This window comes from Rhinolophus hipposideros (assembly GCF_964194185.1).
Source record: "Rhinolophus hipposideros genome assembly, chromosome: 2".
Classification (NCBI taxonomy): Eukaryota; Metazoa; Chordata; class Mammalia; order Chiroptera; family Rhinolophidae; genus Rhinolophus; species Rhinolophus hipposideros.
Genome location: NC_138048.1, coordinates 65,993,118 through 66,115,241, shown reverse-complemented (window position 1 = coordinate 66,115,241; position 122,124 = coordinate 65,993,118). Strand labels below are relative to the sequence as shown.

General features: G+C 35.6%; 2 protein-coding genes across 3 annotated transcripts; one reads left to right on the top strand and one right to left on the bottom strand.

Annotated features, from left to right (window-relative positions):
• The first annotated feature begins 34,282 nt into the window (after window positions 1-34,282).
• Window positions 34,283-104,597, top strand: PIK3CA (phosphatidylinositol-4,5-bisphosphate 3-kinase catalytic subunit alpha). Its single transcript, XM_081029546.1, has 21 exons — window positions 34,283-34,414; window positions 74,995-75,422; window positions 75,954-76,163; window positions 77,532-77,782; window positions 80,159-80,404; window positions 81,119-81,204; window positions 84,902-85,007; window positions 85,528-85,680; window positions 85,765-85,899; window positions 88,261-88,385; window positions 89,270-89,351; window positions 89,642-89,806; window positions 90,014-90,117; window positions 91,127-91,298; window positions 93,418-93,524; window positions 94,050-94,171; window positions 94,996-95,074; window positions 98,609-98,779; window positions 99,331-99,448; window positions 99,555-99,706; window positions 100,238-104,597. Exons 2-21 carry the CDS (start codon window positions 75,071-75,073, stop codon window positions 100,506-100,508), a joined length of 3,207 nt encoding a protein of 1,068 aa, XP_080885672.1. The 5' UTR covers window positions 34,283-34,414; window positions 74,995-75,070; the 3' UTR covers window positions 100,509-104,597.
• A 1,531-nt stretch (window positions 104,598-106,128) lies between these two features.
• KCNMB3 (potassium calcium-activated channel subfamily M regulatory beta subunit 3) lies at window positions 106,129-121,032 on the bottom strand (the record flags this gene model as incomplete). 2 transcript variants are annotated; one of them, XM_081029616.1, is made up of 4 exons in its annotated part: window positions 106,129-106,349; window positions 110,001-110,199; window positions 113,769-113,960; window positions 120,971-121,032. In XM_081029616.1, the coding sequence occupies 4 exons, from the start codon at window positions 121,030-121,032 to the stop codon at window positions 106,281-106,283; spliced, it is 522 nt and encodes a 173-aa protein (XP_080885742.1). The 2 variants fall into 2 exon arrangements, with proteins under 2 accessions (XP_080885742.1, XP_080885741.1); XM_081029615.1 differs by lacking the exon at window positions 106,129-106,349 and adding an exon at window positions 108,501-108,842.
• Between the last annotated feature and the right edge of the window lie 1,092 nt (window positions 121,033-122,124).

Sequence of the window (122,124 nt, the reverse complement as noted above, 5' to 3'; positions counted from 1 at the left end):
CCCATAGAAAGATCCGCTGGGGGTTTTTTTATTATAGTAAAATGTACATAACTTTACCATTTTCATCATTTTAAGTGTACATTTCAGTGTCATTAAGTACATTTACATCGTTGTGTGCTTGTTTTTTGATCAGTTAAAATGCCAAGGAGATCTATGTATAGCAAGATGTGCCCTAGAAGTAGGCAAATTACTGCAGGAAATTAAGGCTGTTTCTTTGGCTGAAACACACCATCCAGTGCCACCACCAACAAATCAGATAGCCTGTTTTCCGGGAATGATTTCATAAATACAATGATTGTTTAGCAACCATACACACACAGGTAGTGTACACAGCCCATTTGTAATCTATCATACTTAAGTAGGAAACAATTTAGCTGAATTGATTCTCCTGTTTATGTATACATACTTTATGTGTCAAAATTATAAATGGCCACATTGTTTTTTAAATAATAAATGCTGCTGAAATCCACTCTTCAGCCCTTTTTCTGTATGGTTTTTAGCCACTTCACAGTCCACACTCTTTAGCTAGGACCACAACTGAGCCTTGACTTACCTTTCCAACCCGACCTCCCATCAGTCTCCTAAACAGTAAACAAAACAGAATCACTCATGTTTACTTACTGGGCCCCACTCAAACCACTCACTTTCCTGCTTATGTGATTTAGATTAATCTACAGCTTGAGTGCCAAATGCTTCCCAACCCATCCCTGCATTGCCAAATTCTACCTATCCTTTTAGGCCTCTTCTTTGATGAGCTTCCATAGCACTTTCTCTGCACACCTTGCAGACACACCTATTATGTATTGCCTCATATTATACTTACTTAAATAGATGACTCATCTGCCCTATAAACTCCTTGAGTGCAGGAAAGATTCATGTCTTGGAATTTTCAAATTTTGTATTTCATTGTTTTATGCAGTTTTGTATGTCAGAGTAAAAATCTGAAATATTAACTGAGGTATTCCACCCTATAGCTCTACACACACACACATACGTTTCCATGTCCTCTACCCCTAATCTTATACTCTTCCCGGACAGCTAGCACATTTCCTTCCCTGCTTCAGGGAGAAATAAGAAGGAATTTCTCAGAGGATTGCTTAATAGACATTTGAAGCTCATGACAGTGACAACAGTCTCATAAGTCATAGGTTTTGGTTTGAAATAGCTGTACTTCATGAGTTTCAGCTCCTGCAGAGCTGAAAGAAAAAAGAAATTCAACCACAAAAAAAAGTATTAATTTTGCTGTAAAAATAAACAACACCAAAATCTCAATGGCTTATGGCCACAAAGGTTTATTTCTTGCTTGTATTACATGCTGTGGAGCAGCTCCATGGGTCTTCTTATTCCAGGTCCCAGGCTGAAGAAACAGCCCCTAAGTGGGACTTGCCAATTCTCATGACAAATGGGAAGAGCCAGAGAGCTGGGAGAAATGTGTGAGCCTCTTAAAGTTGCTTCTCCAATGTGTTATGACACGTCCACTCAAATCCCATTGGCTAAAGCCTTTCATGTGGTTAAACCCCAAGTCAATGGAGAAGACGTCTACTGCTTCCATAGGCAAATTACATGGCAGTGGCATGGATTATAATCTTCTTACAAGAGGGTGGTAGGGATGGCCAATTGTAAACAATAATGTAATCTGCCACAAACATAGGGGAACCGTTTTCCCACCCAAGAGGTATTGGTGCATATCTCCCCCAAAAAGCTTGTACTTCCCCTCACACCCAGTCCCTGGGATTAGCTTGAAAGAAGCTATGGAGATAGAAATAATAGAACCCCCAGATGTGTTCTAAGACCTGAAGACACAGGAGATCTGAGTTCTCTATTCCTGGGGAGGTGGGGATCTGAAAAGCAACCAAGGTCCCAGGGTTTCTCTTTAATAAGCCAACAGAGAGCAGCATGTTAGCATGAAGTACTTGGGCATGAAGAACCACAGGAATATGCCCAAGCATGTTCCTGATTTAGTATTTATGGCATTAAAGACCATTCAAAGAGGCTGAGAGAGAGGACTGTAGAGGACTGAAGGGCCTAGAGGTCAGAATAAGGAAGGACAGCTGAGTGCATAGATCCAAAAGCGATGGAAAAGGGGACATCAACTTGTGAGGCCAAACCCAAGGGTGTTTGCATCTAAGAACCAAATATCTCTCTTGCCATCTGCCCTCCCTACCCCCTACATAAAGGCTACCCTCAGAAGAACAAGGGAGAGTCATATCATGATAAAGTGATTACATTTAACCAGAAGTGATTTGGGACAGGAGAGATTTGTGAGTAACAGCAGTGCATGCGGAATTGGCTAAATTAAGTTTTCCATCCTTAGGAAGAACAAGATCTCAACATTGAGACTAGTTTCAATTATTTTTTAACAGAATTTTTTATACTCTTAAGTTTTATGACCTTATATGGCATACCTAACTAGTATATTTGTACCACTATGGTTGATTGAATAAACGGATTAATGAAGTGTTTCTCTTTCCTCCCATTTAGAATAGGGATTATAGTACTTGATGACTGTACTTCATAGAAATGTTGTCTCTTTGATGTCACTATTATATGGGAAACTATCTGAATTTATCAGGAGGAAACTCTCATATTAAAACAAAGACCATTATTTTTCATTATGCTAGATCCCATACTGAGAAAAATCTACATTTTGTATTAGTTTATTTACCAAGAAAATGGTTCTAACACACTTTTGGTGTCATGGCTTGAGCATTTGGGGAATGTAAGTCAGACATCTTCATGCTATACCCAAAATCAGAAAAAGGAGAAGCCCTCATCTCTCTCCATGGATTGATACAATTTGTCATGTCAGATCCTGCCTGGAATGTAAATATGTGTCATCCTTTGAGGCTCTACATCCTTTACTCTTATACCCAGGCCACGGCACCTGACGTCTTCCAAATCGACCATTTTAAATCATCAGAGTAAGCCTCCAAAATTCTGTCTCTAATGCCAACTCTGCTCTTCAACACAATCCTTCTTTTGTAATCAAAGCAATACAATGCAACAAATAAATCAAGCAAAATAACCTCTCAAGCATCTTAATAACATTTTTAACTTAAAAAGTAAAATGTAGAGGAATCATAGAAAGATGGGAACGGCAGTGACATGATTTTTAACCCCCCTGAATTCCCCTGATTAAAAAAGTAGACACAATAAGTAGCAAAACCAAAAGTTTATAGACAGCTAGTCCAATGAAGTGTCTCCACACCCCAAATAGTAAGTGATGATAGGGACAAACCACCAAGAGCTACGAGAGCAAGAGAAAGAGCAAGAGAAAGCAGAGAAATACAACAGGGCAACAGACTGAGCATACCCAAGTAGCAGACAGGGACTCCCTGGAAGGCTCAGTGGGCAAATTTGGGAACAGTAGCTGAAACTCAGAGGAGCTTTGCACATTCCAAGAGCAGACAGATGGGTGGGTATGTGATGAGTTCTGAAGGGACTAACTTAGTTAGGGGCCCATAAACTCTCAGGCTAACCAACCCAAACTCCACTTCCAAACTGAGGAGAAAATGCCAGAAATAGAATCAAAATGGTGCAGAGTAGTAAAACAGCAAACAGAAGATCCAGAATAGAAGAGGGGAAGGAGATCTCAGAAAGGAAGCCAGCGCCTAATGAACACTACTGAGGACACGACAAGAGTGAGCTCTAGAGTCTGAAGTTAAAAAGCTGTCCTAGACCACCCAACCGTCAACTTCTAATCAAACCTGTAGATTCAACTGCCAGCTTGCAAGAAATATGGAGGGTAAAGAAATATGTTAAACTACTCTATGGAGATGTACTCAACAAAAATCCAGACTAGAGAACAAATGACCCGATTTCTTCAACAATTAAATTACACAGCATAAAGTGGGCAGGGAGTAAAGAGGAGGATTTTTTAAAGTCTTGAATCTGCAGATTAACATTGTCCTCCAGGAGGAAGAACTCTGTAAAACCAGGAATCAAGGGCAAGAGAAAATGGATACGCCAGCTCACCCAGTCAGGTAGAGAGAGAATCATCCCTTCCTCCACATTTTTGTTCTAGTCTCCAATCCTTGAAGGATTGGATGAGTCCCACCCACATTGGCAAGTGGAATCTACTTTATTCTACCAATACCCAACTGCTATTCTCTCCAGAAACACCCTCACAGAAACCTGGGATAATGTTTAACCAGATATGTGAGCATCTTGTGATCTGATCAAGTTGACATAACATTATCAATCACATCATGTGAGATAATGAATGCTGTGTTAAGCTATTAAATTTTGGGTAATTTGTTATGCAAAGATAACTAATATAAGACTCCCCCCATTCTAAATTCTGTAAACTATATAACAGGGGTGCCAAACATATATATACAAGTGGACACTTTGGTCAACGTTGCTCAAGCAATGTAGTTCACCGTAATCAGAAGTATCTGGATGCTGATGGTAACCACTTTGAGCACCTCCTGTAATTGCAGAAGTCAAACGTAACTTGTATTCATCTTTTGTTATTGGCAGATATTATTACAATTTTAACAGTTTTCTTAAAATGCGTATACATTTTTTGGTACCCTCTGTATACAGATTATTTTGGTAAAAGTAAAAATATGTATCTCATTACTCTTTTTAAGTTCTTGCCTGTTCTTTGCTGTTTATTCTTCCTGATTAGAATCACACTGTCAAATTCCCCAAGAAAAACTCCCATTGGGATTTTAATCTGAAATGCAATCAAACCCATAAATTAATTTGGGGAGAAGTTAAAAATTTACAATATTCTCTTTTCCAGCCACTCTACAATGATTCAAGACTTCTTTGTCCTCCAATACAATTTCGTGATTTTCTTCATCATAGGTACAAATACTATTACTATTATTAAAATACATAAAATATACTTTTTGCGTTAGTGAATGCAATCCATTTTCCTTCAAATAATTATTGCTGGCACGTAGAAAAATTACCATAGTCTCATGTTATCCTCAAGCATTTAAAATAACTTTATTATCTGCCTGTACTATTACTGAAATGGTTACATTCCTTCTTGTGGGCGATGTAAAAGAGAGAAAATGAATCCTTTTAAGAGGAGAGCAATCATATTCCTTTTCTGTAACCTGTGATTATCAGATTATCCAATTTAGGTCTTAAGATCTGCAAGCAGTGGAAATAATTAGCTACTTTCTTAAAAACTCCATAGTTCTTTTCTGACTTAATATCCCTCTCACAACCTCTGTCAATTCTAAAAAAATACTGGAGTTATTTATTTATTTATGTATTTGCTTTAATAACACGTCTCCCTTATTCGAGCCAGCTAGCTTCTGACTATTTCTTTGCCATGGACATCACTAAGTAAACTCAATGTTGCACACCCGTTAGGACAAAGAAAGCCAAATCATGCTTCCTGACACTTCACCCTTGCAGTCACTATTCTGTTTGGGAGAAATACCCATTCATTATGTATCCATGTAGTCTTATCGGCACCATTTTGTGTATGTATCGGTGCTATTTAATAATGGGGAGAATGATATATTTCTTCAATATTGGAAAGGAAGCACACTAACTTGTAATAAGAGCCTACTGTGCCAGGCACTGCAGTAGCAGCTTTCATTCCGTCTCATCCTCGCAGCTCCAGTGAGGTAGGGGTTAATTTACCCATTTTACAGTTGAGGAAAATGATTCTGAAATGTTAAGATATAGTTTAAAAGTATTCAGTTTAGGTCTCTCTGACACCACAGTCTTGGTTTCTACAGAGCTTCTCAAACTCTAACGTATGTACAAATCACCTGGGGATCTTGTTAAAATGCAGATATGGTCTCAATAGGACTGAAGTCAGGACCGTGATTCTGTGTTTCTAACAAGCTCCGAGGTAATGCCAGCACTGCTGATCTCTATACCTTACTCTGAGTAACAAAACAAATCACACAGAATTTAAGACAATATGACTTGTTGAAAGGCTTCAGAATTTGATCATCTGCATTCCAGTTCTATATACAGATCTACAGATACTTACTAGCCTTCTAACCTAGCATGGATTCCTTCTGAATCTCAGTTCCCTAGTCTGAAACATGGAGAGCATAAGAACAGCTTTATAGGATTGTTAGGATAAATATATATATATATATATATATATATATATATATATATATATATATATATATATATATATAGTATCTGACACATGGTAGAGTCTCAGTATTGATTTGCTTCTCCTTGGGAACTTAGAATATTTCTATAAACCCTGTAGATATTCAATATGTGTATTCTTGGTGGCGATAACAGAAAAACAATTAAAACTGATTTGGGCAGAAGGCATGGAAGGATCCTAGATTACCTAATACCCCATCTATGGCAAAGGCAGCTGGGCTCTTAGAAGCAAGGACTCAGATGTTACCCAGAATCTCTTTTTCCCTCTAGGATCTCTTTCTCTCTTAGGGCAAATGGACTTCACTCTGTTTCACTGCAGCCTTGTTTCTCACAAGTAGAGAGACTCGGATGCCAATAGTTCTTAAGCCTGACAGCTTACAAATTCCACCATGAAAGAAGACTGCATCTCAGGCTCTATCTTTCTGTTACAAATTTTAAAACCCTTGAGACAGAATTTACTTGGACAAGAATGGGTCAGATGTCCACCCTTAGATTCATCATCTCTGGTCAGAGAAGTAGGGGGTCAGAGAAGGGGGTGTTGTTGTGAAGTACTAGTTACTCCCTGGGTCAACTGGTTACAACTACAGTGAAAGGCATTTAAGTGCCAAAGGGAAGAACTGGACTAGAAATCAGGAAACCTAGATAGTTGTCATGATTGTAACAATCATTTCCTAAGTGACTGTGGATAAATCACTTAATAGCTTTGGGCATCATCTTTCTTATTTACAAAATAAGCACTCTGGATTAGATGATATCTGAGGTCATATCCAAATATAAAATTTTATGAGCCTATAAATATATGACAAAAATATGCACTATCTTCAAGTTTAAATGTTAGCTTTAAAAATACCTATCAAATGGCAACATCTTCTATTAGTATTTTCCAAGCTATTGAAGAATATACCATTCCTGGATTAGTATTCTTGCACATCAGTCAGCATGTTGCACTTGAAAGGAGAGTGTACTTGAAGTTGATGGAAATACTTGTGATTTATTATAACCTCTCCCTGGCCTTGACTGTCAAATTAATTTTTCTTTTCGAACAAGGCAATTCCACTCTCCCTTTGTTTAATGAAACCGGGGCTTGGAAAACAACCACCACAGGTAATAAAAATATATCCGTGGTTGAAGTTTCAGCTGGAAAGCTATGAATAGAAAAAGGACTGCTGACTTCCAAGAAGGTTGCTGTTACTTTAGGGGAATCTATCACCTTATTCATATATATTTATTTATTTGACAAATATTAATTGAAGTCAGCTATGTTTCAGACACTGTTCTTAGTGCTAGGGATAGAGCACAGGACAAGACAAACAATATCCCTGAGTGCTGGGTACTTATATGCTCATTAAGAAGATAAATAATAAATGTCTAATAAAGACATGGATAAAATACAATAATTCTGGCATGCCCAATCTTTAAGCCTTTTAATTCTTTCATCCACCATCCGCCATGGTAATTTAAGCATTTCAACTTCATTTATCATGGCCATTGCCTTCTTCAAGCTTCTAAACGTCACCATAGCAATGAGTTTGCACCATCATCTGAGGTCCTTGTCAGGATGTTAAATCTCATATCCCAAGAGAGTGACCTCTTCCTTATCAAGTCTTAAATTTTAGCCCCTTTGATCAAGAACCTTCCCTGGCTCCTGTCAGTACATGCTAATGAATTTTGTAGCTCCATTGGGGTATGGTCTCGTTCTTCCCATGTGAAGTCCTTGATGAGTTATATACTGTGGCTTAGTCAGGAGAGGAAGCAGATCTTGAGGTCCCCTCTGTTGTCTTGCAAAGGAGAGGCCTCTGTGGTGTTTTCCTCCATGGGGAATAGGAGATGGAAGTGCCAGCTCTTAACAGAGAGGACCATCTCTGCAGGCTCGGAGGATTCAGAGGAGTCTGGGGACTCAAAATCTTTGGGGCTATCCACACAAATGTCCTCATCCCATGTGTCAGGGACCCAAGTTTCCCAACCACAGCCCTGACCTTGGCAGAGCAGTCCTGCCTTAGTTGAGCAGTCAGTTGCCTTTGAAGCTTAGTGACTCAAACTACTAAATCCTGAGTATGGTTTTCAGTCATTTCTATTCTCACAATGCAGGAAATAAAGGCTCTTTATAGTTATCAAAGAGGCCCTGTGACCTTTACACCTGTTTGTCAAGTGTTTGTTAAATACCTGCAAGATTTCATTATCCCTCTGTACCTCAGGACTTCAATGCAACTTGATATCAGCCATCCAATTTCACCTCCTTGCATTCATTGTCTGCCAACGACCACCATGGAACTTTTTAAAAGCTTGAATTATTGTACCAAGGAAGGTGTTTTTCTCCTCTGGGGAAAGCATTAGCAACTGAGCTGCCATCTTATGCTAGAAGCTGCCTTTGCCTCACCTTCTACCTGGGATGGGGCTGTCATTGCCAACCAAATGGTGAATGACTCAGTCCCCCAGTCTTCATTGCGGTGCCTTACTGCCATCACTTCAGCTCCTTAAGCAGACACCTAACGTAATAGTAGGAGTACAAGAGGGTCACTGGAGGGTGATGTCTATGAAAGTCAAAGAAAATGAACCGATTGGGCAGGAAATCAGGTGGGCAGGAAAAGCCTTCAAATAACAATGCAGATCTGACAGTCTTGGCCAACCCAATAGGGAGCTCCAGAATAAAAACATTAGAACTCTTGCATCCTACTTTATGTTTGTTTGAATATACAAAAATGTTTTCAATTAGTTATTGCCAGGGAAAAATGAGTAAAATCATGTCTTGTGATAAGTGGACAAAATGTTATAGGACTGGACACATCAATTTTGCAAAATTGGATTTTGATGAGCTTCTACCAACATGTTTTAAATTTATTGTCAATTTCCTGTATTCTACTGAGCTAACAATATTTTGGAGACCCCCGAATCCCATAAATATATGGATAGAGTGGACAAGAGGTTTGTTTGTATGTTTGTTTTTACTACATTACAAGCTATGAAGAGAAATCATCAAGAGGAGACAGTCAGAATGTAGCTACAAAAAAAAAAAAAAAAATAGAGTGCAACCAGAAATTTGAGGCTAATGTCAGACATTCTGTGAGAACATGTCACTAGTGAAATAAGAAAGACTGATAGTTGCCTCAATCCAGGGTCAGTATATTTAACAATTTGGGGATTACTTGTCAAAAGACATTTTCAATAAAAAGGGGAGATTTTACCAATATTGTTATACTTTTTATCACATGTCAATTTAAAAATCAAATGATTCATGATCCTTGAGATTTTTCTTCACATACCTTCAAAATTCATTTTTCATGGAAGCAGTGCTATTGTTTTCAGTGAAAACATTCACAATTTATCATTTTTACCATTCTGTTAAACATACTAATTAAAGAGGTAAAAATTTCCAAATAAAATGTTCTCAGTAAAAAATGCAATATGAGTGAACAAATTCAGGAGTTAAGCACCCCCATAGCTTTCTATGTGATAGATTTCATCCCATTTATTAATATTTTCAGTTGCTATTCTGTTCACTAAAAACACACATCTCATTGAAAATATTTTTGTTTGCACTTCGCAAATAAACATGACTTCACAAATATTCTCAATGTAAACAATAGTAAACAAAAATCAATGAAAAGCTAGATCAATACTTATCTTCAACATAATATGTTATATTTGTTTGGGTACATATTTTGACCATATGAAAAGTGTCCTTCAATGGTATAGTTCAAAAAGGTCAAGTGTTTCAGCTTAGATACCAATTTTTGAAGCAAGGGCCAAACCTACAGTACCAAATCTTCACCAAATTTTCTTCTATTTAGTAGCTTCATTGTCCACAGAATTCTAAAACTGATTTTAAAAGCAGTCATAATTATTTCATCTTTTTAAAATTTTTTAGTTATTTTTCTTCATAATTTGTGTGGTTGGTACTCAAAAGCCACTTAAAGATGGCTGGTTTTATGTAGTTACTCTGAATTTATCCTCATAAGTCATATTAAAGTTCAAGCTATTTTGCACCTCCATAATAATGACTCATGCTTAGAAATGCATCTATGGTAGAAGTACACACTGCTCACCAAATGCACATGTGCTCCTCCATGTTTCCTTACATACTTGCAGTTAGATTAGCCCACATGACTAGCTTTGGCTGGAAAAGAAAATAATGTATGTCATTTCCAACTCAAAGTATTTAAGTATGTATCCAGTATGTGATGTTCCAATCTGCACGCCATGTTTTGAGATGACAGTCACAATATAAAAGCAGACTAGATCCCTGAATCCTTGCTTGGAACAGAGCTGCCCTGGAGAGTCACTGGATCCACAATCAACTGGTCAAGTGAGACCAGTCATACTCCTTGTATGGTAAGAGTAGCCATTATAGTGTTAAGACGCTAAAATTTCAATGTTAATTTGCTATCACACATAACCTAGCATTGGAGCACATTCTGTATTTTTGATCAACTGCTGCTTCTTACTGCTCTCACTATGATGATTGAAGCAATGTTTGTTTTTTTCCTGTCAATGAGGGAGTCTTCAGAGACAAAGCCATTTGTTCACCTTTGACCGTTTCCGTTACTGGTGTCTTCTTTATTTAATATGAATAGTTTACATATTTGTAGTTTTTAAGCTTATCCATTAAAATTCTCATTTGCCACCACCAATGTGTGGCCCTGATTTAAAATACAATTTTAAATGTATAATATTACATTTTTAGGAAGATAAAGAGAAGCATTACAGTAATTTTTAAAGCAGAGTTTCAGGTATATTTGTATTACAAAGAAACTCACTTCCATGGGAAGTAAAACTAACTGAAGTTTCATATTTACACACAAAAGATTTGATTTTGGAAATGTTAGGAAGTTGAGCTGATTTATGAGAAAATTATTTTCTATAATCAAAATCATAAATACATAAACAAATAAAATACACGCAGGGGATTATGAAGAGGCCACCTCATTTTCCAAAATACTGAAATGTGTGAGCCCTCACAGGCTGAGAAATCACACAGTCCGGTCCTAGGCACTATTGTTGAGGCAGGGCCAAGAGCTGGATAACAGAAACGAAGTGGGCTCAGAGCATAATGCATCAACTGGGAGGAGGGAGGGCACGCAAACCAAATTTCCTCAATGATACAAAAGTCCAAATTTCCCAGTAATTCCTGCTATATAAAGATATTAAAACATATAAAAATTGAACAAATGTGAAACATAAAATTGGAAAAAAACCCATAAAAACATGAAACAAAATAATTACTGATTTTTCTTGTGGATTTATGTAACAAAATGTTTTAATAAAAAATATTCACAATTTTCCTCCTATATCTTCATGTAAATTTATTGCTTCAGAAAGATGGGATATGTTCGTTCTTTGGTTTTAAGTATCCCCAGCACGTTGATATGTATGTCCCAGGGAAAAATTACCCCAATTTGAGAAGCATCAATCCAATTTCCCTAAAGATTGTTCTCTATCATGCTAGTACATCTGAACACTTTGAATTTTGACTGTGTAATTTCTCATATCAGTGCTTGCACTTAGTGATATCTTTTTTTTATGTCAACAGTTTACATTAAGGGGTATCTCAGTCATTTCAGGTTGCTGTAACAGAATAGACTGGGTGGCTTAAACAGAAATTTATTTCTCACAGTTCTGGAGGCTGGGAAATCCAAGATTAAGATGCCAGCAGATTCAATGTCTGGTAAGGTCCCTCTTCCTGGTTGGCAGATGGCCATCTTCTTTCTGTATCTTCACATGGCAGAGAGAGAGAAAGAGAGAGAGGAAGCTCTTTGGTCTTTTCTTATAAAAATACCACCTCCTAATATCATCACATTGTGGGGGTAGAGGGTAGGACTTCAACATACAAATTTTGGGAGAACACAACCTTTCAATTCACAACAAAGGGTAACACAAAAAACATTCATATATAACTCATACTAGAGTTCTTTTAGGTATATTGTTGAAAGCATCTTCTACAATTTCATATGTCACCTTTATACAATTCTATGAAATAAATTTCTTTCATATCTCAGTCTGGGGGGAGTCTTTCTTTTTCTCATGAAACTGCTTTGTATTTTAAATTAATAATACTAAATCTTTTAGTTTGATCATTGTGGAGCCATGCAACAAGATGGCCCCCAATGATTCCCATCTCCTTTTATTCACATTCTTGTAAAGTTACATCCCACAGTGTAATAGGGTTGGTCTGCGTGACCAACAAACTAGAAATAATGGTATATCATTTCCAAGACTAGACCATAAAAGGCAATGCAGCTTCCTGCCTTGCCTTCTCTCTTAAATCACTTACTCTGGGAAATCCAGCTGCCATGTATAAGAACACCCAGGAAACCCTGTGGAAAGGTATGTTGAGAAATTAATGCTTTCTGCCTACAGCCAGTGAGAAAGCAAGGCCATCAGCCTCAGTCAACAGCCATGTGATGAGTTATCTAAGAAGTGCTTCCGGCAGCTCCACCTAACATCTTAACGTCAGCATCATGAAGGAGCGTGAGCCAGAACCATCCAGCTATACCACTCCTGGGTTCCTGACCCTCAGAGATAATTTTGAGTTAATCTGTTACACAGTAATAGATGGCTTTATCAATCTGCCTTCCTCTATATTTTTGCTGTTAGGAATCGTTGATTCAAAATGAGGCTCACCTCTATAATTTATATAAGACTCAGCATGTATTCTTGTGTTCTAACATTATTTCCTCATTTTAATTTTTCTCTTATTTCAATTTCCTCTTTTATTTATTTAATATTATAATATATGCTATAATCCATCTCAAATAGTTTTTTTATGACAAAATGAAGAAATATAACCAGAGAAAAATAACAGGATATAAGCAAAGAAATAAACATTGCATCTTCCTTCAACTTGGAAGAAATAGAGTTATTATCTGAGGCTTTCTTAATAGAACATAAGTTCTAGGAAGGAAAATAAAAATATTCAACAAAACTGTAAGTTACTTGAAATACAGATTTTACTTTTATCCAAAATAGTGATTCCAAATCACCAGTCCATAAAAGATATTTTCACCAGTCTGCTAATCTTGATGTATCTTCTTTTAGAATATGAAAATAATATTGAATTATGGTTTTAATGTTTCTAATCACACAATTTCCCCATTTCCCCCAGAAACTATGTGTTTTTCTTTGATTTTGTCTTATTAAATGTTCCCTAGGCATGAAACCACTAAGTGCAGGAACCAATGTTCCTAGGGAACTATTAAGGATGGTAAGGGAGATGGCAGGGCAATGCACAAATCTCAAGGCAGGGGAATGCTTGAGGGGGAAAAACACATATATTTTCAACATACTCTTTGTTTGTATAACAGTAACTACAGAAGAGAAACCTGACCAACTTGCATCTCCAGTCCTTCTCTCCCCAACCTGGTTGAGTTTCATTGTTTCAATGCAGCAGACACGTTTGTCCCTTTGGTCCTTGGGCCCTGTGGAGATAATACAAGAGATTATCCAATCTTTTTGCTCACTTAACATTATGTATAGTCTGAAGAGTATCTCTAGATAACATATGTACTATGTTTTAAGTGTATAGAACTGCTAGGCATAATTAATCAAATTCCATAATAATGGTCTAAATTCATGTCAGCTTTTTATATATTGTGTCATCTTCTAATTACTAGATACAAAAACATAATTACTATGAGATGGGAATCTTATAATTGTTTTAATGTTTTCTAAAAGAGGCCCTTGAAATAGTGGGGAACCACTGGTGCTAAATATAAGGTTTTGGATAGATTACAGGATAGAAAGAAGAAAATAGAAAGATTGAAGTGCTTGAATCTTCTTTCCCATCATACAAGTATCTGAGAAAGGTTCTTAACAGTGATAGGCTCTCAGTCTGACACAGAACTCTTCTTCTTTTCTTTATAAGGTTAAATGGTTCATTGCTGCTACTCCAACTAAAATAAAATTGGCTCACTCTTAAAGGTGAAAGTCTTCCTTTTTTCCAAAGATTGTATTCATTAAGTCTAATATTGTATTTATGAGACAATAAGACCAATTTTCATAAATCACTCTAGAAAATCAGTAATTACTTCATAAAATGAGCTCCAATTTCCACAAGTCATGCAAGGAGATAGTTATATTCTGCAACTTATCAGTGAGGAGTCAGGATGTTCCATATCTCCTGAGGTTTTCTAAATATTTAAATATGCCTCCAGTACTTACTTGACTTACTTCCACTGCATTTTATCTCACCCGAACTTTAGAGTCCTTCCTGATAAACTGTATACTGTGAACTTACATCTGTCTCAGTACAGGATATTGTATCCTTTCAGTCACAGAAACTCATGTTCAGACTTAACAGAACCAGTTTCTTTTAAACTGTGAGAGCCTGAGGAACATGTCTGAAACTATTCTGCTACCTTTTAGTAGCCGGACCTCAAAGAAGAGTGCAACTAGTTAACCTTCCTTATTTCTCCAGCTTCCACTACTATTGATTTCCCTCCCTCTTCAGAAATTGTTTTCTAATCAAGGTTTGCATGTCCCTCCAATCTGGAGAATAAAGCTCAGCAAACTAAATAACAAGACAAATCACTGCATCTTAAAAAAATCTACACTTAGTGCTTGAATTTATAAAAGAGTAAAGTGAGGCTCAGAGTGGCTTATTTGTCTTGTCTAATGTCACATACCACTTACAACAGGGTCCAGAATTAGAATTCAGGTTCTCTGGCACCAGCTTAGAGTTTTTTTCTATGTGGGAATTCACGGTGTTAATGGTACACCTGGCTGAGAAGTGGGGAAAGAAGCAATATGAAATATTCTCATAAAGCATTCAATCCTAATTTGGTACCTCTCAGAGGAAACTCTGAGAGGCCCAAAGCCTGGAAGGGCAGGAAGTCCTCCTTCCGGAGTCTCTTCCATCACAGCAAGTGCTGGCTTCAAAAACAACTTCTTTTTAAATTTGCCTTGGAAGTCTAGTTAGTGATGATGTCATGGCAGACCTGCCCAGCCAGCATTTCCTTCAGGGCCACAAGTTTTCTAAATGTGAAATAAAAACCAAAACAGTATTTTCCTACAGAAGGCAAAAAAAAAAAAAAAAAAAGGAGCGGTGGAGGGAGAGAGAATGACATTGTGATAGGTATATGACAATTACAGCCAGTGAATACATTAAATGGTATTTTCTGACTTTAATTCACTTAAGGTTTTTTATAATTGATAATGATAATGATCTAACTCATTTTTAAACAATAAAAATCATCATCAGGAACACATTAATGAACTCGGAGCAGATGGAGTACAGAAACCCAGGAGCCAGCAACACAGGACAGAGGGTGTTCCAAATTGTACCTTTCATTGCGTCACCTTAGAATGTTCCTAATTGTTTAAAATTTTATTAGTTTTCTTTTCTGTACTCATCATCCCTTGGATTTTATATCAGGTTCTTTCACTGACTTAGCTTTAAGAAACACAATCTAATCTGGAAAACTATCATTACACACCATTAAATAGCACCATCCTTATGACACTTTCCCACTTTTTATTCAAATTTTAATTATGGCTTAAATTTTTAAATGAATTATGAAAGGCAGTACTCCTCAAAAACCAAGAGTATCATGTTAATTAAAAACAACATTACAAAGAAGATGTATGAAAGGCCAACAAGTACATGACAAGATGCTCAACATCACTATTCATTGGGGAAATGCAAATCAAAACCGCAATGAGCTATCACCTCACACCTGTTAGAATAGCTATCATCAAATGATTAAGAGATAACAGATGTTAGTGTGGATGTGGAGAAAAAGGAAACTTTGCGCAGTGTTGGTAGGACACTGTTAGTAGTATGGAGGATCCTCAAAACATTAAAAATAGAACCATATGATCTGGTAGTATGATCCTTCCACATTTTAGAAAATATCTGCACCTCCGTATTCATAGCAGCATTATTTGCAATAGCAAAGACATGAAGCAATCTAAGTGTCCATAAATGACCAAATGGATAAAGATTATGTATATGTGTGTATATATATGCATATATATGTATATGCATATACATACATATACACATACATATATATGTGTGTATATATATATATATATATATATATATACACACACACATATCAGGGGTGCCAAAAAATGTATACACATGACTTGTATTCATCTTTTGTTATCAGTATATATTATTACAATTTTAATAGTTTTTTCCTTTCTTAAAATGTGTATACATTTTTGTCACCCTCTGTGTGTATATACATATATATACATTTACTACTACTACTACTATTATTATTATTATTATTATTCAACCATAAAATGAGGAAATGCCATCATTTGTGATAACATGGATAGACCTTAAAGGCATTAAGCTAAATAAAATAAGTTAGATAAAGACAAATACTGTATGATCTCACTTATATGTGGAATCTGAAAACAAAACAAAATAAACTCTTAGAAAAAGAGATCAGACTTGTGGTTACCTGAAGTGGAAGGTGGGGGGAAGAGGAAATAGAGAAAAGTGGTAAAAAATATAAACTTCCAGTTATATGATAACTAAGTACTGGGACGTAACGTACGACACGATGGCTATAGTTAACACTGCTGTATGGTGTATATGAAAGTTGCTATAAGAGTAAATCCTGAGAGTTCTCATTACAAGGAAAAAAATGTTTTTCTTTTTTTCTTTATCTATATGATGATGGCTGTTAATTAAACTTATTGTGGTAATCATTTCACAATATATGTAAATTAAACCATCATCTTGTACACTTTAAACTTTTACAATGATATACATCAATTATTTTTCAGTAAAACTGGAAAACAGCCAACATTACAACATCAACTTTCTTACACTAGAAGGTGGCAAATAATTAGAAGGGCCAAATAGAATAAAATATTTGAGAATCACATAAATATTGAAGCACTGGAGTGAGTAGAGAAAGAATAATATCTGAGAAAGAGAAATAAAACTTCTACATGGCCGACTCCAGCACATTCTTTAACATTTATCATTTATTTCTTCCTTCATTCAACAAACAATAACAAATTATTAAACAAATATTTAGACCATTATAAAGTGCTATGGGAGTACTTCCTCTATGCTGATTTTGTAATTCTCAAATACCACATGAAGGCTTAATTTGTTGCTCTTGTACAGGCAAGAACATGTTTTGGTCTTTGAAGACTCCATATTTATTATATAACTTTGATACATAGTAGGTCCTCAGATTTTACATTCAGTTACTAGATTCCAAGCATAACATGTATTCTCATACCTCTGTAGCTTCGCATATCTTGTTCTCTTGAACAATAATTCTGTATGTGGAATTATGCCCAACTCAAACACACACACACACAAACACACACACGCATACACACACCCTTTCAAGTGCTTTCTCTTTGCCAAGCTGTCAGTGACCATCATAAGCATATCAGAGCTCCCTCTTCTGTGTTCCCAGCATTCTGAGAATGCCTATAATAGTAGGAAGTTTTGTATTATATTTGACTGTCTCTTCCACTAGACTATGAGTAGTGTGTCATGTTTTTATAGAACTACTACCTAGCACAGTTTCTCTCACAGAGTAGGCCTTCTGTAAAATTTTGTTGAGTGATTTAGGTATGTTACAGGAAATCAAGCTTCTACGTTAGAGGTCTGATCATGAATTATAAATGTAGGTGCCAGTATCTTATAATATGGTGTGGTAGCATATGGTAAGATTTGTGAAAGTGGACAATAAGCCAGAAGTCCCTCCAAGATAGATTTAAGGTTCATGATAATACATTGTTATATAATATTAATACTAAGGAGAAATATGAGGTGAAGGAGCAGAAGCAGAAAAAGAAAAGAAGAAGAAAGGAGAGAAAAGGGGGAAGCAAAGGGAGAAGAAAAGGAAAAAAGAAGGGGAACACTGTCTGTGCCAGGCACTATTCTAAGCACCTTATTTCATTAAATCTTTATAACAACGCTATGGTAGATAGTATTATTATTTCTGTTTTACAAAATAGGTTCTTAAAATTTGAGAAACTTATGCAAAGTCTAGACAGTAGGTGATGAGGTCTATAATGATTCCATTGACATTTGGTTTGCGGAAAAACTACTGGTCAGACTAATCAACATTCAATGCACTTGTTATGCAAACAATATGTAGGTTTTCTTAATGTAGCCTTATAACTTCTTGGTTTACTTATCGTACAGCTTTAGCAACAGGAGAATTCAAGTAAAATAGTACAGAGTCATCATTGAGTACTTCTAATTTTCACTATATAAAAAAATCTTTGCCAAAAATGGTGTGGATTAAGGAATTTGAATGCTGATGATAGTTGAAGAAATCCTGAGCAAAGCAAAACATCTCTAGATCTCTTTCTCCTATATTTCATCTTTTTCTCCCACTTAACTTTTCTTGAGTCCTGTAGCGGACAGCTGCCATTTGTTTCCCTCCTCTTCCCCAGCCGCACTCCCAGAATCTGTATCCCCTTCCATGTTTTTGGCTTTTTGTCAACTATCCTGAATCAAAATATATATATATATATATATATATATATATATATATATATATATATATATAACTCAAAGGAATTAGAGACAATGCAGTCAGGAAAATACACAAATAAAGATTATTAATGTCCTGTGAAATTGCAGAAGATAGGGCATCTATGGAACAAGAACAGGATGCTATAAAAAGGAATTTCAGAAGTAAGGTACATTAGTTATCTATGGTTTCATGACAAATTACCCCAAAACTTAGCAACTTACAACAAATATTTAATATCTCACAGTTTCTGTGGGTCAAGAAGCTGGGAGTAACTTAGCTGGATGGTTCTGACTCAAGGTCTCTCATGATATTGCCGTCAAGCTGTCAGCTGGGACTGCAGTTTTCTGAAGACTTGATAAGGACTGGAGAATCCTCCTTAGGATGTCTTATTCCACGGCTGTTGGCAGGAGACCTCAATTTCTCACTACATGGAACTGTTCATAACACACATTGTGTGTTCTTACAACATGGCAATTGGCTTCCCCCAGAGCACGTAATCCAGAGAAAGAGCAATAAGAAAGCCACAGTGTCCTTTATGACCTGGCATCTAAAATTTACACACCACCACCTGCACTTTTTTTTATTCATTAGAAGCTAGTCACTAAATCCAGTCCATACTCAAAGAGAGGGTTATTTAGATTACACTTTTTGATAAGAGCATCAAAGAATTTGTAGACATACTTTAAACCACCACACAGGAATAAAAATAGCTCTAGGAAATTACAGATATGATCAAAGTATAACTATCAAAATAAAAATTCAATAAAAGCATTAAAAAGTAAAGTTGAGACATATTGACAGTAAGTCAGAGATGGTTACTACGAGAAGAATTTTAAGAAAAATCTTTAATCAGAAGCTCAAATTCCCAACTAACTGAAATTTCAGGAAAAGCAAATAAAGAAAATAGAAGGGGGGAAATAAAGGAAAAATGTCCCCAGAATCAAAGGATATAAATCTCTAACTTCATAAAAGTGCTCTCCTACTGCCTAGCACAATGTATGAAAAGTGACCCAAACCAAAACATAACACTAGAAATTAAGAGGAGATCCTAAACACTTCCAGAGAGGAAAATTATTATTCTTTAATTGTAAGTTTCCAAGATCCACCCATCTGATATTCAAATTCAATATATTTGGGAGGAGTGGGGGGATGCGATTTTTTCATATCTGTTAAATTGCCCAGGTGTTTTTAAAGATTAGTCAAGTTTGGAAACCTTTGGTACAAAGAGTTCTGACAAAAGTGAGATAAACATCTTTATATTTAAGTAAGTATCACCTTTCTCGGAAATCACTGGACATATTTTTCAAATATTCTGCTCTAAATAAATCCACCTTTTTTTGTGGGTGGCAGAATTATCCTCATTTTATAGAATCAGGATGGAGAAAGGAGAAAATAATTTCTAAAGCACCCCTTAAACTAAATTTCAGCCACATGTAACGTTCCTCTCAGATTTATACACAAGGAATGGTAACCTGCTCTCTAACAGCACTAAAGAAAGAATAAAAGGAAATGACTTAAACTACAGCAAAATAGCCTGAGGGTAAGAAAGCTTCCTGACATTGAGATTAGTTAAACACTAACATGGGTTTCTAGGGATGTAATGAAATATTCATCTCAGAGCGTTTTTAGAAAATGTTTTTCATGTCTAAGTTTAGAGGACAATCCTGAAGGAAAGAAGATTGTTGCAAAGACTGAATACATTCATTCATTCAATAAGTTCTTGATGAACTACTGCTAAGTGCCTGGGACTGTGCTAGGTGTTGGGTATTTTAAGACAGCATTTTTAAATTTATTTGAACATGGAATAGTTCTCAAATGAATGTGTGTGAATAGATTTCCATCAAGAGGAACTTTTAAAATATAATGCTTATTTGCATAAAAAGTAAATAGAAAAATGTCTCAGATTAATTGCTGAAAGAAAATAAAAAATAATGTTAACAAATTTATCAAGCTTAGCAAAAACAGCTCTCATCTGATATTTTGTTATAAAACATGATACACATTTTTAAATTGTTTATACATATTTATATAAAAAATCAACTATACATTTTCAGAACATGCAGAAGTTCATTGAAGTGATGATACAAGATAAATATATAAATATTTTCTATAATCAATTATAAATGTAATGGGATAGTTGAAATAGGGGGTCTATTCCCTAGGCCAATCAAAAAGATGAAATACCTATCAATAAGATTACAGAAAACATACAAACTATATGTGAAGAACCTGGAAGCAATTTACTGATATATATCAAAGAGCACTTGAATAGATGGAGAATTTCAGGAATGGAAGACTCAGTATTGTAAAGATACCAGTTCCTCTCAAATTAACCTACAGATTTAATGCAATTCTAAGTAAATTGCCATGTGTGAATGGATAGGTAAGTTAGTATAACATGGAGAACTGATTATAAGTCCATCAAGAATAAATACATTAAAATAAATAGAAACAGATGGCAAATTGACCAGAGAAATGTAATTCCTCTCCTCCAAAGTCCCACCTAAAAATAACATTAAACAGATTCTTGAAAAAGGTAAACTCACAAGGAAAAGAAGGGTAACAGAGAACACAAAATGATATCAATAAAATTTTGGAAGATGGAAAACAGAGAAATGATAACAGAAAAGAAGAGGGTGCTATGAATTAAATGCCTACCAAAGAGAAACATGTTGATTCACCTCAGTGAACCCCTGAAGAGGTTCAAACTATGAATGAATTAGGTGCTCTATTGGTGGGGATAAGAAGCAGGGATAAAAACAGATAAATTGGTCAAAAGTCTGTATACAAAATGACTAGAACAACAGGTCCTCTCAATTTAGCACAGTCAAATCACTCTCTTCTCTGAAGAAAGGTTCTATGCTTTGACACAAAGGCACAGCTGAATGTAGGAGAGAAGTATATTGTAAAAACCTGCATCCCGAGTAGTGAGAAGCCAAGGTCCTTCCTTCATTCTAGGAATTTTGGTGATCAGAGACACATCTCACAAGCAGACTAGAGGATCCTTTTTTAAAAAACTGAATGGCCCTGGAATAATTATTTACTAATATCTAATACTAATGTCTAGGGATCCTTGTAGGTAAATCACCCCACAGTGAAGCCAAAAACTCAGCTTTTTTGGGGGGGGAGGGGGCAGTAGCAGGGGAGGATCATATAGATTATCAAATGATGTTTCATGTGTTTCAATACATTATGGTCAATATTCTTTTTTTTTTTGGAGAGTTTATTGTTAATATTTATTTTTCAATTACAGTTGATATACAACATTATATTAGTCTCAGGTGAACAACACCATGATTAGACATTTATTTAACTTGCAAAGTGATCACTCTGATAAATCTAGTACTCACGGGACACCATACATAGTTATTATACTACTGACTATAATTCCCACAGTGTACTCTACATTCCAATGAGTATTTTGTAGTTACCAATTTGTACTTCTTAATCCCCTGTCGCTTCACCCATCTCTCCACCACCCTGTACCCAGCAACCATAAAAATGCTCTCTGTATCTATGAGCTTGTTTCTGTTTTGTTTGTTCATTTATCCTGTTCTCTAGATTCCACATACAAGTGAAATCATACGACATTGGTCTATGACTGTCTGAATTACTCCACTCAGCAAAATACCCTCTAGATCCACTCTTGTTATTACAGAGGGCAAGATCTCATTCTTTTTTATAGCTGAGTAATATTCCATTATATATATGTACCACCTCTTGTTTGTCCATTCATCCATTGATAGATACCAAGGTTGCCTCCATATCTTGGCTATTACCACTTAGCTTTTTTTAAGCATCTTATTCTAAAATATAAATGGTTAGTCTAAGTCACCAAACATTTGAGGAGAGTCTCTAACATATAATACTGAAATAAACAAACAAAACAGGGCTGTGGGTGGATAAATAAGAAGGAACCCCAAAACAGATCCAAGAAAATGAACAAAAGAAAGCATCCAGGCATTTTGTTTTGCCCCTTGGTGGGAAAAGGGAAGACATAACATATATGATATATGCTAAAAGAACAGTGCTATTTTTTTTAAAAGTAACAATCAGAGAACAGGAAATAGCTCTATAAAAATTAAAACACAAACTAAAAATTCAATAGAGGGATTGGATTGATAAGGTCCAGGTGGTATAGCAAAAAGAAGATTAAAGAAACATACTATAGTGTGATATTAACAAAAATAAAAAGAAGAATGATACAGGAAGTATAATATCTGACTAATAAGAATTCCAAAACAGAGAAAATGGAAGGAATAAAATAATGAAAATAAATTTTTACAAAGGAGATTTTCCAGATTAAAAGAATCTACTGAATACCCCTGAATATAAATAAAGAAAAATTACATAAGTATCATTAAATTAGTAACAAAATCATGGTTACAATAGTCTAAAAGCTTCCAGAGATCAAAAAAGATCACTTAAAAGCAAATGAGGAGCTGGCCCGGTGGCTCAGGTGATTGGAGCTCCGTGCTCCTAACGCCGAAGGCTGCCAGTTCGATTCCCAGATAGGCCAGTGGGCTCTCAACCACAAGGTTGCCGGTTCTACTCCAGGAAGGGATGGTGAGCTGTGCCCCCTGCAACTAACAATGGCAACTGGACCTGGAGCTGAGCTGTGCCCTCCACAACTAAGATTGAAAGGACAACAACTTGACTTGGAAAAAGTCCTGGAAATACACACTGTTCCCCAATAAAGTCCTGTTCCCTTTCCCCAATAAAATCTTTAAAAAAAAAAAAAAGAAAAGAAAAGAAAATGAAACAATTAATTCAGATCATTGAAGAGTGATGACAATTGAGTCAGGGAAGAATTATCAAAGAATCCTGAAACTAGTAGGTGACAGGAATATAAGAACATTACATAGTCAAGAATTCCCCCACATATTACTTTTATAATTAATAAAATTAGTAATTTATAATGGAGAAATTTGACAGATACCATTTTAACCAAACGATCAGAGTTAATGTTACTAATAACGGAGCAAACTGACATCATGTGCCTCTTGATGGGATGTACTGAAAAGAACACACTAACATTTATATAGTGTTTCCATCAAAAATATATAACCTGAATCTATACATGAGATCAGACAATCCAAAAGTGAGGGACAATCTATAAAAATAACTGGCCGGTTCTTTTCAAAAATGTCAATATCAAAAAAGATAAGAAACTCTGAGAAACAGTTCAATATTAAAGATACATTAAAAACTTGGAAACTAAATGCAATGCCTAACCCTGCATTAGGTCCTGAATCATTTTTTAAATGTTACAAAGGACATTATTAGGGTTTAATGTTAATAAAGTTTTTAGATAAAAATATTGTAATGTTAAACTTCCAGCTTTTCATAATTGTACTGCTGTTATTTAAGTGAATGTCTTTTGTTCTTATTTTGTTCTTATGAAATTCACACTTTAATATTTAAAGGTAAAGGTATGTAGTCTGTAAAATTTACTCATAAGTGACTCAAAAAAAAAATGCGGATAATGGTATCTAATGGTATGCAATATAGGACACTAGGAGCAATGCCTCTAAAATTCACAGGGAAAATGATTTACCTCCCAGAATGCTATACCCAGCTGTATTATCAGTTTTCTCTTGCCACATAGCAAATTACCGTAATCTCAGTCACCCACTTATTATCTCAGAGTTTCTCGGGGTTAGAAGTCTGGGCACAAAGTAGCTGGATTCCTTGCTCAGGGTCTTAGACGGCTGCAATCAAGGTGTCAGTTGAAGCTGTGCTCTCACCTGGAACTCAAAGACCTCTTCCAATCTCATTTGAATTATTGGCAGATGTCAGTTCCTTGAGGTTGTGTGACAGAAGTCCTTTTTTCTTGTTACCCGTCAGGTTGGGACTGCTCTCATTTCTTAATGGCTTGCCCTCAGGCCCTTGCCATAGGGCCCCTTCCTCTCACAATATAGCTTGCTTCATCTTTGAGGCCAGGAAGAGAACATGTTTCAAACGCATTATTTTCTCTTGAAGGGCTCACCTAATTAAGTAAGGCTCAACCAGGATAATCTCTCTTTCTCACTCAAATCAATTGATTTGTAATTTGTTAATGGGAATAATATCCCATTACAGGTACTAGTGCCACCCACACTAGTAGGGTATTATGCAAGTTGTATGCATCAGGAATAGGAAATCTTGAGGGCCATCTTAGAATTATCCCTACCAAATTCAGACAAACCTTCATTTCAAGTTTCAGACAATCTGGTTCTCAACCTTGGTATTGCATTAGAATCTCCTGGGCGACTATTAAATCCTAATATCAGAATTTTCATTTAGTTAGTCTGACGCAGGGCCTGAGGTGTATTTATTTTGCTTCTGCTTTAAAGGCTCTTTCATGTAATTCCAATATGCAACTAGGGCTGAAAACTATTGCAATAGAACAAAATTTTTCAGATATTTAAAATCTCAGAGAATTTACTTCCCCTTTCCCTTTTCTTAGGAAGCTACTAGAAGAGTACTCCTCTGAAATGGGGAAGTAATCAAGAAAGGGAAAAGCACAGGATCTAGGAAACAAGGACTCTAAAATAGGAACTAGCAAAGGGAAGTCCCAGATTATAGGCAGCAGGAGCCTAGAAAGCCACCAGTCCAGACAGGAGCAAGAGGATGAAGAGCTCTGGGATATGGCCTCCCAGGAAAAATAAAAAGGTAGAATGAATAGATTATCTGATATATCTGATCAGATATATTGGGGGGAGAGAACTTGTATCATGCATATGAGAGAACTGATATCTAATTGGAACAAAAGTAAGAATAGGAATATAGAAAAATTAAAATGTGATAAATGATGCTCAGAGCACCAGTGCCAGGAAGAGGAGTCCCCACAACAGCTGGCAAATAATATCAACAAATTTTTGAAAGATGTGAAAATCAGCAGGGTCTCAGTCCAGGTGCGACAGAGTGCTGCTAGAGACACAGGCATCCTCTTAAAGGGCCTGAGCATATACCCATTGGCTCACAAACACTCACTCTAAGATCCAAAGAAAGGACAGCAGCTCAAAACGCACCAGGGACATACAGAAATGTCTAGCCTCAAGGTGAAGGCTTCAGGGGATGCTCTCTCTGGGACTAAAGTGCTGGCAGGCACCATTGTTCCTTTCTTGAGCCCTCCCCACACACAGTCTGCAGGTGCAGGCAGGAGCCAAATCTGAGTTTCTATTAACCTGGCTAATACTGCTCTTGCCCCATCCTGGTGATTCCCTGAGTCCCCACCCCACCCAATTCACACCCCCACCAGAACCTCTTTCAGAGGCTAATCCACACAAGAAGCTGGCACAGTATGAGCTATAGTGTGGAATTTCCTAAAATCTCTCAAAGATCCACAAACGCCAGAGAAGCAGAAGCTGCCCTGAGCATTCCCCGTACCTCTTGCTATGTGGCCCTGAGCCCTGTACTAGTGGCAGTCAGCCTCAGTTCACTGCATAACCACTCCCAGGCATCTCCAAGCCCAGCACCGGTAACTACCAAGTGCAGATCACTTTGTAGTTCCTACCAGGTGGCCTAGGGCTGGACATAGGCAGCAGCTAACCTTGGCAAGCACCTGAGCCCCTCTTATGAGGCCTCAGAACTAACACACCTGGTGGCCAGTTTCAGACCACACCAGAACACCACCCAACTAATTTCACAAACGACACACTCAAAGGGTGGACTCAATAGCCACCAAAGCCCCACTGAAGCAAATCCTCCTCCATGGGGTCAGCCCTTGCACACAGCTTGTCTGATGTAGTCATAGCAAGTCCTCACAGCCAGTCAAACTGAGAGTCAATCCTACCCACTAATATGACAACAGCCATCTAGATTCAACTACAATAGGAGAGGACACACAACCCACATGAGGGACATACCTGGAGTACCTGAGGTGAACAGGGAGATTGTGACATTTGGCCCCACAGGAAACCTGCTACTTAAGGCCACTCTACCAAGATTGGACGATATAGCAGTTCTACCTAATACATAGAAACAAACACAGGGAGGCAGCCAAAATGAGGAGACAACAACAAAAAAAATGTTCCAAAATAAAAGAACAGAACAAAGCTGCAGAAAAAGAACTAAACAAAATGGAGACTAGCAATCTACCAGACACAGAGTTCAAAACACTGGTTATAAGGATGCTCAACGATCTCAGTGAGAACTTCAACAAAGTGATAGGAAACATAAAAATAGAAATAGAAAACACAAAAAAGAGGATTTCTGGTCAAGATGGCAGCGTAGGTAAATGCTATACTTACTTCCTCTCATGACCACATCAAAATTACACCTAAACTACAGAACAGCCATCATTGAGAATCACTTGAAGTCTAGCTGACTCGCAGTCCTACCACTAAGGCCATACAGAAGAAGCCATTTCGAGACTAGTAGGAGGGGCAGACATGCAGAATGGAATAATCCCACACCCACATGCGAACACTAAAAATTGAAAGGGATATTTTGGCTGTGGAGCCTCTCACTCCCTCTAAGGAGTAAGAGGTCCCAGCTCCACATTAGGCTCCGCAGCCCAGGGTTCCAGTGCCAAGGAGAGAAGTCTCCATAGCTTCTGGCTATGAAAACCAGCAGAGCATGTGGCTGAGTGAGACAAGGGTGGCTGTAGTCCCAGGTGCTCCTCTTGAAGGGACCACACACAGACTTACTCACTGAAGACTAGCTCTCTCTGAGATCCAGTGCTGGGGTGACAGCTTAAAAGGCACCAGGGACATATAGCGAGGAACTGAGTTGTCTGGCTGCAGGGCAAGGACTGGAGGGGCAGCTTCCTCTTGCCCTGAAGAGTTGACAGAAGCCATTGTTTCTTTGGTGAATCCTCCCCTATCCTGGTGTGCAAATGCAGGTGACCGCCATATCTGAGTCTCCATCAACCTGGCTAATACTGTTCTTTCTCCCCACCCCAGGGATTTCCTGAGACCCAGCTTCACCCAACATTTGTCTACACCCAACCCACTTCCAGTGGCTTTTTTGTATAAGCAGCCAGTCTTGGTTTATGCTGTGGACTTTCCTAAAATCTCTCAAAGGCTCAGAAAACCCAAACAAACATCATCTGGCTTCAGCATGTCCCATACCTCCGGCTGGGCAGCCCTAAGCCAGGCATCAGAGACAGCCAGCCTCAGTTCACAACTTGGCCTCTTGAGGCACCTCCAAGCCCAGCACCTGCAGTGGCCATCTGTGGATTACTTTGTTTCTCATGCCAGGTGGCCCCAGGCAGGGCACAGACTGCAGCTGAACTTGGCCTGGAACAGGTTCCCTCCTGGGAGGCACCGGGGCTGGCATGCCCAGTTGCCAACTTCTCACAATCATAGCATCATCTGGCCACCTCCAAGGACAACACATCCAAAGGGAAGACTAGCCCTGCTAAAGCAAATCTTGCTCTGTAGGATCAGCCCCTGCACCACTGTCGTCACAGTCAGTTCTCACATCCAATCAGCTAAGGGTCACTCCCTTTCATTGACACGCAAACAGCAACCAAGACTCAACTGCAACAGGAGGGCACACACAACCCACAAAAGGAACACACCTGAAACACCCAGTTCTGGTGACTGAAGACTGCAACACTAGGTTCCACAGGACACGTATTACATAAGGCCACTCATTCTACTAAGACTGAGAGGCATAGCAGCCCTACACAGAAACAAACACAGGAAGGCTGCTACAAAGGGGAAACAAAGAAACACGTCCCAAATAAAAGAACAGAACAAACTCCAGAAAAACAAAAACAAATGGAGACATGCAATCTACCAGACGCAGAATTCAAAAAACTCCTTATAAGGATGCTCAGTGATTTCAGGGAGAACTTCAACAAAGAGATAGAAAACATAAAAATGGAAGTAGAAAACATTTTTTTAAAAGTCAGAAATAATGAACATAGTAACTGAAATGAAAAATACATTAGAAGGAATCAATAGATGAAGCAGTGGATTGAATCAACACTTTAGAAGATAAATAGTAGAAAACACCCAAACAGAAAAGAAAAAAGAAAAAAGAATTTAAAAAAATGAGGAGAGTTTAAGGGGCCTCTGGCACAACATCAAGCATGTCAACATTTGCACCATTGATGTACCAGAAGGAGAAGAGAAATAATGACAGCAAACTTCCCTAACCTGGCCAAAGAAACATACATACAAGCTCAGGAAGAGCAGAGTCCCAAATAAGATGAACCCAAACAGGCCCACAGCAAGACACATCATAATTAAAATGCCAAAGGTTAAAGACAAAGAAAAATATCTTAAAATATCTTAAAAGCAGCGAGAGAAAAGCAGTTAGTTACATACAAGGGAGCTCTCATAAAACTGTCAGCTAATTTCTCAACAGAAACTTTGCAGGTCAAAAAGAACTGACACAAAATATTCAAAGTGATGAAAAGCAAGGACCTACAACCAAGATTACTCTATCCAGCATGGCTATTATTTAAAATAGGACAGAAAAAGAGCTTTCCAGACAAGAAAAAGCTAAAAGAGTTCATCGCCATCAAACAGTACTATAGGGGGACTTCAAGATAGGAAAAAAAAAAGATAAAAAATATGAGTAATAAAATGGCAATAACTACATATCTATCAGCAAGTACTTTAAATGTAAATGGATTAAATGCTTCAATCAAAAGACTAATGGATAAAGAAGATGTGGTACATGTATAAAATGGAATATTATTCGGCCAGAAAAAAAAATAAAATCTTACCATTTGCAACAATATGGATGAACCTAGAGGGTATTATGCTAAGTGAAATAAGTAAGACAGAGAAAGACAAATACTATGATTTTGCTTATATGTGGAATCTAAAAAATAAAATGAATTAACAAACAAAACAGAAACAAACTCATAGATACAGAGAATAAACTGATGGTTGACAGATGGGAAAAAGTGAAGAGATGTGGTACATATATATGATGGAATATTACTCAGCCATAAGAAAAGATGAAATACTGCCATTTGCGATACATAGATGGATCTTGAGATTATCATGCAAAGCAAAATAAGTCAGACAGAAAAAGTTGAGAACTATATGATTTCACTCATATGTGGGGTATAAAACTGAAAGCAACAAACGAAGAAGACAAACAAACAAGGAAAAACTCATAGACATAGAAAACAGTTTAGTGGTTACCGGAGGGGAAGGAGGGTGGTAAAAGAGGGTAAAAGGGGTCAAATATTATGGTGATAGAAGAAGAATTGATTCTGGGTGGTGAACACACAATGCAATATATAGATATGTATTATAGAAATGTACACTTGAAACCTATATAATTTTACTAAGCAATGTCAATCCAATAAATTTAATAAAATTAAAAAAATTTTAGAAGTAAAATAAAACAAGAAAAGGAAACTTACTAGTAATAATTTAACAGTCCAAAGGAAATAAATTGATAATGGAAAGTCAGTTTTTACTCAATAGGTTAGCAAAAGCTAAAAAATCTAACATCAATAGTTAGGAAAAATAAGGGGAAATTCGCAACTGGTAGGATGGTTAGGGTATAGCAACTGTAGAAAACAATTTAGCAGTCTAGTAAAATTGAATATGTACATATCTTACTACCTAGAAATTCATATTCATGCATGAGACATAGAAGGATATACAATGCAGCATTGCCTGTAATATGGAAAAATTAAAAATAACTGAATTGTCTCTTGATTGGCATATCACTAAATTCATTTGTTTATTAAACAAATATATGACTGGCTGCTAAATGCCAAAACTAGAGACACAGCAGTTAATAAAGCAGACAAAAATCTTTGCCTTCATGTAGCTTACATTCTTGTAGAAGAAGACATATAACAAACAAACAAAGAAGTACTTAATGTTAGATGATAGTAAGAGACATGGAGGAAAACATATCTGGGAAGCGATAACAGGGCCCATAGGAGAGACAGCGTAATTTTTAAAAAGCATGGTCAGGGAACTCCATACTGACATTTGAATAAAGACTTGAAAGAAGTGAGCAAGCAAGCCAAGAGAATATAGGAGTTAAAGGTGGAGAGAAGAGTGTACCAGGCCTTTAAAATAAACTAGATCAACATATATCAACATAGATAGATCTCAAAAAGATAATGTTGAGTTAAAAAGGCTGCAAAAGAAAATGTGCCACGTGACATTATTTTAAGAAATAATTTTAGACATAGGTAGGTAAAGTATAAAAAACGCAGGTGAAACTAAGAAGGAAAAACACCAAATTAAAAATAGTGTTTTTAAAACACTATCTTCGGTTGGTTCCGAAGAAGAGGGAATTGGAATGGGGCTTGGATAGGGAGTCAAATGATACTTTAACTTTATTGCAATATTTTATTTCTTTGATGTAAAACAATAGGTTTCACTCAAGCATAACAGACTGTTAAATATAATATATATACTAACTAAGACATAAAGGTCAGGGAGTATGGGGAGGGAACCCATGATGGTTGCAAGGTGTCTTTCTACATTTTACGTGAAGTGGTGTAATATTAATACTCAGTATACTGTGAAAGTTTAGGTATGAATATTGTTAAGTCATAGAGCAATTGCAAAAAAAGAGATATATCCAAAAAGATAATATATAAATTAAAATGTAATATTAAAAAATATTCAAGCCATCCAAAAGAAGGCAGGAAAGTAAGAACAAAAAAAAAAAAATAGGGAACAAACAGAAAACAAATAATAAAATAATAGGCCTTAATCCAACTATATAAATAATTACATTAAATGTAAATCATCTAAACACAGCAAAGACTTTGTCAGACTGGATTTTTCTTTTAAAGAAGACCTAACTCTGTTGTCTACAAGTAACCCATTTTAAATATAAAAACATAGAAAGATGAATAAAAAAATAGGAAATGCTATATCACACACAAACTAATGAAAAGAAAGCTGAGTGACTATATTAATATCAGACAGAATAGATTTCAAAACAAGGATATTACAAAGGACAAAGAAAAATAGTACACAATAAAAAGTCAATTCATCAAAAACACGTAATTCTAAATGTGTGTGCACCTAATAGAGCTTCAAAACATACTAAGTAAAAATACACAGAAGTGAAAGAATAGATGATTTCACAATTATAGAGAATTCACAATTCACAATTATAGAGATATCAATGCTCCTCTCCCAGAACTTACAGAATTAGTAGAGAAAGCCAGTAGGAACATAGAAGACCTAACTAAGAACATTAGCAACCAACCTGATATAATTGACATTTATAAAACATGCCATCCAACAACACACATTAAATGTTCTTTTATAAGGGCACATAGGACATTCACCAAGATATTCTGGGGCAAAATAAGCCTTAACAAATGGAAAAGAACTTAAATCTTCAAAGTATGTTTTCTAATCATAACTGAGTTAAAAAGTGTCATACGGTAGCTTATTTAATTAACTCCGTGGTTTCACTGTTTGACTTGGCAGTTTTATACATCCAGAGTATATTGTTGCTACATAACCAAGTTGACTCTTGTTTCCAAATGACTTCAAAGCTTAGTAGTGACTTAAGTGCTTTTAGAGAATGTTTTGGTGCACAATACACATTTGAGTATCAGTTAGTTATCTCTATTTTCAATGGAAATAAGTCCAAAAGGCAAGTAACTGTTATATTTCCAATGCGTTAGAAAGGAACACATTTCATCTTGGACATTTCACCTCCCAACTTTAAAAAAATTAGGAAGCTGTTCTTTAATTCTGAAATATTTCATGTTTTCATTTGATTTATAATCTAGAATCGCTATTTCAACTTTTCCTTTAAAATATTCTTTCAGTCACAGGAACTTGAGCAATGGGTTTTGTCACACAGATGTCTAACATACTCTAAAACACTGAATAATGGTGCAAACACCTTCAGAAGCAAGATAATACACATGCTAGATCAATGGTCATCAAATAAACCCAATGCATCAACTGTGAATTGGGCAGTAATTGCTACTCCTGAACCAGTGAATAATCATACATTCAAGTAGCAGGTTGGCATTTTCTGACACGTGATTTCTTAAAGGCAGATTATCCCATAAAAATCATATAATTAATAAGCACTTTCTTATTAAAATATAAATTTTAGAAGGAAAAATATACCTAGCATAATTTTTCCCCACCAATGACCACATGGTAATCTCTTAGGAAACTGCCTAGAAACACAATTTGGAAAATGCTGCCTTGGGGTTTACTTTGAATACTAATTCAATGTTACTGATTTTTTAAAAATTTCCTGCTCTGGAGTAACATAGTGTTCTGAAACTGCTGAAAAACACTGGTTTGAGAAAACTATTTAGAAACAGAGACCCCCTGGAATATGAGATGAAAAGCAGAGCTTAAGAGAGAGAGCACAGGAAATACAGTCAAACGAAACTATGACCATACATAGAAATAGATCTCATTTACGATTGGGTATGGACGTGTAGTGTCAGGTTTTTGCCCTGGCTGACATGTTGGACTGTCACATTTCTAGGGTGGGTCACTTCCAAGTCCTCTGTTTACAAATTCAAGGGAAAGCCAACTTCTAACTTGTGTCGCAGACTTCTAATTAGGGCTCCCATGCCTTTTCAATACAATGAAAGACCACTAGGGGGAGAAACACGCCGAAAACCCGACCCTAATCAGTTGTGATCTCGAACCGCAACAGATCTCATTACAGTACTCTCAGGCAAAAAGAAGAGGCTACTATGATATGCGGCACCAAAGCACAACCTTGAATCTAATTGATAACCAAGATGGCTTTTCTGACCGTGTGTCCGTTGGCATTTCGTGGAAAAAAGCACTTCTTCTGAATAGTCACAATTAAACCCTACAAGCTGATTCAAATAGGAAAAAAACAAAACAAAAACAAACAAAAAACCAAAACAAAAAACAACAACAACAAAAAACCACAACGGGGACATTGCAAAAGGTGTCCCCGGAGTGAGTCTAAGGATTGCGGAGGGCTGCGGCAGTGCATTCCTCTTTCGGGATGCTCTACAACTTAACCTTATGTTAGCAGAAGGACGCGCAGCAACGTTTTGTAAAAGGCCTTCTTTCTAGTAGTATCCCTAACCACTTCTGGTTAGCCACTGACAGCGGCGGTAAGCCACCGCGCCCCCTTCTCTATGCCCCAAACGAGAGGAAATCTCATTTCCTCTAAAGTGAATGAGTTCAATTGTTTCCCCCCGCATTTCTGTATCTCTACCCTAGCGCGCCTGATGCTGGTAGAAACAGACATATGACACATAGGCCCTCGTAGGATGGATGACACAGCCTCACCACTGCAAAAGAGGTAGCATTAAACACACGCACTCCCAAAAAATAGACCCAACACCACCCGAACTTTGGGCGGAAAAGCAGGGCGCAGCCGCACTAGCACACTGTTACCGGATTTGCCCACACCCCCCTCCTGGTCTCCGCAATTTCACTTCCGCCTTTGTACGTCTGCTTCCGGGGCATGGTAGGACCGGCCCCTCCTCAGCTCTTACCCTCCTCTGCCCGAGGAGGGGGGGAGTGGAGGGGGTGGGGAAGAGTTCGTTGTTTGTTTACACGATGTGAGCGGAAAAGGAGACCAATAAAGTTTATTCTGGAAACAAAAGGAAAAAAAAAACAGGGGTGACAGAGAAAGGCGACGGGGGCGGGGGCGTGTGGTGGGGGCTAGCGAGCAGAGAGAACGAGAAGGAGAAAGCGGCAGTTCCGGTGCCGCCGCTGCGGCCGCTGAGGTCTCGGGCTGCTGCTGCTGTCGCGGCCGCTGGGGCTGGGGCCGCCGGCGAGGCAGGGCTCGGGCCCGGCCGGGCAGCTCCGGAGCGGCGGGGGAGAGGGGCCGGGAGGCGGGGGCCGTGCCGCCCGCTCTCCTCTCCCTCGGCGCCGCCGCCGCCGCCGCCGCCGCCCGCGGGGCTGGGACCCGATGCGGCTAGAGCCGCGGAGCCTGGAGGAGCTCCGAGCGTGAGTAGAGCGCGGACGGGCCGGGAGCGGGTGGGTGCCGTGGGCGCTCGGGCGCGCCCGCCGTGTTGGGCGGGGGCCGCGGCGGGTTGTGTGTCCCGGCGGCGGCCCGCGGCGGAGTGTGCCTGCGAGCGCCGCTCCCCGTCCCCGGCCTGCCGCCGGCCTCCGCCAGATGCAGATGCGAGGGCTCGCCGCTGCCTCTGTGCTCTCGCTCCGGCCGCTGCCTCGCTCCGCGTTTCCTGCCTCTCCCGTTTTTGAGGATGGGGCGGCGGGGGACTGAGGAAGTGCGCCCAGGGCCGCCGCCTCCAGCAGGGCGGCGGGAGCGATCCCGGCGCGGAGCCGCGAGCTGGTCCTGCGGCGCTGTCAGCCCCGAGGGCCCCGGCCTCGCCCGCGCGGGGACCCTGCGTTCGCCTCCGATTGGGGTTAAGTCGCCCGGCTGGGGCGGGGCAGGAGAACCGCTCCCCCCACCCCGCAGGCCCCCTCCCGTCCTTCCTTTGGAGGGGGGTTGTTTTGCTTTGCTTTGCTTTGCTTTTAACCGAGACAGTGGCACGTATCTCATTCATAGATCTGACACATTGTCTCGTGATGTGTGTCTGTGCTCGGTCTGTCCTGTGGTGTCTGTGCCGTGGCTCCTGCGTGGTTCGGAGAGACAGGCTGGCGCCCGGGCCGGCCGTGCGGACACCAGGCGTGTGCCGACCGCGGCCGGAGGGGTTCCTTCTGGCGCGTCCGGGAACGGTGGTGCTGGCGGCTAGTTCCCAGACTGCGGAGTCGAAAGCTACTTCCTCAGGCGTCGGTCACCGGGGAGCTGTTTGCGTGGTTACGCGAAGGGCGAGGGAACGCGACTGGAGGGTCTCGTAGAAAACCGCCTGCCTATCGTTTCAGGAGTTGCGATTTCGTGTTTTGGTGAAGCTTCCTCATTTCAGTGCTGCGCCTTTGTGCACACGCGGGACGTGGGCTTGCGAGATATGTTGAATGGTGGTTTGGGAAGCCTCGGAGAACCCCTAGAAAAGTTGGGTAGATAAACTCCTGGTAACTCCAGTTGGTGTCTGCATCCGCGTTTGAACTACTGAGGGCAACACTGGTCGTCTGTTCTCCTGTTTAGAAACTAGATTCTCTGTTTATTTGCTTACATTGCACTGGACAAAATTTGTGTGTTGGATTGCATGTTAAGAAAAGACTTGGAAAATACTTGAGATACTATGTTGCTAACTTAATTTGGGTAAATGAGAACACTGTTAATGGACTCCTGAAGCAAAGGCAGCATGAGAATTTGTTAATGTGTATTCAAGTTTTAAGATTTCTTAAATTGAAGCATTGATTTCTGTTTGACAGCACAGATCTCTAAACATCACGTGTTTTGGAAATTTTTAAATATCAGATGAACTGTTCTGCAATATCATCAGCCAAAATTATCTGAAGAGGGCCCAGTGGGGTGTGTGTGTGTGTGTGTGTGTGTGTGTATTGATGTTGTTTTTTAAGTTTTCTCAATCTCATATTTTGATATAAGGTTAAATAAAATTTCATCGATAACTTTTTCAAAAGTTTCTTGTGTGTTTTCCATCATTGTAAAATAGAGTGCTTTCCTATTACAATCATTAGAATAGGTGATAGGAAGAAATGAGAGCATATCATAATAGTATCATCATGAGGGAAACAGCAAGAACATAAATGAATTTAATATTTTATCATTGACTATGAGTATAATAAAGTTTGAAAGGCATTCCTATATCAGTTTTAGTTGAAGAATTAAAAATGAACCACATATAATGCAGAAGTGTTTATATATATATAAATTATTTTCAATTATAAACTGGATATAGCATTAAAGAAATGTCCCTAAACACAAATACTGTACTTAAACTGAAAAATTACTGCATGAAAAGTGTATATTCTCATGGGGCTAGATCTATATAAAAGGGAGACTGTAAAAGAGCAGTGGCTTTGCCGGGCTCTCTGTATGGAACAGCCCTGGAGGCAGAGCTTCCTTCCTGTCAGGATAAGATCCTCTCTATCTCAAATAAGTATTCTCTTAAAAAAAAAAAAAAAAAACCCTAAATTTATAAATAAAATACTTACATAATAAGGTAGATCATAACTTTTTCCTAAAAGCTTACTTTTTGTGTATCGCTTTCCTTATTAGTACCTTTTACTGAGTCAAGATTTGTAAACAATTGCTATTACCATTTAAAGGGCATTTGCTCTGTTGATCTGTTTATCTGAAAAGAGCTAACTTAATCCCATTTGCTCTCTTTAGCAACTAGAGTAGCATTAAAGAATCAGTTCCATTCTATTATTTTAATAGCTTGAATTCCAAAGTAGGGGTGCTTCTTTAGATGAAACATCATAAAAGACTTCATGTCTGGTGAAATATTTATGATCTTAAAATTTGTGCACCTTTAGCAGCCTAAGTCTTGGAATATTGTGGTTTTTATTTTATTAGCACAGTTATCACGCTGTTTTCTTAAGTATTATTTATCCTGAGTATTACAACAATCCTGTAGACAAAGCAGTATTACTATCTCTGAGAAATGACATTTTAATCTAAGGTCAGATAGGTGTCAGGTTACAGACTCATTGACAAAAACCAATGTTTTCTGAGTTCTTTCACTTACCATGCTATTTCTATCCTGCTCCAGCCTGCTTTTTAATAGATTTAAAAAAACTAGGGACCAGAGAACGTTAGTTACTAAAGATCACCTTTTATTTGCAATATATTTTTAATTCCCTATATAGCTTAAACAGTGGTTTTCAAACCTGCTACATATTAGAATCATCTAGTTAGCTTTTTAAAAATACCAGTGCCAGGGTCTCATTCCCAGAGGTTCTAATTTAATTGGTCTAAGATGGAGCGCAGACATCTGTGTTTTGTTTGTTTGTTTTAAAGTTCCCCAGGTAATCCTAACAGACAAAATTGTAAAGCCCTTGCTTTCAAGGACCTGTATGATTTGATTTGGTCCTTCTCTCTCTAGGTTCATTTCTCCTCCCTCTTCCTACAGCTCCCCTTTCATTGTTCTCCTGTGCAAATGTTGTTTGCTCTTCCTGAAACATTTGCACACTCCATACCCCTTCCTTAAGTAGCTGACTCCTACTCATCTTTCATATCACCGACTTTGAAAAGTCTAGTCTGGGTTAGGTGTCCCTGCTTCCTGTTCCCATAGCATCTTGTACTCCCAGCCGTAACGTTGACTCACTCTGTTATAACTGCCTCTATTTGTCTGCATCCTCCACCAGGATGTAAATTCCATAAGGATAGGGACTCCTATCTGATATACAGTTTATTCTTAATGACAAACACAGTAGCCAGTGTATAATAGGCACTTACTGAGTAAATAAATACATTGGCAACAGACTGTTTTAGAGCATGTGATAATTTATAAATACCAATTATGTTTTTATTCTTGCCAAATACATTTAATTATTTTGTCACTAAAAATGTACATCCTTGAACTTGCCACACATATGAATTTCATTTGGAGACAGTTGAGATGTTATAAGTTATACATAAATTATATCAAGAATGACACACACATATACACACATGCACACTCAAGAATAAAGGTCATTATTACACACAAAACTTCACTGGAAATCAGAAGACTTGAATTCAAATCCCAGTTTCAACACAAGTGTTGTGTACTTGAGCAAGATTCATTCTCTTTGGGCCTCAGTTTTCTCATCTGTAACACAGGAGTTATACTGGTTCTCTACATGGTACTGGTGTGGTACTAGTGATCTAGGCATAAAATTATGTGAGTACTAAAAATACTAGCTTTGGAATCTGAAGCTTCTTGATTCAAAGCCTGACTCTTACATTTACAGGAGTACTTTGGGCTGACGTCCTAATCTGTATAATGGGAGTAATTACTACTTGATAGTGTTGTGGTTGTTGAATTAAATGAGATAATACATACCCAAGAGAGTTTTTGTCCTGGATCAGGTGCATAATAAATGTTCATTTCCTTTCCTCTTAGGAGGTGTTAGAGCTCATGAGTGGACTTACCTGAGATAACAGAAAGACTGAGGACTAGTGTTACAGGTGTGACTAGGGACCAAAACCACTGTGGCTTTTAGTTTCATTTTGTTAGAATCCCATCCCACTGTCAAACACCAAAGTGTTAGTCAACTTGCCTGGGAAATAATTATGCCTAGAAGTCTGAACCATGACAGGGTAGCAAGTCCCATGCTATCAATACATCCATAATACGTAATATGAGGGAGGGGAGAGTCCAAACTGATGACCTTACATCATCGTCAAAGATAAGTAAAATCAGACTTGACCAGTCGAAAAGAAGGGGACAGATCAAAACTAAGGATGATTTACAAAAGAACATCCGGACATTTTGGTGAAATCTCTGTTTACCAAAGCTTAAGATTCAGGAACCATTATGTAGCAATATAGGAAATAGACCTCTGGTCAGGACCAATTGCAGAAGATAAGATTGTTCTCAATGTCAGACTAGCAGTTTCAAATATCAGTTAACAGACTGAAGTTATTGATATTTTTCTCTATTTGGGAGCCATGTTTCTTAATTTTATATAGTTAGCTTTTATTTACTTAGTTATAGAGTAACCTTCCACACAATGTAATCATACCTCTCTGCTGAAGTTTCTCTATACTAGTTTTATTTTTGTATAAATCAAATTGACTTGCCTTAGTTTTTCCCTAAGTTTATGTTTAAAGTGAATTTTATTAACAGTCTTTTTGGAAAAAATACTATAGTAAAAATGAAAAACTGTGGCTAGGAGAAACTGAAATATTAGGGCATGAAAAATAAATTTGAGACAATATAGTGAAGTCTGAGGATTCAACTTCAGAGCTTGAGATTTCCATTATTCAAAAGGTTATTCAACCTTAGATATGCTGATAATGTTTTATAGGTATATGCCTTACATTTAATCCTTTATTATAAGAATCAATTGATCCTGAAAAAGGAATTTTTAGGTTTTCTTTCTAACTCTCCACAACTATACAGATTGGGGAGTTTAAAGTTAAAATGTTTCAATAAAAAATTTGTAAGTTTGTAATAAAGAGGTCGCTTAGAGCAGGGGTGTCCAAACTTTTTTCAACATTTTTCACCAAGGGCCATATGCGGTAAAATACACAAACAGCCGGGCCACTCACTCGAGGTGAAGTACGTATTGCCTCACCTGGTTTATTTAAGTAAACTAAATATATTTTTGGAATTTGCTGCGGGCCAATTAACAGTGGATTGCAGACCGCCGTTGGCTCCCAGTTTTGACACCCCTGGCTTAGAGGTTTTTCTTTAAGTTTAATGTTTCTTAAAGTGAAGCTGTTTTCAGTATTGATTATAGAGCCCTGGTCTGTATGGCTGAGAGACTAAATTCCAATCCCAAAATGCTACTTTGTATTTGTGTATGGGGGGAGAGGAGGCAGAATATATCACATCTTTACCTCTTTTTCTGCATTGATTACAGTAAGAATATTAATATGTTGCTTGTTAAGTAACTCATGTAATTAATGAGAGTTTAAATGATCCCAAATTACATAAATTATTTAAGGAAAAATGTATACATATTAATCATTATTTTAAATTTATATCTAATAGAAGAATAACACGATTTCATATTTGACCTAACAACTAAATATTTGTTTCTTCTGTATCATTTTAGTAGTTAGCTTGATAATTTATCTAAATTGCACTCATTTAGAAGAGGTTAAATTTTAGTAACTTTTAGCATATAATTGCAGTTGTTACAAAGGAGTCTTTGTATCAGGACCAGCCTTGAAATAAACATGGGATTAAAAAAAAATAGTAAGAATTCTTATAGACTATGGTTATCTGGTACACTTATGAGTTTAAATATTTGTGTAGTGGAAGCCAAAGAAGTCAGTGTTGTGATGTGAAAAATGCTGCATTAGGACAGACTCATTCTGCTCTGGTCATAACTCTCTTGTCTAACTCACCAGGAGTTAGTGAGACTCAGTGGAGAGATGCATCTTATAAAGTAGTATAGAAATTTAAGGCAATATTATGAAGATAATTTTAAGCACAATTTTTTCTCACAGGAGGAGACCATGTTTTTGTTCATTCTTGTATCTTCAGCACCTAGTATAGTGCCCAAATATAGGTGACCAGTAAGCATTGATATTTTTGAAGTACAATCACATTTGGGACTCAAAATACTTACCTATCGTTTAGTAGCTATTGTATACTCTATCTGACAGGTAGGTAAATTGCTTTGTGCCAGTTTTTGTTCATTTATTCAGTATAGTTTTCAAGTATGTAAGAAATACTTTTCTATAAGTTAACTAGTTGCATATTTCTATTGATATTTGGAGACATTTTTAACAAAGACTGAGAGGTTAAAGAAAGACTGTGCTATGGTGAAAAGAACACTAGATCAGGTATCTGAAAATCTGGGTTCTACATTGAACTATTAACTAGCTGTTTGGCCTTAGATTTTAACCTTTCAGCACTTGTTTCTTCACCTGCAAAATTTCTTAGGTTCTTTACAACCTCAAAATTCTGAGATTCCTAGAACTGTAAAGCCTATTTCTGATTTCAGGGAAGGGCAAGTAAGCCACTCCTTAGAGGGAGATTAGTCTATCTCAGTTTGTTGTATTTTCAGAAGTAACATCCTTTTGTCTTCCTGTTTATAAATTTGCACATGTTTGAAGGCCCTGTGTGCACTTCTGTGGTAGAGACAAGCTGCCATCAGAAAAAAATGGACTGGAATGATTTTTTCTTTCTTTCTGAAACCATCAGTGATTTTGGAGACGCAGACTGACTGTAGGTGTGGCCCTTTTGCTTACTACTAGCACAGAGCAGTTCAGTGACTGCCAGGCTTTGAGATCAGATCATCCATTGCACACCAGTTGCCAGGGTTATGAAAGCCAGCAAACCAGTCACAGCACTCTTCATAGCCACTGGCCACCATCCTTACTTGTTAAAGACTTATAGGAAAATATGTACCATAATTTCCCTTGGAAACCAACCCATCCCACTAGATGGTTTTCAGAAAATGTGTTGTAATCTTAGAAACACAATTCCAGAGGTACAGTAAAAGCTTCTTTTTTCTCCATGTATCCTGTTATGCATACAAATATGTGGAAAGATGATAAAACCATTGTCCTTAATCAGAAAGCAATAGGTTTATACTATTGATTTGTTGTTCTGTCAATATTCAAATTGTTCACCTTCAACTTTTGAGTATTTTTTAACCAGCAAACTGTTAGGGTCACGGGATGTTATTTAGAGTTATTTTGAGTATGTACTCTTTTTTCAACAAGCTAAGCAGATTTCTGTGGCTTATTCTTCCTTAAGAGATGGTGCTTTTCCAAGTACTTTTCTGATGGACTTATTGCAGTTCTAGCTCTGAAAGTACATTTGAAGCGTTTTGAAACAATTGACTGCCTTTAGTCTAAAAGTGAGTGAATTGTGTTTGTTTTCTTTAGGAGGTTAACATCTTGGCAAATGCAAAAATCTTAGTTTTTTTGCTAAGTAAGTTACTGTTCTGTGAATATAGATTTATGGAGCACATCATCAAATGTAAAGCAGCATTAATGAGAAAATTATGGACGTAATGATTGAAATTAGGCACTACTATAAAGTCCAATCTGAAATCAAACCATACATGACAGCAGAGAAAGGAAAAATTATATTTACAAACTGTCATTTTTACACTTATAAATAGTAGTAGTAACATCATTTTGAAGTTATTTTCCATCTGAAGATTTCCCTAAATCCTAATGGCTATTATTGTGTTGAGACCCTGATAGGCAGCATCTTAAAGTATTTATGAAAGAGATATTGTGTTCTTTTTATCTATACACCAATTGTAAAAGTTGAACATTACTTTTTCAAAGCAATTACTGTACTTGTCTTGATAATTACAATGGAAGTAAAAGTAAAAGCAGTTTAGAATTTGGTAATTTTATAGTGTGAAGACTGTTTATTTTCTTTTCACTATAAATGACCAATTTTCAGCTTTCTTAGTGATATTATGGGATTGCAGATTCCCTCAAAATCACTTTGAATAATTTTGACTATTTCTGTACAATAAATGCCAGCTCTTTGTACAGCCATGTGACGATGTTTACAGACATTGCTGGTCTTTTCTTGTTAAGTATAAATATCAGACATATAAATTAATACATTTTCCTGCAAATACTGTTTCCCAACCAAAATGGGGCAAGGAATTTGACAGCAGGACAGACTATTTAAAGTCAGAACAGTCTTAGAAAACACCGTCGGTGTACTTAGCCTTCTCTGATTTTCCTTTCCTTCTCCTAAATATGTTCCATGATGATTAAGAGTGTGTGCTCTGGAACCAGACTATCGAGATGACTAGTTTTGTAACTTAGGGCAAGTTATTTAGCCTGCCTGGGTTAAATATTCTCTGGGTTAATACATATTTCCTCTTTTGTAGAAGAGGGATACTACACAGTACCTATGTCTTAATACTGTAACAAGGATTAAATGACTAATGCATTGAAGCCTGTGGAACAGCACTCACTAAGCACTTAAATATCTGTAGGCTCCTTGAGAGCAAGAACCATGTCATATTCATCAGTTTATTTGGGGGCTTTAACATTAATGAATTAAATTCTGCCCATTCTGCAGATTTACTAATGGATCTAGTCTCTGGAGAATGAACAATAAGGTTGATTTCTAACAAGCTTCTTGATATTACTACTTGCTTTTTGTTCTGTTACAACTTTCTAAGTTTTATTCTAGCTCTAGGAATCTGAATTCTGTTTTATACCTAGTTCTAACAGAAGTTAACATGTGGAGGTTTAGCTTGATAGGAATGAGAAATTAATGGACAGGAGATATGATTTTTCATTTCTACTCTGATCTTCCAATGGATTAATTTTTTCTATCCATTCCTGGAATCTCAAAATCCCCGGCAGATATCTTAATAGCACCCTGCCATTGAAGCGGTACCTGTTTTGTGCTATTTGGTATTTCCTTTCCCTGTCTTCCTCCATGCACTAAAGACAGTAGTTGTGTCATATTGTCACATGTTACATGGATTTTATAGAAATGTCATGTTTTAAATCTCCTTATATCTCACTTGCCCATAATACTTACTATGAAGTTTTTATTGAATACACTATTTACTCTTTTGTATATCATTGTACCTAGTTTATACTGATTGGACATTATACAAATCTTACAAGTCATTTATGTGAAAATAAGGAAAGCAACTATGTGTTTTGAATATTTTTATCAGTTTGGTCTCTAAGTATTTCCCTTTAATCACTATGGTAGCGCCTAACATCACTGATACAAGTTTCTATGGCATCACCTGGTTTCAGTACTGTCACTGGCACCTTATATAAATGAGACTATTAGTTCATATTCAAGTTTTGGTAAATATATATGAGATTGTATTTTCTTACCTCTCACTTATTATCGGTTTTGACTAGACTGCTCTTTTGGACAAACAGGTAACTTATTCTTCTCAAGTCTGTATCTCTCATTTACCAGGTTAATAGTAATAATAATAAAAGCCATACACTTTTTAAAACTACATATATTGTTATCAATCTATATAGAGATTGCTTTAAAAAGTATCTGTAATTTTTGACATAATTGTTCAAAATTTTTCATTATTACTTTAAAGAGTTATCAAGCATACTTTCAAACATTTTTACTCATGTGAAACTGTATAGAATTTAGTCATTCTTGGGGGTGATTACACAATGAAAACAAAAGCAAAAAACCATGACCAAGAGTTTTTTGCGAATAAGGTAGTTATGACTAAATTAGGTATTGAAGTTAAGAATTTACTTAATTTGGGCCGGCCCGGTGGCTCAGGCGGTTAGAGCTCCATGCTCCTAACACCGAAGGCTGCCGGTTTGATTCCCACATGGGCCAGTGGGCTCTCAACCACAAGGTTGCCAGTTCAACTCCTGCAAGGGATGGTGGGCTGCGCCCCCTGCAACTAGAAAACGGCAACTGGACCTGGAGCTGAGCTGCGCCCTGCACAACTAAGACTGAAAGAACAACAGCTTGAAGCTGAACGGCACCTTCCACAACTAAGATTGAAAGGACAACAACTTGACTTGGAAAAAAGGCCTGGAAGTACACACTGTTCCCCAATAAAGTCCTGTTTCCCTTCCCCAATAAAATCTTTAAAAAAAAAAAAGAATAAAAAAGAATTTACTTAATTTTAAAACGGCATCACAAAGAATTATAGTTGGCAACCCGTGGGGAAAGTTTCCTTTGTCTCTAAATATACACATTAGTATATATATTTTGAGTTACCTCAAACCCTAAGTTTAATATTGTTAATCTGGGAAAGGGGAACGTTATGGACTTTGCATATGCTCTCTTAAACTCCTCACAGCAGCACTGCTATACACATGTAGTCTGTCCATTTCACAGATTAGGAAATTGAAGTTCCACATCTAATCAGTACAGTGGAGTCTCATCACATTTAATTGTCATGAATTCAACTATACGAGCAATATGTACTCAGCCAGAAGTAAAATCGTGACAAAAGTAATCATTTAAATTTGTAGTAACGTCCCACTACTAAGCTTTTGCCTCTGAGTAGACATGAGACTAAAGATGTGAAATTATCGTTGGCTCAACTGGTCTCAATGTGTAGATCTGAACATCCCACTGTGCTGAGTGTGATTCTGTTAGTCAGACGTATTTAATGTTCATACAACATGGCCTCTAATGCCAAGCCTCTCCTGCTCCACCAAAGAAACAGCAATTTGTTCCAGCTGGAAGAGAAACTGCTGAGCAAATGTGTTGATCTCCAAGGTGTCCTGCAGACAGGGCCACAGCAGACTGTCATCTCTGTGCATGTGCGTTCTCTGATACATGTATGCACGTGCATAAACCCACTTCTTTTAAATACGTGTATTTTTATATATAATTTCATTATGTGTTCTAGATTGCTGTATATAATACCTTTATACAAAACGTGTTTCTGTACAAGATAGTATACAAACAAATGTACATTGTAATTATGGGTGGTTTAAGAGATTTTTCAAGGAAAAATGTTGACTTTGTACATCAGCAGACTGTGTCCAGGGCCTAGCACATTGCCAAGCACAAGGTTTACTGTAAAGGGGGTCCAACACACGGTGATGGAAGGAGAACTGACTCTGGGTGGTGAGCACACCATGCAGTGGGCATATAGGTGACGTATTGTAGAAGTGTACACCTGGAGCCTGTATCATTTTACTAACCAGTGTCACCCCAATACATTTAATTAAAATAAATAAATGGAAAAATGTTTAATCACTCAGCTACTTATTAGAAAATACAGTGATTGTATTTTCTCGGCCCAAATTTCAAAGACTTTTTTGAAAATCCTGCTTCATTCTGATTATTTCTTAAGTCATATTAAAACAATAGTGAAATAGAATATTAGAAATTGAAACTATCTCACAATATGTGGTCCTAATGTGACCACTGGACTTAACCATTATTTATGTTGTTTTTCCTTTCTCGCATCTATTCTTTTATATATGTATGGATTTGTTAAAGGAAAATCAACCGTATTAGGCAGAATTTATTTTATGAAAACTCTGAGTGGGGTTCTGCTAACTCTTTTGCCTAGAGAAGTGGAAGATAGAAAATGTAAATATGGTGACAAATCTACATGTTATTCTCACTTCCTCATGGAATGTTCACTACCTTAATACAAACACCCACTTTTTGATGTCCTTTTTGAAGTAGAACTTCCCCCCAACCCTTGGGAAGAGAAAAGTGTGCCCTGAGCTGCCATGTACCGCCAAGTGCCCTTTTGTCTAGCTGGCCAGAAGACATGACCACCAGGCCAAGGAGACATGATTCCTCCTATATCGGGGAGAAGGAAAGGTTTGAAGCAGTGAAATGGGACATTTGCTTGTAATTGTATATCAGAACCAGAATACCTAACCTGTCTGCTAACAATGTGACAGTGTCTTATGTTTTATGAGCCTGAAAAGTTGTTACCAGATGGCTTGTCACTGAAAGAGATGTTTGCAGTGCTGTGTTCTAGAAATGAGCTCGTGCAAATAAACTCAAATAAAATAGCAACTCTAAATAAAATAGGAGTAAAAAAAAAAATTCAAGTATTAAGAATACTTGGACTATAGTATTAAGTCTATGTTATGTTTACCAAGTAGGAATTATTCTAAGAATGCAAAGATGGCTCAATATGAAATTCTGTCATGTATAGGTCAGTAAGTCTGATTAGGGTCCCTCTTGAGCTTTGCCTTTGCTCAGCCAGCTCCAAACCCTTTGGAGTGTACTTTCTCTTCTAATAATGGCCTTGAGCCACTGCTTTCTGCTCGGGCCCAATTTTAGCTCTTTGAAGTGTACTTTTTCTTCTAATAAATGGCTTTTCCAGTGCTTTATATAAATTAAATAAATAAATACATCTGATAAGGGAAATAAAGATCCTGTCAGTGAATAGGGAGAAGAAACTAATAATTTCCTTTTTATGTTTTTAAAAACCAGGAATGAAGAGAAATTTTCTAAATAAAATATGTCAAACTAACAGCTAAAATAATAATTAATGGTGAAATACTACAGAAGTAACTGTTACTAAAAACTTGGTTATTAGTTATTACATTATTATGTAACATTGTTCTGGAAGTTCTGACCAATACAATGAGACATGAATTAGAAGATGAGTAAATACTGAGAAAGAAGCTGCACAATTCCATTTTTGGTGTGGAATGTGGTATGATTACATTCCTAGGAAAACCAAGATCAACTGAGAAATTATTAGAATAGGAATATAGATTTAAAACAACTACTTTAAAATCAATAGTTCTCCTTTATGATAGAAGTAATTATTTAGAAAATATAATAAATAATTTTTAACAATAATAGAAAATATAAAATTATGTATGTTAATTAGAAATGTGTGAGCCTATGTGAAGAAACCTAAAAATCATCAAGATATGGATGGAGGTGGGGGAGGGGTGATTGCAGGTAGATACAGGGAGAAGAATATCGTGTTCCTGAATGCGAAGTCCAACTGTTACAAATATCAGTTTTTCTTAAGTTAACTTACAGGTTTTGCATAATTCTGAGTTTTTAAAATGTGTTTGAGACATCAATGAGATAATTCTTAATTTTGTCCAAGGGACTAAACAGCTAAAAGTGAGATGACTTTTAAGTGAAAAACCAGGAACAGTGACAGAGAGCTCTAACACTATAGCCCTATCAGATATCAAAACATACTATAAAATTATAGTAAATTGAACAGTTGGGTGCTAGCATAAGCATTGATAGTAAAGTTAGTAAAAAGGAATCGAGATCCCAGAAGCAGATGTTCTAAATGGTAATAATAAAGGTGTCATCAGAAATCAACAGAAAAAGGAAGATACTCAGTAAATATTTTTGAGAGTGCTAAATAGTTAGAAAACAAAGTCAATTTGAGTAACAAAATTAATTCAGGTAAATCGAAGAGTTGGATAAAATAGAGTAAATACCCATATGCTAGTCTCATTTAAGAAAGATATTTATTTGGGTGGGCAAATACCGTTCAATCTTTAAAGAATTGGAAAGCCTTACGAGAGGGAAAATGCATTACATTTGACACAGATAAAATGTTGGCGTTTACTTTGTCTTTTTCTTCCACCTTCTCTTCTTCCAACACAAATGAACAAATTAAAAGACATTCAAACCAGGATTAGAAATTTGTAAGACAATGTAACAGATGTTTATATCTATTTTATTATTTGGGTGGGGAGCAGGATCAAACCATTTTATTGAGAGGCTTTGGAAGAGGGCAGAAGGACCAGAGGCCAATGAAATCAAAGTCCTCAGCGCAGCGGGATGTCCCCGACTTCACAGTCACCGAAAGCCAGGTGTTTATCTTTGAATTTTAAGGTGTTCATACAAATACTTTCAAAAGCACCAAGATCCATGCAGACGAATGAGCAAAGAACTTGAGATAACAAGTTCATTTACTAAAAAGGAATAAAAGCATATGGGGAAATATTTTTCCCTGACAGATAGATAATCAAAGAAGTGAAACTGGAAGGTGGAGTGTTGTACATGGTTTTACTTTTTGAGTTAGTTTCTTCTAATGGTATAGGTATTGGTAAAGGTGCCCTGAAGTATGCTTGCTCATATATTTCTGTTGGCCGTCTAAATTGATTCAACCCTTTTGGAAAGCAACTTGGCAATTTTTGTGCCTTTAAAATTAACATGCCCTTTAATCCCATAATTCCATTTGCAGCATCATATACAATAATGGAAATTTTAAAACAGCTTAAGTATTCAACAAGTAAACTGTGCTGTATTATTTCCCATCTGCTTAAAGCTTAATAATTCCTTATGGTCTGCATTGCTGCTTCTCAAGTTTTGAGTGTGTAAGAATCACTTGGGAAACTTCTCAAACTGTGAATTATATAGACCCTAGAAAATCTTGATTCAGTGGATCCATGAGCCCAGAAATGTGCCTTTTAACAAGCCTACTCTTGATCCTCATGCACGTGATTCCAGGACAAGATTTTAAAGAACATGGACCTCGGAATAAAGTGCAGACTTACAATTCTCCTCACAGTTTGGTACCAGCCCACTTTCCTGTACGTGTTTTCTATACTTTGGCCTCACTGAACACCTTCCTGAACTGTCTCTAACTGACCTAGGTCTTCCTGGACCCCTGTGTTTGTGCTCCTGCTGCTCCTGCCGCTCGGAGCTCCCCCTTTGGCTGTGGCTCCTCCTCCCAGTAACTTGTTGACCTGGCACACTGTGCGTGGCTTCTGTATAATCTGTATGAAGTATTCCCGGACTCACTGTCCTAGGCTGAGTCCATCTCCCTCCTATTTTCGTAGCTTCTATTTATTACAGCAAACACATCCTAGGTTTTGCTTGCTTATTTACATATCTGTCTTCCTCAATACACTGAGCCTCTTGAAGTCAGGGATGTCGTTTTTTATATTGGAAGCATAATCCTGGCACATAATAACTGCTTAATAAATGTTTGTGGTGTGATTAACAATGCAATAAAGAAGGTAAGGAAGGAGAGGTTAGTCACATTTTTTAGGTCTCTTATTATTAAGTATTTGTTCACAATACCCAGCTTGTAAGTATAGACTTGAGATTCACACCCAAGATACCTGGCTTCCTTTCTGGTTTTGGTCTTTATAGGTAAAGTAGACTATCACAGTAAAATTATACACATACACACACACACACACACACACACACACACTCCTTTTTACGCATTTTCCTTTTCGCATATTAGTTGATCTTTTATCATTTTGGAGGGAAAAGTTATTTTAATGAACTTTTTCATCCTATTCCCACTTTATAAAAGTGGGAATTTTCTCCAATCAAGAACCAATTACTGGATATTAGGCTATTTGTCTCTCAGTTTCACATCCAACCTCTGCTTTGTGATATTTATTTGCATTGTATCTCTTGCAGAAACCAGTTATAATACCTAATGGGGTGTCCACAAATACTTTTTTAAAATTTAAATTCAACCGATACTTATATAGGTAACATCTTATTCTGCAACAATTAAGACAAAAAGTCTTATGTGTATAAGTACTCAAGTGGGTTTCCATCATATTTTTTTAAAGCCTGATTTCCAAAGTTTAGATGTGTTTTAGCCTTGCTGTAGACTTCAGTCTTTAGGTGTTGATGGAAATTCACCACCAGCTGCAAAGTTCAGATCCAGTGTGCCACAGAATACACGTAGCTATGGCTTAAACCAAATGTTAGCCATGAAATATTTGGTAGCAACTGTTCTTTTATAAGAAACATTTTAGATAATTAGAGTCATCTTGTAATAGCCTGATACCCAGCTGTCAGCTTTTTACTTTTTCTGCCAATATTTCTGGAACTGAAGTGAAGAAAATGGAAATTAGGGTGCCATACTTTGAAATACACTGAATACTTGAAAAACTGTTACATCTTATAAAAATACCCAGGTTGAGTTCCTTAGTGTCTCAAAAAAATTTTTTATAAAAAGCAAATAGCTATAATAACCCTCCTGAATATTAAGCTGAAATATATATTAGTAAATAATAAGAACATTTGAGAAATTGAAGAATTGCCTCTATGATAGCCAGTGGGCTTGAAGATTATGAAACTAAATCTTGAGCATTTTAATTTCACTTTTGAAATTTTCTGCTACTGTTTCTTAATTTTATTACCATGTTTCATCAGTATCTCATTATCCTTTTATTCTCCCTTACTTTAGCTTTTGTTGTTAATCATTCTACTTTTAATATATTCAAATCATTTTCTATCACGTCCATTTAAATAATATTCTGGATTCCCCACTATGTTAGACAATGATAATAGTACCCTAGTTTTCCTTTCAAGTCTTCTCTTACCCTTCCACAACACGTTATATATACAATTACTTTTTATATTGTCAAGTAGTGGTAACTTTTACATTCTATTCTGTAGCCATACTTAAATCGTCTTATGTTTTGACTATAGGTAGATTTTAATAATTGAAACTAAAGTATTTACATTAATATGATTACATTAGTATGAATATAAAATGCTTCACTCCATAACCAAGTGGAATGTGAGGATTAGATGCCTTTCTCTATATGTTCAATACCATGAACTACACAGAGTATTCTAAGCATTCATGTCATATGGTTCTTTTTTTGATACTGTCCACACGTTGCTCAAAATTACTCTGTTTGCTTCATATTTTGAGATTGGTTTTATACTTTTTAAGTTGTTTTTCTAAACTTTCCATTTGCCTTTTTTTCCTTATTATGAAAATAAACATGTCATTATACTGTATGACTCCTCAATTCGTTTATCTGTTGCTTAGAACCTGTTATCTTCTTTTTCCTAACCACTTTTTACTTGGACCACACAGATCTCATCTTCTACTTTGGGGATATTACTTTGGGCTTATAATTGATATAAAACTTTACCCTAGGATTGCTTTTTTAAAATTTATTTATGTTATTTGGTCAGTGGGTCAGTTCTATCATTTCTAGCATATGATCCCTTTTTCTTTTTTGACCTCCATCTTGGACTGGCTGGAGTCATAACTCAGGTGCCTTAGAATTGGCTCCTGGGAATAATACCTATGGAAATACCTTTATTTTTTCTTTACACATGATAGTTTGCTGGGTATAGAATTCCTGGTCAAATTAACGTCCAGCAGATTTTAATGACTGCATAGTTTTTCACTCCTATTGCTACTGGTGAGAAGTGTTGCCAGTCAGATAATTGTTCCTTTACATATTACCTATTTTTCCCCCTGTGAAAGCTTTTGGGCTATCTTTATCTTTTATTGTCTAATTAGATATTTTTAAACATTTATTCTACTCAGTGGTCCTTTTTAATCTGAGTATGTAAGTCTCTCCAGCTCAAAAATGTTTTTCTTTTATTTCTTTAATTTCTTTTCTTCCATTTTTCTCTTATTTCTTCTGGAATAGCAAGTATTTGGTAGTTTTTAATCTAGTAGGGCTGATCCTTCTCTCTCCTTGCTTTTTCCCCACTCCTAATTTTTCCTCCTATTTTGAACATTAGAGTCAGCATGAAAAAAATTTACAGACACACACACACACATCATATTGGTATTTTGTTGGGATCATGTTAAATGTATAGATTATGTAAGGGAGAATTGACATCTCTATGAATTTGAGTCTTCCAATCCAAGAATGTGATCTGTTTTTTTTTCTTTTCATTGCTGCAAGTCTTTTATGTTACGTGGGAGCATTTTTAAGTTTTCTTTGTATATCTTAAAGTAAAGCAGTAAAAATCCAACATTTTTCCCCCTCCAAGTGGCTAGTCACTTCTACCAGGATCATCTATTAAACAATCCATTCTATTACCCCCATTTAGAGATACAAGAGGCAAAAAAGGACATTTCAAAATTATAAAGGAATGAATACTGCAGGAAAATATTAAAATTCTAAATCTATATGCACTTAACAATAGAGGCACAAAATACCTGAAGCAAAAACTGACAGAATTGAAAGAAATAGATAATTCAACATTTAGAGTTAGACATTTCAGCACTTTTCTCTCAACAATTGATAGAATAAATAGAGAGAAAAACGGGATATGGAAGACTTGAATAAAGCAATCCACCCACTCAACCTAATTGACATCTACAGAATACCATACCCAACAACACATTGAAAATGCATTTGAAACATTCATCAGGATAAGCCATATTCTAGCTTACAAACATAAAATGTATTAATAAATGTGAGGGGATTGAAGTTAAGCAGTGTGTTCTGCAACCATGAAGGAATTAAATTAAAAATCAATACAAAAGAAGCAATAGAAAGAAATAAGAAAAATCCCCAAATATGTGGAAATTAAATGAATAACCCATGGGTGAAAAAATTCATAGGAAAAATTAGAATAAATTTTAACTGAATTAAAATAAAAATACGACATATCAAAATAGTATGTAGCTAAAGCAGTGTTATGAAGGAAATGCATAGCTTTAAATGCTTATACTAGAAAAGAAGAAAGATCTAAAATTAGTCATCTAAGCTACTGCCTTAACCTAGAAAAGAAAGAGAAAATTAAACCCAAAGTAAACAGAAGAAAGGAAATAATAAAGATCAGAGTAGAAATCAAGAAAATAGAGAAAATAAATGAAAAGCTGATTCTGTAAAAGTTCAGTAAAATTGATATACCATTAACTAAAATGATCAAGAAAAAAAATGTAAATTAACAGTATTAGGAAATGAAGAATGGATAGTATTACAAATAGTGTAGACACTAAAGAAAAGATAATGAATATTATGAACAACTTGATACCAGCCAATTTGACAACTCAGATGAAATGGACAAATTCCTTAAGTACAAATGACTAAAGAAGAAATATAAAATCAAAATAGACCTATTTAAAGAAATTCAGATAGCAAAGTAAAAAAAAATAATTCAGTTATAATTAAAAACCTTCCAACAATAATAACAGAATCCTGGCCCCAGTGGCATAGCTGATAATTCTGGCAAACACTGAGGAAGAAAAAATATCAGTCTTACCCAAATTTTCAGAATATAAAGGAGTCAAGAACATCGCAACTCATTTTATGAGGCCAGTATTACTCAGATACCAAAGCCAAACAAAGATATCACAAGAAAAGAAAACTAGCAGTCAATATTTCTCATGCACATAGACACTAAACTCCATAACAATATTAACATATTGAATCTAGCAATATATAAAAAGGATATTACATCACAGCCATGTGGGGTTTATCTCAGCAATGGAAGGCTGGTTTAACTTCCAAAAATCAATTCAGTGTAATACACCACGCTAATAAGATACAGTTGAAAACCTGTGCGATCATTTCAATAGATGCAGAAAATATATTTGATAAAATTCAATACAAACACATAATAAAAGGTTTTAGCAAACTAGAAATTGAAAGCAACTTCTTCAACTTGATAAAGGAGGTCTATGAAAAAATAACTAACATCATACTTTACGGTAAATGATTTTATGAATTTCGACTCAATATCAAGAATGAGGAAAGAATGTTTGCTTTCATCACTTTTTTTTCAGCTTTATACTGGAGGTCCAAGCCAGTTGAGTTAAACAAGTAGAAGAAATGAAGGGATATACAGAATAGAAAAGAAGTAAAACTTTTATTCACTGGTGACAGGTATATACAAAGTTCTAAGAAATCTGAAAAAAAAACAAAATAAGAACTAATATGTGAATTAAGCTATGAAGTAAGATACAAGATAATAAACAAGAATTATATTTCATATACTAGCAATGAGCAATCCAAAAATGAAATTAAAAAACAAAACCAAAACCACAATAGCATTATATAAACCTGTACACTGAAAATTATATTGCTGACAGAAATTAAAGAAGACCTAAATTAACTGAATGATACACCGTGTTCTTTAGTTGGAAGACTGAATATTGTTAGGATGGCAACACTCATGAAATTGATGTATAGAATCAATGCAATCCCAATCAAAAATGTGTCTTTTTCATAGATGTTGAAAAGCTGGTTCTGAAATTTACATGGAAATGTGAAGACATAATGAAGTAAAAAATATATAAATATTTTTAAATATATTTAAATATATAATATTTAAATTATATAATTTAAATATAAAATCTGAGTACCAGATTTTTAGACTTTCTATAAAAATTTGCTTAATTACCATTGCATTTGAGTTTCTCTTCCCAGGCTTCTGTCCATCTTTGTAATAAATGTCACCTGTGAGACCATTCGTTTGGTTCTGTTCCTTAGATATCCTTACCAGAGCCTTGTTTTACTGATTTAATGTTAACTGCTCCCTAGATCTGTTTTACAGCTGTTGGAAGATGTGTCTTTGCTCTCATCCTGGAAATTCCCTCCACCTGCTTCCTGTGTTGGGGCCTTCATTCCCTGTCCCCCATTACCTTCCTTCACCGTTTGCTCCCTCATTCTCAGCAGCATATCCTGTAGTTGCTTCCTAAAGAGGGGTAACTGAAAGGTACATTTTTTGAGATTTTACATACCTGAATTTAACATATTCTACTCGTACAACTATGTGATATTTTAGATGACTGTAGAATTCTAGGTTGAAAATCATTTTTACTCAGAATTTCAAAGTAGTGCTCTAATACCTTCTAAGCTTCCAGTTTTGCTATTTTGTGATCCAATACCATTCCGGTTCCTGATCTTTTATTTTGTTTTGGGTTTTTTTTTTCTCCTTGGAGATGATTATTATCTTCTCTTCATGCCTGATGTTCTGAACTTTATGGCACTGTACCTTGGTGTGAGTCTTTTTTCATTCACTCTGCTGTGTACCCAGCAGGTCCTTGTTTCCAGCAGACTTAGGTCCTTCAACTTTTGGAAATTTTCTTGCCTAACTTTTTTGATATTTTCTCTATTTTCATTATTCTTTATGGAATGCTTATAAGTCAGATATTTTTTACCTTTCTCTCCTCTTACTCATCTTTCTTTTTACTTTGCCTTCTGGAAAATTGTCTTGACTTGAACTTCAAACTGTTACTTTCTTTTCCCTCCAGCTTTTATTCTCTGATTGTTCTTTCTTTCTTGGTTTCTCTTCTGGTTAATTATGCAATATTTTCTCTTTCTTAGAACTTTAGTTTCTTTGACATTTTCTTGTCTCATCATTCTGTTTCTCAGCACTCCTGTTTAGTTTTGGTCCCTGTCTTTAGTATTGGAGACTTGCCTCAAATGCATAAAGATCCTGGCTGTCATTCATATTTAAAAGTCATTAAAAGCACCTTCAAAGATCTGAGTTTGAAGGCAAAGCTCTTGTGTGTTGGTGGGCTGTGCTATGGGTAATCCCTAAGTGTCATGATCTTTCTGTAGGTTAGCTTTGGGTTCTTTTCTGGAGAAAATCTACCATCTCCTGTGTGGGGCTTCTTATGATCTAAAGCTATACTGAAGAAAGGGGCATTGGGTTTCATTAGATTTTCACAGAATCCTCTGGTTTTAGTCACAACTTGTGTCTAAGTCCAAAATCTCTTGGGTTTAATTTTCCAGAAACTATGCCTTCCAGTTTCTGAAGGATTAGGAAGTCATTGACTATACTAAGTGGCGTTAAAGACCTGGAATTCTAATAGTTTCCAGGTATCTCCTAGTCCGGAACCTTTCTGAGGTTCCATGAGAGTTGGCTTGCTTCTTATCCATAAGCACTTAAATTTAGTGTTCCTCACCTCATTTATCATTCTTTTTTTACCTGTCTTTATATATTATGGTTTAGGGTTGCAGTTTTTAGCTTCATCAAAGAAGGTGTTTGTTTTTCTTATTCTCCGTATTTAGAAGCGATTGTGGACGCAAAGGTCCATACTCCGACATTTTGAAATCAGGAGATTTCAAATTTTACATAAACACACTGTTCTGCAGCTCTTGCCCCACCCCCTTACTGCACCTTGGTGATCTACATCACATACATATCTACGTCATTCATTCTAACAGCTGCTTGTATTGCATAAAGTGTTACTATAATTTATGTAATCATTTCCCTATTAATGAATAGTTTAGTTTCAATTTTTTTTGCTTTCATGAACATTACTGCAATGCATATTAACCTACTTTATGGTAAATTTTTACAAATGTATCCATATAATAAATTCCTATTGGTGGGATTGCCTAGTCTAAGAATATGTACATTTAAAATTTTGAACCATATTGTCAGATTGTCTTCTAGCAAGTTTACATTCCCGCCAACAATATGAAAGTGCAATCTCTGCAATAATGGGTTTCATCAAGTTTAATTTTTTTCTAATCTGATAAGTAAAAAAAAAAAGGGAATGTATCATTGTTTTTATTTGCATTTTTAAGTTATTCTTTTCTTAAGTTTATCCATTTAATTTTTTTCTGCATACTGTGTATTTGTAACGTTTTCTTTTTCATCTTATTGGATTGTCTGAGCTATTTTTAAATAAGTAAAAAAAAAAAAAATTAGCCCTTTGTCATCTGTGTTGCAAATATATCTTCCCAGTTTGCCAATGGCCTATTAATTTGGTTTATGGTACTTTTGCCAAACCCAAATCTTTGACTTTTACTTAGTCATATTTATCCATCTTTTTCGTGTGGCTTCTCAGTATTACAGCATTAATTTATAAATAAATTATAAATTTTCCTTTATATGAATAATAACCAATTATATAATGGAAGAAGGAAAAACCTATTCACAAAATTAACAAAAAGGTTACTTATCTAGAAATAAACTTAATAAGCCATAATAAGAAATAAACTTATATGAAGAAATTTTTTAAAACTCTACTGAGAAGACAAAGATTTCTTGTCCAGGACACAGAAAGCACTGATCATAAACGATGTTGGATAAATAGGACTTTATCAAAATTAAAAATTTTTGTTCATCAAAAAATAACATTAGAAAAATGAATAAACATCCCACAGAATGGGGGAAAATTTTTTAAGTATAAGTGACAAAAAACTTATATCCACACTATGAAATCTGAAATCAACATTTTAAAAAAATCAACTACCTAATATAAAAATGGGTAAAAGGTTCAGTCGTTTTTCACAGAAGACATACAAATGACCAATGAGCACATGAAAAGATTTTCAACATCATTAGTCATCAATAAATGCAAATTAAAACACTAGAGATACCACTATATAGCAACTAGAGTAGCTAAAATAAAAAAATTTTAAAAAAAACTGATACCACTACCGTATTTCCCTGAAAATAAGACCTAGCCAGACCATCAGCTCTAATGTGTCTTTTGGAGCAAAAATTAATATAAGATCCGGTATTTATATTTTATTGTGTTATGTTATACCCGGTCTTACAGTAAAATAAGACTGGGTCTTATATGAATTTTTGTTCCAAAAGACACATTAGAGCTGATGGTCCGGCTAGGTCTTATTTTCGGGGAAACACGGTAAATAGTTATTAGGATGTAGAACAAGTGGAGCTCTCATTTATTGCTGGTGGAAAGGTAAAATGGTCAGCCACTGTGGAGAACTGGTAGACAGTTTCTTATGAAGTAAAATATAACATTTTCCTTGTGTCAGGAGGTCAGCAAGACCCCCCAGGTTTGATGATTTGCTAGGCGGACTCACAGGACTCAGTATGTAATAGTACTCATGGCTATGATTTATTACAACGAAAGGAAACAAAGCCCAGTCAACACAGGCAAAAGATGCATGGGAAGAAATCCAGGGAGACTAGGTGCAAGTTTCCAAGGGTCCTCTTTCCTAGTGGAGTCACACAAGATACACAATTCCTCCAGCAAGGAACTGAGACGTGTGAAATGTAGCCAACCAGGAATGTTTGTTAGATTCAGTGCACAAGTATTTTAATTAGAGGCTGATCCCTCTGCCCAGCACATACTCAAATTCCAGAAGTTTCCAAATTCCAGAAAGCATGTATTCAACATAAACCATATTGTTTCCATAGACAGTTTAGGCACAGTGAGCCACTCTTATCAGTTAGGGGGTAGGAATCCTCTCAAAATCCAAGATCCAAGTTCCCGGACACAACCAAGAGACAATATTACAACCACAGTGTTTTAAGAGTAAGCGAGTCTGCACACTGTATAACCCAGAATCTCATTTCTAACTATTTACCAAAAGAAATAACAGTATATGTCTACGTAAACAAACAAAACCTGATGTAAGAATGTTCATAGTGAAAAGTGGAAACAGTCATATATTGGAGAAGAAACAAGTTGTAAGTATATTTTGGACTACTATTGGTGATTAAAAAGAACCAATTACTGATATACTAATAGCCTGGATAAATCTCAGAAACAATATGTTAAGCAAAAGAAGCCAAATACAAAGGAGTATACATACACTGATTTGATTTGTATAAATTCAAAGAACCAAGAACCATCAAAAGTCCATGTGTAATTACAGAAATCAAAATGTGGTTATCTGGGGCAGAGAGAGATTAAATGGAAAAGGACATGAGAGAATGTTCTGGGGTAATAGAAATTTTCTATATCTTGTGTGGTGGTTACATGGATGTAAAAAGTTCTCAGAAAGTCATCAAACAACATGTAATATATGTGCAGTTCATGTTATGTTAATTATTGTTCAATTAAAAATGCTGAGGAACACTGAAAAATAGATTTAAATAAGTGGAAATACATACTTGGATAGGAATAGTATCTTGTAAAAATATAACTTTCTAAATTAGTTCAAATCAAAGTGGTCTCAATCAAAAAACCAACAAGTTTTGCTCTGATCTTTGTTTTTTAACTTAACAAAATGGTTCTGAATTTCATCTGGGATTATAAGCCCAGTTTTAATGAGACTGAAGCGACTGTAGGGAAGGCATTTGGGCTGAATTTAAAGGATAAGAATGACTAAAAATGGCAACTGATGGGAATAGAGGGATAAGAAACATCGTAGACCCTATTTACGAAGGCAGAGAAGATTGATCCAGTAAGATTAGAGTTTGGAAGTGGGGAGAAGAGTGAGAGTGGAGCCTGGTTGTTGGAGAGGCTTTGGGTTTGAGCTGTACGTAATCTGTTGATACTAGAGAGTCAGCATATTGTTTTTATTGAGTAGCAGTGTGTTAGGTATGTTAGTCTGTTCTGGTGCTTCTGTCGTTAATGAATTTGGGAGGGGAGAAATTGAATCATATGTGCTTTTGGGGCTTTTAGCCTTAGTTCATATTGCCCACTTCACCCTGTGCCTTTCTCCTCATTCTGTACCTGTCAGAAATCCTTTTTTATTCACTAAGTGCCTCTCTTAAACACACACACATTTTCTCCTATAATTACTAGATTCTGCCTTGTAGATTGATTGTAAATTAATAAAGGTTGGAACTCTGTCCTTTTCACCTTCACTTAGAAATGCATATGAATGATTTTTCCCCCTCTCTTTTCCATCACACATCCCTTTATTTTAATTGTCAGTGTCTTATAGATAGCAATTGCTTAATGAATGTTTGTAGAATTAGAGATAGGTCAGTGTTCCGTATGAGAACTCTTTAGGGTCTAAAAGTGATAGAGAAGATAGCCAAAAAAAAAAAAAAAAAAAAAGTGATGAATTTGAGGGCAATTTAATAGGTGGAAGTGACCTCATGCAAGAGGAGTTGAGAAGTCCAAAGGTTCTAAAACCTTGGAGACTGAGACAGTGGTGATGTCATGAAAAATGCCCACATTTGAGTAATAAACAGTATAAGAGATACCAACAGAAGAATCAGTGAAAGGAGGGCAGAAAAATATCATAGAAAGATCATCTTAACTTTTTATTGGGAAATGTGGGGGGTTTGGGGGAGCTTTAATTAAATCATGGCATCAATAGTTCTTACCTTTGTAACTTCTATCTTTTAATAATGAAGATATTTAAAGATGAAATATAAAATATGCACCTGAGAACTTTTTAACATTTAACATTAAGGAAATAAATATCCACTTTTATAATGTTCTCTATGTATATTGCAGTGACTTTATAATAGATGCTTAAATAGTGAGGGAGGAGGGTGTGTGTGTGGTGTGTGTGTGTGTTCTCCTGGGAAAATGACATCCTGACAGGACAGAAAAACAAAAGAACGGGACTGAAAATGGCTAGACTCAAGGTTGTTTTTCTGTCACCACACAGATCTGGAGAGGAGTAAAAGCAGACAGATGGACACTTCAGCCAGTTTTGGAGTGTTCGAATAGAGAAAAGAAACATTCTGTTCCCTTTTATTCAGAAAAGGAATTTTCAGTTTGAATTACTGGTTTTAGTAATAAGTTTAATATTCTGACCAAAGAAACATTTTCTTTTTCACCCTGGGGATAATGACATCCTTTTCTCAGAATTTTGCTTTTGTGGAAACTAAAGTGCAGTCATAAATACAGCACTGTTATTTGTGTCTTAGTGCTAGTGATACTATTGTGAGTAGACTACTGATGGGTCAGAACACTGGTTTGTAAAGACAATTTTAACAAAGGGGCGAAGCACAGGTTTTAATTAGCCGATTCCTAGAGATGTGAAAGTCGATTTTTTTTCCAACTACTAAGCTAATTGTGATTTTGTTAATTATGCTCTAAAAACAGAACCCGTACTTTCGTCTTTTTAAAAAAGATACTTCCTTTTGAGGGCTTTGTGACAGAGGGTAAATTTCTGACTTCCAATATTGACAGTGGAGATTCTTTAAATAATTTTTTCTGCGTTTTCTTATGCCCTTCAAAATTGGTATGAGACTATCAAATTATAACCACATAGACCATAAAGCAACTATCAAATAATAGAGATTATCAGTATTGACTAGATGAAATTAAAAGCTTATGTTCCGGTTTTAGTTTAACCTTAATCTTGCAATTTAAGAACTAGAACTTTGAGTGTGCATACTAGATGTTCTGATGCTGAGTTTTCATCACATCGGGACTCTTCATCACGTATCCATCACTGTAACAACCATTACTGGGCACACACAAGACCCCAACAGCAGCTGTGTCCTACCTGGGGGCCTTCCCTCCTCTCTCTGATCTTTTCAATCATTCCCTTTTTGAGGTACTACTCCCCAGGCAAGGTCTTGCATTTTAGTTAAGTTCCCCTTTTCAAACTTTTATCACCCTTGGGCCTTTATTTTAATTTCACCAAAATTTCCTAATGAATCATAATGTATGAAGCAGTTGTTGGGATAATAGTTTAATGACTTATGTTAAATGACCAGTTTAAAATGTTTTGGAAGTTTATAGTTTTTAAGCAAGTACTTTAACTTACTGTATTAGTATAAGGGAATTTATTGTTTAACTGTAGGCCTTATGTGGTCAACTGATGACTTATTGTGTACCAACTGATCACTTCTATTGCTGTTTTTACACTTACGCGTGTTTCACTTTGTCATTCTCATTCTTCTCAATTTGGGGTATAGTACCTCTAATTTCTTGGTGCATTGTACGATAAGAAGTATAAGTGAACACTAAATGTTTGAAAGAGCAAAGTAAAGATCATCTAGTAATGTTTCTCTCCCATCGTTAAGTGGATTCCGTAGTACCTTGCCCATAATGTATTGGCTTAAAAAGATTGATTTTTTTTTTTTTTTAAATTTGTGATTACGTGACTGCGTGTTGTTGCTGTCGTTTGTTAGGACTATTTCTCTCCATGTCTTGGCTAGATGACACTTGTATTGAAATTAAGCTACCCTCTCTCTGATTGCACTTCTGGGAGTTCTGTGTTTCTTTGCTTGCCAAGCTGCTGTAATGCATTACTTCAAATTTTGCTTTAGTGAAACAGCTCTGTTACCAGAGAGCAAATACTGAAAGATGATAAATCTCTATTAGAGTTGGTCAGTGATTGCTTGCCATGGGGTTTTTTACCATTACTGGTATAATACTAAAGTATTCTGTTATTGCCAGAAAATGGAGCAGATGGCAAACAATTACATCAGAATATAATGTCATCTTTTGGTCTTTCTCGTTGAAAAGAGGTTTTTAAATCAAGTTACTACTGTATTTTATGTCTTTCGTCCAGTGTTGTAGCATCCCTCTTGAAATGTTACCTATGTACATACTTGGGTAATATTCACTGAACAAATAATACGACATCTTACATTCATTAGAGTATAGTGTGAAGAAAAGGTAACAAATTTGCAAGTAGCTCTTTGTGGGTTTATCTGCTTAAGTAAAACTGGGGAATATTTGTTTTGGCCAATAAATTTGGCATGTGAAATGAGCAGATTAAGAATAGACATTACATGATCAGTTTAAGTGAAATTTGGTGAAATAAAATTTCAGTGCCCTCTACATTCTATGCTTTGTATCCATTTGTAAGAATGCCAGTAATATATCAATAGATATGATATAAGAGGAAACACTACTTGAAGAGATTACAGTACTGGCCTGTAAGAAATCAGGTCAAGGACAAAGGTTGACATTGCAAGGTAGATAAATAACTAAACAAAAATGTCAAGGACTTAAGTACTGATGTGATAACCAAGGATACTCAGTACATCTCAAGCCAGACTTTTCCAGTTTAGTCTAATCTTGGTTGTATAATACTTTGTAAACTAAAATATGTTTTCATGACACTGTATTCCACTGATACTTAATTATGTAATGCAGCCGTTAGGGAATATGCCTTGGGATGAAGGAAGCTAAAAGCAAAGTCCTCCTAGTATTTTTGGTAAAAATTCATTGGATAGTACCTGTTTCCACAGAACATACTACTAAAATTGGAATGACGACAAAAGACTAGCATGACCCCTGTGTGAGATTAATACACACATTCAAGAAGTACTCCATATTTTTAAGCTATTGTTTTAATTTGATTCATTTATCAGCAGGCTGTTTTCCTGCCTCAAGCAAATTGGTGGAGTCCATTTACTTCCATCTAGCCTGTCAGTATCGGCAGAATCGCCACCGTGATCACTGCAGCACAGTCCAGACCTTGTCATTCGATTTTGAAAAGATTGGTGCCGTAATAGCCATCGGGAATGAGAATATCTGCTTTGTTCGTGGTTTGTGCATAGTAGTGTGTAATCACAGGCACAGACACCATAACTGCAGTGTTATGACACTTGCCCTCAAGAAATAGGGAAATCTATTGGAGATAGGAGACCGTGATGGAGTTTTAGGATTGGTCTCTGATTCTCCCAAATCAATTTGGCCTTCTGGCAGATAGTACAAATCTGTTAAGTTTAGAATGCTGAGTTGGTTAAAAATGAAAATAATACTCCAAAGCCACAAGACCTTCTATGAAATATACCTGGATGTGATTAGGTGAGTGTATTGTGTCAGCTAGCACCCCCAAAGTTGCTAGCTCCATCTCGATTGGACTGGACTAGACTGAATATTTATTAATTTGGAATTTGTTGTTGTTTTCTTTTTTTCTCTATGGACACAAACTACCTGTTCTGTGCAAAGAAATAAAGCAACAGTTTCTACTGAGAAACTTGAAGCTGATGCAAATTTTACTTTGTTTATAAGGGCATTCTAGGGTTGGCATGTGAGAGTCATCCTTTTGTTGTTGTCAAGAAAGACCATAAAATTAATCAGTGGTGTGCAGACAAGGTTTAATGCATCTAGACACTAAAGGGGTACCACCAGAAGGAATAGTACTTGACTAGAAGTCCCAATAATGACTAAATTATTTTCCTCCCATGACAAGGAAATAAGGTAGCTGTTCGTTTTTGATGAAGAGAGAAAAAGACAAAGGGGAACAGTGTGAAGCTAGTATTTTCTAAAAATCCATCTACCCCCACCCATAGTAGTAGGAAGACTTGAAAGACTATTGAGGTATTTAAAACCAGGAAAAGGCTTATGAAGGCATTACGTTACACCAGAAAGAAATAAAGCGGGAAAGCCAGCTGATAAACTTCAGGGAGAGTTCTCTTTACGGAGGGCTTCTGGAAACAGCTTGCGGTCAGCCGGAAGACGTGTTGGCTACCTAGTGTTACCTTTCTGTAGATGTTCTTAATTTAATTATAATGTTTAATCTAGATATTCCTAAACTCTTTCATGAATGTATCCAGGTAAGCCCTGAATAATGTACTCTTTTTGTCTCTTCTTTCTCCTTAGATCACCAGCATCCAGGAAGTAACTATTTTCCACATAAGCCAAGTCCAGCTTGGTGGTAGTTAGCTTCATTAGGGCAAGAGGAGTGAGGCTATTTAGATGAGGCCCTAGGCTTTTGAACCAAAAAGAGGGGACAGTTAGTTTTAATACTGACTTTAAGCAGAAAAGTATAGCCCTTTTATACTTTTTTTTAAGTGAACCCCTCAATCAAAAAAGGAACAATATGTGGTTGGCATCATTTGCCTAATTCCAAGTAATAAATGGATTTTATTCCTGGAGTATATGGGACATGATTGTAAAGGGGAAATTACAAAGGAGTGTGTGCCGCATTTTTTTGGTTATCATCAGTAATAAGTTTGGTTATAAACTTTTACTTGTAAAAGGTTAAGCTTTCAGGACCTTTTCTCTTTATGTTCCATGGAGCTAAAATTTTAGCTTAGCAGGAATTTGGATTAACATTTCAAGAACCCCTTCATATTTTGCATTTCCTTTATAGTATAATAGGTTGTCTTCCTTGCTGGAGTTAGGTGCATAATTAGACTTCCCTTTTCACTGTCTTATTGAAGTATATAATCTTGGTCCTTAAATGTAGATATAGCTGCCAAACTTAAATATCTTAGGGTTGTTTCTCTGTTTGTATAAGAGATATTACTTTGTAACCATTTTACAAAGAAAGTATCATTTTTCTCATTTAAAAAAATTATCCTCCACACTATATCAAATTTCCTTTAAGTATTGCTTCAGTGAACTCTAAATAGTATCTTAGTAAATGTAGAAATTGAGCTGTGTCATTGATTTTTAGCCCAAAAGTATCATCAGTGCATATTTCCAATCAATCCAGATATGATTAAAAGGCATTATTTTTTAACATAAAGAGAAAATCAGTGATATGTGGTCTATTTCATTCTCCTTTATTTTTCACTTTTCCTCACTGATCATTTTACTTCAGTCCAAGAGCTAAACATATTTGTTACCACAGCTTTGCGTTTTATTTTTATTATTCATTGCAATTTCCCCTTTTTCTTTAAATATGAAAACCAATATAATCTCATGTATAAACCTAAAGTAGATTTTACAAATTACATATAGCACAATTCTAAAATAAGAATTTTTGTGCATATTTCCATCTGCTTTTTCCGTATGTTTCTTGTTGATTTGTATTGTTTTCTCTTATATTTTCTCATTATTAAAGATGCTGAGAGATGCTTAACAAACTGGGCTAAAGAGATACAGGCGTCACCCTTTAGGAACTCTCGGGTTAAGTAAGAATACAGAGACAAATATAAAGATGAAGACAGAGATTTGTACAGATATCAACTACATGAATGAAATAGTCTTAATATATAAATATTTTATAAATAATTTAAAAAATGATATCTACCATCTGTTTCCAACAAGCCTGAAATAATAAAGTTCTGTCCCCTCTCTGAACACATGGCTCTGCACGATCCAGTAGATATAAGAGAAAGGAAACCTTTATTGAATTTCCATGCCCCAAGCACATGCGAAGGACTCTACATGTATTATCTCATTTAATCTTACAACATCACTGTGAGGTAGTAACTATTTTTATTTACCTTGTGTAAATAAAGAAATTTCCCCAAACTTTCCCTCTTGAGGAAGTCTTAAGAACTTCAGAGTTTTCCTGAAGGGTCAGTAGACCTAAGGATGGTAGAGCAGTGATCTGAACCAAATCGAAAACATTCTGGTCAGAACATTTCTGCTCTACGCTTAGAACTAGACTAGGTTCGTATATGTTGTTCCCTTTGCTACCAAATAATAATACATAGTTGAAAAAAACGTAGAGGTTTCCAAAACATTTTCAGGTCCTTTGGTTATTTATTTGCTACAGGTGTTAAGAAGTTAAAGCCCAAGTCACTGGTTTGATTCCCTTTATGGAATGTTTGGCTTTGTCCTTTCCTTTGGACAAAAGGAGCCACCACCTTAATCATGCCCACCTGGTGTAACAGTGCATGCCATTAGTCACAGGCGAGCTGGTTAATAAAGAGAAATCAAACCACTGGAGCACAAGTATTCCACTCCTAGAAAAACAGGACAGAATATTAATGTATTGTTTAATTGGAAGTATTAGTCATTCTTTTAGTTCTGTATTTGGAAATCATAATTCACCAAATACTGCCATGTTGATCTGAAAAAGTAAATGGGGTTCCTAGAGTTACCTGATTTACAATTTCCTTCTGACTGCCTGCTGTTTGTTTTATTTGAAGCTATGATAATCTACCTTGACTCCCTCACAAAGATGAGAAAAGAAGTATTTCCTGGAAACTATGTCACTGTGGAATTGTTGTCCTATTAAATTGTATTTTATTATGAAATAGCTCATATTTTCTACATTGTTTACATGAACTTTCCTCATAATCCTATCCCTCATCTCTATCTATTAATATTTTCTTTTGAGCTTAAATTTTAAGATATTGTAACATCCTATCACACATTAAAATTTGAACTTTTAAAGTTCAAATTGGGAAAATTAGTGACTACATATTTTGAGATTTGGTATGGTTTCTTTTTTTGTGTTTTGTTATTTTCTGTTATGGGTTTTTTATGTGTCTATGTATAATACAGAATTTAAATTCATAATTAATCTAATCTAAGATCAGTATTGATTAATCTACATTTCCTTACTGGCTCTTACATTTGTTTACCACATTTGATTCTGTTACTCACACTGGATTCTTTTAACCCACCTTAATAAAGTCCTTGTTCACATTTGCTGATAATCAAAAGTCTACACTGGTGTAGATATTACTGACCTTCTCATTGTTTGTTATTATTTTTGAAAATCCATTTGCACAGACCTTTTCTAAGGATCTGATATTAGGGAACCTTTGTCTTAAATAATGCATTAAATCTCTAAAATGTATTTTCCTTACCTTTCATAACACCATGAACTTAATAGTGAAAATGAATTGCATCACCTACTAAAGGAATTTGAGTTTTCTACACACTGATCATAAGAACTTGAGTTTCCATCCTGAAGTTAAGGTCTCTCTGAATCACTGAAAGGATGAGTTAAATCTATTCTCTCATGGTCAGCTTGTAAAGGTCAGTGGACAGCACTTTGAAAGAAATGGGTAATATGCATCCTTCCAGAGTTAGTGTATATTACAGCTGTCCCTTTGGACTCACTCCAACAACAGCTCAGTGACTCTTAGAAGAGAATTTTAGAGGCCCTAACTGGGGCCCAGGACAATTATACTGAAAGACACTTGTTTCCCATGCATATTCACTGCAGTGAAATTTGTTTAAAATCATGCTTCTTATCCCTCAGATCCAATTATTCTCTCAATGCTTTTGATTATCCTTTAAGGGTATCTTCAGCTATCTCTTTCTTGCTATTAGGTACTATTGCTGCTTTGTTCAGGCCCTTGTTACATTTTCCCTGAGATGATTTCAACAATTTAGTTTCCCTGCTTATTTCTCAATGCTCTAGGACTGTAGTCATCCAAAACAAAACCCTATGCTGGAAAAGTTCAAGTCTAGCAGGAAGCCAAATATGGATGTAGATAATTTTAATGAGAATGTATTAAAGTATAATCATAGGACTACATTTAAGAGGCTGGGTAACATTAAAAGGGGGAGTAATTAATGCTGGAAATAGTTAAAGTAACTTTTAAGGAGAATAATCAGACCATAGAATTATTAATCCAGATTTTAATAGGAAGTGTAAAGGGAAGTTTCGGTTTTCTTATTCTAAATCACACTAAATTAAAGATTTATTGGTAATTAGAAAAAGGAAAACTTATTTTATAGTTACTGAGCAAATAAAGAGATGTAACTGAGTTAGCCACAAAACTACATGTAATGTTTTTGAGTTGACGAGTCTGAAAATGAGGGTGGAAAATATGTTGTCAACATGTATCTAAATATATATATATATTTGTAAATGTATCAGTTAAATCTGATGACGTCTGTTACATGTATCAGTTAGATAAGATGTAAATATTTGTAAAACCTTTCGTCATTCAAGAAACATTTATGCAGCTTTTCTGTTTATGGAACGTGGATATCTAGAAAATACAAGGTACTTATTTTAGCAAATGGTGGCTGTTTGAGATGATTAAACTGCCAATAGTCAATAATTCATATCCCCTAAATTTGCAAGTATATACTTCAATATATCTCTGTTATTTTTAACGATTTTCTGATGCAAATATAATACTGATATTTTAAAAATAAGTAACTGTTTTAACATAATACACTTCTGAAACTGAAACCTGAGTTTAAAATAGCTAAAATATACTGTATGTATATTTTAAAGCAATCAAGTCAGCGAAAGTCTCTGCAGTCTTAGGCTGTGTTTATACAGATGTAATCCACAGTCAAGTGATAGTTTTCTGTGCTCTCCCTTGGTGATACTGACTCTAGAGTATTATTTTAGATTTTGTTGTCACATTTAAGATGAATATTAGCGAAAGAACACACCTAATGATGTCAAAGATGATGATAAACTGTCTCGCTAATTATGTTGAAAGGAATTGGGGCTAAAAAGACCTAGGGAAAATTCTAACACCTGTCAAGCACGTGGAAAGACGAGGAGGCAGACAGAACTGATGGCACAAAGAAGGTGAGGAATGACAAGCTTTAGGGATAGCTTTAGAAGTACTCCACAAAAATTTTTGTATCAGGTAGGGAGCTCCCAACAGTGAAAATATCCAATTAAGTGACTTCTGAGGAACTTTCTTATTTTAAGATTTTTAACTTCACTGGCTTAAAATTGATGCTTCCCCTCACCTCCCCCCCACCCCAAAGACTTAAATTGGACGTGTAGGACTACAGTTGCAAAGGCAGGGTTGGGGATTACTTATCCAATGTTCATTTAGAAAATTCTCCAGTTTGTATCATGGAATTCTGATTCCTTATCAGAGGTTAGCAAACGTTTTCTGTAACAGGCCAGATAGTAAATATTTTAGGCTTTCCAGACCACATGGTGTCTGTGTCTCACCTGCTCAGCTCTGCTGTTACAGTGCGAAAGCACCACTGACAATACGTAAACACAGTTTAATGGCTGTGTTCCAATCAAACTTTTATTTTCAAAAGCAGGTAGTGAGCTGGATTTGCCCCAGGGGCCACAGAATGACAACTCTTGTCTGAAATGATGAAATCTGGAAAAACTATTCTAAGGGAAGAAAGGCTTTCAATTTAGGAGTTAAAGAACAGATTGCCAAAACGGCATTGTCTTCTCGCACCGAAAGAGTGCACATCAAATGTTCAACATACTGAATTCCCCAATGAATTAAGAATTAAGAAACCTTCCACTACAAAAGTCAAATAACCATGGAGAGTCTGAGACTATTTTCTACTGTTCGTCTCTGTTCTTATTTTGTCCTTAGAGGTGTCTTATTCCTGCTGAGTGATACCGTCTACTCTACCTGGACTGTAACGCAGACCCATCTCTTACCAAGAAATAAAATGCAGGCTCAGGCCTTCTAAGGACTGAAAGACTTTCAGTGCCTCCTGCCCAAACAGTAATTTTTAACAGTAATTTTAGTATCAGAACAAGGAAGTAAACAGAGATTTTCTCTAATCATTAAGGTATTTGTATATTTTTGTGCTTCTAAGCTCATACAAGAGGGGTTCTCATATCGTCATTTGGTCTGTTTGTCTTTTGTTTGCAAAATGGTGGTCAAGTGTTGATGCTGACTAGACATGAAAAATAGAAGAGGAGGATGCTACTGTGTTTCCCCAAAAATAAAACCAGGTCTTACATTAATTGTTGCTCCAAAAGACGCATTAGGGCTTACATTCAGGGCTTACGTAGCATTCTGAAAAATCACACTAGGGCTTATTTTCCAGTTAGGTCTTTTTTTGGGGGAAACATGGTATCATCAGGCAGGCTGGCCACAACTGAGAATGACCATTGGCTGCTAGAAAACAAAAGGATGGGAGCATTTTTAAAAAGCACCATCTCCAATCTGGGGTCCTTCGTTTTAGGGCCAAAGATAGCCTCAGACTCTCAATAGCACTGACGAGCTTTGCCATATTGTGTTTTAGTATAGCACAGTAATTGGTTTTACAATGAGGACTGTAAACTCCTTAAGAAATGTGTAAATTGTGAATTATACATACTCTTTTAAGAAAACAGGATTGCCCCATTGAAATAGTTTATCAGCAGATATATAAAAATTTAGGATAAGCAAAACCAATTTATTTCCTAGGAGTTCTGAATAGTTATGATTTGTCAGCATATGAAAAATTCTGGCATTCTGAACTCAAAAGCCCAATAGAGTAGTTCCTTGACTCTGAAAGTGTTTTATTTTTAGCAGATAGATTTTTTTGTGATCTCAAATCTCCAAACTGCAGATTTGTATTTTAAATATTTTATAGTGATTTCTATTTTTCAAATAAATTATTTTCCTTTGTAAATAGATTTTGCATTTAAGTTTGGATAATTCCACCTTCTGTATCAACTTTTAATTTTCTATAGTGTAAAGGCCCTTTTACTTAAAATGTTATATACTCTGATTTATTAACTTAAGGGGTTTTTCTCCAAATTCAGGGAATTGAGAAGATACCATTTTTATACCTTGGTTTAATGTTTATTTGATTATGTCCTATATTTGAAAAGCAAAGTTTTAAAGAAATCTGAGTTAAAAAATCATGCAAATGTGTCATGTCATTGTTTTGCTCAAAATTCTTTAGAGACTCCCTTTTACTTATTATAGTGTACTATGTAAAATTGAGGGTGGAGTCTGGCCACCCTTATGGCCCCTGCCTACCTCGCACCTGTCTTTCCTTGTCACCCACCCTGCCTATTCCCATGCAGGTCAAACTCTAGTAATAAAAACAACGTGTGTTGCTGGTAACAGGCTGCGTTCTTTCATGGTCTGTGACTTGGCACACCTACGCTGTGGCAATCTAAAACGTGCTCATCTAGCTCTCCATGATCCAGCCACCACTCTCCCTACTAATCTATGATATTCTACTTAAATTTTACCCTTCTGATGCCTTCCCTAACCTCCTGAGGCAGTTGGAGATTTCTTGTGACTTTTCCAAAGTTCATATTTTGTCTTATAACAGTTTTCCATTGTTAAAGTTGTTCTTGTGTCTTGTCTTTCCCCAATAAACTGTGAGTCCCTCAGCAACCAAAGGGAAAACATCTTGTTTACGTTTGTTTTCATAGCATGTTTAGCCTAGCGCCTAGCACAAGCAGATATTTCGCCAAAAAGGGGAGTGGGGGAAGGAAAAGCAAGCGATTCCTCTCTCCTAAGCTAGATAGCAGTGCCATTTAAATAGGAATATCAGGAGTTAGGGAACTAGAAGCAGCTGCAAAAATACCAGCATCGGAGTCATTCACTACTAATCCAACCTTGTCTGGGAGCCTTGCATTATCTCCCAGTGATACCTTCAAGTTCCAGTTCTTGGAAGTTGGCACTGCTTTATAAAGCTCCTTGTTTATTTGCCTCCCTCAGAAAAAGAACCCAATCCCCCTTTTCCATCTCTGTCTGGTGCTAGTCCTGGATAATTCATAATAGCTTGAAAAGATAATGTGGGTATACTTTACAGGTTTATTAATAGGAATAGTAATGTTTCACATTTATTGTCTACTGTGTGCAAATCTCTTTGCTTCCATGTTTTTCATATATTATCTAATACAACAACCAGATGAAGTATATACTATTATCCCAATTAAACAAATAAGGGGGGAAATAAGGTTCAGTGAGACAAATTAAACTTCTCAAGGCCACACAACTATTAAGGCAGCCCGAATTTGAATCCAGTGTAACTTTAGAGCCCATTCTCTTATTCACCACCAATGACTATTACCTGGTCATAACTGAAGCCCTAAATAGCAGCATTGCACTTTGAAATCACCTAGACCTGGGTTCAAAATTCATATCTAATATTTACTGGTGGTGAATAACTTCACCTCTCTGACCTTTGTTTTCCTCATGTGAAATGGCAATACCTGCCCCAAAAGAGTCATTGCCTTCCTGAGTGCATCATATATACTAAATAGTAAATGCTAGCTAGCTCCATTCGCTTTCTCTGAACTTTGGCTCATGTGAGCTCTGATGTAATAATTTGTACAAACTAAGGCCGGGCATAAGAAGACAGAGAAGAAAGTTAGATCCTCTCTCTTCTGTACAGTACTACCATAATGTCTGCCAGTGCCTGCCTTCCAGGATCTCCAAGTCTTGTATGGCTATGATCACATTTTGTCTCGTATGAGAAGAGTGCCTCTTGAGTATTTCATAGTTAGTTGTTAATTGCCCATAAATTTACTATAGTAGAATAAAGATTAGAATCAATGGTCTGTCTACTGTATTAGACTTCTCTTTTGCTAATTCTTAGGGAGCATATGAGACTCTGGGGATTGTTATTTATTATATAAAAATAATAATTGCTCCCATGATTCCATAACAGACCTGGTAGTGCCATTCAACAAAGAAAACTATAAACACAGCTGCTGTTTTGGTGTGGCTTGTGGTTTGGTTTTATTTGAACTTTTTTATGCAGGCAGATCATTATTTAAAAGTAGTCATTTGGCTTTTTCCCTTGCATTCTTCAAATTCTTTTGTATGTTTTAAAAGGCTTAGCTTAAATCACTTCTATAATTGTGCACACAGATTGATCCATCTGGTCTTTTTACTAGCCCATGAATTTTCTTTTAAAAATATAATAGGATAATTATATTTTAAATCGTATAACTTCAGTTGGTATCTTTTGTAAATTGGAAGAACAATATTTTCAACTATTAAAAATTAATTTTATATTCTTTATTGTCTTCCAATTGATTTCTATATCTCCAGAGGTGGGGGGGGGGCTTGAAATTTCTGCTCTTTCTACTCCTCCCCCCTTTCCTATGTTAACACTCTGCAGCATACCATACACAGTTTGCAACTGAGACGTGGTACAGCAGAAATGTCTGCTCAGAGTAGGCCGTTGCTCTCTAGGTCATACTGGCTGTGAGGTGAAAGACGGACTGTAGGAGGCAAACCTGGATGCAGGGAGACCATTTAGGCCTTTGTGGTGGTCCAGACAAGAAATAGTAGCGGTCTGATCCAAGGTACTACGATAGTGAAGGAGCGTAGACGTATTTAGGAGATAGAATTAACAAAATTTGTTGATGGATTAGATGTTGATGGGTATGACATAGAGGAGTTAGAGATGGCAGGTTTCTGCATTAGATGCCTCATGCTCCTCACATCTTATTGTGTTTGCTTAATTCCTGCTTATCCTTTAAAAAAATCAGTTTATGTGTTACCTCCTGTGGAAACCTTCCCACTCCAACTTCCATTGAGTGAGGTGACAACTCTGATCTTTTATAGCACCTAGCACTTCTCTATGAGAGCATTTTTTCTTCTATTTTGTCCCTGTGAATTTAATTACCCCACTCCCAACATACACATAATCTTCACGTTCTTGAGGTTGCCTTGTGCAGGCAAGGGCCATGTGTCTTATTTATCATCATATTCCCAGCACCAACTGTGTTTCCCTGGAAATAAGACCTAACCAGAAAATAAGCCCTAGCAGATTTTTCAGGATGACATCCCCTGAACATAATAAGCTCTAATGCATCTTTTGAAGCAAAACTTAATACAAGACCCAGTCTAATTTTGGGGGAAACACGATAACATGGTCCTGGGGACAGCACTGGTACATTTTTAGTGACTAAACAAAGTTGTCCACAGTGCCTGAGTAATCGAATATAGTAAGTTATCTGGGTCTTTTTATTCGTTTTTCTAGCTTAACTTTTATTTCTTTTTTATTTTATTAATGTCTCTCACTTTACTTTTTTGTATACCTTTACAGTTTAGGTTACTGAATAAAAGAAATAAAAACCATAAACAGCAAAAAATAAACTTGTGCTTTGTGGGTTTTGACAGTATCTCCCAAAAGAACCCCCAAGATTATTGATACCTAAAAAATAAGGGCTTCAAATCATAATAATAATATTTTTAAAATATTACAGGTGCTTAGCACATTTGGTTGAAACATTGTACTGACAAAGAGTGTCAGTAGGTCTAATTTGGTGTAGATCATTTCCATCAGAAGTATTAGGACAGGGTTATTTGATAAAGTGGATATAGATCACTGCAAATTTATCATATCTCAAGGAAAATGTATTGGTGACACTATGTTATTGTGAACATATACCTAAATTATAGTTTAAAAGCAGAATGATCTAAGATATCACGTAGATAATAATCAGTACAATAAAGGAAATTACAAAGATTGATGTCAGAAAGAAAAAAGACCAACCCATGTGATTTCTCATTACCACAGGGTGGAGGTAGGGGTGAAAAAGAAAAAGACCTGATTCTTCTAGTCTTTACGTTACTCATCTTTAAAATGAGAGCAGTTGATCCGTGATTTAAAAGATCCTTTCCTGCCCAAATAGCAGAGAATGATAGACACGCTATAATATATGATGGAAATGTTGGTTTCAATTATAACTTAGTTGATTCTTCCCATAGCTTCAGCTCTGTCTTGATAAGACCCGACTTTTAAAAAGTTCACTCAAATGAAATTTTTTTTATTAAATGACTATTAAGTATAATTAAATAAAAGTGATTTTTCTAATTTCTGCTTTGCATTTAATTCTTTCAGCCTAATTTGAAGCAACAGTCTCCATCACAATATTTAAGATGCATTATTATTACTTACCCTACTTTAATTCAAACTACAGAAGATGAATTTTTATATTTAATAATGCTATAAATGTATTCTGTAGTTATTTCTTTTTTAACGTATGTTTTCCTTCTTTGGTTTAGATTTCTGCTTTGGAACAGCCACACATCTAATTCCTTAAAGTAGTTTTATATGTAAAACTTGTAAAGGATCAGAACAATGCCTCCAAGACCATCATCAGGTGAACTGTGGGGCATCCACTTGATGCCCCCAAGAATCCTAGTGGAATGTTTACTACCAAATGGAATGATAGTGACTTTAGAATGCCTCCGTGAGGCTACCTTAATAACTATAAAGCATGAACTATTTAAAGAAGCAAGAAAATACCCTCTCCATCAACTTCTTCAAGATGAATCTTCTTACATTTTCGTAAGTGTTACCCAAGAAGCAGAAAGGGAAGAATTTTTTGATGAAACAAGACGACTTTGTGACCTTCGGCTCTTTCAACCCTTTTTAAAAGTAATTGAGCCAGTAGGCAACCGTGAAGAAAAGATCCTCAATCGAGAAATTGGTATGATATAATTTTTGACTAAATGGCATCGTCATCCTGTTCTAAATGCAGATAACTGTGAAACTTAACTGTTTTATCATTAGCAAAATACTTCTTTCTGAACCAGTTAATTACCTTTGTAATCTTAAATAAATAGATTTTGAAATAAAAGTCATTATAATCTAAAGTATTTTTTGACTGTTGAGCTATTTTTAACACCTTGATATTATTCTATAAAGTTTTCTTTAAGAGGCATCATTTGTAGCGTTAACCTAGATATGTTACATCCCAGTTTGGTTTTACCATTCTTTAAAAAATAACTGACATGGATAACGCTTGCTGCCTTTGCTCCAAATTGCTAAATCTGTTTTATATATTAAAAATATTAGAGTCCTTGTCAACCCTTACTATATGTGTACATCAAAATTTTTTTCAACCCAGAGAAATTTCTTTATTCTATTGGGATCTTCCAAAACTACCAAGTTCCCTATTTATAAGAAACATGTTCGTAACATTTAATAGAATGTTCTATTCTTTATGTAATTTTTTAAGGCTTTGCTATCGGCATGCCAGTGTGTGAATTTGATATGGTTAAAGATCCAGAAGTACAGGACTTCCGAAGAAATATTCTGAATGTTTGTAAAGAAGCTGTGGATCTTAGGGATCTTAATTCACCTCATAGTAGAGCAATGTATGTCTACCCTCCAAATGTAGAATCTTCACCAGAACTGCCAAAGCACATATATAATAAATTAGATAAAGGTAAGAAACCTGCCAATCTACTATAGTTGGTCGCTGTAGTGAAAACTTCTATCTGTGCCTATATTTTTGTACAGTCTTTTTATCCCAGTTAGATGATAAGCATCTTCAAATCAGGTACTGCTTATCCTGACAGGATATAGTTGAGTGCCATGTACACAACCTCTGTACAATAAACATTTATTGACTGAATGAATTGTGTGCATATGCTGCTGATCCCTTGGTTAATTGTTTATCTCAGAATAAAACTAAAGAACTTGGAGTTTGAAATTCACTATTATGGAATTACACCTTATTATCGTTCTTACAAATAAAAACAAGAGTAAATAGAAATATTTTATGAAGTTTTGGAAAAACTTTACACAGTGTTCTTATTTTTTATCATCTATCATTATCACAAAGAAAAAATAAATTTCTTAATGTTAAATGCAGTAATTAAATCTGATGATAAGTGATGATACACAGGTTGACTTTTGACACTTAAAATATCAATTTGTAGAATTAAGTGAACATGAAAGTATATCAACTATATTGTTTTGGAAATGAAAATCTTATATCAGATAAATATCTGTAGATTTTAAGATAACAAAGGAAGGGTTTAATTTGAAGCTATAGAATAGGTTAACTCACACTCTTTTAAATATAAAATTCTGTTAACAGAATAGATTATTACCATTTCACCCATATTATTCAAAGTAGTTTAATGCGATATAACATAACAGCTTCACTTGAAATTCTTTTCTACTCTAGAGTATTTTAAAAATGGAACACTCTTCATTTTTCCCCAACATGCTTTTTGAAAAATTTCCAACATACAAGAAAGTTGGAAGAATTATACCGTGAACACCCAGACCACTCTGACATAGTTTTAATCTTTCCATTTTCATTCTTTTTTTTTCGTTCCCTGGCTTAATTGATCTTAAAAGGAAAAAATTAGAAAATCCATTTTCTTTCCCTTCCTCCACCATCTTTTCTCTCATTCTGATTATTTCTTTCAGTCTCCATGATTCTTTCCCATAGTTACCAAAAACTCTTCCATTTTTAGTACTCTTGAACCTTTGGTACCATCATGAGTCACTCTTCACAGGAGTTGTATCCATGAAGTATGCCATGCAGTTTAGAATGGAAATTAGCTTGGTCTCTGGTATTTGTGACCCATTAATCACAGTTTTTCGTGCTTGCCATAAAACATGAGATTTGGGCATGGTCTGGTGGCCCTATTAGATTTGAAGATTTACCTGTATTTAATTAGTCTGATTACGTTATTTTGGATTATGGTTACAGAAATGGTAGTACATACTTTTTGAAATTTGTCTCTTGAAAAATGAAATATATATGGTGATTGCACCTAATAATGTTTTCCTGTTATAGGGCAAATAATAGTGGTGATTTGGGTAATAGTTTCTCCAAATAATGACAAGCAGAAGTATACTCTGAAAATCAATCATGACTGTGTGCCAGAACAAGTAATCGCTGAAGCAATCAGGAAAAAAACTCGAAGTATGTTGCTGTCATCTGAACAACTAAAACTTTGTGTTTTAGAATATCAGGGCAAGTATATTTTAAAAGTATGTGGATGTGATGAATACTTCCTAGAAAAATATCCTCTGAGTCAGTATAAGGTGAGTAACAAGTTTCACATATATTGATTAAACTTAAAAAGGAATCACACCAGAGACTACTGTTTGTATTTTAGGACATATTTTTTGAAAAATGATTAATATTAGTAAATAGCATTCATAAATTTACTTTTATACTATAATTGAGAAATTGGTGAATTTAATTTGGAAGAACAGATGCTATTCTTCCTTTAAATTGTATATTGTTAATATTTGGGGATATGGCTACATGTGTGGATAAGCTGATTAACATTTTTGCAATTGTAACAATAGTTATATCATTATTCATATACAGCCATTTGATTTGTTGACTATTTAATTGTGCCATGAGATAAGATAAAATAATGTTTCAGGTATTGTCCATGCAAAAAAAAAAAAAAATGCATCATGTGTTTTTCTAGATCGCTCCAGTTCTATAGTGGAAATACTTTTATTAGCCAATGGGAAGTTTAAATAATGTGGATTTTGCACAGAAGGCTTTTCATGTGCCTTTTTTAAAAACAGGGGTTTACTGTAGTCATTTGAATATGCAATGTAAGCAAATAAAGTAAATGTGTGCCCCTTGTCAAAAAAAAAAAAGCACATAAAAACATGTTGGCAGTTACATTAACTGCAAAATATGCGGTAGTTCACGATTTTTATCTCTTCCCAAGCAATGGCATGACCAGTAATTAAATATTTTTTAAAATTCATGATTTACTGTTAAGATATACTATTAATACTATCCTACTCTCTATTCATTAAATACCTATAAGAAGCAACTGCATAAGATGTGATCAAACAATATGGTGAATGTTTAAATTTAAAAAACTTACTACAGTAGAAGACACATTGCCATTAATCCCCCTCAAAATACGCCCCCTCGCTTCAAACACACTTATGCCATCATTCTTGCCACTTTCTGAAGCAGTTCTGTGAGTCCTCTTTTGTGAGTGTCTTTAATTGCTCTGTCATGGCTGCCTCAGTGTCCTGAATCATTTTGACTTTGGGGAAGAGTCAGAAGTCACACGGTGCCAGATCCTGTGAATAAGGGGAATGAGGACACAGCGTGATATTTTCATTTGACAGAAATTGCTGTACCAGAAATGATGTGTGACATGGAAAGTTGTCATGGTGGAGGATGGTTTACGGCTCACTTTAAGACACACCTTCTCTCAACCATAGCTCACTCCCGACTGCACTGAACAAGTTGAAACTTGTCACACACGTTACTAAGGTTCGACATGCCACTTCCCATATTGAAGGTCCCTGCCTTTCTGTTGCATTCACAGTATATTGTGATCACAATGTAAAGGCTCCACATCACATATCACCTCTGGTACAGCAATTTCTGTCCAATAAAAACATTACTGTGTATCCTCATCTACTTTATTCACTGGATCTGGCACCATGTGACTTCTGGTTATTCCACAAAATGATTCAGGACATCGAGGCAGCCACAACAACGCAGCTAAAGACAGGAAAGAGGACTTTGCGAACTGCTTCAGAATGTGGCAAGAACAATGTGATAAGTGTGTTGGAAGCAAGGGGGCATATTTTGAGTGGGATTAATGGCAATGTGTCTTTTATTGTAATAAATTTTTTGTAATTTAAGTATTCACCAAATTTTTTGATCACACCTCGTATTTATACCAAGCCTATGCTAAGTACTGATTTACAATACCCAGGAAGACATGGTTCCTGCCTTCAGGCTGCTTACAGTCTAAGTGAGGCTTGTGGATAAGAAAATAGGCTATTATAATATGTATACAGTAGCATTTATATTAAAAATTTCCATCCTAACTACCATTTCAAGGTTCAGACCAATGTGTGGGGTTTTTTTAAATATATCCTATAATTTTATCAGTCTCCTCTCTTTGTGGTTTTATGTTTGTTTTATTTTTTAACAAAACAAATATTTCTCAAATGTTGAGACAGAAGAGCAAGAGGGCAGCAACCCTTGGATTGGACATCAATATAACTTAATAGATTAAATGATATTATAGGAGTTTACTAAATGATGTTGCTTTTCCTTTAACAAGTACAACGTTTTCATGATGAGTATCCTTTGATCCTTGTTTCTAATTTTTTCTTTTTTCGGTTGGTGGGGGCCTTCCAGTTAAGCATAGAACTAGTGTCAAAAGCTGACTTTTTTTTCTTTTATACAATTTATATTCCAAGAGGTGGTTGGTTGATCCTGTGCTGTAACCTAACTCCCAAATGTTAGTATTTTAAATGTTAAGATATAGCAACTGCTAAGAAATGTGGTCGATAATGTTTGATTTTTTTATTTTTTGCAGATTAGTATGTACATTCTCTCGTAATACTTTTACATGTTGCTTTTAAAATGAAAAACCTTATAAAAAATGGCTTCTCCACAACCCCCTTCATCTCTTACAGTATATAAGAAGCTGTATAATGCTTGGGAGATTGCCCAATTTGATGCTGATGGCTAAAGAAAGCCTTTACTCACAACTACCAATGGACTGTTTTACAATGCCATCTTATTCCAGGCGCATCTCCACAGCTACACCGTATATGAATGGAGAAACATCTACAAAATCCCTTTGGGTTATAAATAGTGCACTCAGAATAAAAATTCTTTGTGCAACCTATGTGAATGTAAATATTCGAGACATTGACAAGGTAATATATTGATGCTTATTTTATATAAATTATTTTACATAAACCTTTTTTGTTGAACTACATAACTCTCTTGACTTGCAGTGTGTTTTCTGATGGCTAGAAAACCACCTGTCCACCTCAGTTATTCCACAGTGTATTGTCCTTTGTCTGTAATTCTAATGCCCCAAATTCTAGTATTGCAATAGTTCTAATGCCTATAATTCTAAACTCTTAAAACCAAAAGTTTCACAGAAACTTTTGGCAGTAAGACCTGACCTGACCTGAAGCGAGGGGTTTTTTTTAGTCTTTATTTATCCCATTTAACTATAAATGTTCATGTGTTTTGTTGCAGAAATATCTTTATGGAGTGTTGTTCTAACTGCTGAGAGTATTAAGTAATATTTAGTTTATTTTTCTAAAATATGAGTAACTCTAAATTCCATACCTGGCCTAAACGAATTATGGCTTATATTGATATATATTAGTCTGATGTCCCCCTGAAAGTAGTAATAAATTTTGGTAAAGAATCTGCATCAGTATTAACTTATTATATATGTGAAGAAAAGGAGGACAGAAAAGCTCTATTTGAAAAGAAATTTCCAATGGATTCTCTCATTCATATCAGTTACACTATTTTGATATTGTTTAATATTGGTTCTATCTAGTATGTGTGTATGTATTGTGTATGTATGTGTATATATATTTGTATATACATATTCTTTTTTTTTGTCTTAGATCTATGTTAGAACAGGTATCTACCATGGAGGAGAACCCTTATGTGACAATGTGAACACTCAAAGAGTACCTTGTTCTAATCCCAGGTAAGGAAGTATATGGATTTATATTTCCACAAGTCATATTAGTGTTTAGCAGTATAATCAATAAAAGAAGTATAGTATACATCATTATTTTTCTAAGAGTCATATAAATCACCAGACATTTACATATGGAACATAAGGACATCCTGTCAAATGAGTGTCAGTCACAGGATCACTTTATTGATTCTCTATAAAATTTTATCTGTAGTGTTTTTCTGATTCTCTCTTCCTGTTGGATCAAGGAGAGAACAGAATATTGTTACAGTTTTATACTGATTATTCCCATATATTAGATTCCTAAACCTAGCATTTTATTCTTTTCTTATCTCCATTTATATTAGGAAGTGAGAGTTGGCAAACAACTCCAGAGCCAGACTCTGAGGCAGTTTTCTTTACATCACTTCTAAGAATAGATAAATATGACATTCAAATAAAGAGTCTTTGGGAATAGATCAATTTATTTCTTAGGGGGAAGGAGAGTTACTGGGAATATTTTAAATTATTACTGCCTAGATATAATGACAAAATAAAAGGTAGTGTAATCTAAAAGCTTACCATCTACCATTTCTCTGCCTTTCTGTATAGAATCATTTGGGAATATGAGTCTACCCCTGAATATGTAATAGTAATATTTTAAGAGAACCCAAATTGATATTAAAGATTAAAGCTGTATGTTATAGACAAGTAATAGAACAAACTAGTGAATCCTCCAGAAGTAAATTTCATAATAAATTTAGACTGAATTCTAGGAGAGTCAAGAAAAAGTTTTGATCTTCTAGTTAAGTTGCTAGAGGTGGCTACCATTCTAGAACCTAGGTAAAGCTCAAAGAGATGGTAGCCACCTCTACCTGGAGGAACGGAAATAGTTCCTCACCTTATCTGAACCATTGTAGGTCAGAAAGTACGTCATTCAGGTTAGAGCTTATGCTGTGGCAACAAACAACTCGAGGATCTCTTAAAATGTTTGTTAAAAAAAACAAAGCTTATTTACCACTCAGACTGCATGACTGTCACAAGTTGAATGGGGTGGTTGTGCAAGGAACAGCAAAACAATACTTGAGTAAAATGGCCAAAATTTTTCCAAACTTAGTGAAAACTGTAAAACCAACAACCTAAGCAGTTCAACTAGCCCCAAGCAAAGACTCCAAAATAATAGGTTTTGGAGGTTTATCCCAGTTGTTTTAGGTACCAAAAAGTGGACTAATTTTATAAAAGTAAAGGTAAATTTAATCATGTAAGATTAAAATGTCAAAACTTTAGTAAATAAAAGGAGATATTTACAAAGGATTTACATTTGATTATCTTTTCTGCAACAATTCTCTAGTACAAAAGGCAAAATCCCTATGGTAATAGTATGGACATTTAAGTAAATTTTTTAACTTTATTTACCAAAAAAAAAAAAAATTAGAGATAAAATGAAGTTATTAGAAAGATAGAAAAGTAGATTTTAAAAGTTCTTACTGAGATTGATTGTTCCAAATCTGTGCTTCCCTATGCTAGGTATATTATTTTATGATTTCTTCATAAATGTTACCAGTTATCTCCCAAAATCAAATCAGTTTGGACTATATATATGGGGGTGCCAAAAAATATATACACATGACTTACCATCTCTTGTTATCGGTATGTATTATTATAATGTTAATGCAGTTTTTTCCTTTCTTAAAATGTGTATAAATTTTTTTTTTGGCACTCTCTGTGTATAAAACCATTGCCTAAAAATAAAGAACTTCTGTGTGTGTGTGTACTTTAGAAGAAACATGCTATATTTGGTTAGCATAGTACTGTAAACAACTACGTTCACTGGATATAGCTCTCATAAAAAGTGTGTAGAATACTTCCTACCAATTATGAGCAATTCTAAAGATTTAGAAGTAATGAAACCCTAGGTACCTTGATTGTGTACTTATCAAATCCCACAGTAGTTCTTCTTCCTATGTATATTGTTTCTTTTTCCTTTAGAAGTCCTTTGTGCTAAATTCCCCCATTTTAAATGTAAGTCTTCTCTGTATAAGTGGATCTTTTTTTTTTTAATCCTCATCCATACTTGAGTAAAGATGGTAGAATAAATAGAACTTATTTTACTGATAAAGTTTTATACCTTTATTTGGCTAATTAAAGTTAGAATTTTTATACCGTTTTGTTGTTAGTCCTGTTTATTTATAATCAAAAAATAGAATTTTGAAGAAGCCATTTGAAAAGTTTTCAAAATTAATATCTAGCACTTGAGCTTTTACCATGGACCAATTACTCTTCTAATCGATTTACTTAGGTTAACTCATTTAATCTTCACAACAATTAGGTAGTATTTGTCCCATTTCAAAGATGAGAAAACAGACAAAGTGAGGGTAACACACGTAGTAAAATAGTTGAAACAAGATTCTACTCTGTATACTGTGACTTCTGAGTCAGTATTCTTAACCATTGCTACAATGTTGTTTTTTTAAATAACAACTATGTATTTTACTTGACTCTACAAATATATCCACCAAATAGACATAATTTCACATGTACCATCCAGTAAATTGGAGAGAATTTATTAAAATTTGAAAAAAATTGTCACTTTTTACTCTTTCCTTATTATAAATGTCAAGTTTTATTACTTTTGAAGTAGTCCTAAAATTCAAATACTTTCTGCTAACATATCCTTCATGTTATTTCTATACTGACGTATTTAAATTAATGGATTCTTCTGAATAAAACTATATCTTATACATAATTAAAAATAATCATAATAGGAAATTTCATTTTACCTCGTTTAGATTCCCCTTTCTATTAATATTTGCTTATATGAGCTAATTTTTTTAACTGAAGTATAGCACAAATGCATAAATGTATCCAAATCATCATTGCCCAGCTCAATGAGTTACCACAATGTGAATACCTACATACCCACTAGACTGATCAAGACATAGAACATTGACTAGCATTCCAGAAGTCCCTCCTCATGTCCCTTTCCAATCCATTAACCTTCTCTCCTCTCCAAAGGGAACTACTATCCTGACTTCTAACACTATTGGTTAGTTTTGGCTGTTTTTATATCTTACATAAATGGACTAACAGAGTAGATATTCTTTTGTGTCTATCATCTTTTAGTCAATATTACATTTGTAAGATTTCATCCACAATGAAACTGGTGTTGATTTCCATGCTGTGTAGTATTCCATTATATGAATACACTGCAATTTATCTGTTCTGTGATTGGATATTTAGATTGTTTGCAGTTTGGGGGATATTACAAATAATTCTGTTAACATTCTGTGTACAAATGCACAAATTTCTTTGGTTTTATATCTAGAGGTGGAGCCAAGTCTAGGTCAGTTTTAGTAGATTATGCTTTCCAAATTGGTTGTATGTTACACCTTCACTAGCAGTATATGAGGTTTCCTGTTACTATCCATCATTACCACCCATTGTTATTGTCAATCTTTATAGTTTTAGCCAATCTCTTGTATAGTGATATCTCCATGACATTTTGCTTTGCATTTTCTGAATGACAAACTGACTTTGACTGCTTTTTCATGTTTATTGGCCATTGGGATATGATCTTGTGAAATATCTGTTATCTAGTCAATCTGAAATATCTAGTCAATCTCTGGCCTGTTTTTCGTTTTACGTATTTTTTTCTTGACGATGTATAGGAGTCATTTATATACCTTTTTTCTTGGTAAATTCTTTTGTTCTTTCAAATTTCACATAGGTGGAACGAATGGCTGAATTACGACATATACATTCCTGATCTTCCTCGTGCGGCTCGACTTTGCCTTTCCATTTGTTCTGTCAAAGGCCGAAAAGGTGCTAAGGAGGTAAAGTATTTTAGAAGGAGCAATTCTATTAACCTCTAGACACTACTAATGTACTGCTGATTGAGTTTTTAGTCAAGAAATGGATATTATTTTTCTTTATCTAAAATAAATAAAACATTATAAAATTTTTAATAAATAAATGTATCATAGAAGAATACCTTGGGAGCTTCCAGAATTTATTTGTGGTATGTCCTGAGGTCATATTGATACAGTTTTTTAAACATGCAAAGTGACTACACACAAAGATCTGTTAAGTGATTACATTCAAATATCTGTCTTGCTTGCTTTGGTTCATATTTCCTATTAATAATTAAAGAAAATATATGTAATTTCATATGGGAAAAAGGAAAGCAAGTTCTTACACTTTGAAAAAGTTAATATGGCTTGTTATAGACATTATGATAGGGGCAGTTGTTGACCTCTCCTTCCTAGGGAAGAAAAGAGTTTTGAAATGCATTCTATAATTTAATCCACAGAGTATGAATATTTTCCTGCGTTTTATTTTATTTTATTTTTTAAGGAACACTGTCCATTGGCCTGGGGAAATATAAACTTGTTTGATTATACAGATACTCTAGTATCTGGAAAAATGGCTTTGAATCTTTGGCCAGTACCTCATGGATTAGAAGATTTGCTGAACCCTATTGGGGTTACTGGATCAAATCCAAATAAAGTAAGCTATTATCATAAATTACAATTTTTTATGACAGTCAAGCACAACATATATGTACATAATAACTTTTATTCCATCTCTTAGGAAACTCCATGCTTAGAGTTGGAGTTTGACTGGTTCAGCAGTGTGGTCAAGTTTCCAGATATGTCAGTGATTGAAGAGCATGCCAATTGGTCTGTGTCCCGAGAAGCAGGATTTAGTTATTCCCATGCAGGACTGGTAAGGCAAATCACTGAGTTTTCTTAAGTATCTGTAATAATCAGTGGATTTGGGTACATACTCTTTGTATGGAAAGGGTTTCGTGTGTTTTAGTTACACTGACAGAGCTACTATAGGCTCTAGGATGGTATTGCAATATAATAAAATTCTCTATATCCTAATATTTTTACTACAGCTCTGCCTCTTCTTCGTTTACTCGGAGCTCTAGCCTACCTTCATTTAACAAATATTTCTTTAGTTTCAACAGACCCAATGTTAACTGAAAGATAGAATCAGTTTTAGTCTCTTACAAAAAACAATTTTTCTTTGAAAGAAAAAATGTATTGTATGGTATGTACTAGGTCATAAAGTTGTATCCTAAAAAGACCTCTATTGAGTACACAGTCTAATGGTGAAAATAGACATTAAACTGGTGAAAGAAGAAATAAGATTATAAATCATGGTAAGTGCCACAAAGGAAAAAACAATAGTGTACCAAGAATGAGAAAAGGAGGGTTGGGAGAGAAAAGCTAATATATATTGGGTTTAGGAAAGACCTCTCTGAGATAGTAACTTTGAGGTTGAACTAAAGTATAAATATGTTGCTAACTGAGCTTGGAAGCAGAAAAAATAGCTTCACCACCATAACCCAGATCCCCTAGAAAAGAGTATATATGAAACGGAATTTAAATACTGATCTAATTGTCTGATCTCTGTCTCAACTTTGCAACCACAATATAAGTGGGTGTAAGGACCATTAAATTCTCCCTTATTTCTCAAGGGCAAAGGTGTCAGTGCTAAGAGAAGAGAATATTTTTGTTCTTTGTTGTCTTTTTTCCCACTTTTCAAATTTATCACTTTTTCTTTGGCCTAGTTGTAGGTTACTGATAGGCCCACCAATTAATATGGGGCTAAGAGGTCCAGAAATATGCCTACCATGTTTCATATACTCCTGGATGAAGTAACAGCAGCACCCAGGGACAGCCAGCAATCTTTCACTTAGAAACTTTTATGAGTTTACAGCTGTATGATCAGTAAGGGGTTTACCAATCCCTTTTGTAAACTGAGTAATAATCATAATAACCTTTAGCCTTCCTGCCTATGTACTTTCAAAGATGTGTAAAAGGTATTTTGATAAGTACAATTAATTTAAAATCATTACTGAATTCTATCAGATACTAAAAGTACAGTTAACTTTTTTGACATTAAAGAGATCCCTTTCTTGAGAAATATAATCACTATTCTGTAAGTTTAATTCCTTGATGATAATTGCTAACATTTATTAAGTACTTATTGTGTACGAAATGCCATACCAATCACCGTTTACATATTATCTCATTTAATGTTAAAAGCAATCTCTATGAACGTAGATATTATTACAGTCCTTATTTCACCAGTAAGGAAACAGGCTTAAGGAGTCTAACTTATCCAGTGTCACTCATTCCCTGTGACGTCACCCAGAGTATTTATGTCAACTCTCCAATATTTCTCTTATATGTTCACTTAATTTCCCACTATAATGGAGGCCCTGTGAAAATAGGTTGTTTTATTCTTCTGTGTCCTGAACAATAAGAACAAGACAAGGCACACAGGACATGTTTTAATAAATATTTGTTGAATGAATATGTGCCAGCAATATTTCTTTATGTTGTTAGATAAATTAACAATGTTTAAATGTGTAAAAACCAAATAGCATGGATGTTTGCTTTCATTGTTAGCGATTAGAAATATGTGTAACCCATTCTAAGGAATATATATTTGTTTTGTATAATATATTAAATGCATTCATAATTATTCATTATGTAGTTAATGTATCTATATTTAAAGGGAATAAATACATTACTTGGAATCTTGGAATTATACCAAAAGTGTTTTCTTTTTAGTTTCCAAACACCCATTTAAGTGTACAGTGTGTTAATGGGGTTTCTTCTTTTTTCCCTTATTTATTTTTACTTTTTAAATTTGAAAGCCTTAGAGTAATTATAAGGATGAATTCAGGCAAAGAATATGAAAGAATTTACGTTTTTATTTTATTATTTTACTATTTCTTATTCCGGAAATATTACCAGATTAGTTAATAGAAGACTATTATTCACTACTACCCAGTCAGCTCTTACCCCTGCCTAACTTTGTCAGTTACAGTTCTGTGGTTGGTGGTAATGTTAACCAAATAAGTTATTGGATTTGTTCCACAAATACTGTCTTACATTGCTTCTTCCCTCTTCCTGAAAATAAAGTCTTGCAATAAGAATTGTAAACTAGTTCACATCAGTTAATAAGCAATGTAAAGTTATTGACAGTTTTCTTTTTCTGTAGATTCATGAATCCTGGATGAAAAAATATGGCAAAGGAAATCACAAAAGTCACTGTTTTATTTTACAGAGTAACAGACTAGCTAGAGACAACGAATTAAGGGAAAATGATAAAGAACAGCTCCGAGCAATTTGTACCCGAGATCCTCTATCTGAAATCACTGAGCAAGAGAAAGATTTTCTGTGGAGCCACAGGTGAGTGTTAAGAGTCTCTGTTTCTTCAGTAACAGAAGAAAGTACTGAGGTTGGCTGATCTTGCCATGTTTCTACCATACCTGTTAAATAATGCATAATTTACATGATTTTTTATTATAAACATTATGCTTTTTAAAGCTGTGGGTATAGATCAGTATTTCTAGAAAACTATGCTGTATTGGTACTAACCTTGCACGTTGAAGGCTTTTTTAAAACTCTAAATCCCTGATATAACTTTTTTTAAGATTTGATTTTTGGTTTTATTTTTTAATAAAATTCAAGCTCCAAAAAAATATCCTATAGTTTTAGGTCAATTTAATTGTGATTTAGTTGGACGATTTTTCCATTTTTAGGCGATCCCTCCATTTTTTTTTTTACACTCCCTCAAACTAATAGTGTAATGCCTTATTTCTACTTATGAAGAAATTATCCTACTACTTGGTAAAGGTACACTGGCTTATTTAAATAAAGCAATTGCAGTGCATTTCTGCATCAAGTCCATTAAAACATAAATCCTGTCCAGTGACCGCAGTAGAAGTGGTGACTCTTCTCATGGTTCATGTTGCTTAAATGGGTGAATAAAAGGAGCTTTAGAAAGAGTATTATAAAATAAATTTATAATTTTTCCTAAGTACCTGTCTTCCATTTGGATCTTCCTTTTGTCTTCCTTGCCATTATAACTGTGTCTAAGTACATATGTACATATAGCAACTAAATAGTGTTAAATGCTGATTTCTTTTGATTTTAAGGAAGGCTAGCAATGGTAAGAAGTTTTAAAGGTGTTTGGACCTTCTTAAAGATTGCACAGTTGAAAATATAGACATGTAGGTCTTTTGAATAACATGCAAGAATATTTTTTATTTTGTTTTGTCTTTTCCACACAGACACTACTGTGTAACTATCCCTGAAATTCTACCCAAATTGCTTCTGTCCGTTAAATGGAATTCTAGAGATGAAGTAGCTCAGGTAAATGTGTGTTGCATAAAATTGATATGTTGCTTAAATTGTTATCTCTTGAAAGTCTGCATAAATGTAAGAGATGAAATAGACTTTTAAATTAATAATGGTAATATAGTGGAGAAAAATACCGTTCACACCACTTCCACTGATAAAAATTAATCCGTGCTGAACATTTGAAGCACTGAATCATAAGGGGAGCTTTTATCTCAACTTTAAAATAAAAAGACAGTGTCTTAGAGGGTTCCTTTACAACTATCTTTGCGTTATAAGTGTGAGTCCTGGTCTGTCCTGCACAGATGTACTGCTTGGTAAAAGACTGGCCTCCAATCAAACCTGAACAGGCTATGGAGCTCCTGGACTGCAACTACCCAGACCCTATGGTTCGAGGTTTTGCTGTTCGATGCTTGGAAAAATACTTAACAGACGACAAACTTTCTCAGTACCTAATTCAGCTAGTCCAGGTAAAATAATGCAAACTAGAAACATACGTTTTTATTTTATTCTAAATCCATGCAATTCTCAAAAACTACTGTATTAACTGGTTTTATGCTTTTTTAAAAAAGCATAGTAATTACTTTCTTTCTAAAAACTTTTCTTTAAATCCAACCATGGAAAAACTGACCCTGATTGATGTAAAATTGTTTTTATGTTTGTTTTTAAACACGTAGGTACTAAAATATGAACAGTATTTGGATAACCTGCTTGTGAGATTTTTACTCAAGAAAGCATTGACTAATCAAAGGATTGGGCACTTTTTCTTTTGGCATTTAAAGTAAGTCCAGTTATTTTAACATTAAATTATTAAGATGCATGTTACTTTCTTAATATATGTATAAATATGTATTACTTATATACTATAGTTTTTGTTTGTCTGTAAGAGTTATCCATATTGTATCAACGATGAGCTTCCCCTCAACTTTTTAATGTTAAATAAGCAGTAAAATTCAAAATGAAGTTTATACAGGAATGAGAGCTGAAATATTTTTAAAGATTTTGATTATACTTTAAGCAAAGTTAAATTTGCTAGATTAATGTTGCAGTTAGTTTCAGTGCATGTGGGTATTAAAATATACCAAAATAAAGAAAAAAACAAAAATCTTACCTTGGAATTCAGAAGACTAATGACAGAAGCTCAAGTTTCTTACTAGAAAACAAGCTAAGAATAAAAGTATTTTGTAGAATATGATATATCTAATATGCAGAGTTAGGGGTCACACACTTTTCTTCTAAATTTAGAAGATTTGTAATTAACATGATTTTTTTAATGTTAAAATAAATTAAAAGTGGGATCTAGAAGCTAGGTTTAAAATAAATTTAGAGATAGTACAGAAAAGGGACAGGTATGTCAGCAGTCAAATAGTGCTCACTGAGCTCTTAACTCCCACCCTATTGATTTTGTTATTTTTGTGCCTACTTTCCTTTTTTTATGTCAAAATATCTTGTGCTGAGATTAGTAAATGAAAAGTAGTTGAAATAAACCTAAAAGCCAGTTCATTAAATTTATATTTCCAGGAACTACGGGAAACCTTTGATAGTCTTGCTTCTAAATAATAGGTTTTAAATCATTTTGTTGTTAGTATGATTATAACATTTATTAGATTTAGAAAATGGGTTTTCTTGGGTTTTTTTTTTTTATTAGTTTCAGGTGTACAAAACAATGTAATAGACATTTACACCCCTCTTATTTTCTCAAAAAAGATTATATGCATACTCATTTAAGACTATATATAAAAATATATATGGTCTTTTTTTTTTTTTTGAATCTTGCACTGTTCTTTTAGATCTGAGATGCACAATAAAACAGTTAGTCAGAGGTTTGGCCTGCTTTTGGAGTCCTATTGTCGTGCATGTGGGATGTATTTGAAGCACCTGAATAGGCAAGTTGAAGCTATGGAAAAGCTCATTAACTTAACTGACATTCTCAAGCAAGAGAAGAAGGATGAGACACAAAAGGTGTGTGACTCTGGTTTGTTGTCGAGACTCTGTTCATTGCAATGGGGCAGGGTTATTTGAGAGCCAGGATGTACGCAAATGGTGGGTCTTAGAGCATATCAGGATTTGGATCCCAGTTCCACTGCCTCTCAGCTGTGTAATGTTAGACACATTATTTAGTCTTTAAGACTCATTTTCCTCATCTATAAAATGGGAATAACATTTTCTTCATAGGGTTGTTGTGAGAATTAAATGACGTGAGATATGCAAAGCACCTATCACAGTCCCTAGAACATGGGAGGTGCCCATTAGCTCTCTCTTTCTCTATTTACAGCCCTAACTTTTAAAAATAATGTTTCCTTATTCTGTTTCATATATTATATTTTAGTAATGCCCTTGAAAATGAGTGGAAAGAAATCAGTTTACACATGTCTAAGTTTAAAATGGACTCTTAGTCGTTCAGTGAATGTATCACATACTCTAGTCGTCTGCTGTCTAGCTTAATGTTACTGATGAATATTAAATGTGAAGATTTTTCATGACCTTTTCCTACTTTTTATCTCTTATTTAACACACATTTTATAGTAAAAAGTGAGATCATTCCTCACCTCTAGTGAAATGGAAAAAAAATCCTCATTTATTAGGGAGTCCCCAAAGGATGGAAAATATAAATTTAGAAGTACTGACTGAATTTTTCCAACATCTTCATTAATATTGCTTGAGGGGAAGAAAAACAAACTTTAAAAGAAATTTATTGTTTTAATCTAAATGTCATTCAGTGTGTGACTCAGTTGATTTTATTGAAGTTATGGTACATAAGTTTAAATATGTATAGGTTATCAGAATGTATAGGTCATTAGAATGTTTCTGATGCCAGAATTGTGAGCAGGAGGGGACTAGACTGCTTTAAAATAGTAAAATTTATTATATTTAGATAGTAACTGAAGTAAGAAAAAAAGAAACTTGATATTAGTTAAATTTGTAAATATAGGCATTTCTTCCAAGCAGGAATTGTCATATCATAGATTGGCTATGATACGGTGGATTAAGAACATAAAATCCATTACTCATTACTACTGGCTTAAATGGGACTGTGATAGAAAACTTAAAGTTCAATCATAGGAACAAAAGCTGTTACTTTGAGTGGTTTCATGTGTTATAATAACAATGATAAAGTGTAGGAAGCAGTGTGCTAACACTAGGGTTGACATTGAGAAAAAGAAATGCCTTTACAAGAGCGGCCCTTGTCAGTGATGACTAGATTTTCTAGTTGTTTGCTTATACTTAGTAAGGAAAAAAGAAAAACTGTTACTAAAATTCCTACATGAAAATTAATTTATTATGAATTCCTAGCTCCTAACCTCTTTTTTCCCCACTCACATTTTGAATTTTCGATAGATGGAGGTTTCCTGAAATAAAATGGCAGTTATTACATGATAGCTCAGCAGTCTGGGCTCTGGTTTGAATTGATTAAAAAGGGTTTTTTCTGTCCAGCTGTATACTAGAGCCTAAGTGTAGCATGAGACTCAGTGGAGCAAAGGTTTTTAAAAGTCCTTATGCCAACAGTCCCTTTTAGCCTTACATGACCTTTTCTACCCAACAGAGAGAGAGTGAATATGATGTTTTCTGAAAAGCTTTAAAGTAACGTTAATAACATGATGTCGCCATAGTTTTTCCCCTACAAGGGTCAGCAGACTTTTTCTTAAGAGGCCAGATAGTAAATATTTTAGATTTGCAGGCCATGCGAACTCTGTTGTAACTACTGAACTCTGCTATGTTCTGCGTGAACGTGGCGTATGTCTAAATGAACGGGCATAGCTATATTGGATGCAGTTTGATTTACAGAAACTAGCGGCTGACCTGCTGTAGTTGACCACGCCCTGTTCCACAGCCTCTGTCATCATGCAGAGTTCTCGCAGGAAGGTGCGCGGTACTGCCACTCTTGCCTGTCTGCCTGAGTTGTGGTGCTGTGTTGTAGAAACCCTTATAATTAGAATGCAGCCAGTCCAGGGTATGGATTCCAAGACTACACAATGCTGAGGTTCCAATGTATAAAAAAGATTAGCAGTTAGTTTTACTTTTGATGAAATCAATGTCTAACTGTGATTGTAGTCTAACTGTGATTGTACTTATCTATCAGGTACAGATGAAGTTTTTAGTTGAGCAAATGCGGCGACCAGATTTCATGGATGCTTTACAGGGCTTTCTGTCTCCTCTAAATCCTGCTCATCAACTAGGAAATCTCAGGTAAGGTACTTCATGGGAAGTTTTATTGATATATTTAAATAAGTACTCTTTCTGGAGAAAATCTTGAGAAAAGTCAAAGTGTCCATTATAATGAGTATATTCAATTTTCAAATACTTCCCTCTCCCATTCTCCTACACTGTAAAATAAGAGTTGTAAAATTCTCTTAAATTCAGACTGCACTTATTCAGGATGAGTTTTTACTACTTTAATAACAGAGTTTAAAATACTCCATGGCCAGAATTTGTGGTATCATAGGATAAGAAATGGAGTGTTAATGTCTGTAAAGGTAATGATATGTCCCTATAATTGTTGAAAATTCATATGCTATTATATAAGAAATTTTTAAGCGTAATATTTATTTTTTATACTCCCTGAGAAATGAATTCATAAATAAAATTGAGTAGAAAGTTTTAAAATTTTATAACACTTCAGAAAGCTATAATGTGTATGTATTTTAAAATAAATTTGAGGCTAAGAGACAAATAAAGCTAAGGTGTCTAGTAAAATTTTTAACTGTTTCAAAGGCTTGAAGAATGTCGAATTATGTCCTCTGCAAAAAGGCCACTGTGGTTGAATTGGGAGAACCCAGACATCATGTCAGAGTTACTCTTTCAGAACAATGAGATCATCTTTAAAAATGGGGATGGTAAGGAAAAGTATTAATGAACTTATGATGCATGAATTTAGCTATCTTTTTATATACAGGATATTTATGAACCATGAAGACTATTGAAAGCCATTTAAGGAATATGCATGTGGTAAAGTATACAATATTAAGCAGATGTCTAAACCTTTAAATATATTATTGAAAAGTATAATTATTGAAAAGAAGTACTAGGTTTAGAATCAGAAGGCCTGAAATCACTTTCTAACTATCATTTGCTGTGTGAGCATCCATATATTCCATAAATATCTGATGTGCTAGACCTTGGGGTTGTAAGAATAAACAAAACAGAATCCTTGCCTTCTTGAAGCTTACAATCTAGCAGGGAAAAGAGAGATGTTAACAAATAATTACAAAAATAAAACTATAACCATGTTACAAAGGAAAAGTATAGTCTGCTAAGGGATCATATAAAAGAAGGTCCTAGTTTACTTGGAGAACAGGCTGTAAAGGGAGCAGTGGGAGGATCCACTGATGGGTTTCCTTTGGGAAATGACATTTCAGCACTGAATTCTGTTAACCCAATATTTTAATATAAACGTTCAAATTTAAGGATTCAGAAAAATAAGTACTTTAAATATCTTAATTTAAAATTTTTGTGAAACAGCTTAGTCTGCATTGTTATATAGGTGGGTTTATGCAGATACTTCAGAAATGGTTTAAAGAATCACAATATTGCTTCCTTTTAGATTATTTTGAAGAGTAAATATAGTCTATTTATTTTCTACTTGAAAACAGTGTGATGACATGATACCCAGATATGCATTTTTGGCATTAAGTGGTGGTACATATTATTTGAATTTCAGATTTACGGCAAGATATGCTAACACTTCAAATTATTCGCATTATGGAAAATATCTGGCAAAATCAAGGTCTTGATCTTCGGTAGGTAACCAATAAGGCAATATGTATGTTGAAAATTATCCTGAAAAAGTAAACTATTAATAAATATTAATTATAAATCATACAGAGGCATTATATCTATAAAGAAATGTATGGGATAGTAATTAATGCTAGTTGATTACACTATGATACTTTCATTTGTCCTCTTCCTCTGCTTAGAATAAATAGCTCATGAGGTTCAGCTAGGTAAGAAGAGCTATGTCTCTAAGCTGGTAAAGGCTGCAGCTGCTTCCAGGGTGTCACTATTGAGAAACAGGTCACTATTTAGAAAGGAGACACAAAAGGCCCCTGTTTTCTTTCAGAAGTTACGCTCTTACAAGAAAGTTTCTTTCATAATATAAATTTTCTAATTTTAAAACTTTGTAAATCCTCTAATCTTGAATCAGTTTTGCAGCAAAATGTATGAAATCAACTACCATGTTTCCCCGAAAATGAGACCTAACCGGAAAATAAGCCCTAGCATGATTTTTCAAGGTGACATCCCCTCAACATAAGCCCTAAATGCATCTTTTGGAGCAAACCTTAATATAAGACCCGGTCTTATTTTCGGGGAAACACAGTAATTTTAAAGTTTTGGCCATTCTGTTGATTTCTGCCCAGCCTTCTGTAATGATCAATATTATCTCCAAGTTCTCTGTCATTCATTCAGCTTCTTCTAGTCATTTTTTGATTCTAATGGTATTTCCTTCTCTTACTCATCTCTTTGCAAATCTAGAGTCATTCAGGCAAAGGCCACTGTCACATGAAGTATTTTTGTCTGTAAGTTGGCACAGGAGTCAACTCTAGCTTCAGCAACAGAGTAGATTAAGGTTTATGTGTGTGCTTCGTATAGATTAAGAGTATCTAGTATATAAAAATGTACTGGTAACAAATAGCATCCTTCTATTTCCAAGAAGAAAAATGGACATCTCAAGTAACCTGCCAAATCACAAAATTCAGTCATCAACTTTAATTCTTAACTCCTGGTTCCTTGCTTAACTTGTGCTGCTTTCCCCCAACAATTATTATTATACGAATCAAGTTTCCTTTTTTGGTATAATTTCCTGTGTCGTGGGAGATCCACCTGCCACTACTACAACCACCCCCAGGGGAATAGAGTACAAAAGAGAATGCAGAACTAGACAGAGTAGAGGAAAGGACTTAACTATATAACTCCAGTAATTATAATATTTAATTGTAAATTAATGATGGTTAAAAAAAGCATCTAAAGTTAAGCTAGGTCATTGGAAAGTATGTTGGATCTTTGGAAAGCTTTTAAGTCTCATAATGTTTTTTAAATATTTTTCTTTTAACAAATAAATTTAAGTAAAAGTTTCTGTCTAAAGTTTAATTTTAAATAAAAAGTAAATTTAAGTAAAATCATAGCATTTTTGTTTATACCTGGCCAAACTTACATTCAGGTTTATGGTAATTCTGCTTGTTTGTTTGGTTTTTTCCCAACAAGCCTTATGGGACTATGGGACTGACTATGTGACTACTGTGACCTAACAGGACTATGTGACTCTTTAAACTGTGAGCATGTCAACAGCAATACAATGTAAAGCAAGAGAAAATGAGCAGCAGTTCAACCTTAAGAAATTCCTGTATTTACCAGGACAGGTAGAAGAAAAGTTTCCATAAGATGAAGGTTCAAAAGGGTAGGAAGACCAGTGTAAGTGATTCACAGAATCCAAAAAAAGGGGAGAGAGTTACAAAAATGTATAGTATCGGTGCCTTAAGAGTATAAGGACTCTGAAAAAGCCTTTGGGTTCGATGATTCATGGTAAGCTTAAGGAAGAGCTGACCCAGTAGAGGGGTAGGGGTAGAAGTTAGGCTGCAAGGACGTAAGTGAGAAAATGAAAATAAGTGTAGACTATTACCCTTTAGGAAGTAAGAAGTAAAAGAATGGGCAGTAGCTTATGAGAACAACAGTTCAAGAAAAACCATACTTTACTACGCATGTGCCATTTGGTGTGTTAGGTGCTTTTTTTTCATTGTCTCTTTAAATCTTCACATCTCCACCCTTGACATATTCTTTTTAGTATTCTGTGTGAAGAATGGCACACAGAAGTACCCATAAAGCACTTCTGCTGCATGCCAAAGTGTGGCTGTATCAAGGGAAAGCATTTGTGGGTTATTTGAATTATGAGCTGAACTTGCTGCTTTTTTTTAATAGAACAATATTTTTACGTAAAGAATAACTAATAGATAAGCTAATGATTATTCATGCATGGGTATTTGGCAGACAGTTTCTTGAAAATGAACAATCTGAGCTTCTCTTTTCAAGGAGAAAAACTGACAGAATTTGTTAATTGTCAAATTTGAGCTTTCCACAAAAATTAGAATTTTGAAAACTTTGTGTCCATCGCTGTGAGCATAACACCTTCCCCCAAATTAAAGACTTTTCTGATGATATCAGTGGTAATATTAACAACTGTGACTTTTTAGTTGGTATAATGAAAAGCATCAACATTTGAGAAACACCTCTATAACTCAGTGAACTAAGGTCTTCTAAATGACTAATGCGGGATATTATAAAGTCATATATGGGTAAAAGTTCCATACACATGCTAGATAGATGAACGGATTTTAATGTAACAGAGTATGAAAAGTTATTTTTATGTTTTCAGATTGCATATTGCAACTTGAGAAACTATCTCTTGTCAAATTTTGGAATAATATCGAAGAAATATCATATTTATCTGAAAAGGCTATTACAATACTCCTTTTTCAAACTACATGTTTCCACAAGGCTAGATTTTCTTCATATACTTCTATTAAAACATTGCATTAGATTGAACACAGAAGCACGTATGAGAATCCAGCTCAGTACTATTAAGCCAGACATTAAAGAAATTTGAAATAATGGGAAACAGCATCACTCTTCTAAGTTTTAATATATGGTTTTTTGTTTCATAAAACATTATTTATATTACCATACAATAGTTTACTGTTATTTTTAAGTGAATTAATATTTTAATTTTTTATTTTTTCCATTTTAATTTCTCATATCAATAGATATAACCTACATAAATAAAAGTTTTTGGTATCCTCAGTAATTTTTAAGAGTATAAAGGAGTCCTGAGACCAAAAATTTGAGAACTGCTGCCCTAAAGTATTATTTAGATATTAATTAAATATCTTTAAATTTCTAGGTTGTAAATATTTATGAAATTTTATTTTATTTCTTATTTTGTTTTTTAAGATTTTTATTAAAATACAGCTAACATACAATATTATGTTAGTTTCAGGTGTTTATGAAGTTTTGATCGCCACAATAATTTTCTTAATGCTTTTCTGATACATAATTAAATCCTTTTCAGTTGATGGTTACAATAAATGATGGCAGATAATTTTAAGGATTTTTCTAGGAATATTTGTCATACTATAATAACAGAACATTAAAATTAGGTTAAGGGAGTAAATGTCATGCGTGACAAATGTGCAAATACTTGACTATTTCTGTATTAACCTATTAAAATATTTGCTGTTTTAAAATTCCATCATTTAATTGTAAATGCCTTGATCCTTTTTCAGAATGTTACCTTATGGTTGTCTGTCAATTGGTGACTGTGTGGGACTTATTGAGGTAGTGAGAAGTTCTCATACTATTATGCAAATTCAGTGCAAAGGTGGCCTGAAAGGTGCACTGCAGTTCAATAGCCACACACTGCATCAGTGGCTCAAAGACAAGAACAAAGGAGAAATGTGAGTTTATTCTTCTTGTTTCCCTGTTTAATCTAAGTTATTGTCAGACAAGTCTTTTAATGGTTGTGCCTATTTCTGAATTAGACCAGAGAAAACGACTGTACTTACTTAGGCAAAAAATATGTTCAACCTTTGACATATTTGAGATACTGTGTTTAAATGACCAGAATTGCTTAAATTTAGTGAAATCCTGTACATTCAACTTAGGTATCTAAAAGGTGTTTTTCTTATTATCCTTTTTTAGAAATATTAACATTGTACATTCAAAATTTTACTTCTGACTTATTGCTACAATAATTAGAAAAAATTCCTTTTAACGACGTATTTTTCACTATAATAAGAATTTTGCTTTCATCAGAAAATATCTAGAAATTTCTTTAGAAATCCTTGAAAACTTCAGAATCTCAAAATTTCTCAGATCCTTGGACATAATTACTTACTCCCCCCGTCAGTGTTTGTTTTCATTGTTTGAATACAGATTTTGACCATCTTTTCCCAGTTTGGATCACTCTATATTTCCACACTATTCATCAGGTGTTTCTTCTTTGTAGATATGATGCAGCCATTGATCTGTTTACACGTTCATGTGCTGGATATTGTGTCGCTACCTTCATTTTGGGAATTGGGGATCGTCACAATAGTAACATCATGGTTAAAGATGATGGACAAGTAATACCTTTATCTTTTTAAATTGTTTTGCCATTCTTAAATTTATTCAGTCAGGATATTGTATTTCTGCATTTGTCAAACTATAACAATTTCTTATTTTTGAAAGCTGTTTCATATAGATTTTGGACACTTTCTGGATCACAAGAAGAAAAAATTTGGCTATAAACGAGAACGTGTGCCATTTGTTTTGACACAAGATTTCTTAATAGTGATTAGTAAAGGAGCCCAAGAATGCACAAAGACAAGAGAATTTGAAAGGTAAGCTCAAGAAAAGTTCTTACTTACTGCTGTTTAAAGCATTGGACTCAACCTTCTCTATATTGACAAATAACATATAGTGCTGATAAGACATTTTTTAGTCATACAATTTGAGAAATTATTACCATGTTTATTCATAATTTTTGTTACCACCTTATGGTATATCATTAGTCTGTCTTAAACCTTAAAGTACTTTTAAAACCTTTCATAAAATTTAATTTTATCTATAACTCAGTCCTGGACCTAGCCTAAACCCTAAAAGCTTTAGTATGGATCACTTCATACATTTAATAAATTCTTATTAAAATCCTAATGTGCCAGGCATTATTCTAGGTGCTGGTGATAAGCAGTAACAAAGTCCTTATTGGCTCAGGAGATTTACGTTCTAGTGTGGGGTAAAGGGATTGGGGGAGGAGAATGTTTTTTATAGGTTTGTCCAAGAATACCTTTCTAATGCTGTGACATTTGAGCAGAGAGCTGGAGGTATTAACGCCATTTGTTCGGTACTGACCAAACTGTTTTTACTTGTAGGTTTCAGGAGATGTGTTACAAAGCTTATCTAGCTATTCGGCAGCATGCCAATCTCTTCATAAATCTTTTCTCAATGATGCTTGGCTCTGGAATGCCAGAACTACAATCTTTTGATGACATTGCATACATTCGAAAGACCCTAGCTTTAGATAAAACTGAGCAAGAGGCTTTGGAATATTTCATGAAACAAATGAATGATGCACATCATGGTGGCTGGACAACAAAAATGGATTGGATCTTCCACACAATTAAGCAGCATGCTTTGAACTGAAATGATAACTAAGAAACTGAAAGTTCAATATTGGATTCTGTACTGCACTGTTAATAACTGTCAGCAGGCAAAGACTGATTGCATAGGAATTGCACAATCCATGAACAGCATTAGCATTTACAGCAAGAACAGAAATAAAATACTATATAATTTAAATAATGCAAACGCAAACAGGGTTTGATAGCACTAAACTAGTTCATTTCAAAATTAAGCTTTAGAATAATGCGCAATTTCATGTTATGCCTTAAGTCCAAAAAGGTAACCTTTGAAGATTGTTTGTATCTTTTTTTAAAAAACAAAACAAAACAAAAAAAAACCCAAAATATATAGAAATGATGGAGAAGGAAAAAGAATGATGTTTTTTTTTTTTGTCTTGCAAATGTTCTATGTTTTGAAATGTAGACACACAAAGTCTGTTATTGCATTAGGTCCAAGTAAACTGGAGTTTGATGTTAAATTATATTAAGATTAGAAAACATGAAAAATTCTTATTTTTTTCATTGCTGTTCAACTTATAGTTTGAAGTGGGTTTTTTGACTCCTTGTTTAATGAAGAAAAATGCTTGGGGTGGAAGGGACTTTTGAGATTTCACCAGAGACTTTTCTTTTTTAATAAATCAAACCTTTTGACGATTTGGGGTCTTACCAGCAAAGTTTTGGAAACAGTCACAAATGAGACCTGTTATAAGGTGGTATTTTTGGGTTTTTTTTCTGGACAGTATTTACAAGAATCTGATTCTTATTTCCCAGGGAAATTCTGGGCACCCATAAAGTAAAATAATCATCGTAGAGAAAGAATGAGCAGGAATAGTTCTTGCTCCAGAATTGTACAGTATTCACCTTAGGTTGATTTCTTTTTTTTCTCCTTTTGCAATTGAATTGAATACATTTTTCATGCATGTTTTCCAGAAAATAGAAATGAGTATTAATGTTATTAAAAAGATTATTTTTTTTATTAAAGGCTATTTATATTATAGAAACTATCATTAATATATATTCTTTATTTCACGATCTGTCCCATAGTCATGCATTGTTTTGCACCCCAAATTTTTTCTTGTTTTTATCAGCATGGTCAGCTTTTCTCTTGGTCTGTGGGTAAGGCTCAGGCACTATCCCATTTATACCAAACTAGTGAATAACTACTTAAAGAAAACAGATTAAATTCATCCTCTTTCTTTATTTCTTTCTGTTTTTACACGAATCCCCTATCTTCCATCCTCCTTTATAGTTCAGAATGCCTGAATCATATGAAATTAAGTACCAAAATTAATACAATTTAGAGTATCTTCCTGATTGCTTAAACCCTCTACCGAGGTATGCTCATGAATAATACGTTGTAATATGGGGGAAATAGAAACCATGAACTTTTTGCCTTTTTAGGCTATTTATCCAATATCAAAATAATAAAAGTAGGACCTTAAACCATTTTAAGATCACATCCCATTTCCAAGTGGTCAGGTCTCACTCTCCAACTTTCCTAAATTGCACTGGAGCACAGGATACATTCTTAAACATTCTGAAAATATCAACCCAGGATGTAGGGGCTAATGGCTCGTCATCACTTCAGGATCTGGTATTTCACTCAGTATTTGAAATGAGTGATTAATACCCTAGGAAATAGCTTTAGCAAATGTCCAGGTGCCACACCAGAAAAAGTGCAATAATTGACAGTTTTCTAGATTAGGCATATTATGGAAATACACCTTTATAAAGAGTGCACATTGTATACTCTAGTGTAACTGCATCACTTAAAAAATAGTCACTTATGAAATCAGTTACCTATAGTAAAAGTCTTGAATAGTGAACAAGGACTCTAATACAAATGCTCTTAATATTTGGCTATTTTAGAACCCTTAAAGGGCATAATTATTGGAGATTTAGGTACTTCACTAAAGCATGTATATAATATTGACAACAAGAAAAATAAATTTGAAGATGAGGGGAACTTATTTCTCTAAACTGTCTTGGAATAGGTAAGAAGCATTTAAACTCTGTTTTAAGCAGCAAACCAATAGATTCTTTTGCAGATACAGATTTCATAAGATTAAAACTTCATGATTAACATTTTCCGTCTTTTAGATCTATTCAGTTATAATACATACTAACATCCCAGTCTTTTCTATATCAGGGATTGATTACAGGAAAACTCAGTGAAATGGTACAAATCTGAAACTTTGATGGTGGAAACTGAAGTTTTAACAGAGAACCGTGTTTTACCCAAGTGCCAAAAAAGCTTTGAGCTTCCTTGCACAAAATTTATACAATTTTTGCATTTTCCACATCAGTCCAGATAGTCCCCTTTCCCTGGGACCATTAAAACACAAGCCACATACCTTAGTTCATCATTGACATTATTTTCAAGAGTTATTATAACTCAATTTATTCTGTTTGAAACACTGTAGACAAATTTTATAAAGAACATAGATAAAGTGGTCTAGCTAAAAAAGCCAAGTAAACTTTAAACAAATCCAAGCAGAGTTTAAGTAAACAGCATTAAAAATAAGAAAAAGGGGCAGGTAGTTCTCAGAAGGCAAAGAACCAAAAACTGGATTAAAAGCTACATGGGTGACTAGGAAGTTTCAAATCAGTGATAATAGTCACTTCCAGGTACTTCAGTACCAGAGATCAATTCCGATTGGTCAGTTCCATGGCCAACCATCCTTGTCACTGAATGTGGTATAACTGACTTTTGGCTCTACAATTTCATTTGGTCACTCGAGCAGTATTTCCTTCAATGACTATTTTGGAGGAAAAAAAGCAGGTTTAAGAAAAGTAAAACCTAATTTTAAACACATTCTAGCAAGAAATAATCAACTGTTTAAAAAATCATGCTTTAACTTTTTGTCATATTCTCAGCTATATGAAGTTTATTTTAAAGATTTTTAGATTGCTGTTAATTTGAAATCTGTTAATCATATTGTGGTATTTGGTTTTTTTAAAAAGATGTTTCTAATTGGATTTTTTAAACAAGAATGGAATTTGGTCTCTATTTTATGATAGAACCTAAGCTTTTTGTGGTTCTTAGTGTCCTGTGTAAAACTTAGTGTCAAAGTAATCAATTTTGAGGTTTTTCCCTTCTACTCTGCTTTATATTACAAGCCCTTTAGGATGGGAACCTGGTAAATATACAATGAATTGTAAAATATTTTAATGTGTAACTTTTTCAACTGTGAAACTATGACTATTGGTTTTTTTCTTTTTTGATGAAAACAGCTGCTGATAAAGTATTTTGTGTAAAGTGTAGTTCTTATTAATCAGGAAAATAATCAATGACTTGATTAGAATGTATATACCCTCTTGGATTTTATTTTAAATGGATATGGTAATTTTCATGTAGGTAAAACACAGTCCATCTGTATTCTTTTTTCCATCAAAAATTGCGTGATTTGGCGTTATAAAAAAGTTATGAGCAGCCTATCTGTTTTAAGGGCACCATGGAAATTGCACAGCATGTAAACTTGGATTTGTTTCTTAATGATTTTTTAAATCCATTTAATTCATCTTCTGACCAATAGCCCATGCTTGCCAACTCTTTGAAGAAATTTAATTTCCAGCATTATTTTAAAGCCAGCAGGTTAACTTTCACTCAATTTTATAAGTTCCTTTTTCTTTGTCTGTCTGCATAAACAGCAGACCTGGGCTGGACCCACATACTCAGAATTTACTTTAAAAATTGATTTTGATGTCCATGACATCACTAAAATATTTCAGTTTAAAGACCATATGTGGTGTTAATGGATTGTGGTGCTTCTACTATTTAAAAACAACTTTCATACTTCAGATGTTTTTGAGAAGAGGGGAATGTGGAGGGAGGGGGCTAAACAGGGAGGAGCTGTTTGAATGAATCACATTCTTCATATCCATCCTGCTCAGATGGGGCACTAGAGAAGGCTGAGATCTGTGACAGGATGTCGTACATACCATGAGGGGAAAAACTTTATCAAGGATGGGATTGAAAAGGCTGAACTATAAAGTTCAGCATTGATGGGATACTCAGATAATAATTCTTGGTGACAGAATAATACAGCTGGGCTGTTTTTTAAAAATAAAAACAAACCATTTTTATTTCTTAATGTTGCATTAAAAACTGTAAATGTATCTTAACATGCCATGGCCTGGGAAGCCTTTTTTCTTTTCTCTCAAAAGTTAGGTTCACTTTCTGAAAAGATGATAGGGTTTAGCTCAAGATAACTATGGTCCAGATAAAATTGGATTGGTAACTCTACCTCAGAAGGTTATTAAGGAAAAAACTAGATGAGTCACAATTCGACACTTCAGGCTCTGATATTACAGAAATTTGCAGAGTACTGTATTTTAGATTTATAAAGTCAGAGTAAAGTCATGCCTTGTTTTTAATGGTATTGGAGACATTAAGAAAAAATTTGGGTTAACAATTTAGTCACTGCTCCAGCCATTTGGAAAAGGCTATCGTGCTAAGAGGTTCATGGTACTGGGTTCTTGAATTTGACATTTGAAATGTTATGTTCTTTTTTCTGATTATTAGTGAAATTACTGTGTGCATATTTGCACACATTTCTATTTGTATACACACTGCTTGCTAGCTCTAGTCAAAGGCATCTTTTATAAAAGGTGTAAACATCAAGTTTCTAAAATTCAGAAGAGTTTAGAATTTATTAGGAGTTTCCCAAGTTGGGACGTTAGTTTTTAAATAAGCTTATTTCATTCAAGTATTCCACTTGAGTAAGTTTTGCACTTCCTTTTTATCAGTGCAGCGCCATTCCTTTTGCTTAGATATGTTAATATTTTAGATATGTTAATATTACAGCCATGGTAGTTAGCATAAAGTGACAGTTGTGAGCCATAGGAAATTATCTGACTTAATTTTTACACAACTACACATAAGAGTTTTAGCAGGGAGGAGAAAAGCAAAATCAGTCTAATTGTACATTTAGTGTAGTTGGGTAACTGATTTTCACTACCAACAGTGGACTCCATTCCTCACGTTGGTAAGGAAGGAAAGGGTTTTTTTTAAACACATTTTTGTTAGCTATTTAAGTCTGAGTCTATCTGAAACCATATTTAATCTGTCACTACAATAATTTTGTGGTTATGCTAAGAGCCATTTACATTTTTATGTGATTCTTATTTTTGTTAATTCTTCTAGGTTAGCAAGGAGGCAGAAAACCAACTTTAATATTGTCTAAAAATCTTTAGTAAGACTGAACTTCTTATTTCTAGCATGAATTTCCAAATGTGGTCATTATCTATTGATCTCATAAGAAAAAGCCCCTTACCAGATTCAATTTATGTTCCTAAAGCTTGGCCTTCATCTGATTTCTAGAAATGTTGTTGGCTATGGAACCTAAATTTCAAATGCAATCAGTGGTTTCAGTGTGATTCAGTCCATGGACATAATTGGATTAAATAAAATCTAAAACAATATATCTTTTCAGAACATAACACTTTCATATCTTGGGGAATATGGCACTACCAACAGAAGACTACTAACAAACACATCAAATGTTGACTTTGGAAGCTTCAAAAGAGCTCCTACCACGCTTTTTAGCCCCCCAAATAGCAAATCTATTTCTCTATATTTTGTCATTCAGTAAATTGAAGTCCTGTGGTATACTGCATTAGTTAGGAGAAAAAGGGTTTTTAAATGTTCTTTTAATGATGGCCCCAAAAGTATCTGACACAGCAAGATGCATGTGTTATTGTACTGAGAATATAGAATAATCCAGTGTCACTGAATTTAAGATCTCTTCCCAGTCTTGCTGTTCCTAGCAAGAAGTTTGGCCTGTGACTGCACTTACTGTCTGTGCTCATCAGAAACTGTCAATGTTTGCTTTTCTTTAACTTTGCAGTCTGTAACATCACGCTGTTTATTAAAAAAAACAAAAATTAAAAAAATTGTGTCCAAACAATCCTTAGTGTACTATGTATTTTAAAGGAAAACTGTGGTAATTATATTTTGCCGTTTCTTTTGAATACTTAAAAGCAAACCAGTGTTGCTCATAATTAAAATTTAGCTGAATTTGATTTCTGATCAATAATGACTAAGAATAATTGAATGAAAACCTGAAACTATTATGCTTTAAAAGCCAATTTTTCTGCCCCAGTAAAGTGATAAATATTCAATAAATACCTGTTTAAATATTAACTTCCTTTAAGCATAAAGAATTATATGCTTGTAGTTCAAGCAGAAATGTATGTATACACATACATGTATAAATGTGTTTGTATGTGTAGGCAGACTTTTTTTCAAGTCGGTTAAATAACAGAACCTAAAAGAGAAGTTAGGTTAGAAGCAAACTGGTTTTGCTTTCAGTTGTTGTAAACCTTGCAAAGGGGGACATTGATACTTAGTACTTCTAAGCAAATAATTGCTTAAATTTTGTTTATTTGCTAAGAGGTTTGAGTGATTTTGAATTAATATTGTTCTAAATTGACTTTGTTCTCTAAGCATAATGTCTCTCTTTCCTGAAATGAACCAAGTAGCCACTATACAAATGAAAAACTGTAGTAATTGAAACACTTTAGGTTTCACACACTCTAGGTTTCAAATTAGTGGTTTTCAAATTAGTGGAATTTGTTAGGAGAAAAGTGTCCCCAAAATTGCATATTGTTAGATGGGTTTCAAACTTAAGAAACTATGGAATAGAGATGTGCTCTTAATTTAAGAAAACTACAGAAGCTCAATTTGCAGAATGATTTAAAAGTTTTATGTATACAAATATTTTATCACAGAGAAGTCTTCGGTATACAAAAGAATTTACCACAACCTTTTAAACAGTACATTCTGGACCTTAAATACATGATCTTATTTAGTTAGCCAAGAGAAGGTGAGGAAGAATCCTCTCCTGCAGCTTTCTACTCTCGCTTTATACAAGTTGTCCGATGAAAAGTACTAAGGCTGACTGAATTTATTTCATTTGTTAGTAAGAATTGTATACATTTAAGGTGTACATATGATGATACATATACACATAGTGAGATGATTACTACAGTCAAGCTAATTAATGTGTCATCTCACAGTTTGTGTGTGTGTGTGTGTGTGTGTGTGTGTGATAAGAGCACCCGCAATCTACTCTTGTAGTTGATTTCCGGTATTCAGTACAGTGTTAACTATAGTCATCGTGCTACATACTAAATCTATACTTATTCATCTTATATCTGAAAGTTTGCACCCTTTAACCAATGCCTACCCATCCCCCCACCTCCCTATCCCTGATAACCACCATTCTACTCTGTTTCTATATATTCAGATTTTTTAGATTCACATATGTATGAAATGCACTTTTTTTCTTTCTGTGTCTGGCTTATATTACGTAGTATATTGCCCTCCAGGTTCATCTGTGTTGTTGCAAATAGTAGGATCTTACGTGGTTTTTTTTGTTGTTGTTGTTTTGATCTTATGTTTTAAAGCTGAAGAATATTCCTCTGTGTGTGTGTGTGTGTGTGTGTGTTACCACAATTTCTTTATTCATCTGTCAATAGACACAAGTTGTTTCCACATTTTGGCTACGGTGCTGCAGTGAACATGGGAATGCAGATATCCCTTAGAGGTACTGATTTCCTTTCCTTTGGGTATATACCCAGAAGGAGGGATAAGGCTCACTAAACATTGAAACTTAGCAAAAGACTTTTTTTTTTTAAATCTAACATTTTAAAGCGCCTCTACTAGGTGCCAGAAACTAAGCTAGGCATTTCACATATTCCCTAAAATAATCCCATGAAAAAAGATTATCCCCATTTTAGAGGTGAAAAGAGAGGTTCAAACATACAGCTGAATTGCCAAAGGGACCATATCTGGAAAGTTGTCATTAAGACCTACAGACTCAAACCCTCATCTGAGACACATGCTCTCCCCACTATTCCACAACAGAAAGAGGAGAAAACGCCAAAATTGTTCATTATTAGTCAAGTCAATATTGCTCTATTTAATTATTCAGTTTAATTAGTAATTTGTGGCTTCACATTAATTTCTAAAAAGCATTTCTCTGCTCCTTCCTTTGCTTCTCCCCACACTTCACAGTTTGAATTGATGCTGTTCCATGCAAGGTACTTGGCCGCCTACCTCACCTCTGAGTGCAGTGCTGTGTCTTTCACACAGTAGGGACAGGTACTGTGTCAGTCTCACCATGCCAACAATCAGGGCACCACCTAGCAGAGTTAAAGAAGGCCAAAATAAACAGTGGAAGATGACCGTTTGGTCGTACTTTTTTATAAGAATGACATCTTCAGACTGGCTGTCTGGACTGTAGAAGCATGAAAAGGGGGTTCCATTTTTGTGATCGAAGAATTCCTTTATGTCCAGAGCACTGCTGAGCAAATCATTTCTATCTCGGTGGCACTTAGGTGTGTAAAAGCACTAGGAATATGGAAGAGGAAAACAGATGAGGATACCGTCTCTGACATCAAGCACTTAACAGTTTTAATTCTGAAATAGCTTCAGACGGAAGCTATTCATGGGGAGTTTCGGTCTCAGAAGGTGATGAAACCTATTACATCGTTCGCAGGGAAGGGTTGGCAGGAGGGCCACAGTGAAATGGCCATTTCCAGGACCTAAGTGAGGATGTGGGAAGGTATCCTTAGAATAAAGACACTGCAGAAAAGGCGGTGACCAACTTCCTAAGGACCACGCTTCTCCCCACATGCAGTCTATTCCTGAACAGTAACTCAATCCATTTGTCCATTCAACAAATACGTATCGAGCTCTCTATGTGCGTACAACACCTATTAATCCCTCTGTCATCTTTGTCTTGATTTCCTGTAGTAAGATCTTTCCCTAAAGGGTTAGCACATGGAGGCTTTTGCCCGAGGCCCACAGAAAAGGGCCCCACCGGGGCTCTCACTCCTGGGAGGCAGAACCAATGGAGAATAAGGGAGTTCTATCAGCTGGTGATTTTTTTTCCAAAAAGCTCCAGGCTTATTACGTACCCACCAAGCACTGTGCCAAGGGCCTACAAAAATGTTTGAAACCTTAAAAATCATCGCATTCAAAATAGAAAACAGAAATCATCAGATTGAAATTAATGCTTAAGTAAAGACAATGTGTAACATGTCAACTAATCTAATACAATTCAACTCTGGCAGGTGTAAGTGTACATTTTGTCATAGATCCAGTTGAGTCACTTATTAAAATCAAAATTGTAATAATCCTTTACATTTCTCTGGTGAGAAAAATTATTGCTCGATTTCAGGTGGACTTTTACCATTTTTGATATGGGGAGTGGGTCCTCCAAAAGTAAGACTGCCCACAAATGACTCTCTTCTTTGGCTCAACCTATAAATTCCAGACACCAATTTATGAAATTGGAATAATATCTCCCCTTTCCGTATGCCCCATTTTTTCCTCCAACAATGCTTTTAGCTTCATTTATTCTGCTTTGACCACTATGAAAACATTAACTGAAAAGAAACAGATTTATCCCTAGAGACGGCCCACGGTTCTGCACCCTGCTAGAACAGGCTGACGGGAAAGGGTTGCTGTGATTCGAACTTTTTAATTATGTGAACTTTACATTACCTTGGAATTTATCTGGACAGCCTCTTCATTATAATGTAGGAGAGCTTTCTGACCTGAATGGGTGAGGTTCACAATCACCTGAAGACACGGGTATTTGCCCTGACCTTGGCAGTCCACATCACAGGTAAAAGCACAGCCCATCCAGTCATCCGTGATGTGTGTGTGCATGGTGGTGCAGTTCGATTCTTCTCTCTGAGTGCTTCAATTTGAAAAAAAAAAAAAAAATGATCTTTACCCTCTAGAAAACTTAGTTCTAGATTTCTAATGTGGTAACCAAAGGCGTTTATCTATTCTGAAGTAATATAGAGCCATTACAGAAGGAACACAATGATTAAGGAGCATGGAGGACATGGAGACGGAACGGAATACATAGCAGCAAATTGCCAAGTCCCATATCAGTTATGACCCTCCTGGCATATTTCTCACTACACCAACCCTTAGATCCATGGTTTTCAAACTTCAGAGTCACATGAGTAAATGTGTTAGAATGAAGAATTTGTAAAAATATGGATTCCACGCTTCACACCCAGAGATCTGGGTTCACTTGGTTGGAGTCGAGGCCCAGGAATCTGTCTATTTAACAGAATTGGTAATGCAGGTATTTGGAAAACCATACTTGGAGCCGTATTACCATAAATACTGTAACCACCAAGATTCACACACACTCAGAAACCTTATCACCTCTCATGTGCGTCATCATTTCAAGATGCATCCACTGGCTTGCCCTGATGACAATGTGCCTTTGGAAGGAGACCAACAACAGGGCTCAGTCAACACAGCCCCCAGCAGTTCTGGTCACAAGGAACAATTCCATGTACCCACTCTGCTTCCACAGAGGCAAATGCAAATCACACACAATGTCTCATTAGAAAACCCACCACGTCTTTGCCATCAGTGAGTGGTTCCTTGAGGTCAGGACCTGCGTCCTAGTCATCCTTATGTTCCTCACAGCTTAATAGTAAGCACTCAATAAACATTAATTGTCTTTGTTGATTGGAAAAAAAAGTTTAAAGCACAATGCCTGTCACATAGTAAAGGCTCAGTGAGTGCAGTTAATTCAATTTGACTTGGAAAGCCTTCCGTAAGAATTTTCCTAGGGACACGACACATAGGATGTCACAATGTGCAATGTGCAATGAGTAGAGATAGACAACATTTCTTCCCATGAAGACTGTGGTGTTGAAGAGAAAGGACCTGTATGTGTGAAATCATTAGAGCCCAAGCCCAAGATGAAGGAAATGAGGGTGAGAGGAATGGCTATGACGGAATATACAGGACCAGCTCCTCGAGCACCCTCACATCCAGCTCGAGGTGAGTCCCTGTGTGTTTCCTGGTGCCTTAAACACAAGAAGTTAGAGTATTGACTCCTGAAGTCAGAATATTTGAAAAGCATTGTTTAGCTAGCTTCATACTGTACTCCTATTACAATCTGTGACCTTAAGTCATCATTGCACTTTATTAATATAACAAAACTGAGACACAGAGTGTAGTTTAACATAATCTTAAGGCTCAGGACATAAAAACATCATTGGATGGGGGCTAGAAGAATAAAATGTTGGACAAGTGAAAAATACAAAAATGGAAAATAAGTTTCTTTCAAAGGTTTAGCACTGGCCTACTTTTTCACAAAATTAATTTCTATAGTTATTTAGAGTTCTCTGCTTATCTGTGTTAGAACTTAAACTTTCTAAATCCTAGCCAAGTGCCGAATGGAGTATGATTTGAACCTTCCTTGAAGATTTCAGGAAGTTCCAATATAGCGAGCGGGATATTCTTTCCCATGCACAAGGGCTGGGCCAGGCCCTTTCAGGTGGAACCAGGGATGTATTTAGCCCTGAAAAAAAAAAAAGAGCACATTCTTTCAATAGCAATGGTATCTTTCTGTCTACAAATAGACAAAATCCATCCTTTGACTGAGAGATAAGTATTTAACAGAGTGGAAATAGATATGAGCTACCCAAGCCTCTTAATTATCATTTTTATGGAGCAAAACTACTCTCTGGTGCCACAAGATCACAAGGCAAGAGAGAGATGAGAATTCACCACTCTCAAGCATTCACTAAGTCACTTAAAAAAAAACCAATTTCCAGAAACGTTTTGAAAACTAAAATTTAAATATGAGCAAGAGTTTGGTGCCATCTTCAAACCATCTAGCAAATATGTCACATTTTTAAAAGAATCTGACCTGCACACAAACATACACATACACACACATATTTATCCAATTTACGTAAATATATGTAATGCAGAGGTGATAGACAGAAAGAAAATGTAGCAACAGGAAAAGGAAAGTAGAAAGCTAGAATGAAGTCAAGAGTGAGGTACAAACACCTAACTTGTATATCATAAGATCCCTGTTAGTTGTGAGAACTGGGCCACAAATTTGGCTCTGAGCTTCCTAGCAGCCAGTGCAAGAAAGGAAACACAACCAGGTATGAAAGTCCTGGTGTCCATTGAAAATAAAGTAAGCTGGTTGATCAGGAGCAAGAAGAGATTCTCCTGGTGCTAATATCAGAGAGAAAATTCTCCTGGGATCCTTCTAAGAGTGGCACTATGTCCTATACTGGATGGTGACCTCCACATTGTTGCCCTAACCATATTAACCCTGGAATGGCAGGAGATTAGGCTGACAAATAACAAAAGCAGGCCACCCACTTCTTTTTCTATGACCTCTTTTCTTCACTGACCTCCTAGGCATCCCTTTTCCCATTCCCTCTGGTCCTTGTGTTGTCCATTGGCTAGTCAAAGAGAAAGTGTTCCTTGCTTTCCCAGTACTGCCCTTCCCCAAAATACTCCATGTTGTGTGAGCCATCCTCTAAAATTAAACAATTCCTCTCCTGCCTAATCAAAATGTCCATTCCCCACATTGTAGCAGCCTTCATTTAAGTATTAGGAGGCAAGAAGTCTTATGTCAGAATGACAGGCATATTCTTTACTGGCTGTGTGACTTTGGGCAAGTTACTTCGCCTTTCTGATCCTCAGCTCTCTCATTTATAAAATTAAAATAATGCTTCTATTATGAGTTTGCTGTGGTTTAGAAAGGATGAAACATTGTATATTTGTCATATATATTTAATAAATGGTAACAATTTTTACATATATCTAATAAGGAAACTAATTATAAGAAAAGGAAAGAAACTAATATTTATTGAGGAACTACTACCATGTTTTCCCAAAAATAAGTCCTAGCCGTACAATCAGCTCTAATGCGTCTTTTGGAGCAAAAATTAATATAAGACCAAGTTTTATTTTACTAAGATCGACTATAATATAATACAACATATAATAATATAATACCAGGTCTTATATTAATTTTATCCAAAAGATGCATTAGAGCTGATTGTCTGGCTAGGTCTTATTTTTGGGGAAACACGGTATATTCCAAGTAGATATCATCAAATTCAAAAAACTCAGACTCTAAAACTTTTATTGTACTCATGTGTAAGGCATAAATTAACCCTTCCAGGGGATATCTGTATGTCAAAACAAGAATTTGTTACCTACATAAATATCTAATTTGTGAACTAGTTGTTGGAAGTATTTTTGAGATTGAAGTGGGGAGCAGAAGAGAAATACCTTCCACTTTCTTACCACCTCTTCCTCCACACCCAGCTGCCTCCCAGCACTGAGACAGGAACAAGTGAATCTTTCCTGTCCTAGACACCGGTCAGGAGGGCTGCAGAAACCAAACCAGCCTCCCTCCTTTACCATTGTGCCTTCGTCTGATCTGAATCGGAAATTCTGGCTCTATCTTTCTCTGTTTCTTACCTGAGCATAAAAGGCTTTAGGATGGTTATTCCAAACAAGAAGAACATTAGGACCGAGAAGCCCATCATTGCAAATCCTAGAAGCATAGCTCGGTCCTCTCCAGCACTGGAAGACAGCTTCTTGTGCACATTCAGTGGGTCTCCTTTATTATAGTATATATTTCTCTTCCTCTCTGAGGTAGACAAGGCTGTCCTTTGGGAGAAGTGGGAAAGAGACATTTCAAAAAGCTCGTAAAGAAGTGGGGACATTTACCAACAACCCATGGGGTGGTGAGGGGATGATCTCATTTGCTGCCCACCTAAGAGTCGTGAGTAAGTTTGACACAACACAATGAGATCCCATGTGCAGAGCGTGTGAAAAGTCCGTCTAAACACGCTAAAATGATGTGTTATACTTTTTTTCTTTAATGTAACAAACTAAGGAATGTAAACTGGCAGAAGACTTTACAGACCTGTTTAATTGATGGCTAGAAAAGAATTATTTATAAAAGTAGCTTTCATTTGTTTGGTGTAAACAAATATTATGAATTTGCTTATCTTTCAGGGATATTGCATTTTATCCCTTAAAATATTTTTTATGTTCTTCGATAAATTTCATATGGAAAGAATGACTCAGAAAGTTCACATTTGGACTGAACAGCATCCTGAAATAGGATCTGATTTGTTCTTTCAGATCCAGCTGTTGGAAAGGCAGCGTCTCTACCATGGGGCTTTCTGGCCCCGGGCCCAGTCCACTCAGAACAATGAGGGCTTCACGGCTGCCTTCTCTTCTCTCCCTTCACCCCACTTCTCTTCCTCTCTGTCCACTCACACTCTTCATGAGTGGCCCCACATTTCTTCCCTCCCTCTCCCTGCTCTGCTCCAGCAAAGGATGTAATAAATTCTTTCACAGTAGGGTTCCAGAGAATAGTAAAGTCCAATACAAAGGTTGCAGACTGGTGACCCATGGATAGTATCCAGCCCAGAAATATGTTTTGTTTGGCTTTCTCTATAGTTTTTTTTTTTTAATGGATAGTTGCTAACACTAAAAATCATGCAATTTCTCATAAAAATGCTGATTTCTGACTTTTGAAAACACCACCAGGTCCACATTCCTGCCTATGAACAGCTGGCCAAACCGAGCAGAGGTACCCCTACGGAGAGCAGGAGTGTGTTCTCCAGTTTGCCTCCATCTCAAATCAGTGTCACTGGTTTGCTGTTCCTGCTCAGAAGGCAGTTCAGTCCCTCAGGTAGCTCCACATTAGAGACTTAGTGAAATCTCCAGCCAAACAATTGCAGTTATCATGGTAGAGGTTCAGGCTCCATCCAAGCTTCGTAAAACGCTTACTAAATTTTGAAACTAGGTAAAAATCCTGTCAAGAGAATTGCTAGTTGTTTCCTTCCAAAGCATATTTTATACTTTCTCCCCCATACTTTCCCTTCCTCTTCCTAGCTCCCTTTCTCCTTGGCAACACTTTCAAACCAAAGAGAGTGAGAGGAATGTATTCAGGATGTTCCAAGATCCTGCACTGGGAAGCACTGACCTCAGGCGGCAGCAATCCTGGTTACTACGACTTCGGGAATCAAGAACCTGGTCTGGGGATTTGTAGACTGCTTTGGTACTTTACTTATCCTCTGTCATCCCACCCTCAGAGAATGGGCAGGGGGGAAAAATTAATGAAATTTGAGCCAGTACATTTGACAATTTATCAACAAACATAACTGATTAAGAAAAGAGTTTTCGTCCAAAAGTAAAGTTCAGATATTTTGTGGGTTTCCAATACCCAGCACCCTGCATTTTCTCTTTTGTTCTGAAACTTGATTTTAGTTGCTTTGTACTGTAAAGTATCCTGGAGGCTTATTGTAAGCTATCTATGGATGCCATACATGAAGAGGCTTATTATGAGGTCTCTCTGGCATTTCTGATATGTTGATTTCATGTACTCAATTATAATTGAATGACATACAAAATGGGCATAACCTGATTCTGATCTAATTTAAGAATAAGCAGACCTGGCAGTATACTAGAGTGTATTATCTCTTACTAATATGTCTGTCCATTTTGTTCTAAGGCTTTATGAAAAGATGACAACCTCATAGATCCCTTGTAAAGAAGTTATTTCATGTTTGAGGGGAAGGAGATATAAAATAATCACCAAAAATAAATACACAGATATATTTTTATTATTTGTATTAATAGGCTTCTGTTTCACCAGCATGGTGAACTAGATACCCACTCTAACGGCAATCATTTAAAAATTCTGGTCAAAGCTTTATCAAAATAGTTGGAAATACACATATGACAAAAACGTTCTGGAAGTAGGAACACAGAGAAGAAAGTGAACAGAAGTAAACTTTTGCCTTGAGGGCATCTACAGAACTTGGTGACCTTGAGCTTCAGTTTCAGTTTGGGGGAAGGCACAGGGACAGCAGACAATGCCCAAAACCTATCCAAGGTATAAGTATGAGATTTAAAACACCACTCAACTAAACTTGGGACCCCCAAAGGACCTCATACTCTGTGTAAGGATGAACTAGAAATAACCACCTCATACCCTGAAACTAGTAAAGGAGGAAAATTGTAATCTCCCCTTGAGATTTTTTAACTTTAAGGTGATCACAAGAGAGTTTTAGCCTGAATTCATGCTACCTGGGAAATTCAAAACCTTAACCTAAGAATTGTGTTTAATGTTGTCTCAAGTAGTCGTCCCTTTAGCAGCTGGCAGAAGCAAATACACACTTCTCTGGAAAAGCTCACCTCCAACCTAAGCCTCAAAGGAATTCTATAAAAGTTCAAGGAGTATGTGTTCTCACTCAAAAGTCATAAAACACACAACAAGGACCTTTGAGTGAGAAAAAATACGCAACAGAAAAAAAACTTCAGATATTTGGACAGTGTATGAAAATATATCTACAATGTGTTTAAAGAAATAAAAGAAGGATTGGAAATATCAGAAACAGCAAAAGACTCTAAAAACTCTAGAATTTCTAGAAATGAAAAATAAAATAATTGAAATAAAAACTCAATGGACAAATTAGATACATCTGAAAAGATAATTAGTAAACAGAGAGATGGATCTGAAAAATAGAGTATAATATATAGAGATTTCTTGAATGGCAAATATTAAAGCTAGGTTAAGAAACATGGAAGGTAAATAGAAAAGGTCAAAAATAAGGTCTATTCAAGATTTCAGAAAAAGAAAAGAGAAATAAGTCAGAAGCAATGTTTTGAAAAGGTAATAAGATTCCAGAATTGATGAAATCCACAGATTGCAAAAGCCCAGTATGATAAAATTTTAAAACCCACATTTAGACATATCACAGAGATATTGCAAACACCAAGATAAGAAAAAATCTTAAAAGCAGACGGAGGGAAAGGCAGATTAACTTCAAAGGCATGACAGATAGGCTGAGAGCTTATTTCTCTATAACAAAAATGGAAACCAGAAGACAGGAATATTGTCAATATGCTGAGAGAAAGTCACTACTAGCAAAAATCTCTCAAGAATAAGTATGAAATAAAGACATTTCAGTCACACACAAAGCTGAGTTTGCCATCAATAGATCGTCACTAAAGGAAAAGGTCAGGTATTTACCTCAGGAAGAGGGAAAACAATCCAGATGGAAGAGCTAAAGATTTAACCAGAAATGAAGAGCAATTATAGGGGTGAATAGGTAAGTAAAGATATTGTCCTTACAAAATAATGATAATTAAATTTAAATATTGACATTTAAATTATTTTTAAATTTTTTAAATAATAAAAATTGTCATCATTATAGGGATAAAAGATAAACACATCACAAAAGCATATCACTTAAAGGCGGTGAGAGTATTAGTGTGTTCCAAATGTCTGATATTTTTCAAGAGGAAGATAAAGACATTGATTTCTCCTTAATAAGTTCAAGTTTCCATACTAAAATTTCTGGAGTATCCACTAAAAGAGTACAAATAGGTGATATAATTTCCAAACTAGTAGAGGGAGAAAGAATGCAAGAGGGGGGCAGGGAATCAATTCAAAGGAAAAAAAAACAGTAAAGAGGAGGGAAAAAAAACTCATGGAAAAGACAGAATAAATAGAACACGGCGCGCGCGCGCACACACACACACACACACACAACATGATAGAATAAATCCAAGTACATTAGTAATTACAATAAATCTAAATGGATTAAATGATCCAGTTAAAAGACAAAGATTGTCAAACTGGATTTAAACATATATAATTTTATAAAAGATACATCTAAAACACACAGATATAGAAAGGTTGAAACTTGTCAGGCAAAGTCTAATGAAAAGCAAGCTGATATGAACCTTAAGGTTAAAAAGCTTTTGACTCTGGGTGGTGAACACACAATGGGATTTATAGACGATGTAATACAGAATTGTACGCCTGAAATCTATGTAAATTTACTAACAAGTGTCACCCCAATAAATTTAATTTAAAAAAAAAAAAAGATCAATTGGTATAGAATGTCTTGAAAAATGCTAAAGGGAATATAAAATAAGGCCTAGATGTCAGATAATATAAAAGATTACATAGATGTTAGAAATTAAAGTTAAATTATTTCTACATAAAAAAAAAAGTTAAGAAGGTAATAACATTGATTAAAGTTTCAATTCCCCTAGAAGATCTAAAGATACTAATTTATGTGTACCCAATAACATTGCCTCCTTGATAGGACTACAGGGAGAAATGGACAAAATTCACTGTCAGATTATTAGATATCTTTATGTACTCCGTTAGTAATTGGTAGCTTAACCAAGACAAATCCGTAAGGAAATAGATTTGAGCAATTAACAAGCTGTATCTTAATGATAACACAAGATATCATCCTCTATAGAATATACATTCTTCTCAATATATATATGAAACATTCATGGCCCTAACTACAAAAATGAACCATAAAAAAAGCCTCAACAAATGTCAAGGAATTTGTGACCATAGCACACTTTTTATATTTTCATTTTATGAAACTTGGAAAATATGGAAAAGTCTAGAGAACAAAAATAACCCACAATTCTAGTACTTAGACATAATAACTGTTCACTTACTGAATTATTTCCCTCCTCTATATTGTTTTAAATAGAATGAGATCACACTAGAAATAGTGTTTTCTTTTAATTTTGTGTTTTTCACTTAACATAATAAGCCCTTTCCCATGTCAGCAGCAATTCTTTGTAACCCTTCTATTGGCTACGTAATAATACTGCATCAGTTGGATATGCTATAATTTCCTTAACCATTTCCTTATTGTCGAGTATTAGGTTGTTTCCAGTTTTCTGAAACCATAAACAGCCCTGTAATTAACTTTGTGGTATTTACAAGTACCTTTCATCCAAGGACCTCAAAGCACTTAGGAATGATCTAATTTTGCTCTCTAGCCAGAGATGAGTAATCAGCATTTGTATTCTGTTTTGCCAGCAATACAGCTTCATTTCTAACCAGTGTGTTACCCAGAGACGTTTTATTCATAAAGGCAGGATCCACCCTCTTCTGTTGTCTCCCATGCAGACAGAACTGACTTTCCCAACAGCCCCGACTACAACACTTTACTACAGGTGTCTTCTGGCTTAGCCTGAGGCAAACTCAATTTCAAAGAGCTTGAACCTGCTCATGGGGTGTGATCCCTGCAGAAGCCAGCAGCCTCTCCCTTCGACACTGTAACTTGTGCAAAAAGTGTTCCTTAGAAAGATGCTGTAGTTCGTCAAAGCTTGATAATTCATCGGATTCTCGTTTCACACATGGATGCAATTTTAAGCATTGGGTATGTTAAATCAATATTACACTGCAATTTATTTGTGTTGCAGAGGATATCTGAGTAATTATTTTCACACTTCTATTTTTTAATTACAAAATTATTTAACAACTTCTTTTGAAATAGCAAATGAGGTGAAGTAAAATCAACGTGTTTCATCGAGTTTGGTAAGAGGAAAGAGCAATAATCCAATTGTGCATTTCAGAAATGAAAATGGGATACTGTATTGCTTTGGGGAGTACATGACTGCTCTCCTATCTAGCTAATGAAGATCAGGGCATTAAAACTTGTTCCATTGCATGTTGTCATTTGATCTTCTGCCATACAGTGATTCACTTTGTTTTTTCACAAAAGCTTTAGTTCATTTATAGGAGAGAGGTGTGTTTGCCTGTATCTCTTTCCTCTGTAGCCTATCTGTTCCTTCCTCCTCCAACTCCCATATCCGTCCAGACCCCTCTATCTCACTCTCCTGCATTCTCTCTCCCAAATACCCATGAGTGTAGATGATGGAAGTGGGTAATGTGATGAGCAGTGTGATCTTCACTGTTTCCACTTTCTCAGCTCCCAATGCGACTTCAAATCACTAATAAATCATCCACGTTTCCAGATAGAGCGAGTGAACTTGTCTGTGAAATGTACCCCTCCCCGGAGTAAGCTGGCAAGCTTTGAATATCCCATGCCTCCAACAGCCTCAGACATGGCTCTTCCCTCCACTTCGATGTCCACTTCTGACTGTCCCTAAAAGGGGGACAGGCAGAGGAAGAGCAGTGTCATGTAAGGCTCTCAGCCCCTCTGCTTTGCATTCCCCGGGGGAGAAAAGAGGCCCTCAAGATAGCTTAGTTATCTCACTTCCCCCCTTAAGGAGTAGGTTATTTCACTTCCCCTCTTAAGAGGGTTAATAACTGGCTAAAATACTTTAATGGAAAGGTATATAGAGTAGTACACAGGGAGCATGCTAAGGCATGTGGAGGATATTACTATCCCCATTTCGTGGATGAGGGGATAAGGCAGATAGAGGTTAACTGACCTTCCCACAGTCATCCAGCTAGTTAAGTGGTGGAGCTGGGATTTGAACCCAGGCCTGTGACTCCAAGGCCCAAGCAGGCTTCAACAATGGAACCAAATGCTGGTGGTAATTTCCTCATTCCTTCACTTAACCAAGAGATATTTATGGAGCACTATGTGCTGGGCCACGTGCTAGTGATGGGAGCCAGGGGTGAGTTTAAAAGGTCCCTGTCCCTCCAAGAACTTGCAACCTGGAGGAGGAAGCCAACAAGAAAGGATGCAGCCCCCCAGGTCAGTGCTGCTGGGGAAGCCTCCAGGGTCCCCCAGGAGGCATGGCAAGGGGGTACTCTCAGAGGATGAAGACCAAACTCAACCCCCAAACTCGTGATGGCTGCACTTCCTCTAGCCACTTGTTCAGCGAGATGCCCATTGTAGACTGAGAGATTCCGGGGGGTGACTTACCTCCCCTGGCACCGCCGGCCGCCCTGGAGTGCAATTTGAACGGGGATGTTGAATGGCTGCATGAGACCAGGGGGCTGGGCAAAATGGACTCCTTTCAGAGTCATAGCCTCTGAGGGTAGGAGAAGGGTGAAGCTTAAGCATCAACGGAAGTGGGGTCCCAGAGGGAGCCACCAGTTCCCCGCAGGGGCAGCCACCAGGAGCTAACACCTGGTGATGTGCAGTGCCAGCCTTCCTGGACAGGTGGGAAGTCAAGGCAGGCCAACCTGGTGGCTGTGCAGATTCCGGACAAGACCGAACAGGCACTCCTAGACGCTCAAAAAGACCCTGCGTGGTTTTCTGCAGCCAGACCTTCTCCCCGTGGTGTCCCAGTGCCGGCTGCCGCCCATCACCTGTGTTCCGCTTCAGCAGCCAGACGCATCGCCATAGAGACCTAACCGCTTGTGGGAAGTTCTGAGGCCCAAGGGACCCCATAGAATTGGTGAGGGACATTCTCAGTTCAAGGTTTATAAAAACAGAGGACATTTTTTCCCTGGCTGGCCACGTTTCCTTTATCACAAGTTGTCTGTTAGGGTGCAAGCTTAGAAAATGGACTTTTCTGGTTAATTGCATGTTCCAATTAAGAGAATGTTTCTATACTACATGTGATTTCCCAAATTTTCAAGACCCAAAGGACCATAAAATAACTCACCATTAAAACTATATCAAAGGTTAAAAAAAAAACTATCAAATATCCTTTTATCTTTCTTTGATAACCTAAAAGGCATTTGGGGATCTTTTAAAACGCCCCCAAATCATAAACGGCAATTACCATTATATTGTAGCTTACTAAAATATGGGTGATAGAAGGCTAGCTAGACTACTTTTGCTGTGTGTTTTTTAATGCAGGTAATATTTTCTAAAACACTGGTATAAGCAAGAATATAAGCATAATCTATAAACGTTCATGTCTATATATAGCAGTATTAACTGTTACTCACAGCTATTTTAATACTGTTTAATGAAAATATATAATTTATATACTTCTGGTTTGTATTATTTTTATGTTAGTGTTATGGACTTTTTAAAGTATTTGTTATAGTCCTTTTTAAATTATTTGTTTTTAATGAACTGATGCAATTTGGAATAAAAACTGATAGCAATCAGAAATTTTTGCT

Excerpts from the sequence above, each read along its gene's own strand:
- PIK3CA (XM_081029546.1), top strand. The coding sequence starts at position 75,071 with ATGCCTCCAAGACCATCATCAGGTGAACTGTGGGGCATCCACTTGATG. Across the intron at positions 99,449-99,554 it reads TGGTTAAAGATGATGGACAA|CTGTTTCATATAGATTTTGG; the intron begins GTAATACCTTTA and ends TATTTTTGAAAG. Across the intron at positions 99,707-100,237 it reads AAGACAAGAGAATTTGAAAG|GTTTCAGGAGATGTGTTACA; the intron begins GTAAGCTCAAGA and ends TTTTACTTGTAG.